Genomic DNA, 113,554 nt, shown 5'->3' with positions numbered 1-113,554 from the left:
GTCATGCCTGGAAACAGTCCAGATCTCAATCCAATTGAAAATCTGTGGTGGAAGTTAAAGAAAATAGTCCATGACAAGGCTCCAACCTGAAAAGCTGATCTGGCAACAGCAATCAGAGAAAGCTGGAGCCAGATTGATGAAGAGTACTGTTTGTCACTCATTAAGTCAATGCCTCAGAGACTGCAAGCAATTATAAAAGCCAGAGGTGGTGCAACAAAGTACTGGTGATGTGTTGGAGTGTTATTCTGTTTGTTTGTTTTTCATGATTCCATAATTTTTTCCTCAGAATTGAGTGATTCCATAATTTATTCCCGGTGCTTGTTCTAACAATCTAACTGTTACTGGCTACCACAATTATTTTTCTTGATTTCCTTTAGTGCTTCTTAAAGCCAGAAAGTTGCCATTTGAAATGCCTTTAGTTTTTTGTCATGTCTGTGATCTGCTTTTTTTCTACGAAATTAAACAACTGAAGGAACATCCTCAGAGACTGGTGATTCCATAATTTTTGCCAGGGGTAGTACCCTCATCCCTCAGCAGTGATAAATGGGCACTGTTCATTAGAAGGGCTGGTAACTTTTTTTTAGTGATTTCCGAAACCATTGGCAAAAATACTGATTATAATGAAAATAAAGTCAACAGAAATAAATCATTTCAGTTAAGTATGCAGTAAATAATATTCCATACTATAATACACCATCATGCATCAAAAAATGTATTAAAATAAAAAATTTAAAAATCTTCAATCATGTACAGTTTTAAAGTAAATCCTTTTTTCCCCACATATGGTCCATTTGTGCTCATATTTCAGCTTCACAAACATTATTTTCACGGGTTTCTTTCAACTGGAGAGACCGACCAATTGACATGGATGCAAAGTCGTTTCCAACATATTGTAGCGATTCTCTTAGTTAGAGAGCGTGTTGATGTTGTGGGATTTCGGACTGTTCGGGAGGTTCGTGAAGGCAGCATGGAGAGAGAGAAAAAGACCGAGAGCTTGCCTGTGTGTGTGTTGCTGTTCCGTTGTTGTAGTTGTGGTTGGCGTGGCTGTGGCCTACAGCAGCCGTTTTTCTGTTAATAAAGACGACCTTTGTTGTGAATATCGCGGACTGTGGAAGTGTGTTTACAACGTTACAATATGCAGTAGGGTGTATTTTAGGCTGGCTTCTGAGCTGTTAATTAACAGCCTCCACTCATCTGCATCATACTGCCAACCTATTTCACCTAAAAGACCCTCAACACCAACACACTAAACAGAGTCCTCGTCCATTTCATAGAAAGGAAGGAAATTCTTCTCCCTCTGCCTATAAAAAGTACGTTTGGTTTTTGGAACCAGGAGGTTTTCCTCACTGATCCTTGACCCAAGCGATTCAGCCAGATTGGCAGATCCAAGTCTCATATTAACTCAGGCTGAGTGAATAACTGAGGGACAGATGAGCTGCTGGAAGATAGATCTTCAGTCCTGTTGTACATCTGGAGACAATATCAGAATATTCTCTCTCATCAACTAAGCCAGTAAAAATGGGAGGTGGTATTTCATCTAATGTACAGTACCATTCAAAAGTTTGAGTGTGTCCAAACATTTGATTGGTACTGTATTTAGTTTTTGGACCTGTGTCCAGAATTGTACTGAAGTAGTAATCAGTGATTTCGTGGCTCCCTCGATACCATTGGAATACCAAAACCCAAACTCTTTCCTTGGTCCAGGGTTGGAGGTTTTTGACGCATGAGGTGCCCGTGGCATGTCTTGATCACTCAGTTTCATAGCAAAATAAGCAAAGTATGCCTTGAGTATGCTATGAGTACTCAAGATTTTCTCTGAACTTGGTAGAACATTGTTCTCTTATTTTGCACCTTGGTCACAGAAAAACCTTCAGAGTACATTAAAGCTGAATGCTTTTGTCTCTGGGAGAGTTTTGCGCTCTCCTAAAGATCTTTGTAACTGAAGCTATTCATAAGCTGGACCTTCTGTTGGGTTATTTTGACTCTGATTTGTTTTATTTTGTTGATGTGTTTCGATGTCGTATTTGATTTGAATTTGTAACATTGTAATGGTGTCCCTTCTTGGCCAGGTCTCCCTTGAAAAAGAGGTTACCGTATTTTTCGGACTATATGTCGCTCCGGAGTATAGGTCGCACCAGCCAAAAAATGCATAATAAAGAAGAAAAAACATATATAGGTCGCACTGGACTATAAGTCGCACTTTTTTTTGGGGGGGGGGGGTTGATAGAATCCGAGACCCAGAGCAGAAATTCCATCTTGAACGGCAATTTAAAATAATAATGGATTAAAGAACAGGACGAACACGGTTACACCTACGTTATGCTAACGTAGCACATTCAGCTACATGACGCACAACGAACACGTGTTCGGTATTGTAACGTTGTAAACACACTTCCAAAGTCGGCGATATTCACAACAAAGGTCGTCTTTATTAACAGAAAAACGGCTGCTGTAGGCCACAGCCACGCCAACCACAACTACAACAGCGGAACAGCAACACACACACAGGCAAGCTCTCGGTCTTTTTCTCTCTCTCCATGCTGCCTTCACGAACCTCCCGAACAGTCCGAAATCACACAACATCAACACGCTCTCTAAGAGAATCGCTACAGTATGTTAACGTAACATTAAGTTATTCAGATAACCATAGCATAAAGAACATACTAACAAGTTAACCAAACCATCAATCCATTGAATTCTTCATCCTCGGTGTCACTTCTAAACAATTCCGTACACTCCGTAGACGAAGCGCCGCTTCCTCTTCTGTGTCGCGTTAGTCAGACTCGTCGTCAGCTGCAGTTCCAATTATTCCAGCCTTTCTGAATCCCAACAGGATGGTTTGTCACTGAAGCCCATGTTTTCTTGATCCATCCAATGACTTCCAGGAAAGTTGGGTGGCGCATTCTCCCAGTTGCCGTTAAGCTGTGCTCTCCATCCATCATCCACTGCGCCCACAGGTTACGCAAGACTGCCTTAAAGCTGCAGTTCACGGAGATGTCAAGTGGCTGGAGTATTTTGGTTCATGTGTTATAAATGTCACATATACGTCGCTCCGGAGTATAGGTCGCACCCCCAGCCAAACTATGAAAAAAAGTGCGACTTATACTCCGGAAAATACGGTAATCTCAAGGGACTTCCTCTTTAATTAAAGGTTAAATAAATATAATTGGTTGAATGGGTGAGAGATTGTGCATCCTCACAAATACGAGGACTTTGTGTTTCCCAGCAGAACATTTTATTGTAATAATATGATCAGTTTTATTCACTTCACTGTCACTGGTTTAAATGTTTTACATGTATTTTAAACAGCTGTATGACACAGTTATTTCTCACAGTCTTCTATGTTTTTGAACCAGATTAAAGTATTTTCAGTCTCAGTCTTTAAAGCGGGGGTGTCAGACTCAATCACAGAACTGGCCACACGCCAAACACGATTAACTTTATTGAACAGTCTAAAACTGAAAGTATTTAAATCAGCAATATGAATTTGAATGTTCAGAATAAAGCAACTTTTTCCTCAACACATTAAATAAAATATAAAATTATAGTTTTCTTCAAAAATAACAGAAATAATTTGCTGATGAAACTTTGCAAATTTTTCAGATAAAAACTTTGATGTGATATCAGCAAAAAGTCCAGAAACAAGAAACAATAAGCTATTCAGATTTCTCTCTTATTCCATTTCCTCAGGCAGCTCATCACACCTGTGTGATCAGGCACGTCACCAAATTCAGAAGCTGTTTCCTCCAGAAAAGACTGAAACTGCTGATGATTTAAAACTTTGCTTCTTATAAAGTTCACTGTTTGTGTTCAGTTCAATTTAATTTATATAGCACCAAATCACAACAAACAGTTGCCTCAAGGCAGGTAAAGACCCTACAATAATTACAGAAAAAACCCCAACAGTCAAAACGACCCCCTATGAGCAGCACTTGGTGACAGTGGGAAGGAAAAACTCCCTTTAACAGGAAGAAACCTCCAGCAGAACCAGGCTCAGGGAGGGGGGTCATCTGCTGAGACTGGTTGGGCTGAGGGGAGAGAAAAGACATGCTGTGGAAGAGAGCCAGAGATTAATAATAACTAATGATTAAATGCAGAGTGGAGTATAAACAGAGTGAAAAGAGGTGAATGAAAAGAAACACTCAGTGCATTATGGGAACCCCCCAGCAGCCTAGGCCTATAGCAGCACAACTAAGGGAGGGAGGGTTCAGGGTCACCTGATCCAGCCCTAACTATAAGCTTCATCATAAAGGAATATTTTAAGCCTAATCTTAAAAATAGAGAGGGTGTCTGTCTCCTGATTCCAAGCTGGGAGCTGGTTCCACAGAAGAGGGGCCTGAAAGCTGAAGGCTCTGCCTCCCATTCTACTCTTAAGTATCCTAGGAACCACAAGTAAGCCAGCAGTCTGAGAGCAAAGTGCTCTGTTGGGGTGATATGAGACTATGAGGTCTTTGAGATAAGATGGGGCCTGATTATTCAAGACCTTGTAGGTGAGGAGAAGGATTTTAAATTCTATTCTAGATTTAACAGGGAGCCAATGAAGAGAAGCCAATATGGGAGAAATCTGCTCTCTCTTTCTAGTCCCTGTCAGTACTCTAGCTGCAGCATTTTGGATCAGCTGAAGGCTTTTCAGGGAGCTTTTAGGACAGCCTGATAATAATGAATTACAATAGTCCAGCCTAGAAGTAATAAATGCATGAATTAGCTTTTCAGCATCACTCTGAGAAAGGATGTTTCTAATTTTAGAAATATTGCACACATGCAAAAAAGCGGTCCTACATATTTGTTTAATATGTGCATTGAAGGACATATCCTGGTCAAAAATGACAGGTGAGGAAAAGAGGCACAGATTTATCTTATTATAATGGGGGGGGGGGTAATTATATGCGGGCCATATCTGGCCCGCGGGCCCTGAGTTTGACACGTGTGTTCTAGGCCTTGTATAATGTCATATTTCTTTTTGCAGACATCCCAGCACCGTCCCATCTTAAAATTAAATGATTTAGATCCTTACAGTTTTGGAAAGCCCGGATTGATGATCATTTTTAGTTCTTCCACTAAAATGACATTTAGAAACTCGCAAATCGGTCGCGCTCCGCCCGCTTGTGACGTCATCACTGGCAGTGTACGGGATCTTGGGAGAGCCGGAAGAGGGAACGCGAGCTGATCCCTGTAACGTTTTTCCACCGAAAACTGTTACTGCCACACAATATCCTCCCGGGGGGATTTTTAAAATTCAGCTGCTTGGAGCTACCTCTGTCGCAAACGGTGAGCATTTAACTAACATTACAGTGGGCCGCGTTACCGTGTGTGGCGAGCAGGCTCGAGCTGAGGCGGCGCGTTATTCCAGAAGCCAAGTTAGCTTTAGCGAGCCAGTTAGCTACCTGGAAATTGGAACAGGAAATGCCACAGCTAGACTGACACTATTTCCATTTATTAACATCACGCATCTTCTTAACCGCTTCTGGTCACGTAACTTTAAATCGTGGTGTGTGTCAGTAAGCATGAAGGAGGTGTACCTCTTATTCCATAGTCATTCTGCTGGTTAAACTTGAGTCTGGAGTACTGACAGTTGTCAGTGTTTTCGTTGAGATGGTATGCAGAAAAACGCCAGGCAATTTAATTAACCGTTTTTAGGGCAAAAACGGGGTTTATATTTTAGAGTCCTGGCATATGCAGTCTGCCATGCTTGAAGTGAAGCAAGCAAGCAAGCCATTAACGTAAGCCAGGTCGATGTTTAAACAAGCCACACGGAAATGTGGTTAGTACCCTAGGATAACCCGACTGTGCCAGCTGCTCCCTGTTATCTACATTTTAGTTGCGCCACATAGTCACACGTAAGCGGACTTTTTACTCAAGCCTGGCCAAAGAGCCTAACATTTCAGTGCGCGCAGCAGTTGGGTGTGGTGTTGTTGTGGGACATACTCCTGACATCTAACTAACACACATTTGGTGTGGGGGCTTGCCAGGTTGCTGCTTCCTGGTCCGGATGCGTTTCATCTGTTCTCTGTACTGAGTGAATGGAGCCACGTCTCTTTCAGTCTCTGATTGAACACAGATGCTGATCGCTCACACGGTGCAGTGCCAGGAGTCGGGACTGGCACAGAAAGCGTTTGTTCAGGCGAGATCACGGGCCGTATTTCTGACATCAACTAATCGATTCGTTGATTTTTCTTTAGATGGAACGAAGAGAAATATTATCAACCCATCTAATACATGTTTCTGTTTTTTTTTCTGTTAACTCCGTATCTGAACAGTCTTCAGCTTTCACCACACTGCGGCTCCACATGAGTATCGTGGAGCAGGAAGATGGAATTGCAAAACAGGATCGTGGACATTTGTGTCGCGGTGTTCGGTGTCAGTTTCAGAATTGTTACACTGTTAACGGTTGTACCCCAGCATATATGGCTGAAACACAGAAGTTATTTAAATACTAAATTTGATTGTCAACTAATGTTCATGAGCAGATGGCCAACATCTCCACTTACACAATTAACACAATTATACAGTTTTCTTTTATCTATGTGTAAGTGCTGTCTAATTTGGTGAGCATGTCTGGAATGTTACAGCTATTGTCAACATTGTAAACTCTGTGATACAATCTATCCACTGTTAGTCAGCTGATATTCCAGTGCAAGAGGTCACTGATTTGAGTTTCCCTCATTTTGGATTATCTTTCAATAAGATTTTAATTATTCTTACAAAACACAATGTGCTTATTTATTTTTGTTCTTATTTATAATAGGATAATATAAAAAGCTTCTTGAGAAAACCTCAAAGTCCAAGGACAGCTTGAATATTGCTTGGACAAAGACTTAATTTTATTTCACGTCAGCATTGTTTTCATTTTGGAATTTTTTTTTTTTTTTAAACCCCGGCAAACGTTTAACTTCAACCTCACATGTGTGACTGTACACATTGGATCTAAAATCACACAAAAAACATCAAATCAAATTAGAAGAGATATTTTTTAATGTAAAACGACAAACAAATAGTTTAACAACTATTTTTAAAACTTAAAATACAAATATAAGTTGTAATTTTCAAAAACATTTGTACAAATTTAGCAACAACAAAGTTATATACAAATATTTACATTAAAATTCAGGCAGTGCCTCGTGCATTTTTGTACAACTTTTTACAGAACAATCAGGTGTCTGCATAAATAAGATGCCACACAAATTATTTGTGCAACCCCGAAAAAACAGTTCCTGTCTACCACAAGACAGAGGAGCACATCACAGACCTTCCAGGTGTGTCACTCCTGTTGTACACCTGGAGACAGCGTTTACATTTGAGGCTGTCTTTGGGGGCTTTTTAGATAGCATCTGCCTTGTCCATGGCTACACAACATACTAAACACCCTAACTATACACTCCAACCACACTAAAATCTGTCGAGTTTCGAAACTTATCGATATTACTGCCTGTCTTTCGTGCAGTCACTCCAACTTTCACCTGTTCTTCAGCAACCAAATGCTGCATGTTGTCATAATTTTATGATTGATTGTTGTGCACTTTTCCACCAACAGGAAGGAGGCGTCATGACTTATTTTTTGGTAGTTTTGCTGCAGTATTGTCTGTGGAGGTTCTCAGTCATCCAGGTCATGGTAGTCTTGGCATTTGAAGAAAGGTGTGGAGGGGGTTGAGGTGTCTGGGGAAGGAGCTCAGGACTGCACTGTAGATTGGGGACAGCTGGTGTCATAAACCACTACCTCTGTTGAGTGATGATCAGAATGGTCCTGTATTTGGCCCCATCCATCTTCCCATCAATTTTGACCATCTTCCCTGTCCCTGCTGACGAAAAGCAGGCCCAAACCATGATGCTGCCACCACCATGTTTGACCGTGGGGATGGTGTGTTCAGGGTGATGAGCTTTGTTGCTTTTACGCCAAACATATTGTTTTGCATTGTGGCCAAACAGTTGGATTTTGGTTTCATCTGACCAGAGCACCTTCTTCCACATGTTTGGTGTGTCTCCCAGGTGGTATGTGGCAAACTTTAAACAAGACTTTTTATGGATATCTTTGAGAAATGGCTTTCTTCTTGCCACTCTTCCATAAAGGCCAGATTTGTGCAGTGTACGACTGATTGTCGTCCTATGGACAGACTCTCCCACCTCAGCTGTAGATCTCTGCAGTTCATCCAGAGTGATCATGGGCCTCTTGGCTGCATCTCTGATCAGTCTTCTCCTTGTTTGAGATGAAAGTTTAGAGGGATGGCCGGGTCTTGGTAGATTTGCAGTGGTCTGATACTCCTTCCATTTCAATATGATTGCTTGCACGGTGCTCCTTGAGATGTTTAAAGCTTGGGAAATCTTTTTGTATCCAAATCCAGCTTTAAACTTCTCCACAACAGTATCTCGGACCTGCCTGGTGTGTTCCTTGGTCTTCATGATGCTCTCTGCGCTTTGAGCAGAACCCTGAGACTATCACAGAGCAGGTGCATTTATACGGAGACTTGATTACACACAGGTGGATTCTATTGATCATCATCAGTCATTTGGGACAACATTGGATCATTCAGAGATCCTCACTGAACTTCTGGAGTGAGTTTGCTGCACTGAAAGTAAAGGGGCCGAATAATATTGCACACCCCACTTTTCAGTTTTTTATTTGTTAAAAAAGTTTGACACATCCAATAAATTTCATTCCACTTCACGATTGTGTCCCACTTGTTGTTGATTCTTCACAAAAAATTTAAATTTTATATCTTTATGTTTGAAGCCTGAAATGTGGCAAAAGGTTGAAAAGTTCAAGGGGGCCGAATACTTTCGCCAGGCACTGTAGATGGCGTCTTTTACTATTGTTTCAAACCCAAGAAGTAGAAGCATTCACTGGCCACATCAGCTCAGCGGATAAAAGCCTGACATTTACCAGGGATAATAGGTTACTGCTCCTGGACTGTGCCGTGCTTATTGAGGAGGATTGAAGCCTCAATATTGAAGTTTACCGGAAGCCCACGCACACAGATCAGTACTCCAAGTGTTCCACGTTTTTGTTTTGTTTTATCTTTTTTTTTTTGTTTGTTTGTTTTTGTTTACATTTTTGGTGTAACCTGACATACATCTCACGAGAAATGTAACTGCACGTCAGGTCGAGGTCGACCGCGGCCCAGATTTGTCCTTTGCACTTCAGACTACTTTTCCCTGGAGTTTTTGAATGTATCAGTGAGAGAATAACAATAATTGTCTCAGTAGAAGGAATAATAACCATATCATCAATAAAAGGACTTTTCTGTTTGCTCTGGGCTGTAATGGTCCAGCCTGACTGGAATCAGGGGTCTAGGATTAGGTGAGGACAGTGGGGACACGTCCCTACCAATATCAAATAACGTACTTTATGTCCCTCATTAGCACCGCACTGGACCCCGATTCGTCACGGAAAACTCCGGAAACCAGTTGGACTCATGTCCCAACCAATATTGATACCAGAACTTTTGAATACTGTGCAGGATCTGTTAGTATGTTGTAGCAGTCACTAAAACTTGGTCTAAATAACTTGGTCCTATTTCTTCCTAGTATGCTAGTCATAATAACTGGCATTACTTTTCTATTTATTTATTGATAATTGATAAAATAATTAAATGTTAGGTGAAGCCCTAAATGCAGTGACATGGAAAGCAAAGTCCACAGTCTTTATTTATTGCAGACATTTATTCTTAAGTCCAGCTGGAGTTCATGGTCTGGATTAGCTAAATTATAGTAAAAGTTACATAGCTTAAAGCCTGAGCCAGAAGGCCTTAGAAAGGGCTTAAAAGCTCACTGATACACAGATATCTGGCATCAGTGATTACTTGCCCAGTTGACTGCTAATAAGGTGGTATGTAGTGATGCCAGGGACTGATGTTTATCAGCTGTTCAAAATGTTCAAAAGCTGAAGGCTTCACAATAGATTGGTTATTATTTAACAATATTTTGTTATATTCTGTAGAACAAAAAAAATAAAATAAAAAGATACATTGGTTTTGGCTCAGAATTTTAGTGGCATCTTATGTTGATGTATACATTAAGTTCTGTTGAAATTATCATCAGCTTATTTAAACTTTAAAATAATTTGAACCTGTCCTCAGAGACACTTGTGTATCTTCTACCTGTGTAAAATACTTGTTCTCAAAGCTTTCGTGTATTTTAGAGTGTGTGAGGCATCGGTTCACAAAGATGTGGAAGGCAGCAGCTGGACAGTCCGTCATGGTGTCTGTAGATGATGGAGGAGACGACTGGGAGACTGACCCTGACTTTGAGGTACTTGTTTTTCTCCCGTATCCATTTCCTCTTTAGTTCTTCACACTGCAGTTAAATAAAAACTTTGTTCCATCCTCCAGTATTTCTCAGTGCTGTCTCTCAGCTTTGGCATTACACTGTATTTTATGAATACTAGAATGATGTGTCTGAGAAGGAGCAGCGCTGGGGAGCCAAGACAGTGGCTGGCTCAGGCCATCAGGAGCACATAGAGTAAGCATGCATGTTTTTTGTCCTCTCTTGATAATAAATACTCTGTGGAGAATCTGTAAAATGTGTCTCCTCCTAACCGTGTTGGTCTTTGGTGTAGTATACATCACCTGCGTGAGACAGTCTCTACGGAGCATACCAAGTTGAAGCAGAAGGAGTTGGAGAACATGCCCAAAGCTTCACATGGGTATGGAGGAAGATTTGGGGTGCAGCAGGATCGAATGGACAAGGTAGGCAGCAAGACCTGTGCTCATAGATGAAATGTGTCAGACACTGAAGATCAACATAGCAGTCAGCAATCAGTTTATGTCTTTATGAATTCTGTGTTGTTTGAGAGCATTCATTTGTTGGGGAAATTAGACTCGTGCTGTTATGAAATAATAATGATTTAATAAGTTGTCTCACACTTTCACACTTGGAATCGGTTGGAGTTTTTCTGTCAGTGAATCACTGAAGCTGTTTGAATCTGCTGTTCATTTTCAACAGTAGGCATCAGTGTTAACACCCCCCCCCCACACACACACAAACACACTTGTCTACATGCAGATAACCTGCATATACTAGGTATCGCTTAAAATGTGAATGTAATACAAATATGCATTAGAGGTAAACCTTTCAAAAACACCGAGGTTGAGTAACATACTGGTTTCATGTTGACTTCACAGGGCTGTGAATAAATAACCACAAGAAAATGACACACTGAAAGCTCTTTAATCAGCATCATAAACTACACTCTCAGTGTAAACTGGGCCATCACAAACACGTGCAGGTGCTGAGTCGAACTGTAATGGATGCAGAAAGAATAATTATTCAGTTTTATTTTTATTGATAGTCTGTCGACCTTTCATTGGTTATTATGTATACAGTTACGGCACTAATGTAAGCACTACTCTGGATGACCCTAAAATATCAACTTATGTTAAATGGAAAGTAAAGTGAAAAAGTTGTGCGGTCTGAGGCTGCACCACGTTCCCTCAGCATGCTCACCGACATTAGCATCGGTGGCTAGCTTCAACCACTAACCTTACCATAACATTAACTGAATCCTTAGATGTTATTCACATGCAGATAGACCCGACTGAGTTTATTATGCAACTGTTAGGGTCCTTCCCTGTGATGTCATTTCCTATCACATGGTCTTCATGCACAATATTATAAAATGCCTCCTTGAATGTTGCTACGCCACACTGACACTTGGCAAAGTTAAAAAACAGAAAGTGAAAACAGTGCATCACATTAAACACATTAAATCAAAGTATAGAAACAAATTCCTAATAGTCTGAAAATAAATTTGTTCCATAGCAGAGTAGTTGTTTTATCAGAAATGTCTGTAATTTTCTGCCTGTGTGTAATCTATACCTGGAGTTCTGAACATTGGGCCTTTGCACAGCTGTACCACACTGTTAAAAAATGTCTCATGTTTTTGTTTTTGTTGTTTGGGGGGCAAGGTGGGTGCATGCATATAAACAAGCTGAGTCAGTTTGGACTGTTTTACACGCTGCTGGCTGTGTTTCCAGCTTTGCTTCTCTCTCCATGTTTCCTGCTGTTCTTAATACCTGAACACGGGGTTGTTGGCACTATTCTGACAGTTGCACCATTTTAATCATCTGCATCTTTGTGCCTGAACAGTCTGCTGTTGGACATGACTACCAGAGCAAGCTGTCCAAGCACTGCTCCCAGACAGACACCTCCAAGGGCTTTGGAGGGAAGTTTGGACTCCAGGCTGACCGCGTTGACCAGGTATTTCCTGTGGCTGATCTCCCTTAAACTGCAGTTTTTCAGTTCTTAATTTCAGGCATCTTTTTTGAAAAACTTGCTGTTGTGTAAAATGAAGTCCCCTGTTTAGAAAAATGACACACTGCTGGATTGTTAATGATGTATTCTTTTTTACGTGTCATGTTCTTTGGTTTGCTAAAGAAAACCTGCAAAATAAATCTTATCTGCTCTACTTTAAGAGTATTTGCATTACTGTGCAGCTACTTATGCAGAGAGCTAAAGTTGCAGAAGGAAGCTGCTGTGTTTAAATAACCTTTTGTGTAAATGACAAAAAGCAAGATTTCAGTTTAATTGACCGTGTCATTTACACAAGTTCAAGAACAAACTGACAAAGCAAGCTTCTTGTTTAAATGCATCGTACTAATCAGTAGAAGAAGTGATTTATCTCCGTCCTCTCTCCTTGCAGTCAGCTGTTGGGTTTGAGTATGCTGGAAAGACGGAGAAGCACGCTTCACAGAAAGGTGATGTCATAACTTGTTGTCTTTTTAATGTGTCTTCACTGTTTTTGACTTCTTTAGATATGCAACAGTGTCCTGGACATGGAACTAATGCCTTACTCAGTGGAGGAATTAATAATAAATTTAGATTTTGAAATCATCTTTATTTCCCTACCATTATTATCTGCCAATCTGATTTTGGTACCATCTTTATGTTTTGCAAATTGTCTGCCTTATTTATTTTTTCAAAAAGTGTTTGATTGTGTTACATCTCATATTGGGTAAATACTGTCTTCACTCTTTGGGGAGCTGTGGTTTCTTCATATTTAATAAAATGCATAAATAAATAAATCAGGTTAATGCTAAAATTCAGGACATAATGCGCCACATCTTTGTTAAAGGCCAAATGTGCTGGAATAGACCCGAAATGAACTTCTTCCAGTTACAGACTGCAGTGATCCTGGTCCTCAGGAAGGCTTCCTGGCTTTCTGTGCTCTGTGTTTCGCTCACTCCCTCAGCAGTACTTTGAACCAGAGTCCTGAAAATCTGCCCACTTCCAATGCTTCCTCGCTGCTGTACACATCTCCATAAATTATGATTTTTTTTAAAAGAGCATGATATGATTGTGTGGTAATCTTAGTAGTGTGTCTTTACTGTTGTGATTGTGCCAACATTGATGTCAATCAATGTTGCCCATCTGAGCCTGTCAGAATCATTTTTTTTGTACCCTTTGCTTTAGTTTATTTAATGAAGGCATACAAAATGTTTCCTTCATACTATGAAGGAGTCAAAATGTTACTTTGTAATTCGCCTTAATTTTCCAGCATTCATTGAAGTATACAGGAGTTAGCCCCATGGAATCATTTTCAGGGCTGAACAACATATTTAAGCTCTGTTTAAAAAGAAAAAAGGAAAAAATCGCAACCAAATCAATTTTACACCAACTCCAAGTCTCCCGATCTGAAGCCAAAATCTTTGCTTTAGATTGGAAAGTATTTACTTATAGACCTGGAAAGTCTGGAAGTCTACGAAGGTCAGTTTTGTGCAGTTCCATTAAATATACTCAAGTTATTGTTAAAATGAATTCCTCAGCTGACGGGCTCAGGTGGAAACTTTGTTTTTTAAATAAACAGAATGACCCTAAAGTTAGCACCAGGAGTATCAATGGGGAGTTTGGAATTGGGCAGCTTCACAATCACTGCTGCCATGCTGCTTCACCCTGACCTTTGAACTTTGCTCCTTCCCTCCCCCTTGCTCTGCTATGTAGACTATGCCACTGGGTTTGGGGGGCGATATGGAGTACAGGCTGATCGAGTCGACCAGAGTGCGGTGGGCTTCGATTACCAGGGCAAAACTGAGAAACATGAGTCCCAGAAAGGTTTGTTGAGCTTTCCTGCCAGACGGCATTCCCATTAACCTGCAGAAAGATGGCAAAAAATGAAGATGCTCACTAACCCAACACACACACACACACACACACACACACACACACACACACACACACACACACACTATACCTGGATGTGCTCAGTCAGCACAGCTTTCCTGGCAGTTATTTTGCATTTCAGCTTCCTTCATTCCTCAGCCTGTGCCTGCTTATATGGAATTGGCTTTACGTCCTTAAGTTGCATGTTGATGCCCCCACCCCCGCCCCCCAGGTCAAATAATGAATTCTAATTAATGAGTTTATATGATATCTCAGATGATGTTTTGTACACAGGTGGCCATTTCCGTTCTGTAATATTTCCATTCCTCCTCCCTCAGCTCAGATTTCAGCTCACTGGCACAGTGATGCCAGCACATTCACGTCAGTAGTTGGTCTGTGGCTTAGACGTGGCCTCACTAGTTTTCTGGAGAAGGTGCTGTTTCAGTTTGGCCCGCTTTTTGAATGAGGACAATTCCAGAGTTTACAACATGACACAAAGAGACAAAAAAAAGTCAACATCATGCTTTGGATAAACTATAATGACTCAATGCATAAACAGTAGAGGCATTTACAGGAAAGCTGCATGACTTTCAGTAGGGTAAAAACACATTTACTCAACTTTGGTGGTACAAGACTGCTTTTTCTGTCTTAACTTTGTCCTTCTCCCTCTCCTCTGGGCCTTTGGCAGATTATGCCAAGGGCTTTGGGGGCAAGTTTGGCGTTGAGACAGACAAGGTTGACAAGAGCGCCGTGGGCTTCGAGTACCAGGGCAAAACAGAGAGGCACGAATCACAGAAAGGTACCAGAAGTCAGACTCAGTGTGACCAACACCTTTGTACATGCTTTCTTCAGTACTGATGGGCTATTCTGATCACAGTCAAAGCAAATGCAAGCACAAAAACTATAATAGATTTTTTTTGTCTTGTCATAAGGGGTGTATTTCAAATTAAAGATTTAAGATTTAATCAAAATTGAGTGTCTGAATGAGTCACACCCTCATGCCTGTCCTGACTTGATTGTAATCACGGTTTTGAGAGAGACATGCATATTCTTATAAAATGACATATTCCAGGTTATTATCACTTTGATATTTTTGTGAATCATTTAGGTTTTCTAAATGTGTTTTTTTTTAACATCTGCATCATGTTTCCCTACAGACTACGTGAAGGGTTTTGGGGGCAAATTTGGTGTGCAGACTGACAGACAGGATAAATCAGCTATGGGATGGGACCACCAGGAGAAACTGCAGCTCCACGAATCCCAGAAAGGTACTGGAGCTGAGCTGGTTTCTTTGTTTTTGAGCATGACTCATATTCACATGGATTCGCTGCTTATACGAAATATGATGTCTGTTTAAACTTCAGATCAGTCACCTTTACAGGCTGTGTACTCTGAGTTTAGCCCAAACTGTGATTCCACTGTGAACCCAAACTTCCTCTTCAGCTGTGCACTCGAGCTGTGATGTGGTTTTGTTGTGGTTTCAGTGTGGTCTTTAAAAAGTTGACAACTTCCTCAACTGGTATGCAAAAAAAAAAAAAGGCTTAGAAAAAGGAAACGAAACCGCGGCTCAGATTTATATTTGCATGTCAGACCTCAAGCTGATCCTGTGTGCAGTAGTTTACATGCATGCAAATGGGTCTAAACTAAAAGGCATTCAGAAACTGTGAAAGATGTGAAAAGCCACTTTTAGCGGGTCAGAGGTCAGAGGCCGGCCTGGGTGTATCTACAACTTTCAGTGTCACAGTCTGAGAATCAAGTCTGTTACAGCTGTACGAGACGAAAGTGAAACTGAGGAATTTGAGATAAAGTTTGCCTTTCCTGCTGCTGCTCGTTCTGAAGTGAGTGATTCTAACCTGCTTGTACACACGTCCTCTGTTTGTGGAGCCTTTTTGTTTTTAACCAGCAAGTTTGATATTCCTTCTTCCTTTGCCTCCTCAGCCTACTCCTCTTTTTCTCCTCTTCCTCACCTTTTTCCTCTGTCTGCTCCCTCTACCGTTTTCCTTCTTTTCATCCTCCTACTTCTCTTTCCTTCTCCTCCTCCATCCATCCATTTTCTTCCGCTTATCCGGGGCCGGGTCACGGGGGCAGAAGCCTAAGCAGAGAAGCCCAAGCTTCCCTCTCCCCAGCCACCTCTTCCAGCCCATCCGGAGGGACCCCAAGGCGTTCCCAGGCCAGCCGAGATACACAATCTCTCCAGCGTGTCCTGGGTCTACCACGGGGCCTCCTCCCGGTGGGACATGCCCGGAACACCTCACCCAGGAGGCGGCCAGGAGGCATCCTAATCAGATGCCCGAGCCACCTCAACTGGCTCCTTTCGATGTGGAGGAGCAGCGGCTCTATTCCGAGCCCCTCCCGGATGGCCGCACTCCTCACCTTATCTCTAAGGGAAAGGCCAGCCACCCTTCGAAGGAAACTCATTTCTGCCGCTTGTATTCGCGATCTTATTCTTTCGGTCACTACCCAAAGCTCGTGACCATAGGTGAGGGTAGGAACGTAGATCGATCGGTAAATCAGGAGCCTCGCTTTTACACTCAGCTCCCTCTTCACCACGACGGACCGGTGCAGCGTCCGCATCACTGCAGAAGCAGCCCCGATCCGCCTGTCGATCTCCCGTTCCCTTCTCCCATCACTCGTGAACAAGACCCCGAGATACTTAAACTCCTCCACTTGAGGCAAGAACTCGTTCCTGAGCCGGAGATGGCACTCCACCCTTTTCCGGCTGAGGACCATGGCCTCAGACTTAGAGGTGCTGATTCTCATGCCAGCCGCTTCACACTCGGCTGCGAACCGTTCCACTGCGAGCTGGAGGCCCCCCCGTGATGAAGCCAACAGAACCGCATCATCTGCAAAAAGCAGAGATGTGACTCTGAGGCCACCAAGGAAGAAGCCTTCCGCCACCTGGCTACGCCTAGAAATTCTGTCCATAAAAATTATGAACAGAATCGGTGACAAAGGGCAGCCCTGACGGAGTCCAACACCCACAGGAAACAAATCCGACTTATTACCGGCTATACGGACCAAGCTCTCACTGTGGTTGTACAAGGACTGAATGGCCCGCAACAATGGGCCAGACACCCCATACTCCCGCAGAACCTCCCAAAGAACACCCCGAGGGACACGGTCGAATGCCTTCTCCAAGTCCACAAAGCACATGTAGACTGGTTGGGCAAACTCCCACGCACACTCGAATATCCTTGAGAGGATAAAGAGCTGGTCCAGCGTTCCACGACCAGGACGAAAACCGCATTGTTCCTCCTGAATCCGAGGTTCGACTAACGGACGCACCCTCCTTTCCAGCACCCTGGCATAGACCTTACCGGGGAGGCTGAGGAGTGTGATCCCTTCTCCTCCTCCTTCCTTTTTATTCTCCTTCTCTTTTTTTGCTTCTCCTTCTTCATTTGTCCTCACTGATTCATCTTATTTCTCCTTTGTACTCTTCCTTTCTTCTCCTAACTATCCTTTTTCCCTTTCCTTTCTCTATTCCTCCTCCTTCCATCGTACTCTCGTTCTTTTCTTCCTCCTTCCATCTTCTCCTCCTTCATGCTCCTCCTCCTTTATCCTGCTGCTCTTCCTTTTGTCTTCATTCCCCTCCTTCTATGTCTCCTCCTTCCACTCTTCTCTTCTCTTACATTCCCTTCACCTTCCCTCATCTTCTCCTCCTCCCTCATTATTTTTATTTTTCTCTAGAAGGAGTATTCTTGAATTAGAGTGCAGGTGTTCCCTTTCCAGCCTATCTTAGTTTTCATAGCCTTGATTAATTTATGGTTTTGAATTTAAGTTGCACATACCATTTCAGAGGGTATGTACAACTTGGCATTTTGGTAGCAGACATCATGTTACTCCACTTTCAAATACCACAAATCCACAGTAAAGTCACTATGTGTCACAAATATACTTTTCCCCTAAAACAAGCCAAGTAAAGCAAGTACTAATGAGGGACGGATTTAATGTGCTTAGAGAGGAAGTGACTTTACTGAAGAAGAAAGTAACAAGGGAGCAGATCCAGTGAAGAGCTGTAAAAACCATTTGCAGTGAACCTGAACATGAGAACGCATCATCAGTACTGAGAGCCTTTTCTTGTATTTGTCATTTCATTAGCATCCTGCCCGCTGGGTGCAGCATTATCGCTATATGTGTCTCTTTTTATATGTACTCAATGTGTATTTTGTAATATGTGTGTGGTCTTTGTCTGTCCATATGTGTATGCATTGTGTTGCAGACTATAAGCGTGGGTTTGGAGGGCGGTATGGGGTAGAGGTGGAGAGGCAGGACCAGTGTGCCCTGGGCTATGAGCACAAGGAGAGCCTGGCCAAGCACGAGTCCCAAAAAGGCACAGACACTTCCCTGAACACATCACCCAACCCCACCTTCCATCTTACAAAGCTCCTCATGATCTTTCCCTTCTTAATAAAAAAAGTCCTCCTTCTTAGCTTCTTTGGCCTCCTCCTCAGTAACAGCGACAGATCTGCCACTTCTGTTGACCTCCAGCTCCTCACCCCCCACCCCCGCAGTTACATACCCTCCCCCCTGTGCAGCACTGACTGAGGCTGTTGTTTTTTTAGTTTACTGTCAGCAAGTCCATAATAATACCAACAGTGGGCTTACTTTTTTTTTTGTAACAATAATGTTGGTGAGTGACTCTGAAGACTATCAGACTTTGATACAACTATGACAACAAAACGTACCAGAATTAATGAATAATGATGTTCACTAAAGTAAACAGGAACATAAGAAAAAAACTTCAAATCTACAGTGGCAGGTGTAGTCAGTAGGGTCAGTAGGGTCAGTAGTGTAGGTGAGTGCAGTGTTGTTGGGTGCAGGAACACAAACTGAAAAACAGCCAATAAACCAAATGGATGTTTCATAGAGCTTTAAGAGTGCTGTGAGAGGGCACGGGCACGCCGGGCCCAGAGGCCTGTACTACAATGTGATTTACTGTGAAACAATCTCATTATTCAGCAAGCCTCAGTATAGTGATCCCAAAACAGGAAGTGTTTTACTTACTGAACATTTGAACAATAAAATAAAACAATAAAAATGTGTTAAAAAATAAATAAAATTTGAACACAAGCCTACGAACTCGTTTGAAGTATGTTTATACACTTTATTCGGTACGCCTTGCTGGTATCAGGATGGACTAGGGTTTAATCCCGGGATCCGGGATTCCCGGGAAATGCGATCAGAACCATTTCCCGTTTCCCGGGAAACGTTAGACGGGAAACCGGGAAAAAAGTCGCGCGCGTCGATTTGACTTTCAGAAAGAAAAGAAAGCTTCAGAAAGTTAAATTTAAGGAAATATTGAGAGAAGGGTTCGTTTAATGCGAAAAGCATTACTCTTCATTTCAGGCACGTTCAGCCTCCGTTTAAGGCTTCAGCCTTCATCTCAAGCGTTTTAATAGAGGTATTACACAGTTGTACTTTTTTCCTCTTTAATTTGTTGAAATCGTAGGCAATGTGTTTACCCTAAGGTATTTTGTATTATATAATTTTATATTATATATTGTTATATTGCAGTATATAGCCTATAAAATATGCCTGCCCTGAACAATAAAGAAATATCTGTTTAACTTCGAGTGTTTCTTTTCCTCGTTTGCAGCCGCTTACTAACAATCATGAATTAGGATACGGGCCTAATGTGTGAAGAAATTATCATGAAATAGATTGCTTTAACATATTTCGCTTTTAAAATGGAGTTGAGTAAAATGTATATTTTTTAGGCTATAAGGATCGGCCAGTTTTTCAAAAGACGATTCACAGCGAACCTACTTTAACCCTCAGACACGGTGTTATAAATTTGCTGTTGCCAGAATGGTAATGACCAAGTCGTGGTGCATTACTCAAGGCCCTGTGTTATGTCATATTATAGTGTAGTACCGTAGTTAACTTTTCAATGACTATTACAGCGTTCCACTGGTGGAGATATAGCACAACAGATGTCGCCACGACAGCGTGGCTGAGCCTTTATCAATGCTGTGGAGATGAACCGTATTGTTTTGCACCAGCAGTTGTAAAATATCTTGGTATAATTCCATGTACAATGGAGGAATATTCGAATTATATTTGTTAAGGGAGTGTTGAGGAACGATACAACACCGCATAGCTCGAGCACTCGAATGTCGAGATGTAGGTTTTATTGCGTTAATCAAGCCGACGTTGCCCCTACTGGGCATAACAGGACATAGCTGGAAAGCTACCTCTACAATATCAGAATAGGTTAAGGCCGACACAGGCTACAGAAGGCCTAATTAAAATAAAAAAATAAATAAACTTTTTCCCGGGATTCCCGGGAAATGGCTCGTCATTTCCCGGGATTTGATTCATGTCATTTTCGGGAAAAATATTAAACCCTAGGATGGACCCCTTTTTGCCTTCAGAACTGCCTTAAAGGTTTATGGCATAGATGTGGCCGGGTCCTGGAAATGTTCATAACACAGAGATTTGTCTGCTGCCCGTCCATGATGTGAATCTTCTGTTCCCAGAGATGCTCTGTTGGATTGGCATGGTAAATGGACGACTTCTTATGTAGCGCTTTTCTACTCTAATTGAGCACTGAAAGCGCTTATACAACACGTTTGCATTCACCCATTCACACACACATTCATTTTGCCCAAGGATACTTTGGCATGCAGACTGGAGCAGCCAGGGATTGAACCACCAACCTTCCATTTACCTGCTCTACCTCTTGAGCCACAGATCTTGTGACTGCACACATTTACACCTCCACCAGCAGCCTGAACTGTTGATGCAAGGCAGGCTGCATTCCTGCTTTGCAGACCTCACTGGGTGTTTTCTCTTTTTTTCTTTTGGTTTTCAGACCGTTATCTTTAAAGCCTAGAGATGGCCGTGCAGGAAAATCCCTGTAGATCAGCAGTTTCTGAAATACTCAAAGTAGTCCGTCTGACACCAGCAACCGTGCCACGTTCAAAGTCACCTAAACCTTCTTTCTGACTCTCTGTTTGAGATGCTGCAGTGTGATTGGCTGATTAAATATTTGCATTAATAAGCAGTTGAACACGTGTACCTAATTAATAAAGTGGTATATTTGTTCTTTCAGACCACCCAGAGTAAAACCTTCTTATGCACATCTAAACAACAAAGCCTGCCAGTTTAGCAGACTATGCAGTGCTTTTCTTTTTTCCTTGTTACTTTGTAGCACGGGCCCTAGGTGTTGTTGGTGCTGCTAACTGCCCACCTGCCTCTTCTCTAGTAGCAACAAGGAAAGCTGCACACAAACAGGCAGAGAGAGCTGCCACAGTATGAATGTTGGCTTCCATCAAGTCTGCTGCTGAGGTGTGGCAGTTTTCTCCCTTTTTTCTTTTCCTTACCAGCACATGAGTGAAAGAGTTTACCAAATGCACCCTTCACCCACCAGCTGCAAACTGCCTTCACTTGGACCAAGTGGTATCAGTCAGTACACAAATGATGTGATATATGCAGAAAAAGCTAGATTATGCCGTATATTCAGTGCTGAGGTCTTTTTTTTTTTTTTTGGCACGAGTCATTTATAAATTTATGTACAGTATGAATACTCCAGGTTCCATAGGAAATGTTCACAGCCTACTGTGGTGTGTAGCTACAAATGAATACAGTATTTAACCTCCACAGCACAGGCTGCACCTTTTATGCTTGTTCCAGCTGCAGGAACAACCCCTCTAGGATGTCTGTCATGGTAGACAAAAGGGACACACACTGTGAAGTGTGAACACTGAACTTCTGAAGCTCTGATAAACTATTGAGGAGCTTATTGCTGATAACAGACACCGTTTTGAAAAACAGCAACCTATGAAAAGCAAGCTTGAGCAGCAGACTGCTTCGCTGTCAAACATCAAATTCCACACATAAGTGGACATAAACAACAGACCATTGCCTCCACTGTTGCTGTTATTTTGATCTTTATCATAAAATTAGAAGTGCACCTCGCACAGCAATGGAAACAAAATCTCAGGGGGCCCGTTAGGGGGCAGCTCCTCTAAATCTCTTACATGTTCCTGCAGTGGGAAAGCAGCTACTGTATCACCTTGGCTTTCCACCCCCCTGTTCACCACCCCTGCTGTTGTAGCACTGCCATAATGCTGTTTGTTTGTTTTTTTTGTATATGCATACATTTTGTGCATGATGTTGTATGACCACCGTGCATTTTTTATCAAGGCTTTTTGCTGTTGTTGCACAGAGATGCAACTCATCTTCATTGCAAAGATTAAGCTGAGATGGCTGCATGACCAAATGTTTTCTCATGTCAGCATTCTCCTGTCAGTCCTCCTGCTGTTGCTGCCTGTGTTGTTCCTTTTTTTTGTTTTAGTACCCCCCCCCCCCCTCCCTCTCTGAATGGGCTTGCATGATCTTATCATTTGATTCCTGCAGATCTTCTGTTAATCCAGCCAGGCCACAGTGTGCTTCAGCTGATCTCAGACCAGAGGGTGCTTGTTTTGGGTCTCCTCTGGAGAACAGGTTCTGATGATGCACATTGTGGTTTAGTCCTTAAATGAAAAGTGACCTTTACTTCTTTCCTGTTTGTTGCCAGATTATTCTAAAGGATTTGGAGGAAAGTTTGGTGTCCAGAATGATCGTATGGATAAGGTAAGGACTGTATATCTCTTTTGTTGTTGTGTGTTGTTTTCTGTAGACGGCCTTGTCTTAAATGTTACCTCTGGCACTGAACACAGAGCGCAAGCACATTTGAGGATGTGGAGAAGCTGACTCCAACTTACCAGAAAACTAGACCTGTGGAGGCTGGTGAGCATCATTCGTCATCAGCTGTCTGTGAGCCACAGCTTTAGGAATATCTGGGTTGTCAGTATCACATCATTTCTTCCCTCGTCCCAATCTTTCTCATCAGCTGGCAGCAGCACAGGAAACATCAAGGCTCGCTTTGAGAACATTGCCAAGCAGAAAGAGGAGGAGGACAGAAAGAGGGCTGAGGAGGAGCGGGTACGCCGTCAGGCCAAAGAGAAGCAAGAGCAGGAGGCGGCACGCCGCAAAATTGAAGAGGCTGCCGAGGCCCAGTCTCCTGTTCCTGATGCAAACCCCAGTCCTATCCCAAGCCTGGCTCCTCCAGTTCAATCAGCTGCACTGTACGAGGTGAGTCGTGGTGGTTTCTGAATGCATAGCTTTAGGCCTAAAGTTGCACTCTGACACTTTACAGGCAGAGACAAAGAATTTCCTGCAGGACTGTGTTGCAAGTGGTTATACAAAGACCTGTGTGGTAATTGTGTGGTAATCCTTACCAATACTATTGTAGTATAGTTTGGCAATAGTATAATTGAAGTGACAAGTTGCTGTCTAGTTCTCCAAATCATAAACGTGCTCTCTAAGTACAAGTGCTGCAGTCTTTAACAAATTCTGTTTACTGTTAGACCCCAGAGGATGTGCACTACGACACTGCTGAGAATGGGGAACAGCTGGATGAGGCAGAGCCACAGAACCAGTACACGGACCAAGATGATCTCTACCAGAACCCTGACGAAACTACAGCAGGAGGTGACGCTCTGTTACTGTGTTATCGGTGGCTGTTCCCGCTTCCTCCTATAAGATCCTATATGAGAGCTCCTAACAAAGATCCTCAAAGATCTTGGCAAGGAGTCCCATCTTAATTCAAGAACATTCTCAGAACAACTCTGAGCAAAGAAGGGACTAAAATCTATTTTTGCTTACATTTCATTTGGCATACTGCTATATTTAGTCCTTAACCTAAACTATTATAACAGGGACATCTGTTCAACGTTTATCAATTACACCAAGAACACCGGGACAGTCACCATCTGTGAATGCATTTAAGCTGAAGATGTAGAAGAACTGCATCACACTACGTGGCTAATTGTCTGTCTGATCACTGCTGATCAGCATTGGACAGACTCAACTCATTGTTTCTATGCACAATTATCAATACTGACAGTCCAACCTATAGCATTTCATTCAGTCTGTTATCCACAATCTGGAGCAACATGTTTGTGCATAAACATGCTTATTTATTCCCGATATTGTCGCAGTTATTTATTGTCATCAGATCAGACGTGCGTCCCACCCGTCTCCAGTCAGCTGACAGCGAGCTGCCTAAACAGCAGCAAAAGCTTGTTATAAGCTAATGTTAGGCTTGAGTGTTCTAAAAATCTGATAAACAGTCCAACAATGTTACTTTTAAAGAAAGTTTCACTAACAGCAGCAAAAACAGCAGCGCTTACGGACTAAAAAGTTCAGCATATCCTCAACAGCTCGCCTCAGTATCAAAAATTAAACTCGAGAGATTTCTAACCGTCTTCCCACCGTAAGAGCTCTTTAAAAGGCTGAGAAACTGTTCAGACCAGCAGGGTTTGTGAAAGCAGGCGCTGTAAGAATTACACTAAAATGTCTGTCAACTTTTTATCAAACTTTTTTTAAAAAAGGACAATTTTATTGTCCAGAGATCAAAAATGATCTTTGATCCTTTTGGCAGTTCATTTAAAAAAAACACTTAACAGCCACATTAATGTCAATACGGAATAAATTGCAAAATGCAAAATTTAACAAAGCAGTAATGATGTACTTATAATCTGTAGGTTAAATGATTTTCTCTGTAAGCTCTTAATTAAACTGTTGTTCACTTACAGACACCCAGCAGTATGACTACGGTGAGGACCTTGGGGTGACAGCTGTGGCTCTGTATGACTATCAAGCAGGTAGGACTGGAGTTTGTGTGTATATATACACACATCCTTTATTTATCCAGGTAAAAAGTCATTGAGATTGAAAACCTCTTTTTCAAGAGAGATCTGACTAAGAGGGCAGCAGAAATTGCAAGAAATATAACATCCATCCATCCATCCATCCATCCATCCATCCTCTTCTTCCACTTAGCCTTTTCAGGGTCCCGAGGGGGCTGGAGCCTATCCCAGCTGTCATAGGGCGAGAGTCGGGGTACACCTGTACAGGTCGCAGGCCAACAGAGAGACAGACAACCATTCACACACACATTCACAGCTACGGACAGTTTAAACTCACCAATAAACCGAACCCACTAACTGCATGTGTTTGGATATCTGTGTTGGAAATGCAGACCAATGACAGTCTGCAGTCCAAAGCGACCTTTTTAGTTCTATGAGAAATATTTTATCAGGAACAAAAAGGATGTGGGTAGTTTGGCTAGAACACGTTTAATGGTTTAATGGTCCTGGACAGACGGACAGAGAAGTTATGTTGTCAGAGTAAAATAAAATGTATGGAGGGAAGAAGAAACGTGCATCTTTTTCTGCTTCAGAGTTTGAAGAGTTTCCGACAGCTGCAGTGATGATTGATCGTATCCGATTCTCCAGGCGGATCATTTTTCTTGTTAGATTGTTCTCTTGTTTATTTGATGTCACGCTGATCTTATATTTAAAATATGTGTCAATAAGGAGAAAAAGGATCAAAGTACATTTTCACATTTCAGATCTTAGAAGAAATCACTCAGAGAATCAGTTCAAATTAAAGTTAAAAGTCTCTCTCACTCTTTTTTTCTCGTTTGTTGTCGAGTCACCAAATGGTGTCGGACTTTTAGAGCTCCTTCCTCATGAATCTGTTTCCTTTTCAGCTGGCGACGACGAAATTTCCTTTGATCCCGACGACATCATCACCAATATTGAGATGATTGACGAGGGCTGGTGGCGAGGCGTGTGCCGAGGCGCTTACGGCCTTTTCCCAGCCAATTACGTGGAGGTTCGGCAGTGATGACACAGAGATGACCTGTCTGCCGTTCCTTGTGCAAAAAGAGGACGGAGACGTTTTCAGATATTTTCCTTCTCGTGCTTCTGTCTTTCCTCCCGCTCTTCATCTCGGCTTAGTGTTCTAACAGCACTCCATGTCCAAGTCTCCTCACTGGCTTTCTTTTGCTACTTTCCCCTTCCCTCCTATCTTTTCCGTTATTTTGAGATCAGTTTCTTCTCCATGTAGCTGCAGTGAGACAAAATGGAGAGCCGGTTATCTTAGAATGACTAAATAGTCGTCATGGCACAAAGCTTTGCTTTGCACCTCTGTTTTGTAGTAGTTAAAGCTACAAGATGCAGCTGGCTGTTTATTTGGGGACTGAGTTGAGTTTACACCTCTCTCACAGCCTCAAATTTTATTTTGCAGCTTTAATTGTTTTCATCCAAAATCTGTATTCATGTTCAGCTTCACAAGGCTTTGATCAGGCATTGTTGCTTCGTCACACACGTCAAAAAGAACTGTTGGGTGCTTTTCATTGAGCAGACTTTGTCCCCTCCTCTCTCCTCCCGTGGCCTGCAGATGATCCCCCCCTTCATCAAGATCTTCCAGCCAGCCTTAAATGCAGCTGGAGGAGCGAGGAGGCTTCTGGAGGAGCTTAGTGCAGGGAAACACAGCATTTGCCACCCCACTTCTCAGGCCAGCGTTAGCATAATGAAGAGTACCCTCAGTCTTACCAAAGGCAAGAGTGATGACAGAAATTAGCTTAAAATGATGTGCACGGGGCTCAGTGTGCTCACTGTGTATTAGCTAAAGCTTAATTTAAGCAGGAGCAGTTTGAAGTGAAACAAACCTCCCCTCTTTGGATTATCGTGTATATTGATGGCTACATTCTGTCCAGTCCATTGACCAAAAAGCTGATGATCCCCTTTGCTTCCTGGTCAGTCCATGTAAAGTTTGCTGTGCTGCACAAGAGTCCAAATCCCCCTCCCAGCTGTAGCTGCACTTGTTGATGGAAATCTGAGTTTGGTTTAGAGCTACAAGTAGTACAAATATGTTTTTCATTTGCATCAGTTGGAGAACATTTAACCTTTAGTGTTTTACCTTTTTCAGAATCATAGGGCCAATCACACCAGAGATTTCATTTGTGCTACTTTGGTGAATCAGCAGATGAACACATAGTATTGTTTGAATCTGATTCTGCAGTGCTGAATCATGGATTACTTTGTTTTGAATCATGTACAGAGAGATCATACTTTATGATGCTTGAGAGAAGTCCTAGATATAAAAGCAGGTTTTTTTTCTTCCATCACTGTGTTCTTCTGTGGAGGTGGACGGGACTTTGGTTTAGTTTTCTAGGTCTTGTTGCTGGGAGTGCGTGTGATTTTCTGTCATGTTGATGTTAATGTGAGGCTCTGGAGGGTAACTGACATCCTTCACCATGACCAAACGGTGCATGTCGACCTTGGAATGAGCGACCTCTCCGCCAGCAGTGAAGATGACCTGTAGAAATGTATCCAGCTGCTGCTGAGGGGCTCCAAACATGAATAATTTCCAACAAGCAGAGGGTTGGACAAATGGCTCATCACAGTAGCTTATACAGGTGTGTGTGTGTGTGTGTGTGTGTGTGTGTGTGTGTGTGTGTGCGTGCGCGCGCATGTGTGTGCATTCATTTTTTCATCTTTGGGGGTTTATAAATAAAAAAAGTGACCTTTTTTAAACATTATCTGTACCTCTGTTTACTCACATCATCACCTGCTTGTTCTTTTTATTTTTGAATTTCAATAAATAAACTAAATGAAAAGATTGTTTGGTTGCCCCCCCACCCCCAATTTTCTTTTTCAGGTGTCCTTCAGCTTTTAATAAGTGTTGTCATAAACAGGTATTCACTTAATTATCATGGTCCAAAAAGCGTAATGGTATCACAGTATCTATTATTGAATTTGGAAAGGAAGAAACTGTTTTCCTATTCAAATTCTGTTCAACCAAGAAAACCTAGACATCAAATGGCACCACATTACCCGTATAATAAACTGTTCAGCAGTTACTGTTCAGTATTTAGGTGGAAGCTAGAGTGATTAAAATGAGGCTCACAGTATATAACCTCACTGCAGCTAAGATCATTTGGATTAGCTATGAGCCTGTACAGCTTTGGCTAATCATATAGCTGCAACACATAATTGACAGTTATTGTTATAATAAGAATTATTAGCATTCACACTAATAACAAGGTTAGATTTAGCCCACTGTGCTAGAGTGGGCAGCTCGAAATATTAGATGGAGTCCAGAAGAGCAGACCACTGGTAACCCACAGGTTGCTGGTTTGAGTCTGTGATCTGAGGCTGGCCAGAGAGCCCTCACCATCACACTGACCAGTATAACAGGCAGCTGGATTTCCTGTTTGCACTTTTGGTGCTTGTGAACTAGTGTGGGAGGTCCGGCTCTTATGGCTCCTAAATGGCTCTAGATTTTTTTTGTTATGTTTGGTTTTTGTGTTAAGTATTTTTTTTAATTGACAGCATTTTGTGCTGTTGGAATTAGAGCTTATTTCATATTAAATACTGAAGCTATGGCACACCTGGCCAAATAAATAAATGTATGGGAGATTTAAATCTTGCGTATTGTTACATTTGCGGTGTCTGAAGAGGAAAAGCACCCTGCCAGTATAAAAGATGGACGCAGCCACTCACTAGTTTTGCACTCAACATTTTGAAGCTTCAGTTTCTGCTTTGGCCTCTTTATCATATTGCTTTTTTGGAGCCAATAGTTACCTTATTGAAATTTATCACAGGATGTCATGTGCACATTGCGTAGGGGTCGTCCACCATATTGGACGTGATACAACCACTGGTTGCTATTTAAACTTGTGTATTCCCTGACTGGTTGCCTGTGGGTTTTTGGAGGTTGCTGGTTCTCGCTGGGTGAAATACTCCCTAACTACAAGTGGTCGCAGCACTTGATAAAGTACAATTAATTTGGGAAATGGACATGATTTGCCTTCAAAGTAAAAGTTGTGTCTCAGTGTTGCAGCCAACATGTTTCAAAGGGTGCAGCTTTTCCTTTGAGGCAAACAGTTTGTGTCACACTTTTCACAGTTTCACTACAGCTCAGTGTTTGCAGACAAGTCCATCACTTCAAGCTATGACTGCAGCAATCACAGTGTGTTCCCAGACCAGCTGACGAATGCACATTTTTCCCTAGTTACAGGTGTTGCCAGGGGGCCACACAGAAAGGCCCGGGCCGAGGAGGATTCAAACCCAGACCTTCTACCTGTGAGGCAACAATGCTAAACACCACGCCACTGTGCTGCTACCAAGATTTCATTAATTACCCCAAAAAGGAGTGGGCAACATATTTAGAAAAAAATCATCCGCCAGGAATCTCACCATGTGTTCTTTGGAACAAGAAAGGCAAAAATAATATCTTACTGTTCATCATAACTGCTTTAAAGGCCTTAACATAAACACCTCTCTTACAGCCTGGTGGGAATTTTTAAAAATAACTAAGTCTTCACTTCCCCTGTAAAGTTTGTCAGAATGTTATTCAATATGGAAACTTTATTTCATTCCAATAACTTATATCAAAATATGGAATCAGCAACAGTAAATTTCTGGAATATCAGCAATGGAAGTCCATCCTACAGGAAAGATTTAATCTCAACTAAATGTAGAAATACCTACATGGGTATAGCAGAATTTTTAAATCTCTGTACTCCTAAATTATTATCAAAACTGTTTAAGTTATTAAATATTGATGATTCAGGTTCTCTCCACTAAACCAGGTCAAAACTTCTGGACACAAATTTGTTTAAACACTTTCAAAGTGACAAAAAGTCCCAACTTACAACATAAACCTCCCCATAGAGCACGCTATACAGGACAAACATCTGCACCCACTGTGCAGGCAGCTCTGCTGAGAACTGCATACATGCTGTATGGTCTTGTATGCCTGTTCAGAAGTTCTGGCAGAGGATATGTGAAGACTTATCCACATGGTTTAATTGCTGTATCCCAACCTCACCCACACCGTGCATTTTAGGTGATGTAAGTGCATTAGATACAGAATCAAATATATCACACATAATTCTTACAGCGTTATCCATCGCTAAGAAAACTATCCTCATGAATTGGAAATCAAAGAAATATTTTATGTGTTACACAATATTAAAGAAATTTACTTCTAGACCACAATGTCTGCCTCCACAAAAAACCAATTAGACAAATTTGATTCTCTCTGGTTCCCACTGATCAATTCCATTACATAGTGGGGTGGTCGGCTGTGGTCTCGTCTCTCCCTGCGACTTATAGATGGCTGGAGGTGGACTTTGGGCTGTGGGCGCCTTTGGACTTCATGGTGCTGGAGGGCTGTGGCTGCTGTTTTGTGGCATCTGTGGGTCTGCCCTGGTTGTTGGTGGTGGGGAGCGCGGGTGGATGTTGTCTTGCGATCTTGGGGTGTGGGACCTTGGGTGTTTGTGGTGGTGTGTGCTGGATCAGAGTTGGGTGGCTGGCCTCTTCCCGGTGCGGGATCTGGGGCCCTGGTACCTGGGGTCTCCTGTCTCCTGGCTGGGTCCCTTCTTGCGTGGGGGTGGTCCCTGAGCCCTCGGCCACGTCCCCGGGTGGGGTGCCTTGGCCCACGTTAGGGCATCTAGTATGTGTAAAATACAAATAATAGAGGTAGCTGTATAAATTATACAAACTATACTAAGCAGTATACATACAAATGGATAGCTATCAGTGCAGAGACGGATGTGCAACGATGCAAGTGCAATAATATACAGTAATAAAGTGATAAAGTGTCTGATTTACAGAGTACCAAATATCAACATATGTAATGACGACTGTACGTCTAGGTAGCTAATTAATGTCCCCCAAGTGAAGCATTAAAAAGTCTGATGGCTCTGAGCACACCGACCAGTCCAGTCTGTCATCCAGCTGCAGACCACGATACTTGTAGGTCCTCACCATCTCCACATGAGATAATCCAGGGTCACCAGGTGTGGGTTAACTTGCATCCTGTTTAACTGGGCTGTCAGTAAAGGGGGCGTATAGTATTGAAGGCAGTGGAGAAATCTAAAAACAAAATCCTCACAGTGTCACTCCCCTTGTCAAGGTGGGAATAAGTTCAGTGGAGAAGGTAGAGGATGGCACCTCTACATCCACCTGATAGGCAAACTGCAGGGGGGGTACAGTGCATGCTGAACCTGGGATCTAAGTAAATGTAGGAGTAGATGTTCCGTGGTCTTCATGATGCGCAATGTTAAAGCAACTGGCCTGAATGATGGTGTCACGGGGGGTGTTGCATTATCTGTGCTGATGCTCTGGGTGTGAGGTGTCTGAGCAGCAATGGGAGAAGGAGGGTAGATGGCTGGACAGGCAGATGTGTCCATTTTGGCTGTTACAGTGTGGGTGGGGTGTCAGGGCAGACTTAGCAGCTGTAGTTGAGACAGGGCAATCAAACCGGTCATAGAAGAGATTGAATTAATTTGCTCTCCTCATATAATCGTCTATTGCACTGTTACTCCTCTGCTTTCACCTGTGATGGTCTTCATACTGTCCCAGACCTCCCTCATGTTATTGTCCTGCAGCTTCCATTCAACCTTCCTCCTGTAGGACTCCTTGGCCTTTTTTAAGCAGGACTTGAGTTCCCTCTGTACATTCCTGAGCTCCTCCTGGTTCTTTTAAAGGCATTATTATTATTATTCAAGAGGTCCTTGATGTCACTTTTTATCCAGGGCTTGTTGGTGAAGCAGTGTACAGTTCTCACAGGAGCAACATCCATGCAGAAGTTTATGTAGTCCGTTGTGCAGTGTGTGACCCCCTCAGTATCTTCTCCATGTGAATCCTGCATTACATTCCAGTCAGTGGACTCAAAGCAGTCCCTGAGGGTCTCCTCTGCTTCATGAGACCACTTCCTGAAAGAACACAGGTTGTCTTTGGGCACAAGGTTTATACTGAGGCTGTAGGTAGATAAGGTGTTTTTCCTGGTGGGACAGTCAGTATATTGATGAAAAACAGTGTTGAATCCACAGTAGTGTGGTTGAACTCTCCAGATAAAACAATGAATGCCTCCGGATGCTGTGATTGTAATCTCGCAATGGATGTGTCGTGAGGCTACAAACCACAGCTGCTGTTGTTTTCCTTGGTCTACCTGTTCCACCTTTGTTACTTAGTACACCAGTGATTCTTCAGGACGTTCCAGGTGGTTGTGCTGGCTATGTTTGTGCAACGGCTCTGATTGAAACTGAGCGCAGGCATTCAGCACTATTTACTGTTTTTCCAGAGGTTTCTTCCTGTTAAAGGGAGTTTTTCCTTCCCACTGTCACCAAGTGCTCCTCATAGGGGGTCCTTTTGACTGTTGGGTTTTCTGTAATTATTTTAGGGTCGTTACCTTACAATATAATGAGGCAACTTTGTTGTGATTTGGCGCTATATAAATAAAATTGAATGTAACTGGACCTGGGCAACAAAACACACCTATCAGTCACATGTTCCAATACTTTTGGAAGGGATAAAAAGTGACTCCATTTAAAATTTGAAAATGTATTTCTTTGGCGTTGGGATTTTCAGACAACTTCAGGTACTTTGTGTGTAAGGAGTGTATAGTACTTTTTAAAAAGAATTGTAAAACTAAATTTCTGTTAGAGCCTCCATCTGAGACTGCTGGGGTGATGTGGGTGGGATCGTTGTAGTCGCCAATCTGGAAGTACTCAGTTAGGATCCTTGCTGAGCGAAATTATACGGTGGCCCTGAGACGCCAAACGCACTGCAACTTAAGAAAACACCTGCAAAGAGAAAAACGCTGCAAAAGCGCACGAAACACAAAGGAAGGAACCAACCACAATAGAAACAAGCTGTGTCCAAATTCAGGGGCCGCATCCTTCAAAGGACCCGGCCCAAGTAAACCAGGTCCAGGAGAACAAACATTTGCTCCTTTTTGTGGTTTAATTTTAAATCCTTCATTCAAAATAACCGGTTAAAACAAGCATAACACATTTCAACAACAAGGAATACAGCTGAGCGAATGATTAATTTCCAACTATATTAAGTGAAACGTTAATGTTGAATGAATCTATCCAGTTATGATGCTTAACTTTAATTTCAGGCAAACCGATTTGCTGAGAAACAAATGAAACACTGAAACAAACCAAACATCAGCCGTTAGAGATCATCTGAGTGAATTATATCTGTGCTTAACTTCCACTCAGCAAAGCCAGCATAGCCGGGTATGGAGGACCAAAACTGACATAACTAAAAATGAAAGCAGAAATATAAATATATTGTATATATTTTCTTTTTCCTTTTCCTTACACATGCATTTTGGTCAAGAAAAGTATATATATTTTGTTTTGCCTTTTCCTTATACAAGCCTTTGTTCTTTTTAATTTCCTCGTCTCCTCTTTTACTTTACCATATGCATTTCTGCCTCATTATGCAAATGAGGAGGGCTGCCTTCTTGCTCCAGCTCCTCTACTATTGGTCAAAAAACAGGAAGGAGCAGGATCCATGTGTAGATCGATTGTGCATGCCTGCGCCTTTGGCCATATGTCTACGGCCATGGAGTTTACAGTCTAATATGGTTTTAGGATATGCTATGACATTCAGACAAGTTTTCACTGACAACACGTTCAAAACTGGACAAAGGCTACAAATTCTTCATTGAACGTTACAGAGGTACGTGTTTTTGACTTTTCTAGTTGTTAATTATTGGACTAGGATAGCATTAGTCAATTTGTTTGCTAGCTAACATTACGTGACCTTTCTGTTTTGCAAATAGAACATCTTTAGGCTCTAATCTTGATTAGATCCTTATAGTATAGACTAGGGGTACCACCCGTCACAAAAAATATGTAATTGTTTGTTATTTGGAAGTTAAATGTGGTTTTCCGGTGCTGCCTGAGCTGCTGCAATTTCAGTTACCTACAGACAGACACCACACACCTGCGTCTTTTTTTTACTGCCCACCCGCTACTGCACCACGTGCTAAGAAATTAAACTCTTGCAAAGATAAAGACGTGAGTAGGAAGACGCTTTCGTAAATACATTTTCTCGGCCAATGCAAAAGGGACCTAAATTGTGTATGTGCTCATATATATATATTTTTTTACCATCATCACTCCATGTACAGTGTTTAATATAATTATTAAATGTTTGCAAGAAACTGCCGCAAACCTTGTTTCTTTGTTCCACAATGGAAGCTTTAATTTGAGCATTTTTTCTCCTCCATGTGCTCCATTGCCAAATGTGTAAAATGTACAAAAATATGCAATTTAAATGTAAAAGATGTGCATATGCATATCACTCAAGACAAGCTGTTTACAAAACCCAGTGTGAGAAACAGCAGGAGCAGATCAACCAGCTCCAGGAGCAGATCAACCAGCTCCAGGAGCAGATCAACCAGCTCCAGGAGCAGATCAACCAGCTCCAGGAGCAGCTCCTTAGGGCTCAGAAGCAGCTTGAAGAGGAGGCTGAAAAACGCCAAGAGGAAGAAGAGCGAGCCCGCTGTGAGATCGCAGAGCTCAAAGCTAAGCTCTGCACCAGTGAGGCCCTTCTTCAAGAACATGATTTGAAGGTACAGAACTTCAATGAAGACCTGCAAAACATCAAAGCTTCCTACATGGAACTTGTAGAGAAGCAGGAGAACATGAAAGATCCTGAGGCCCAAACTGAGACACTGAAGGAGACTCTGGAGACCCAACAAGGGAAAGAGTCCAGTGCTAACAACCTAGAGGATCCAGAGGAAGCACCTAAAAAGAAGAAGAAGAAGCGTAGCTGGCTGCGTAGTCTATTCACTTGTGGTAGTGCAGCATCCATATAATCTCCTACATAATCTCATTTGTATACAAATCAATATCAAGAGCAAATAACTATTCACTTTGCTCCCCCCAACCGGTCACGGCAGATGGCTGCCCCTCCCTGAGCCTGGATCTGCTGAAGGTTTCTTCCTGATTAAAGGGAGTTTTTCCTTCCCACCGTCGCCGAGTGCTTGCTCACACGGGATCGTCTGATTGTTGGGGGTTTCTCTTTAATTCAATTCAGTTTCATGTACAGCACCAGCCACCCATATGGACACACTCACCCATTCATATAAAAGGGTGATTGTGTCTAAACCTTTGACTGGTACTATAAATGAAACTGAATTGAATTAAAGATGATTTGTAGGAGATAAATTTGATAAATTTGACCAAAAAATAACAAAATAAAACAATTAGCTTTCAAACAAAAAATCTGAATTGTGAAGACTTATTTTTTTTAAAGCATTTCAAATGTCAAACTACAGAAGCAGAAATAACTATGTTTACAGTCTGGTTAAAAATGCTTTTGTTTTTTGCTCTGTGGACGGTTTTCACTGCATTTGTTTTGTTGATGAGTATTTCAATAGAATTACTTCAGCCAACTCCACTTTACTGACTGCACGGTGCCCAGGTCCTGTGGCTGCAAAATACGCCCATGCCATCATCCCTGCACCACCGTGCTGACAGTTGATATGAGGTGTTTGTGCTGATATGCTGTGTTTGGTTTCACCAAATGTGGTGCTGTGCATTACGGCCAAACGTCTGCACTTCCCTCTCCTCTCTCCAAAGGACCTTGTTCCAGAAGTCATTTGGTTTCTCCTGGCAAACATTCCAAAGCAGTCGTTCTTGTTAGGCCTTTCTGTAATTGTGCTGTCACGAACATTAACAGCTAACATCCTAACTGAGGCCTGTAGAGTTTGAGATGTAGCTCTTGGGTTTTCTGAGGTTTCTCTGAGCATTGCACAGTCTGAGCTTAGAGTGAATCTGTTGGGACATCCACTCCTGGGAAGATTGTGGCATCGTGTTAACAGAGCTGAATGCTCCAGAGCAGCAAACTGCCAAAGCTTATACTTTTATAGAGGTGCTCACACTCATTGATCATCAGTTAATCAAGTGCATTTGATTACCCTCTTAAATTCCTGTGGAAACGGTCAAGATTGACTTTTTGTAGCTGTTAGCATCATAAGATTATTACAGTTTAAACAGTTAAAATGTGTCGCTATTTTGAAAAAGTGTGTTAGAGAAACAGTTTCATAAAAAAGTTGAATTAGCTTTCGCACAACCTACAGCTATTTTATAAGATGTGCACTTAGTGTGGTTAGGTTAATTGTGATTCTAAATTGTGCATAGGTGTGAATGTGAGCGTGAGTGCTTGTCTCTGTCTTTGTGTTGGGCCTGCAACATGCTGTCAAAGGTGTCCTGGGTGTACCCTGCCTCTCACCCTATGAGGGCTGGGATAGGCTCCAGCTCCCCTGCAACCCTGCAAAGGATATGTGGAAGAAGATGGATGGATGGATGGATGGATGGATGGATGGATGGATGGGCTTCACTGGTTGTGTGGAGTGACCATTGGTCTACAATTTCAAAATATTAGTTCAAAACCGGTGGTTGACCTCTTACATGCAGTCTAAGGTTGACATCTTTAAAAGCGCCATATCTGAGCGTCTGAGCAGGCTGGTGGAGGGAATGAGGCCGGCACATGCCGTGTTGCTGGGGAGTTTCTTTGCCTGCCACCTCAGGGTGTCTGTCTGATCCACCATCTCCAGGATGTCACTTCTTCTGAAGCTCAGGGGATGGTCGGGTCCTGCTGAGGGCTGTAGTCGGTCATGGCCCGCACATACAACTAACAAGCAAACAAAACAACATGTTTATAGTGTGTATACTTTTTATGCTAAAAGAGGCAAACAATAAGGGCATTTTGGAGGAAGACTTACCATGGTCTGATTGTGGATCAGCCTTTCTGTGATGGGAATAACTTTAAACATGATGGTGCCGTGTGACCGAGCTTGCTGATTAGCTGTAAAAAACCAACAGGATCAGAGATAGATGCAAAAAATAAACAACAACAAAAAACACATGACATTAGTTTAATAAGGGACCCACCACAACTTGGATGACTTGCTCAGGCTCCATCCCATCCACAGGAAAACCGTTGACCTTTATGATCCGGCCCCCTGCATGAAGCAGACCTACACACACATAAACACAAATATGGACACAAAAATAAAGTTTTTCACATCTCTTGATCTTTTATTTCAGGTGTTTTCAATCCCTTTGACAAGGAAGAAAATAGGTCCACACAGCAGCATGGCTCCTGGATAATAATTACATTTAATAAAAAAACCTTTAAAGAGACTGACGTTTCAGGCTATAGCTGCCCTTCCTTAAACTTGACAAACAATGCAGGAAACACGTTATTAATACACGCCCACATCTAAAAAGGGTCATGTGATTGTAGGTGCCTTCTAAATAAATAAGGAAAAAGAGGAGCAGCAACAAACGTGTACATAATCAGTAGTCAAAGTGAAGGATATAAGCAGTGGTATTCATAAATAAATATTCATATGTAAGTATATTATGTGCCAATAAACAATCAAGGTAGATAATCAATTAGGAGTAATGAATAAATACATGTGTATAATTCTCACGATTATAAAAGAATCATGAAATATCACAAAATAAGAAAAAAATCTGAAAAAAATTACTCAGTCCAATTAAAGAAAATCATAACAAGTACCTGCAATTCAAGAAAAGGTAACTGTATAATAAAATGAAGCTAAAATATATAGAATATAAAATGCACAAATACAAAAGGCAGTGCATAATGACACAAGCATGGAAAAAAGTACTGTAAAGAAAACTAGGAAAAAATAGAAACAGCGAAATGAGGAACCAGTAAAATTATGATAATAAATAAAAAATGTCTTGAGTCACTTGGACACTTTACCTCCTCTGCCATCACTTTATCCTTACAGTCCAGATACATTTTATTTATTACACTCACCCATATAATGCATACCGTGTATGCTGTGTACCTTACCAGCTACAAATGTATATAATGTTATATCTGTATATAGTGTTTTGATGTTAAATGGGGAAATAGAAAACCTAACTTTTCAGCCTTTAAATGCCTTCTAATAGACAACCACCTGAGAGCCTTAAAATTGATTAAAAGCAAGCATGGCGTACAGCTCCTTGATGCCTGTGAAGAACTGGGTTTTTTTGATAAGAATTAGTGCCCCTATGTCTTTGTCTATGGTTTTTTTTTTTTTTTTTTTTTTTTTTTGCTTTGTTTTTGTTTGTATTTTTCTAATTAATTTATCCTTTTACATTTCTTTCCCCGTTTAACGTGTGAAGTATTATCTTTAGCTTATATATCATTGTGTGCCTTAAATATGTAAAACCTGATGTGTTTATTGTGTATACATGCCACATGATTCTGTATATTTGTTCAAATGTTTAATAAAAAAAAAAAATAAAAAAAAAAAATATAGTGTTTTGATGTGTGTATATGTACATGTGTGTATTGACATTGATATATATATTTTATGTATATAGTGCTTGTGTATATTTTTTCTATTTTATTTTATTCTATTTTAGTTCATTTGTTTTTACTCCTCCTTTTCATTTTTCTCTGTACTGAGCTGCGGTAATGCGCAAATTTCCCCATCGTGGGATCATTAAAGTTTTATCTTATCTTATTATTATAAGAAGGGTCTCAAATCAAATTCTTTTTTAAAGGGCACATATCATGTTTTTTTTTTACACCTGTTCTGAGGCGTCTTAGAGCAGCTCGTTTTGGTGCGGTCTCTTTAAATGTGAATGAGACACTTCACGCCCCCACCCTCCAGGTCGCAGAGCGTTCCACTCCACCCCGTTCGGCCATTTTTGTAGTTTTATAGCTGCGATACGATTAGCTACCGGCAGAGAAACAAGGAGGGCTTTCCCCACTGATGTTTCGCCATTTTCCATAAGTATAACCGTTATATGTGACAGTTTCTCACCTTTGGGGCTCCTGCAACCAAAATGCCGGGTGTTCTCTCCGGCTAAAGCGAGCCTCGATTGCCCGGTCAGCTGACAGCTAGCGAGGCGAGCTGCTCGTAGAACAGCGGCAATGACAGCTCCGAAAACAGCGGAGCACTTTTTGCAATTAAGCGATATCTTGATAAAAACGAGCTGATATTTGAGGTTTACACATTTACATTCTCGCCTGAAAACATTTTAAAAGTTCATTTTGTGTCACACAGTCATTTTTCAAGCTTTTTGGCCGCTATCCTCCGCCATTTTTGTATTTGCGTTTTGATGCGCAATGAATCATGGGATATGGTAGGCCACGAAGGCTACACCGGACCCATCCTTCAAATTCGAGAAAACAAGGACGCATTCGTGGACCGCATTTGGAGGAGCCTTCGAATTTGGACAGCCTTCGTCGCCTCGCTGTGACGTAATCGGCCGACAAATGCGGCCTTCGAAGGATGAGGCCCCTGAATTTGGACACAGCTACAGAAAACTAAAAATCTCACAAACGAGAACAGAAATTTGATGTGATGAATGGCATGTTAAAACTAAAATGCTTAAGATCATTTATTAACAACAGGCACTCTTTTTGGAGCATTATTCCTAATGGGAGGAATAGACTTTTTGTTACGCTGTGATTTTGATTGCAGCTCTTTACTGGTCAAGCTCTCAGCTTTCCATCAGCAGGTTCTTCTTTATTGGAAATGAATATATAAACATAACTTTACTCCTCACAATACACCAGTATGGAACAATAGATACATTCGACTTTGTAAAAAATCTCTGTACATGGATGAATGGAAATCCAAAGGGATTTGGGCTGAAGCTCATTTTATGGATGAGAAGGGTGATCTGTTAAAGCACTCACCAAAGCCATCCCAGTCCCTTTGAGATCGATGATTAAAGAAGATATTGTGCACTCCAATAGTGATGGTGAGATGAAGCTTCATGAAGCTTTCCATCAAATCAGCGAACCCATGGGTTGAAGCTTCATGGTGCTTCATTTGCTCTATTGCGCCATCAAGTGGACAGTCAATGTAAAACAGGTAGAGTGGTTATAATCTAGTGACGGTGAGATGAAGCTTCATGAAGCATTTTAGCTTTTCAGTCAATCGGTGAACCCATGGGTCGAAACTGCGCCATCAAGAGGACAGTCAATGTAAAACAGACTGGTTACAATCAGACCAAGGCTTTGGTGCGTGAAGCTTTGAACAGAATAAACGATTTTTGTGATGACAGTAAATAAATCCTGAACTAACTAATATGGTGTCTGTCCTTATGATACAATGTTGGGAAATAAATTGGGGACAGTGTTGTGATGTGATTGTGTTACTTGGTTGGTAAGTGTGCTCACTAGGGACATTTTACTTATTCGTTTTTATTTGGAAATAACAGCTTTGCCACAGAGCTGAGCTTCAGGGGTTTTATTTTGTTTGAAACGATTTCACCTGCTTCAGAAAATACCGTTTCACAGGGCACAGATGATGCTGGGGTAATAATTTATTACTCTGCGCACACATTATTAGGAGAGATCAGCTGAAAATGTTCCCGAACAGGGAAAATCTCTTCTTTCTGGCTGGTTCCATCACCAAAAAAGAAGCAGCTCAAACAGACTGCAAACCAACGCGCAACAGTCGCCAACCCTCGATACGCGCTTCACAAAAGTCTCCCTCAATTCCTCGATACAAGCTTCGAAGCCTCGACACAGAGCGACACATCACTACACTCCAAGATTTCTCCAGGATTGAGGCAGATCTGCATAGCAGGAATTCACTTTTGCGATGGCAAATTCACAAACAAGTTGATTAGAATTATTTTGCTAAATGAAATCTTTCCTAACCCAGTTAAAAGAAATGATCTGTTAAAAGAATTTGATATTGAGCAGGTTAAGGCTATACGAAGGAAATACATTTAACTTCCCCTTCTCCCTAAAGTTAAAGAAGTTAACTTCAAAATTATTAACGAGGTTTACCCAACCAATGAGTTTATGAGACTAAAATTTAATCTGCATGTAAACTATTGTGTATTTTGTGAAAGTGATATTGAAAGCCTGGACCACCTGTTTTTCTGCTGTGGGGTGGTACAGACTTTCTGGGATGATATGTGTAGCTGGCTGCAATCCAAGGGGATTCATTTACCACCATTATCAGTTACTGTAGTTAAATATGGAACATTTATGGAGAATTCTGATTTGGATTTTCTTATCAGAACGGTTTTATTATTAGGGAGATTTCATATTCACAAATGTAGATACCTTAAGGCTAAACCATGTGTAAACAGATGGCTTAACGAATTTAGAGTCTTGGATACATCGCTAAAAATTGCAAATGACAAGAAAGCCCGTAAATTAGTGGCTCTGTGCAAGTTATTGCACAGAGCCACTAATTTACGGGCTCTGTAAATTAGTGGCTAAAATTAGTGGCTGTAAATTAGATGACCCCAATTTTAAATTAAATTGGGGTCATCTTAAAATAGATCATTTTAAGATGACCCCAATTTAATTTAACTTATTTGCCTTCTCTTGAGGTTTAGTTCATGACTTGTCTTTTTTTTTCTTTTTTTTGTTAATTTTCTTATAATTTATGCTTATCGTTTTTTTGTTTTTTTCTTCTTATGCTCACCTTTTTGCATATTGATTTTATGAATCGTTATTGTTACTGCCTTGTTTGTTTGTACTTATGTGCATAAATTAAAAAAAAAAAAAAAAAAAAAAAAAAGAGAACGGAAATGTTTCTGGGGACACAATAAGGTGACGGAACAGCTACGGAACGGACAGGACCAAAACACGGGAAGCACTGAGGCTGGCTGAGAAGCAGCGACGGAGGCCCCGGTGTTGTGTTGTGTGGGGGTGCAGACGCAGGTAACGAGTGTTTCTGTTTATTCAGCCTGTGGGTACGTGTCTGCTGTTAGCCGCTCCCCGCAGCTGTGCCGTCATCTTATTGTCTCCCCACAAACGTTTTCGTCGTGTTTCGTGGTCTTTTGCAGCATTTCTGTCTTTGTGGCTCTGAGCTGCTGCGGCTCGGCACCACCCGCCCGGGCTGTGGAGCAGGTCTCTGTTAGGGCTCGTGAATTGCCGACACGGTTGTGGCAGTCAGGTAAAGCCCCCTCCCCTGCAGTCAGGTATAAGTCGCAGAGGAAAGCGTGTTTCATGTGAATAAAGCGCAGCGTGTCCTTCGCCGCTCACAGCCCGGAGCGTTAGCATGCTAGCTGCATTTAACGGCTGTAAGTGACCTTTACATTAATGATGTCGAGTCATTTCGAGCCAGGAACAAAGCTCCGGTCACCGGCAGAAGCTGCGGTCAGTGTTTGCTGAAGTAGATTTTTCATTTAGTGGTTAAAAACTCACTGACATTAAAAATGAGATCAACAGGTAGCAGAAACTGCAACAAACACTATCACAGCTCTGTAACGAAATCTGAAGGGCCAAAAACGACTGATTGATCATAATGTAGGTACAGTAACACAGATTCATACTAATAAAACAGCCATTTTCTTCTTCATATATATATATATATATATATATATATATATATATATATATATATATATATATATATATATTAGTGATTTCTGCAGCCTTCTGAGACAGATTTGTTTAAATAGACATTTTTAATATCAATGACAGTTTTTACCTTGATTAAAAAACAAATATATAAAAGTCACTTTGCCAAAAACTGAGTGCAGCTTCTACCTTGTGATAGAAATGCTGTTTCTCACTCATAATGACCTGATATCATTCATGAGAGATATGTTTGACACGTTTCACAGATTATAGGTCAACAAGTCATTTACAGCCATTTAAATACAATCATTTTATGGCAAATACCGGAAATCACTTGGCACAACACCGGCAGCACACAAAATGACAACCATGAAACGAGAGCGAGTCAGCTGTGTTTAAGGGCCGCATTTCCTCTGCTGCATACTGTCCGACCAACTTCTTCAGCCCCTCCCCCCCACTTATTGGTTTGTACCAAAGTCCAGCTTTTGTTGTTTGGGTGCTGGGGGGCCTCCTGCATTAGCTGCAGCTTCGCACCACCTGGTGGGACTCTGTAAGTGTGACTGTGCCGTGCTGTGACTCCAGATGTTTCTCCAAATCTGACGTAGTGTTTTTGAAGCAAGATAGCACTTTGTCGCCAGCAGAGAGTGCACAACTAACCTTGATGTTGTCATCTTTAGCTGACACAAACTCACAATAGTTCCTGTATTTCAGATAGAAAAAACACGCGTCTCTCTGCTCCCTCCATTGTTTACGTTTGTGTGTCTGTGTGCTATTATTGTCCTCATGATGAAAACGAGACTTAATTGTCGCATCAGCTAGACGTCACTGCCCGAGACACAAGAAGAAAGCAAAAATATATCTTTGTACTGAGGAAAATGACAGAAATGTTAACGCACAGTGACTTGGATAAGTTACTTTAATCTGATTACTGGACTGCAAATAGTAACGCGTTGTTAGATTACTCAGTACTGAAAAAAAGCGGTCAGATTAGAGTAACGTGTTACTAAGTAATGCGTTACTGATATCACTGTTCATCAGTCCTGCTGACTGCAGTCTGTGTACCCATACAGGCAAAGACATTGCACATCAAAAACACCAGCGCCTCAGGCCTCTTACCTGATGGGGGCGCAACAGTTTGCTGCTTTATAAAACTCTTACTGTTTGAATGGCAGAGAATCTGATAAATGGACCGATTCTTATCCAGCACTTCCTGCTCTGCATGAGCACTCAGGGCCCTTATACATCTGTGAAACTGTGGCGTGCTATAAAAAGCTTTCAGTGTCTCACTGATTTCTTTCAAACATTCACACTCTGATGAACACATCGGGAGCAACTCAGGCTTCAGTTTCCTGCACAAGGATACTTTGGCATGCAGACTGGAGCAACCAGGAATTGAACCACCAACCCTCCAATTAGTAGAGAACCTGCTTCCTCCTGAGCCGCAGCCACTCTAACTGCACATTAGTACATTTTGAAGTGTTTAACAGCACAGCTGCTGTCTTGTTGCTTCCTCTGTGTATTTCTGTAGAATTGTAGCACGTGTGGTTTGTGCAGGCTGTCCTATCATAATGAAAATAACTGGAGTCTTGTGTAGGTCAGACTGCAGTTTATAAAGCAGCCTGTGTTTCATAAACTGCAGGATAGGGCTGTTTCAGTTAGCTGCAGTAGAGCATCTGTCACCCAGCTGTACTGCACATTAAACTAAAGGTACAGTGAGATGTATAGATTGCACTGCTGTCGGGCATCACCTTGCAGCACGATGTAGTTTGAGAATACTGTTGAGAACTGACATTACAAATTAAGACTTAATTGAAGTATCCAGATTGTAGAAACACAGTACTCAGAGCAGTAACAGGCTTTTCTGCCATCAGTGATGATGTCAATAGTGTCAGAAATTACTAAATGGAGGCGTGAATGTGGGAGCCATTCGAACAATAACTGATATTCAACAATAAATTAAATTGCAGTTAAACTTGTGAGTTGATGTTGTAGTCATGGATGTGATAAAGATGACTTGAAACCAAATTATAGAATTTGTTCATAGAAATGGGCAAAAATCATAAAGGGGCCCACAACTCTGAGCGTGTGCACTAGCATTCGTCAGCGGTCAAGGTGCAGCGAGTCATCCATCATCAGTCACATACAACAGTCTTAACATTTTATAAAGCATCTGATTTGACTGATTATTTTTAAGAAAATTAAAGTTGGAACTTGATGTCTAATGAATCTCTGCTGTCTTGTCTTTGCTGAATTTCTTCTAGCAGGAACATTTCTTCACATCTCTTCAGTTTGTGGTTGTTTTAAAGGATTTTGTGTTCTTATTTTTAAATCTCACATGGCTCAGTGAGAAAGTGGTGGTGGAGTTGTGTACACAACCAGCGAGTCCGCAGCCCAGTAAACATAGCGTGGACACCAATCAGAAGGTTGGTAGTTTGATTTGCGGCTCCTCCAGTCTGCGTGCCAAAGTATCTCTGGTTAAAATACTGAACCCTGAGTTGTGTGTGCGCATTAGATTTAAAAAGTACTTGTATGAATGTGTGTGTAGAAAGCACTTTGAGTGCTCACTTGAGTAGAAGAACGCTGTGTAAATACCAGTCCGTTTACCAGCACTCGTAGCCTTCACCCTTAAGCCCCTCAGCCTTGTGTGTGAAGACTGAGCTGGTAACAATAAGCTGAAAAGCAAGTGCCAGTTTTTGGTTTTGCAGAGTCTCAGATGGGCAAAAGTTGTTTACAGCACACACGGCTCTGACCTGGTCCTCTCTCCCTTGTCAGGTTCTTGATGTAGCCAAGTGGAGAGCGTTGGTGTGAAGATGTGTGATCAGAGACCTGTCAGTAAGCACAGTCATATGATGAACAGTGATGATGTGGACGAGCTGTCAGACAGCGACAACTCTGAGCCTGAAGAACAACCCAGCAGAGCTCCCTTTGACCCAGACCTGGACCACGATGATGATGATGACAGTGATGGTGATGAGTTGTGTGCAACAGTGCCTGTTAACACAGTTCCGAGTTCATTCAGTCTGAGCGGAGGGAGCTCAGCCTTCTCAGACCGCAGCCACAGCATCTTTGACTGCCTGGACAGTATTGACCGGCAGACTTTGTCCTCACTAAATCAGAACCCTGTTACAGACAAACCCCCGCTTTACACTCAAAAGACAAACCATCCTCCATCCATCTGTCCCACACCACCAAAGAAGAGAGGAGTCCCAGACTACTTGGTGCATCCTGAGCGATGGACACATTACAGTCTGGAGGATGTGAGTGAGACCAGTGATCAGGACAACAGCAGGGTGGCCCATCAGTTCCTGGCCAGTCTGGCACAAGAGGCAAAAGCTGATTCCCCCTGTGACATCCAGCAGAAGGTGATGTTCTCCAGACCCAAGCGACTGCCGAAGGAACAAGCTGCTGAACAGCTGTCTCCTGTGAGAACAAAGAGGATGCATCTGAGTCACCTAGTGGAGGAGGATGAGGGTGAAGAGGCAGAAGGACGGAAATCTAAAGAAAGTCTCGAAAAGACTGAGAAAGGCCAAAAAGACGAAGAGGAAGCCGTGAGTGGAGCTGTGATTCAAGGAGACGAAATGAAGGCAGAAGAATCCGGCCCCAACTTTACCTCCTTCAGGAATATGAAGGCTAAAAACTACAGGAAGCGCTCAAGACGTGAGGACAACTGACTACAGCACAACTCCTCTTTACCATCAGCAGGGCTCATCTCAACGTCACGTTGTCCAGCCACACACATGAACTGAAACCTGCTTACACTGAGCCCACTGTAGTGGCTTCACCCACACGCACGCGTTCTGTTTCACCTGAAAGCCAACCCAGCAGGGACATCCCAGAGTCCTTTTAGCAGCACTTCACTGCTGCTTTCCACTGTTTGTTATGGAGTTTTTAGTTCTGCTTGTATTTTGTATTCTGGAATAATCTGTCTTCAATCAATTATTGATCACAGACTTCAAATCATTTTTGGGCTGTATATTATAAAAAATGCATAATTGAAAGTGAAACATTCAATTATGCATTTAGTAATAATGAATACTACCATTGTATTAAAAAACTTTTGAAATCAATACCAGTACACAGATGTGTAACCAGCTGTTAATTCAAATTCAGGCCTTATTTTTGCAGTAAGTGCCAGTTTGAAAAGTCTGCTTTTAACTGAGTTTTTCTCAGTTTATAAACAAATTCATGTAAAAAAAACAAAACAAAAAAACATCACAACTGCAACCAGAGATGCAAAAATGTTTGCATGAGTCTGTTTTCACCCATTTGCATTGTTTCATGCGACTGCCCTTCTTTTGGAATGAAATTAAACGAAGTCTTCTGATCACATTTCTGATTTCATATGACGTCAAACATGTTTCTTTGGTAAGTCAGGTTCTAAGAAGCAACTCCTGTCACTCCTCATTTTTTTCTTTCAGTCAGTAACAACAGCAGGTATACACACCTGTCAGCCACAACATTAAAAACTGCTTGCCTAACATTGTGTTGGCACTCCTCTTGCAGCTGAAACGGCTCCTGGCTTTTCTGAGTAAGCTCAGTGTCACAGATCTCAGTAGTTGATAGGTGGGGCTCTCAGGAATCAGACTTGTTTTTTCTGCGCTCCCTGTAGACTCCAGGTTGGACTGAGATCTGAGCAATTTGAAGGTCGAGTTAATGCCTTGCATTCTGTCATGATCCTAAACTGTTACTGACATAATGTTGAGGGATTCTGCTCCCCTGACAGGGTGGATGTGGGCTGCAGGTGGTTCTGATATCCACATGGATGCTAGGACACCGTAGAACTTTGCTAGCTTGATTTCTTCTCATACTACAGAGTGCTTACATATCTTCTCCCAGTTAACAATCTGCAGTCACGGTGTCCCCATGATGGAAAAGAAAAAAAAATCATGACCATGTGACCAGGCCACCTTCCTCCATTGCTCTATAGTCCAGTTCTGACACATCAGGAACAGTGTTCAGCCTGCTTTAAAGAGGGCTCAAAATATACAAAGTGTTCACTTCATTATTCACACTTGTACCAGTCAAAGCCGTCCAGTACGAGTTGTCTTAAAGTCTTCCTCTGTGAAGCCTGTCATGTTCACTTTTTCTTGTGCTAATATAATTCTATAATCTTCCTAGTTTTCTAACCACCAGATTGATGTGTATGTTAGAAATGGGTTTGTCTGAGATGTTGCATTGCTCTCAGTTTAGCTGTGCCTAATAACACAGCTGCTGTTTGCATTGTGATAGTTCTTTTCAGCATATTGCCTCTCGGTGTTGTCCCAGTGTGAAAGGGCTGCATCAAACGTGAGCCCGCCTTGCAATGTGAACGAGGAGCAGTGAGATCAGTGAGTGACTACACTCACATTTAAAATGCTTTCATTTTGATCACAGCCGCACACGTCTGAGTTTCAGCGACTGCACCTTGCACAGCTGTAGTGTGTCCACAGACAGCTGGCAGCAGGTCCAGGCAACATGTTACTGTTCTGTTGCATATTTCACTGTTTAACAGTCTGTTCGCATACAGAGTGCGTTTGCATATCAGTGACACTGTAATGGTACTGCATTTAAACTGCTGGCTTGATAACTGAAGTTTTGCATGGCAGCTTTAGGGGAACACAGCTTCTTTATCTTCTGTAAATTAGAAATGTGCTGCTGAATATGAAAATGGCAGAGGCCTGTCACCGTGTGCTGCTGTCTGGTGAGAAGGATAAAAACAGTCTGCCTGCTGGTTGCTGTCATGGTTACAGACTCCTGATGAGGTTGATTTTAAAATGAGACCTGCTGCTTTCTAATAACTCAATGTTTCCAAGAAGCAGCCCGGCTGGCTGAATAAAACTCATGGTGCTCCTGATCTGAACTATGACTGATATGTAAACAAACCAGTTCCAGGTTTCACTCCTCTGAGGCTCCATCAAACAGGCCAGCTTCTCAGTTAGCAGTGTCCTAAACACGCTGAGACATTTTCTAATTGAAACAACCATTCACTATTTCATTTGATTTTGATTCAGTGACTCATTCTTTGCACTGAAAACCATCTTCTGAAAAAAACACAAATGCAGCTTGTCATGTGCCGAGGAAACAGACATCAGGAAGCCTTCGTGTTGTTTGAAATCCTCAGATATATACATGAACATTTTTAGTGGATTACACAGCAGTGGGGAATAAGTTTTATTACAGTAGAAGTCTTTCTGAAAGTGCTGTAACTAAGTTTAAGGATCTAATTCCTTCATTATTATGCTCTTCAGTGCCAACACAGTGCAGAGCAGCTACCTAAACTCTGCTCCCAGTGAGGTCGATTATCTCCTCAATAGTTTTACATCCTCACTGCGTACGACTTTGGATACTGTGGCTCCTCTGAAAAGGAAAGCTTCAAATCAGAAGTGCCTGACTCCGTGGTATAATTCACAAACGCACAGCTTAAAGCAGATAACCCGAAAGCTGGAGAGGGAATGGCGTCTCACTAAATTAGAAGATGCTCATTTAGCCTGGAAAAAGAGTTTGTTGCTCTATAAAAAAAGCCCTCCATAAAGCTAGGACATCTTACTATTCATAAGAACTACTTTCTTGAATTTGTGCAATATTTCTAAAATTAGAAACATCCTTTCTCAGAGTGATGCTGAAAAGCTAATTCATGCATTTATTACTTCTAGGCTGGACTATTGTAATTGATTATTATCAGGCTGTCCTAAAAGCTCCCTGAAAAGCCTTCAGCTGATCCAAAATGCTGCAGCTAGAGTACTGACAGGGACTAGAAAGAGAGAGCAGATTTCTCCCATATTGGCTTCTCTTCATCGGCTCCCTGTTAAATCTAGAATAGAATTTAAAATCCTTCTTCTTACATATACGGCCTGGTGTCTGTGTAGGTTCTCAGTCATGCAGGTCATAGTGGTCTCTGGGGCTGAAAGACCTCCAGGGAGCTACGCCCACTGGGGTTTAAATACCTGGGTCTCTCCACTTTTTGGTTTGAGAACTGAAGAAGCCTTTTGGATGAGAAGTGAAACGTCTTCAAGAAACAAAAAAGTCCAGTCACCCTTTTTTCAAGCTCCATACAAGGTCTTAAATAATCAGGCCCCATCTTATCTCAAAGACCTCATAGTCCCATATCACCCCAACAGAGCACTTCTCTCTCAGACTGCTGGCTTACTTGTGGTTCCTAGGATACTTAAGAGTAGAATGGGAGGCAGAGCCTTCAGCTTTCAGGCCCCTCTTCTGTGGAACCAGCTCCCAGCTTGGATTCAGGAGACAGACACCCTCTCTATTTTTAAGATTAGGCTTAAAACTTTCCTTTATGATCAAGCTTATAGTTAGGGCTGGATCAGGTGACCCTGAACCCTCCCTTAGTTATGCTGCTATAGGCCTAGGCTGCTGGGGGGGTTCCCACAATAGACTGTTTCTTTTCATTCACCGTATTTACTTTGTTTATACTCCACTCTGCATTCAATCATTAATTGATATTAATCTCTGGCTCTCTGCCACAGCATGTCTTTTCTCTCCCCTCAGCCCCCCCCCCCCAGCAGATGACCCCCCCTCCCTGAGCCTGGTTCTGATGGAGGTTTCTTCCTGTTAAAGGGAGTTTTTCCTTCCCACTGTCACCAAGTGCTGCTCATAGGGGGTCGTTTGGACTGTTGGGTTTTCTCTGTATTATTGTAGGGTCTTTACCCACAATACAAAGCGCCTTGCGGCGACTGTTTGTTGTGATTTGGCGCTATATAAATAAAATTGAATTGAATTGTTTGAAAACTTCTTTGCTGTCTTTTGATTTCAAGTTTTCTACAAGACTGCACAGTTTTTAGTTGGTTAAAAAGGAGGCAACATTGCAAAACATTTTTGAGTATACTCAACTAATGGACAGTTAAGTTGAACTAACTAAACATTTTAAGTTAAAAGTAAGTATCTCTCAACTAAAAATATACGCTGCTGTCACTATATGTTTTCAATTTAAATGAAGTTTCCAATTTGGTCAAATGTAGTAATTTCAATATATTTGACTTAAGTACATGAGTAGCTCTGAATAGCAATCTTAAGTTTGAAAAATGCAAAATAACACCATGACTGAACTTCCCAACTCAAGTTGAGTGAACTTCCCAGTTTAAGTTGACTGAACTCATTAGCCCTTAGTTGAGTAAACTCAAAAAACCTTTGCAGCTGGTTGCTTTACTTTTTTAAGTTGACTCAACTTTTCTTTTACAGTGTAGTTAGGGCTGGATCAGGTGACCCTGAACCCTCCCTTAGTTAAGCTGCTATAGGCCTAGGCTGCTTGGGGGTTCCCATAATGCAGTTTCATTTTATTCACCACAGAGTGAAACTCTGTTTATACTCCACTCTGTATATAATCATTAGTTATCATTAATATCTGTCTCTCTTCCACAGTGTGTCTTTTGTCCTGTCTCTCTCCCCTCAGCCCCAACAGCAAATGACTGCCCGAACCTGAGCCTGGTTCTCAGGCTCATACACTGGTACTCATATAGAGGGTCATTTTGGCTGTTGGATTTTCTCTGTAATTATTGTATGCTCTTTACCTTACACTATAAAGCGCCTTGAGGTGATGTTGTGATTTGGTGCTATATAAATAAAACTGAGCTAAATTTCAAAGTGAAGGAACCAAGTGAAAGCTGTAGGGTTTCTCTGAAGAATATTCTTAATGTCTCAGTAACTGATTGGTAATGTGGATTTAGAGTCAAGATATTAAAAGTAACAGAGTTTGTAGTGCTGTTATAGCTCACCTGATGATGCAGGTGCTCTACATGCCAAAAGCCACTGTAGGGATCTTGGTTCAAATCTGCCTTGTGCTGGTCCCTGTTATCCTGAAAAATAAGGCTCAAAATGCCAGTAAATGAATCATTTAAAAAAAACAGGTACTTTGAAAACAGAACTGAAACTGTTGGAATGTTTATGAAGCAACAAATGAAAGTGGGGCATTTTATATTTTGTCATTGTTCCGGTAACCGATTTAATTAGATGTAATTAGAATTAAGTTAGTTTCAGACTGGAGAACATGTGTGACCAGCTTAATCTGATGTGATGCGGAAGAGCGGAACACAATTTATGGCATTGAGCATGAATATTATAATTGGCAAATCTGTAGCACTGTGTCATATATCATTATTGAAAGACGCAAATATGATATGACATTGGTTTAAAAACAAACAGCTAAAGCAATAACAAGAGCAGCAGCCTATTTACATGTTGAGTTTGAATTGAAACGTATGACAGTGTGGTCTAATCTGACTGATGGTACCTCAGATTAACACCTCTGACTGCAAATACAGATCCGTGAGCGGGCGAAAGCCTCTGTTTTTCCAGGATTTGAACGGTCACGTTACTCATCCTTCCCACGGAACATGAACGCAACGTGAACCTGTCCGTCATTTTTGAAATGTGACGTCGCCCTACAGGTAAAACGGCACACCTGTACCTCCATACAGGCGAACGCGGAGCAGCGGGCAAAAATTTGCGGAAGTGAAGCGCGAGCAGTTTGGTTTAAAAGACTTTTGGCCGTCAGACATCCGCGTGATGCAGAAACGTTCATGAACTGACAGCTGGTGGATGGATGCAGTCTGAGTGACGGAACTTCATATCAGCTCTGGACCGACTTTCAGCATGTTCTTCAAGGCTGTCGAGGTAAACAGTTTTATTTTCATTCTCCAACACGCTTGAACTGCAGACGGTCAGTGTGGCGCCTTACAGCACGGAGGTTTTATTTGAAAATCAAGATGAAAATACTGATTTATTGTTGGCTTATTATTGGGACTCACATTATTTCAGTGACAACAATTCAAAAGTCTGAAAGTCAAAGACTTTAATTTCAAATTGAAAGTTTAGTTGTTGGTAGTTAACTTTAAAGTACTGTTTCTTAGTCTGATTCACGTATTTAGTGTAAAAAAAAAAAAAGCCAGGTCAGTCTCTACTGACTTGGCATTCAGTACCAGGCATGATTAAAAACACAGTAAATATTCATACTTGAGAAACAGAATATTTAGGGTTTAGATAGGAAGAAAGTATTAACAATAGCTGGTAAATAGTTTTCACTTTAGACTGATTGTGATGGGACAGCATGATTTGTACTTTTAGAGATTGCACAGCAGGACTGATGTTTAATGGTCAGGGTCACACCCACGCTAAAGGTTGTCACTGCTTTATCAGGCAGTAACTCTGTAAATGCTGTGAGGCAGTAAACACTTACAGGCTGCAGAGAAGAACAAAGCAGATGAAAGCAAGAGAAACCTGGGAGAGTATCAGGCAGGTCTGGGCCTGCAGGTGGCTGCAGATCTGTTAGAGAGGGACAGACACTGAAAGCTCACTGATGACACCAGTCTGATTATTAAACTTTATCATTACAAATGTGGGAATGGTCATTTGAAAGGCATCACTGACAACACGCTTACACTCATAAAAAACTGCACCTAATAAATGGGTGTTATTGCAGCTCTTACATTGTTGTTGTTTGATGCAAAAGTTACATCAGTAATGATGTTGGTTGGACCCTGGGCTCTCTTCAGGTGACTTATAGACAGAATGATTCAGTTATTCACTGACTTAATAAGATAAGATAAGATAAAACTTTAATAATCCCACGACAGGGAAATTTGTGCATTACAGCAGCTCAATACAGAGAAAAAATGAAAAGGATGAGTAAGAACAAATAACTAAACTAAAAACTAAAATTCAATAGAATAAAATAAAATAGCAAAAAACCTATACACATATACATAAGCACTATATACATAAATATATATATCAGTGTCAATACCCACATTTACATATACACACACGTCAAAACACTATATACAGATATCAAAATATTATATACATTTGTAGCCGGTAAGGTACACAGCATACACGGTATGCATTATATGGGTGAGTGTAATAAATAAAATGTATCTGACTGTATGGATAAAGTGATGGCAGTGGAGGTAAAGTGTCCAAGTGACTCAAGACATTATGATGTGTTATACAGTCTAACTACTGTTGGGATGAATGTGATAAAAGTGATTGTAATCGGCTGGTCAGTCAATGGGGAAAAAATAGTCAACAGCTGCAGCCCTAACTATACTAGGCTAACCTGCTGTGAATGCTGCACCTCTTTACAGTAAATACACACTGATCTCGTTAGTAGAAATGACTCTTTGTTTTCACCAGTAATTAAATGAACGAAATGAGAACAGAACAGAGTGTTAACAAGAAAACAGTTTAACATTAAGAAATGTGGGGTTGCAGCTGTTAAAGATGGTTTTTAGATTACTGTTAATTATGATGATGATGATTTAAATGATTTAGCGTTAACTGAAGTTTGTACCTGTTCACATGACGAGGTGCTGTTGGCAGCAAATGATCCATCACAAACATGGACAGGTGCAGAGCTGCACCTCAGCTTAGCTCGGAGAACACCGAGGCATTCCCAGGCCAGCTTAAAGATATGTCCCCAGCATGTCCTGGGTCTGCCCCGGTGTCTCCTCTCAGTAGGACATGCCTGGAACATCTCACCCAAGAGACACCAGAACCACCTTAACTGGCTCCCTCTGATGTGGAGGAGTAGCAGCTCTACTCCTAACCCTTCTTGAACAGCTGCAGTCTTCACCTTATCTCTGAGGGAGAGGCCACCCTTCAGAGGAAGCTTGTTTCTGCTGTTTGTATCCACAGTCTTGTTCTTTTGGTCACTACCCAAAGTTCGTGGCCATGGGTGACATAGATCAACCGGTAAATTGAGAGCTTTGCTTTTACGGTCCGCTTTTCTTCACCATGACGGACCGGTGCAACGTCCACATCACTGCAGCCGTAGCCCCCAAATCCTTCTGCCAATCTCCCGTCTTCACTCACATGAGACCCAGAGATAATTAAACGACTAAAACTGGGGCAGTGGGGCAGCAGTGGGGAGGTGGTTAGCACTGCTGCCTCACAGTTAGAATACCATCTGAAAGGTCTGGGTTCGATTCCACCTTGACGTGGGCATGTTCTCCCCGTGTCTGCGTGGGTTTCCTCCAGATACTCCGGTTTCCTCCCACAGTCCAAAGCCATGCACTTACTGGGGTTAGGCCACTCTAAATTGCTCATAGGTGTGAGTGTGGATGGTTGTCTGTCTTTCCGTGTTAGCCCTGTGACAGGCTGTTGACCTGTACCCTGCCTCTTGCCCTATGTTTGCTATGTTAGCTGCCCCCCCCCCCCCCGTGACCCTGAACAGGATAAGCGGAAGTGGATGGATGGAACTGGGTCAGTGACTCATCCCTTACTTGGAGTGGTCATTCCACCCTTTACCTTGGCCTCAGTCTTAGAAATGCTTAGTCTAATACCTGCTGCTTTACACTCAGCTGTGAACCACTCCACTGCGAGCTGTTGGTCACCACCTTATGAAGCCAACAGAACCACATCATCCACAAAAAGCAGAGATGAGATTCTGAGGCCAAAAAGGTGGAAGCCTTCGGCTACTTGGCTATGCATAGAAATTCTGTCCATAAAAATTATGAACAGAATTGGTGACAAAGCACAGGCCTGGCGGAGTCCAACACCCACTGGAAACAAATCCAACTTACTGTTGGCAATGTGGACAAGACACATCATACTCCTGCAGCACCCCACATGGGATGCCACGAGGGTTGTGGTGAAATGCCGCCTTCGAGTTCACAAAACACATTCAGACTGGATGGGCAAACTCCCACGCACACTCGAATATCCTCGAGAGGATGAAGAGCTGTTCCAGTGTTCTGTGACAAGGACAAAAACCGCATTATTCCCCCTAAATTCAAGGTTCAGCTAACAGATGGACTCTCCTTTCCAGCACCCTGGCATAGGCCTTCATGGTATATGCATGGCATAGACATCCTATAGTTGGAGCACACCTTCTGGTCCCCCTTCTTAAAGATGGCAACCACCACCCCAGCCTGCCAATCCAGTGGCACCGCCCCCGATCTCCACGTAATGTCGCTCACATGAGCGTTGAAGTAGGATGACAGAGTCACCAGATGGGCCACCCTCAAGGTCCCCACCCAGCAACTCCAAAAAGGCTGGGTACTCTGAGCTGTCATTCAGAGGATAAGTGCAAACAACAGTCAGGACCCGTTCCCTGTCTCTCGTCCACTGGTGAAAACTCCAGTGTACATTCAGAAAGTTGAAGGGGAAACAAAGATATCCACCCCAACCCGCCGCCTCTCACCAAGGGCAAATCCAGACTGGAACAGAGTTCAGCCCCTCTCCAGGAGACAGAGCTTGGGTCTTGCGTTGAGATGAGCCCAACTATATCTAGCTGGTATCTCTCATTTTCGCGCACTAGCTCAGGCTCCTTCTCCACCTGAGGGGTGAGGTTCCATGTCTCAGTTGCCGCCCTCCATAGCTGGGAATTAGTCCACCAGGGCTTCTTCCCTTTTCCACCACCCAAAACACGTCGCACCCAACAACTTGAATGCCTCCTGCAGGTGGTGAACCTACAGGAGAGTGGGCATATGTCTCCTATTCAGGGTGTACCTGGCTGGGCCGCATGGGCTAAGGCCTAGCTACTCTAGACACTCTACGTCGAGCACCCTCAACAGGCCTGGCTCCAGGGTGGGGCCCTGGTGACCCTATCGCAGGCAGAGTAAACTGTTCCCTGTATTGTCCTTCCATGGGGGGGTCTGAATCACTCTTCATCTGGCCCCTCACCCAGAACCAGTTTGCTTTGGGTGACCCTACCCATGTGAAATAGCCCCGGGGATCACTGGGACACACAAACCCCTCCTCCACAATAATGTGGTGAATTTGGAGGGGTTCAAAACAATGAAAATTTAATAAATAAAAATGTATATTTCAGGAACTGAATGTTATGGAAAGGAAAGCCAGCAAGAAAAGCTAGCTACTGCTCCCTGAAATAATGAACATGCTCATCAGTATTGCTTCCCCATTATGAAGTCATAAATAAAGTAAATTGTTTTCACCTGAAGTAATATGCTTGATTGGATATATTATTATTATTATTATAGCATGTGAGACAAGTTTAGCCACGTAAAATACCATGACCACATCAGGGGGTAAAACTTATCCTTGTTTTGTGTAGTGTGTGTGTGTGTGTGTGTGTGTGTGTGTGTGTGTTACTGGAAAAGATACACACACGTCACAAAGTTGTTCCAGGTGACCTTCATAAGCTGATTATTGCTTCATAGTGCAGTCCTTATGACCGACTGCAACAGTTAAACACAGAAGTGACAAATTGTGTATTTTATGAGTTTAACTCTCTTTCCAAAATGTGTATATGTAAGATGATATCATGTGGTTAAGTATATTGAGTAGTGCACTGACTGTGTCTCTGTGTTTGTGTGCAAGGAAAATATTGAGCTGAGCAACAGAGATGATGGCACTGAGCCTTTACTTCCTTCAATGGTAAGAATCTGCTATCAGTCTCTCTCCTCTCACCAGAACTTTTCCTACATTAACAAGATAACAGACAAATGTCACCTGTAACATGCAAACATAAAATATACAAACCTGTGTGACATCAGACATGGACATATTCAGATTTATCTTCTGCCCCTGTTCAGGATATCAAGAAAGGTTTGTCTATTATCTCACTTACATGCTATATCTTAGTTAAATGTTGACATTTCCTGGAGCTCTCGTGCATAGATTAGTAAGACATATAAATACACACAGCCAAAAAATGCATAAAATGAGTATGCCAAATGTATAAGTGACAACAGGTAAAATAGAAAAGCAACCAAAGCCTATAAACTTCAGTGCCTAAATCATCATCATCAGAAGTCATTGTCTCGGGTCAAAGAACAGAGGGAGTAATGTTCAATCAAAACATTTGCAGCCTCCAAATGATCAAGATCACTTTCAGCTCATTCACTGAGACCACCTCCTTAAATTTTAGATTATTTTGCAGTTGATTCATGGAGGAGGGAAGCTTCAAATTTGACAACTCTTTCCAAATTCAGCTCGAGCTTTTAAGACAGAAGGAAGGGATGAGTCTTGGGACCAGGGTTATATAGTTAACGAAAACGAACGAAATAACGAAAACTGAAATTGAAAAAACATTGTCGTTAACTGAAATAAATAAAAACTATAATTAAAAGGACAAAACGATAACTAATTAAAACTGAATTGTGAGTTTACAAAACTAACTAAAACTAACTGAAATTATCGATAAACTGACTTTCATTTACTATTTTTTTTTTTTTTTAAGCCTTGTGGATTGATATGAAATCATTTTTTCCGCTCTCCGAGTTTAAGCTGGGAGCGCCACAGGACAGCTGTGTGAGTGCGTGCGCTCACCGCGCTGGTCCGCAAAGTAATGGCTGCGGTCCCGTATGGAGGTTCTTTGAGTACAAGAGCACAGAGAGAATCGAAAGTCTTGTTGTGGATGATGAAAAATGTGCGGAACATTTGTCAGTCAGGAAAAACCAGCAACATCAAAGTCCAGCTGAGAAGCGCACAACAGAAACCGCTCTGATCCTACCAGGTAACCTGGCCTGGAGAAACGGGACTACTTGTCGGGTCCACGCAGCCCAGAAAGTTGTGACTAAACTGTTGCATCCTTGTGCGTTTCCGGCTACTTTATCAGTGAGAGAATAACAATCAGGAATAATAATCAAAGCGTCAATATAAGGACTCACAACTGTCAGCAAATTCCTGGTAGGAGACTGCTGAAACTATCAGGATGGACGTGAAGGAATGAAGAAAGTGGAAAAAACCCCCCCCAAAAAAAACAGGGACAAATATGTTTGCAGCCAAAAAACTGAGCACAAAGAGCGAGGACCAAAAAAGAAGTCCCAGACCGCGCCGCATATAAAACACCTGCACACGACCACAAGGTAATTAACACACACAATCCAGCTACACAAGCATAAATGTGGACATGAGGTCGACAACTTCTGTAGGTTGTGTACAGAGGCCGCAAAGACCCTGCAAGTCTAATCAGCGAGCATCTAACCAAGCTAGCTCCAAAACAGAAGCAGCATCAGGTGGTGAGAACATCAGGATGCAGCTGGATTTGAGCTTTGACTCCTTCAAAGAGTTTGTTTTTGTCAAACACCACATGTAGGTGTTGTTGTTAATCTACTGCACTGACGCTGAAGGTTATTGTGGAGTTTATTGTAGAATTTATTGAGTTTGGGAGTTCATGTTTTTCTTTGTTTCTCCCTGTTGATGTTCATGTGTGTCCTTAATATTACACACATTTAGCATGCAATGCTGCTGTCTGTGAACAGTTGGTTGTTGAATATATTTCTTTAAACGGTATCTTTTGTCAAGTTTTCATTACAAAATAGTCACTTTTGCGCCTTGAATCTTGCACCTGATCAGGTATGAAAATACTAAAACTAATATTGAAACTAACTGAAACTAAGCATGAAATCAAAAAATAAAAACTAATAAAAAGGAGAAAAACCACTCTGAAAACTAATTAAAACTAACTGAATTAGAGGAAAAAAAGTAAAAACTAACTAAAACTAAACTATAATGTAAAATCCAAAACTATTATAACCCTGCTTGGGACTGAAGACAGTAACTTTCCACACTTTTTTTTTTAATGAATGTTAATCAGTGAGTATGATGGGAGCAGTGCGTAAAATCTGCATTGTATAATCTGTATTGTTTGTGATGATGCAGTGATGCTGAGTGCTCTTTAAGGCACTGGTGTAGTAGCTAGGACTAGCTGACTCATTGATTTTAGTGGACATTGGCCATTGAATTACCATACACACTCACACAGTGCTTGATTCTTTATTATCACACACTCAAGCACACAGAGAGACTTGCCCACCAAAAGAGGCATCATCGGCATTGTCTTTATATATTGACTGTATAATTTGACCCTGTGTGGTTTTAAGAAAATCCAAAATAAACTCAAACTTGTGCGCTCAATTTTCTTTTTAAGTCATTAAAGATGTACAGTATGCTATCCGATCATTCCACCCGTGAAAACGAACAGTTTGAAAACTAATCAAATTGCCATGTCATTCATCCCCACACGAGTGTAAACTTCTGACCACAGCCACAGAGGTAGTTTACTAAGCCTAGGGATGGGCTGAGATGGAGGCAGGTGATCCCTAAAGGGACCAGCGGAAAGAAGTAAAGCTCATAAACCCTAATCCTTGCAACCATTTTTTACAGTGAGCCCAGTAAAGCTGGGATTGGGCTGCTTCAGCGAACTCCTTTTGATACCTGCGTTTGTACTGTTTTAGCTGTTTGTTTTTTTAATGCTAACTGTAATCCGTAACAACCAAGTCAGTTGCAGCGGTCAGATTTTGTATGTTTCTTCTGTAGTGTTATTCACAGTGTGGTGTTTTGTTGTCTTCAAACAGCCCACCCAGAGGACGTTTGACTACGTGCTCGTGGCCAATAAGGTGGACGATGAGCAAAAGTCTTTGAGACAGGACGCCTTTATCGAGCAACTAAAAAAGAAAAATATCGCAGTCACTGTGAGTTTCTCCCAAAAAACCCTGAGCTGTGACAAAGCATGAATAACTGGATGAATCAGTGATAACGTGTGTGTGTGTGTGTGTGCGCGTGTTGTTTGGTAGATGATTTCCCATCATGACAAAGTGTTTTTCGGCCTGCGTGCTCCCAGTGACATGTTTGAAGACTATCAGTACCTGCTCAAAGTTTCTGACTCCTGCAACTGCTGTGGAGATGTGAATGGAGCTGTCCCTCAGACAACCAGGTGACACACACACACACACGCACACACACACACTTCTGGAAGAAAGGATGTAGTGCTTCTTTCTACTGTTTCCGTGTTTTATTTTTCCCATCATAAACTGCCATATATTTCAGTTCAGTTTTATTTATATGGCACCAATTCACAACAGCAGTCACCTCAAGGCACATTATATAATTCTTTATAATAGACCCTACAATATTAGAAAGAAACTCCAAAAAAATCACATGATCCCATTTGACCAAGTACTCTGCAACAGTGGGAAGGAAAAACTCCCTTTAACAGGAAGAAACCTCCAGCAGAACCAGGCTCAGGGAGGGGGGGTCATCTGCTGAGGGGGGAGAGACAGGACAAAAGACACACTGTGGAAGAGAGACAGAGATTAATAATAACTAATGATTAAATGCAGAGTGGAGTATAAACAGAGTGAAAAGAGGTGAGTGACGAACAAACACTCAAAGCATCATGGGAAGCCTAGGCTAAAGTTACAGACAGGCAGCTGTATTGGTGTGATACAGTACTATGAGGACTTTAAGATAATGAGGCTGATTATTCAAGATTTTTCATGTAAGAAGGATTTTAAATTTGATTCTGGATTTAACAGGAAGCCAATGAAGAGAAGCCAATATGGGAGAAATCTGAGTCACTCCATCTCGAATCATCGTGGGCATTCTGCTCGACTCTGATTTGCACAGAAATTTCATGATGCCAAGTTTGGATATATTTAATAATCGTTAGAAAATATCAGCTTCACACATTGAGCACACACTATGGAAAAAATATGCATAGAAAAACACGACTAGTACCAATTTCTGAATGGTATATTATATTTCACAATAATTCAAAATAAGATGTGAGAAACAAAGGTATGAAAGTGGGTGGTTGGGCCTTTTTTTTTTTTTTTTTTTTTTAAATCTAGAAAAATATTTGATATACAAAGCTAAATTTTCACAGCAATCATTATACAGTGGTACCTTGATTTACGAGAGTCCCAGCTAACGAGTTTTTTGAGATACGATCGGTCACTTGGTCACATTTTTGCTTTATCTTGCGAGCGAATATCTGAGTTACGAGCGAGCAAAAATAATCCATCTGCGTGTTCCATTTGTTTTGTTTCCTCTCGCTGTGCGCTTGTTTTTGTCGATGGTTCTTGATGTGTTCGATTGTTTTCCGCATTTATTTTGGAACATTTCCTTTTTTAAAACCATGGGTCCAAAGAAAGCGAATGATGACCACAAAATTATCGAAAAACATGAGCGAGGTGTGCGTGTTGCTGTCTTGGTGAGGGTACGAGTGTGCCAAAAAAGGCAAAAGAAGGAGAAGATTACGTGAAGTGGAAAAAAAGGAGCATTAACTTTAGATCTCCTCCACTTCCATCTCCGCCAACATCTTTGTCTTTCTCTTAAAAGCAGTTTATTTCTTTACATTTTCCTTTGTTACACTGTATACAGTATTATTTGTTTCTACATTATTTGTTTATAAAGGCATTTTCTTATTAATAAACATAAAAAAAATGTCGTTGTATGGGGGGGGGGGCTGGAACAGATTAATGACGTTTCAATTCATTTCTATGGGAAAATTAGATTTGACACACGATCAAATTAAGTTACGAGCTGAGTCACAGAATTAATTAAACTCGTACGTCAAGGTACTGCTGTATATATACAAACTCTGGACCATAACATGTTTAACAGTTCAGCTCATTGTCAGCCTCTGGATAACAGAGGACCTTAAACTGTGCGCACTCTGGTCTGGACCAAAACGGAGACCAGGAGTTCAGAGTGATGTGAACTCAATAAGAAGCTGCTGTAGCTTTATGTTTCACAAAAAGATCATCTTCTTCGTCTTCTGATCTAACCGAAGACCCTAAAAGGACAGTTATGATAAATATTTTTTCATCCTTAAGAGGAATAAATTACTCCAAATTGATGGCTGCTTCTCCTCTAAGCTTGTGAAGAATGTTGGCTGTCACGTGTCCAAGCCCGGCTCATTCTCACCGCACAAATGGCATTTCTTAATTTGAGGCTTTTATTTTTTCCTCCAGGATCCGAATTGTTCATTTCATCCTTCATCAGACCTTCATCAACACAGGAGGTGAGTTTGATTAATTTAAGAAAGTGTAATTTATGAGAATTCTTTTACAAAATGTGTAGCTCTAAAAATTCACACATGCCTGCGCGCGCGCGCGCACGCACACACACACACACACACACACACACAGGTACATGCATGCGTGTGTAGTCAAAAGTTTAAACACACCATCTAATTCAGTGGTTTTTCATTATTTAAAAAATGTCTGCATTGCAGATTAATACAAAGTCTTCCAAATTGCAACGAAATACATCTGGAATTATTTAGTGAATAAAAATAAAAGTCAAACTGGAATAAATTTTATATATTTTGGATGCTTCAAAGTAGGCACTTCTTGCTTAGATGACAGCTTTGCACACTCTTGGCATTTTCTCATTCAGCTTTATGAGGTAATCACTTGGTTTAAGTCCCACTTTAAGTTCCTTAATGTGTTTGAGACCATCAGTTGTGTTGTGAATTGGTAGAGTTGGTATTCAGTGAATAGCCCTATTTGAGTAATGTCCTAATCCATTATTATGCCAAGAACGACTCAACTAAGTAAAGATAAACATCAGTCCATCATTACTTTAAGAAATGAAGGTCAGTCATTCTGAAAAATTGCAAGAACTTTGAAAGTATCCTCAGGTGCAGTCACAAAGACCATCAAACATTATGATGAAACTGGCTCCCATCAGGACCGCCCCAGCTAAGGAAGACCAAGAGTTCCCTCTGCTGCACAGGATCAGTTCATCAGTTACCAGCCTCAGAAACTACAAGTTAACAGCACCCCAGATAAGAGCCCACCTACATGCTTCACAGAGTTCAGGTAGCACACATCTCAACAGCAACTGTTCAGAGGAGACCGTGTGAATCTGGGCTGAAATTGCTGCTGAGGAAGAACAAGAAGAGGAAGAGAAGGGCTTGGTTCAAAGAACACAAGGAATGAACATTATACTAGTGGAAATCTGTCCTTTGGTCTGATGAGTCCAACCAAATATGAGATTTTTGGTCCCAAATGTCTTTGTAAGACAAAGGAAAGGTGAGGGGATGTTTCCTACATGTGTAGTTCCCACCGTGAAGTTCAATTCAGTTCAATTTTATTTATATAGCACCAAATCACAAGAGTCACCTCAAGGTGCTTTGTATTGTGGGTAAAGACCCTACAATAATACAATAATAATAATACAATAATAATAACCCTACAATAACAGAGAAAACCCAGCAGTTAAAATGACCCCCTATGAGCAGCACAAAAACTCCCTTTAACAGGAAGAAACCTCCAGCAGAACCAGGCTCAGGGAGGGGGGGTCATCTGGCTTCTGCGTAGTGGGACCGTCATTAGTTTTTCAACAGGACAATGACCCCCCCAAACACACCTCCAGCCTATGTAAGGGCAATTTGACCAAGAAAGAGGGTGATGGAGTGTTGCATCAGGTGACCTGGACTCCACAATCACCTGATCTAAACCCAGTGGAGATGGTTCGGGATGAGTAAAGCAGCCAAGAAGTGCTCAGCACCTCTGGGAACTATTAGTGTGTGTGCACTTTTTTTTTTTCTTCATGTTTGCATGTTTTCTTCTGTCAGAAAACCTGGAAGAGCTCCTCAAAAAGGACGTGTTTGAAACCATGTTCTGTCTTCATGAGGTGAGTCACACTTTCACAAACTGCTCCTAGTTATTCGGCCTGTTCTTGGACAAAGTTGCTTTGACCATCCTCAAACTCTTTCATTGTGCTGCAGTAGAGGAATCCTGGGTTCTTCCTGTGTGGCCTTTGCCTGTTCTCCCTGTGCCTTTGTGGTGTCCTCTGTGTACCACCCTAACCCTTCTTCCCACAGTCCAACAACATGCATGTTAGGTTAATTGACGATTCTAAATTGGCTGAGGAGTGTGTGGATGGAGATAAAGTGTATGCTGTAGGGTTAAATGTGGTCTGAGTGGTCAGTAAGACTACAAAAGTGCTGTATAAATTCCAATAAAGAAAACCAGAGTAGAATAAAGCTATGTGGTGGTGTGCAGAAAAGAAAATGTCATGTGCATTAAAGTAATAAAGAACTATAAATTGACAGAAACACAGAGTGCAAACTCTGAAAGCAAGTAGCTTTTCTCAGTCTGTGTTTATGAACTGATGTGTTTGTTGTATTACAATTTAGGATTACAAAAAAATAATGTTTGCTCATTGACTTTTTTCATTTATTTCTTTTTCCCATGTCTCTCAGAAAAAGGAGCAGGAAGAGCTGAGGAAGAAGTGGGCACGATGGACAGCTCTCTTTAACAGACAACCATTCGATGCCATCAAGTCAGTCTATACCTGTAACTGTGATTGATGCTCTGACTCTGACTGTTGCCACAGTGGCTTCAGGATGGATTGACACCCCTTCTGTTTTTCTATGTGTGATTAGCAAGAGTGAAGTGACTTCAGATCAACTTTCTGAACAAATTAAAATACTATAAATGAATACATAGGTGGACTTTGGGAGACTTACCAGGTTGCTGTGGATGAAATCAGACGAGCCTTCATTTAGGGCAGAGTATATTGTTAGCTTAGTATGAGCTTGATACAGCAGTCAGAGATTTCACTTTGGGTCTCTTCAGAGATGGAAAACTTTCAGGCAAACCCTGACCCACTTTTGTTTTTCAGAAAAGAGACCTCACGACCGGGTTCACTATATTAAATGTTAAAGTGCAGGTACTGTATTGATATGTTTGGATGTGTTTTCTCCTCTCAGGTCTTACTTTGGGGAGAAGGTGGCTCTGTACTACCTTTGGCTCACCTGGTACACTAAACTGCTGGTTCCAGCTGCTATTCTGGGTGTTGTAGTGTTTCTCTATGGCCTTGCTTTTTTCAACACCAACCCTCTCATGTAAGTCTGGTATACGCAGAGAAAGTAACATCATGTGCTAAATTTTCTGTGTTTATGCAAAAGAACGAGTCTCAGTCTTTATTCACAAAGTCCTCAAAGAATTGGGTTGAATTTTAAAATGCATGGCGAAGCAATAATTCAATCATTATAATGTCTAATGTTTTTCTATCAAGACTTTATTCTTTGTGTCCTCAGTAATGAAGTGTGTCACTCCAACATCACCATGTGTCCTCGCTGTGATAAGAAGTGTAAAGCATGGCAACTCTCAGACAGCTGCACCTATGCTAAGGTGAACTTGATTACTTTTTTATTCTGCTGCTGTCAGTTCACAGTAGAAATTAAATGTATGCACGAACAGTTCAAATAATTCTAACACCTACCAGTTGTTAAGTGTAATGGCCACCACTCATACAACAACAAACAGCAGCATAGATGTAATGCAGATGTAATGTTGATGTTCGTATTGAGATCAGCTACTGCACATAATGTATATCCTTTTTTAAGGATTCAATGGAATAAAAATTATTCCCAAAACATATATAGATGTTGATAATCCTGGTACCCTAGGCAGTTTATGTAGTAAGTTTCATCCAGTTTTATTAATGTATCTAAGGGGGCAGCACGGTGGCGTGGTGGTTAGCAGTGCTGCCTCAGTGCAAGAAGGTCCAAGGTTCAATTCCACCTTGGTTTTCTCCCGGTACCCTGGTTTCCCCCCACAGTCCAAAGACATGCACTTACTGTGGTTAGGTTAGTTGGTGATTCTAAACTACAGGTGTGAATGATTCTGTCTCCCTGTGTTGGCCCTGCGACAGCTGGAGACCTGTGCAGGGTGTACCCCCGACCCTGGGGGGTACACAGAAGAGAATGGATGGATCTGTGACCAGTTAGGGAGCAGACAGACAGACATTATTATGGGGCCTAATGTGATAAAAAAAAAAAATCAGAGGTCTGAGTATTCTGACTTTGATGGTCGTGTTGTAACTAAAAAAAGAGAAAACAAACAGTAGTCATGAAGGGGGAAACTGTGCATGCAGACCAGAACTTTTTTTTTTTTTCTTGGCTATGATTGTTGTTACTGTTGTATGGTGTAGGTATTTCTTTAAATGCCATTTCATTTTTGCCATTTTAAAATGTCAGTTTCTCCTCTACTAGCCTGCATTTTTTTTTTTTTTGCATCTCAGTGTTTGAGCTCTGTGGTGTGCAGTGGACACCTCCACCACTCTCTTCACCCATGTGTCAAAACAACACAACTGTAGATCTTACCATACAACAAAGTGTAGCAATTGTCTTTGGCTAAGAGCCTGAAATTAGGCATAATATTTGTATTGCAGCAAGTCATAAGGATTTTTCTATTTATATAGTTATATTGTAATGTAATGACCTTACAGGATTTGGCCCATACATATTTTGACTTCCCTCAGCAGAAGTGTAACATCCTTAGGCAGTGTCCTTTCATTGCCCTATACAGAGCCTGTGACAGGGCAAAACTACTGCTGCAGTTCTGTTAGTCTTTCACCCAGCAACTCTTTATTTTCTAGCTCTGAACCTCCCATTCTCAAAGGTGAACTGTTAAAGCCTTTAAAGGTTTTTGTGCTGCTAAAGCTCCTGTTTTTTTTTTTATTGATTCAGAGCTAAGTTTAAACTTAAATATAGCAACAATCCTGCTGCTGTTTGTATGCTATGAGATTGATTTTTATTTATTTTAGCTCTTCATCAGGTACATGATGTGTTTCTGTTCACACAGGTCACACATTTGTTTGACAATGAAGGCACTGTGGCTTTTGCAATGTACATGGCAATCTGGGGTGAGTCTCTGCTCCTGTCTGAGCGGCTCTACTGCTACGTGTAATCTAATTGGATCTGATGTCTGGTTCTTTTGTAATTTTGAGTGAATTTTGTGTGGTTTTAGCCACACTGTTCTTGGAGCTGTGGAAGAGACACCGAGCCAATCATGTCTCTCAATGGAAAGTCTATGACTGGAGTGAGGAGGAGGTAAGACTTTCTGCCTAACTTAAAATCTGCATCTGTGTCTGTAATGTTCATGTTTGTAGACCAACATGTGCTGTGTCCTCAGTAACATTAAAGTGTATTTACCGTGGGAACTACTGGTCTTTATGTTGTTATTAACAGATGCAGCTGATACTGACTGTACTGTCAGAAGACCTGTCAGATTTGTTTTAGACTGGAAAAATGAACACCTTGCAGTGACTCACATTACTGTGAAACAACTCCAGTTCTGTCAAAGGATTTATTTAGCAGATGTATTCATAAACTTGGACTTATAGTTTCAATCTACAGTAAGAAATGTTTAAGGCTGTGTTGACAGCCAGTTTGAGAGAGAATGTATAACTATAATAATATAATGTTTGTGTAGGTTCTCGGTCATCCAGGTCATGGTAATCTCTGGAGCTGTTTCAGTTGTTTCAGTTCTCATCCTCAACCCCCACTCAGACCTGTCTTCAGGTGACCTCAGTAGGTCACTTGATTGAGTGGGACAGAGTATCAGTGGTTTAAAATATGTCACATTTGACCTCTGACTTAATGGACTGGTTCTTAATGAGCACTTTACTACTCAGAGCACTCCGAGCACTTTATCCAATATGTCTCATTCACCCATTCACTCACACATTCTTATAAACAAGTTTTTCTGCCTAAGTGCTTTTGTTCTAGCATTCACACTCACAGATGCATCGGAGAGCAACCTGGGGTTCATTATCTTGCCCAAGGATCCTTTGGCATGCAGACTGGAGCAGCCAGTGAGCGAACCACCAACTTAGTAGATACCTTGCTGTATCTCCTGAGCCACAGCCACCCCAAAGTGATGCTAAAGCTATTTAGAGCTATTTAAAACCATTTCCTACTGCCATTGTTTGCATTATCAGTATATAGGGAGTGATATATGTGGATTCTTAATATCATGTCACTTTGGACCTTTGACTTCTTCTTCAAGGCCAAGTAAGGTCAAACTTTATTAAAATGTCTTCAAAACTATGCTTAAAATTCTGCTGCCTTTGTTTGTATTGGCAGCCTTTAGGAAATTACAGGTTACCATAATCAAAATCAATGAGAAAATAAAATGAATTTATGTTCACTTTAAAAGAAATGGTGCCCAGAGAGGGTGCTGTCCCTGTGGAGGTTTGTGCACTAAGAATGCTTCTTGTTAATCAGTGCAAGACTGTAAAGGTCAGTCTTAATGCACAAAGACAAGGACCAAGATCAGGGTACCAGCCGAACTCGAACTGCCACTGGAAGTGAAGGAAAAGTGACAGGAAAGTGGGTCATGTGGGAATAGCGGTCTAAAGAGATGGAAGAGGTGGAAATCCAGAATGGTACCAGACTATGCATTGTGGCATTTTGCTTTGAAATCTAACTCAGGCTGCTTATTTAACAAATTCTCTGATGATTTTGTATCTGGTCTTTTTTTTTTTCCATTCAATTTTTTAACTTGGTTTTATTTGTAAATTACCAGTTCACAGCAGTAGTCTTGTTGTTTCCAGTTTATATATAACTTTAGTTAGAAAAGTAACTAATCTAACCCAATTTTTGTGGGCAGCAATGAACAGTTAATCAGGTCAGTGGTTTGATCCCTGGCTGCTCCAGTCAAAGTATTCTTGGGTAAGAACCCCAGGTTGCTCTCCGATGTGTTCATTGGAGTGCGAATGAGAGTAAATGGTAGAAACGACATAGGTGAAGAAGAAAGTGCTTGTATGAATGGGTGAATGAAGACATATAAAGCGCTTTGAGTGCTCAGGTAGAGTAGAAAAGCACTAATATAGGAACCAGTCCACTAGCTGATGACAGTCACAGTGTACAATGAAACCAAATTTCATTTTGTCACATGCATTAATTACTTAAAACTTCAACTTTTTAGAGCTTGTTAAAACACTTAATTTTTCTGCACAAATTTGCAATGTAATATCTTTAATGGGTATTAAATGTGTGTGTGTGTGTGTGTGTGTGTGTGTGTGTGTGTGTGTGTGTGTGTGTGTGTGTGTGTGTGTGAGTGATCAGGAGGAACTGATTGTGGAAATAGTGAATGATCCGGACTGTAACCCCAAACAGTTCAGACACTCCTATCTGCAGAGTACCCTGGTCCTCATCCTGTTAACACTCATGGTAAGAGACACAGACACCTGAGCATGTTGTTGAAAGAGTTTGGGATGGAACCTGTGTGGAGCATTCCTTGGTGTAATTCAGGGACCACCCAACAGAGCACTTCACTCTCAGACTGCTGGCTTACTTGTGGTTCCTCGGATACTTAAGAGTAGAATGGGAGGCAGAGCCTTCAGCTTTCAGGCCCCTCTTCTGTGGAACCAGCTCCCAGCTTGATGATGCATTGTGTTTCTTCTTTACTCACCTCTTTTCCCTTTCTGTGTTTATACCCCACTCTGCATTTAATCATTAGTTATAATAACCTCTGGCACCGTTCCACAGAGTTCCTTTTGTCCTGTCTCCTTCCACTCAACCCCAAACAATCGTGGCAGATGACTATATAAATAAAATGGAATTGAATTAAAAGCTTTAAGCTGCACGTGAGTTATACCAGGGGCTCAACCACTTCTGATTTGAGGCTTTCTTTATCAGAGGGGCTACAGTATCCAGAGTCACATGCAGTGAGGATGGAAAAGTATTAACAAGATAATCAACCTCTATGGGAGCAGTTTATGTAGTTGCTCTGTACTCAGCTGGCACATGGCATTGAAGATAACAGTGGATTAATTTTATCCTTAAACTTACAGCACTTTCAGAAAGACTTCTACTCACTGCTGTGTAATCCACTATTGTAAATTGAAATATTATTTAGAAATGATCAGACTAGACGTTTTCGGGGAATACCATTAAAGATGGCAGATGGCTGCCCCCCCGAGCCTGGTTCTGCTGGAGTTTTTCCATCCCATTGTCGCCAAGTGCTTACTCAAGGGCAGGGGTGGCCAACTCCAGGCCTCGAGAGCTGGTGTCCTGCAGGTTTTAGATGTGTCCCTGATCCAGCACACCTGAATCAAATGGCTGAATTACCTCCTCAGTATGCAGTCAAGTTCTCCAGAGTCCTGCTAATGACTTCTATATTTGACTCAGGTGTGTTGAGGCCTGGAGTTGGCCGCCACCCCTGCTCAAGGGGTTCATCTGGTTGTTGGAATTTTCTCTGTAGGGTCTTTCCCTTACAATATAAAGCTCCTTGAAGCAACTGTTGTTAAATAGGCTGATTACAGCCTATTGAATAAAAGTAATTTGTTGGTGTGATTGTTGTTTTGCAGTTGATGCTGATCATTGGCCTTGCCCATGCTCTTGTGGTGTTTCGAGTCATTGCGGCCCCCTTGATGTCTGAAAGCAAGTGGGAGTTTTTGAGCGAGCACGCCAACCTTGTGGCTGTGATGCTTGGAGCTGTGCTGCACTATGTCACCATTCAGATCATGACTCGCGTACGTATACTTGGAATCTCATCCTAATGCTTGTTTCACTCAGTGTTGGTCGAATGGGAGAAGCAGGAAGCACATGTTCCATTTAAACAGCACTTTATAAACAAAGAATAAAATGTCACAGCTGAGGTCAGTGTGCTGGTCTGACAATGATTTTAAGAGCTTTCCAGTGTACTACAGTAGAGAACTCCTTTGATTTTTTTTTTTTCTTTTCATTGTTACAGAGTGCCACAAGCCCACCTGCACACTGTACTCACACTGTACTTCCTGTGTACTCAGACTACATCCTTCAAATTTCTGATGTTTGCAGTTATTGAATTTCTGCACATTTTTTAAATATATAATCAATGATCAAGAGAAACTCAAAACATTCAGTTTAAGATGCAAACTGATGGTAAACCTCAAAAACAGGTTATTGTTCACAAAAAAATACAAAAGAAACCAGAGGATTTTTAGCTTTGGCCAAATGAGTCAATCGATCAAAGTGATAGAAAGAGGAGTGAGGTGTGTGGCACCGCTTCTGAGTCAAAGCTTCACATCACCTGTTAAACAGAAATCTGTCCTTATTTTTAAATCTAAATGTATGATTTTTATGTATGAAGCTGCGTTTCAGTTGGAATTTGACATATCCTGCCCATCGATTTTTTTTTTTTTTTCATCATAATAATAAATAAATAAAACATAATGGTATTAAAACATTACAAAGTACATTTAAAAAAATTTAAACTTCTACAAGCAGTTCGAAACACCAGCCTTCTGATTTGCAGATGACCCAGTCTACTACCTGTGCCATAGCCAACCAATAACCAATCAGAGGTCAATGGGCATAGGTGAGGTAGCTTGCCCCTGCCACCTCTGACCAGGAAACCTGTGAACTTAGAGTGGAGCAAGAAGATGGCCAGCAGCCAAAGGATAGATTTCATTGAATAGCATTGACTGAATTCAGGGCAGAGATTGTTTGGACTACGCCGTTAAAGTCTGATAGAAGAATCTCCTTTTTTTTTTTCCTTTTCAAAGTTCATCCTGGACTTGTTTTGGTAACTTCAATAGTTACTTCCTCCAAACTATTATTAGACCCTATTCCTACAAGACTGCAAGTCCTACCTGCAACTCCTTCCATTAATTGATGCTTCAATATTAAATATGATCAATTTATGTGCCACAGGCCTTCAAGGTGGCTGCAATTAAACCGCTACTTAAAAAGCCATCACTTGACCCAGCTGTCTTAGCTAATTATAGGCCAATCTCCAACCTTCCTTTTCTCTCAAAGATTCTTGAAAGAGTAGTTGTAAAACAGCTAACTGATCATCTGCAGAGGAACGGTTTATTTGAAGAGTTTCAGTCAGGTTTCAGAATTCATCACAGTATAGAAACAGCATTAGTGAAGGTTACCAATGATCTTCTTACAGCCTCTGACAGTGGACTCATCTCTGTACTTGTCCTGTTGGACCTCAGTGCAGCTTTGATACTGTTGACCATAACATTTTATTACAGAGATTAGAGCATACTATAGGTATTAAAGGTACTGCACTGCAGTGGTTTGAATCATATTTATCTCATAGACTCCAATTTGTTCATGTAAATGGGGAGTCTTCTTCACACACTGAGGTTAATTATGGAGTTCCACAGGGTTCTGTGCTAGGACCAATTCTATTTACATTATACATGCTTCCCTTAGGCAGTATTATTAGAAAACATTGCATCAATTTTCATTGTTATGCAGATAATACTCAGCTTTACCTATTAATGAAGCCAGATGACACACATCAATTAGTTAAACTGCAGGAATGTCTTAAAGACATTAAGGCCTGGATGACCTCTAATTTCCTGCTTCTAAATTCAGATCAAACTGAAGTTCTTGTACTCGGCTCCACAAATCGTAGAAACATGGTGTCAAACCAGATACTTACTCTGGATGGCATTACTTTGGCCTCCAGTAACACTGTGAGAAATCTTGGAGTCATTTTTGACCAGGATATGTCCTTCAATGCACATATTAAACAAATATGTAGGACCGCTTTTTTGCATTTGTGCAATATTTCTAAAATTAGAAACATCCTTTCTCAGAGTGATGCTGAAAGCTAATTCATACATTTATTACTTCTAGGCTGGACTATTGTAATTCATTATTATCAGGCTGTCCTAAAAGCTCCCTGATCAGCTGATCCAAAATGCTGCAGCTAGAGTACTGACAGGGACTAGAAAGAGAGAGCAGATTTCTCCCATATTGGCTTCTCTTCATTGGCTCCCTGTTAAATCTACAATAGAATTTAAAATCCTTCTCCTCACCTACAAGGTCTTGAATAATCAGGCCCCATCTTATCTCAAAGACCTCATAGTACCATATCACCCCAACAGAGCACTTCTCTCACAGACTGCTGGCTTACTTGTGGTTCCTAGGATACTTAAGAGTAGAATGGGAGGCAGAGCCTTCAGCTTTCAGGCCCCTCTTCTGTGGAACCAGCTTCCAGCTTGGATTCAGGAGACAGACACCCTCTCTATTTTTAAGATTAGGCTTAAAACTTTCCTTTATGATCAAGCTTATAGTTTGGGCTGGATCAGGTGACCCTGAACCACCCCTCTAGTTACACTGCACCACTCTGCTTTTAATCATTAGTTATTATTAATCTCTGGCTCTCTTCCACAGTGTGTCTTTTGTCCTGTCTCTCTCCCCTCAGCCCCAGCCAGTCACAGCAGATGACCCCCCCCCTCCCTGAGCCTGGTTCTGCTGGGGGTTTCTTCCTGTTAAAAGGGAGTTTTTCATTCTCACTGTTGTCAAGTGCTGCTCAGAGGGAGTAGTTTGATTGTTGGGTTTTCTCTTTATCACTGTAGGCTCTTTAAGTTACAGTGAAAGCAACCAATGTTGTGGTTTGGTACTATATAAATTGAATTGAATTACTTCAGAGGGGGATGGCCATTAAGCCAAAAACAGACAAATTCACATCAGGTGTTTTTTTTTTTTTTTTTTTTTTTTTTTTTATTAGAACATCAAGAACTTAACTGATAATGCCGCTTATGGGAAAAAAAAAACTTTCTGTATAGAGAGTCTTTAAACTGAGGAACAGGAACAGAGAAAAGTTAGTTTGGAATCTCCTGATGAAGCACTGCTCTATCGATTCCAAAGCTGTGAGGTCTGTAATCCCTCTAAAGTTGTTCTGTGCCTCTCCTTTCACGCCACCTGCAGGTCAACAGATGGGTCTCCTTGAAGCTGTGTGAAATAGGTGAGAACCAAGTTATTTCACTGCTAATAATAAACATTATTAAAATATACACAGCTGAGTTACACCATTCTGACCGCTCAAAGTGGGAAAAACACTAATTATCTGGTAACACATGTGAAGGCGTTCTGGGATATAAGATGGAAAAGGGAAACATGTTAAATATGGGAGAAATAGAGAAGAATGAAGGGCTTGTGGCATGCTCCTGGTCTGTGGTGTTGTGCACCTGCCAACACTGATCTAATTGGGTACTAATCATGGACTGGTCACAAGTGTTGGGGGGATGCTGTGGAACAGCTCTGAGCTGCAGCTCCCACTCAAAGTTTGAAAGAATTAAAGGACCTGTTGTCTTGGTCCCAGCTACCACAGCGCACCCTCTGAGCTCTTGTTAAAGCATCATCCTTAACCATTCATGGTTCAGTCTGCTGCATGATAAGCAAGCCACTATATTTTGGCTCATTCATGTGTGAACACATTACAGTAGTATGCAAAAATATGGGCACCCCTGATAATTTTCATGATTTTCCTTTATAAATGATTGGTTGTTCAGATCAGCAATTTCAGTTAAATATATCATACAGCAGATGAACACAGTGATATTTAAGAAGTGAAATTAAGTTTATAGGATTTACAGAAAGTGTGCAATAATTATTTAAACAAAATTAGGCAGGTACATAAGTTTGGGCACCCCAACAGGAAAATTACATCAATATTTAGTAGATCCTCCTGTTGCAGAAATAACAGCCTCTAAACGCTTCCTATAGCTTCCAATGAGAGTCTAGATTCTGGTTGAAGGGATTTTGGACCATTCTTCTTTCCAAAACATCTCCAGTTCAGTCAGGTTTGATGGTTTCTGAGCACGGACAGCCCGCTTTAAATCCCACCACAGATTTCCAATAATATTCAGGTCTGGGACTGAGATGGCCGTTCCAGAACGTTGTACTTGTTGCTCTGCATGAATGACTCAGATTCTGAGCAGTGTTTAGGGTCGTTGTCTTGTTGAAGTATCCAGCCCCAGCGGAGCTTCAACTTCGTCACTGATTCTTGAACATTGTTCTCAAGAATCTGCTGATATTGACTGGAATCCATGCGACCCTCAACTTTAACAAGATTCCCAGTACCTGCACTGGCCACACAGCCCCACAGCATGATGGGACCACCACCAAATGTTACTGTGGGTACCAAGTGTTTGTCTTGGAATGCTGTGTTTTTTTTCCACCATGCATACTGCCCCTTATTATGTCCAAATAACTCAGTTTTAGTTTCATCAGTCCACAGCACCTTATTCCAGAATGAAGCTGGCTTGTCCAAATGTGCTTTAGCAGACCTCAGCGACTCTGTTTGTGGCGTGTGTGCAGAAAAGGCTTCTTCTGCATTACTCTCCCATACAGCCTCTCCTTGTGCAAAGTGCGCTGAATAGTTGAACGATGCACAGTGACACCATCTGCAGCAAGATGATGTTGTAGGTCTTTGGAGCTGCTCTGTGGGTTGACTATGACTGTTCTCACCATCCTTCTCCTCTGCCTATCTGAGGTTTTTCTTGTCCTGCCACTTCGGGCCTTAACTAGAACTGTGCCTGTGGTCTTCCATTTCCTCACTATGTTCCTCACAGTGGAAACTGACAGCTGAAATCTCTGAGAGAGCTTTTTGGATCCTTCCTCTAAACCATGATGTTGAACAATCTTTGTTTTCAGCTCATCTGAGAGTTGTTTGAAGCTCCCATGTTGCCACTCTTCAGAGAAGATGCAAAGAGGAGAAACACTTGCAATTGGCCACCTTAACCCTTTCTCATAATTGGATTCACCTGTGTATGTAGGTCAAGGGTCAGTGAGCTTACAAAACAGATTTTGTGTTCCAATAATTAGTGCTAAAGGAATTCAAATCAATAAAACCACAAGGGTGCCCAAACTTATGTACCTGCCTAATTTTGTTAAATAATTATTGCACACTTTCTGTAAATCCTATAAACTTAATTTCATCTGCTATATGATATATTTAACTGAAACTGCTGATCTGAACAACCAATGATTTATAAAGGAAAATCGTGACAATTATCAGGGGTGCCCAAACTTTTGCATACCACTGTAGTTTGACATCTTTTTAAATAAAATTATATATTGGACATTTTGTTGAATTTCACACTGGTTCATTTCATATATTTCCATCTGTGTTTGCATTCAGAGAAGCTGAACTCACTTGCTGCAACAGAGAGAAGCTTCACAGTCAAGATGTTCACCTTCCAGTTCTTCACTCTCTTCTCCTCGCTCTTTTATGTGGCCTTTTTTCTGGGCAGGTACTTTGTCTGCCAACTTGCAACCCTATTTTGTGGGCTGTTTTGTGCTTACAAAGCATATATATATATATATAAATTATAAGACTTTGATTTTTACATTTAAAATTTTTAATTTAAAATTAATTAATAAAATTAAGTTAATTAAAAATTAATACATTTAAAAATTAATAGTATAACAAATGAATGCTTAAATAATTGGCTTACTGATTAACTTAGGTTTTGGCAGAAAAGTAATTTACTTTTTTGTTATTTTTATGGAAAAATACCCACTTTTTCATTTTTAAGACTCTTCAAATGCATTTTATTCTTTGCTATCTATATAAAATGAATAATTTACTGTATTTTAATAATATATTATTAAAAAGGTCAGGGCAAAAGTCCCTAAATTGTTGGAGGAAAAAAAAGATCTTGGTAACTTTTTAGGCCATTTCTCACATTTTTTTTTTTTTTTTTTAATAAAACAAACGTCGGCTGGAAAATCATCAGCCAGCCAGTGAGCTTTTTTTTTTTTCATCACTAGGGCTTCAAGAAGACTTTAAATGCAAGAAAACAAGACTGACCCTTGCCATACTATTATTAGATACTCTACATCATACTGGCACTTGATGTGGTACACTCTCACATTATAGCCAGATGTACATTTAGAGGTTTCACCAGCTGATTGCTGATGTGATGTTGCCTTTTCACAGGATAAATGGCCATCCAGGAAACTATGTGCGCATCGCTGGGGTTCGACTGGAAGAGGTAAGAAAATTCAGTCAGAGATTCATGTGCCATTTGCAGTGCTAACATGTATTGTATTGTGGGTTTTGTAGTGCCATCCCAGTGGCTGTATGACAGACCTGTTCATCCAGATGGCTGTAATCATGCTGCTCAAACAGACTCTCAACAACATCGTTGAGTTCACAGGACCGTAAGTGTCCCGTTTTCATTTAAATTCCCCTTTAATGAAACAGCCGATGATCAGCTGTAGGACCTCCATTAAACACTATGTTAATGTGTCACATTTCTCCATTCATGTATTTTCCAGCTGGTTGAAGAGGCTTGTGAATAAAAGATCTTCAAAGAAGTTGGAGAGGAAATGTGGTCGCTGTTACAGGAAGTCCTGTCGTGATGAAGACGGACGCTTTGAACCGTGTGATATTTGTAAACTTCGCGACTGGCTGCGCAACTATCACCTGGTCAAGAGTGATGCTTTCAGCCTGTTCAACGAATTCCTGGAAATTGGTAGGTGTTCTTAATCTCCTTTTAATTAACTCATTGGATACAAGGTGCATTGTTTCCTTGGATGAGTGAGAAATGCCAGCAACAGCAAAACAGCAAATCCTAATGTGTCTGAGATGCTTGTGCAAAGGTTAAATGTTGAAGGAGGACAATCATCATGAGCAGATGCAGGTCAAAGAAAAACTGAGTCAGGCGCATTTTTGTTGCAATGGGACCTAATCGGGCATCATGCTACAGCGGCCATTAAAACTGAAGTGGGTGCATGTCCTTGATATCTATCAACCTAATAGTTGTTTGCTCCTAAGGGAACAACTCTTCACCAGGGTTCTTTAATATCGTAGGGTCTTGTAGGTTCTCTACCCTATGATATAAAGTGTCCTGAGATGACTGCTGTTATGTTTGAACTTTTTTCCACACATTAATTCACTAAGGTCACCTCATTTTATCTTTCCTCATGAGACAAATATGAACATTATGAAATTATTGAGCCACTTATTTACATCTCCACGTCTGTGTCACCCAGTGATCCAGTTTAGTTTCACCACCATATTTGTGGCAGCATTTCCCCTCGCGCCCCTTTTGGCTCTCATCAACAACATCTTTGAGATTCGTCTGGATGCTATCAAGATGGTCCACCTGGAGCAACGGCTGGTTCCCAAGAAGACTAATGACATCGGTAAGCTGAGTGTCGTTTTCTATACAGTTGGGTGTTTGAAGGTTTGGACAATGGCACAGTTTTTGTCATTTTTCCTCTGTACACCACAACAGTAGATATTAAATCAGTCAAGATATTGCTGTCAATAGAAACACAGAGTTGTGGAGTAAAGACTTGGAGGCTGAGCTTGATGCCACTGTGTGGTCAGTGGCTTTTAAATTGTTTAAAAAAAGCCAGTACAGAATACTACACAGACTGCAGCGCTCTCCTTACTTTCTAAACAAAATCTGGCCCCAGGTCTCTCCCCTTTTGTGTGAGTGGAAAAAAGTGGGGAAAAAAAGAGGTAAGCACCTAATTCCACTGTGCAGTGCCCCTAAATAAATCCAGGTATTGGAAAAATATTGCTCGGGAGCTCGGGTCAATTTTCCACAAAACAATAAAATTAGATCCAGTTTGATTTCTTTTAAATGCACCTACAGGATTTTTACAGAAGGGGGGACCACACTTTGTTTTCATCAGTAAATCATAGTAATGTATTTTCCCCTTTTCTCTCTCTGTAATATTATTGGTGTATTTTTTTGTATATGTGCAAGTCATGTAATGTATTTTTATTTTGTTTCAATCTGTGCTGAACGGTTTGTTGTTTGTTAATGTTTGTTGGTGCTCCCACTGCCCACAGTTAACTTTAACCTACAATGCTGGGTAGTATTGTGACTACCATAAATGCATAGTCCTTCATTTTAGAGGCTTTTTAAGAGCATGCAAAATTGTGTCAGTGTTCAAATACTCATACACTCACATCTAACTGATTTATGAATCAAAGTTTCTTGCTTTTCAACAATAGAAATCAAAGGACTTGTCCAGCATTAAACGAACAAACTGACATGAACATTCAATCAGTTCTGTGAGAATTCAACAGAATGAGTGTAACTTTCATCTTGTCTGCAGGTGTGTGGACAGAGCTGCTGGAGATCATCGGCGTGTTGGCAGTAATTGCTAATGGTCTGGTTATTGGAGTCACGTCAGACTTTATTCCTCGCCTTGTCTACCGTTACCGTTATGGCCCATGTGCTAAAGGATTCACTCACACAGAGTCAGTCAGATTTCAGGAGTGATAACATGTGATCAGACTGGGTTCTGTCTTATCTCGTGTGTTATGTGCTCTTGTTGCAGCTGCATGGAGGGCTACATTAATGACACTCTGTCAACAGCCTTTATGGATCCCTCGAACTCAGACATATTTATAGATCCCAGTGAGAGGCATAGCTTCAATGTCACACTGTGCAGGTGAGACACCTGAACTACTCTGCTTGGTGTAAACGTCCACAGATGTGATTAACAGGATAACCTGTGTCACATGCAGCTACAGAGACTACAGGAGTGTGGAGGACCACTCGCTGACTTCTCAGTTCTGGTTGGTCCTGGCTGTGCGCTTTGCCTTTGTTATCCTCTTTGAGGTTTGTTCTTCCCGTGTGGGTCAGATTGTGTTGTTTTTAAAATTGAAATGGCCGGCTGAATATTTTCTTGTGTGTCTCTTGTGTGTTTCGACAGCATGTTTTAGTGTTGTGTAAGTTTATAGCAGCCTGGTTCATCCCAGATAATTCCACACGTGTGAATAATGAACGCCTGCACGACAAACTGACTCGACTGAAAAAGGAGCTGCGGTAATTCAATTCAATTCAATTTTATTTATATAGTGCCAAATGACAACAAACAGCTGCCTCAAGGTGCTTTATACTGTAAGATAAAGATGCTACAATAATTACAGAGAAAACCCAACAGTCCAAAAGACCCCCTATGAGCAGCACAGTGGGAAGGAAAAACTCCCTTTAACAGGAAGAAACCTCCAGCAGAACCAGGCTCAGGGAGGGGGGGGGGTCATCTGCTGTGAGGGGGGGGGGGACAGAGATTAATAATAACTAATGATGTGGGCTTCATAGATAATGATTTATTTGATAACAAACTTTTATTCTGTCTATGATGACGTCAGAGGGGCTCAGGCTGATTAAAGTGATGCTCCACACTGACACGTGCGATCCTCCATCATCAGATTAAAATGATCAACTCAGAGTCTGTTTTTAAGCTCAAAGCCTGTTGAACCTGCTTCCTGGAATTTCTATCTGATTTAGTGCTCAGTAATAATAATAGTAATAATTATAGTGGGTGATTTTAACATCCATGTAGATGCTGAGAATGACAGCCTCAACACTGCATTTAATCTATTGTTAGATTCAACTGGCTTCTCTCAAAATGTAAAGGAGCCCACCCACCACTTTAATCATACTCTGGATCTTGTCCTGACATATGGCATAGAAACTGAAGACTTAACAGTATTCCCTGAAAGCCCCCTCCTGTCTGATCATTTCTTAGTAACATTTACTTTAATGGATTACACAGCAGTGGGGAATAAGGTTTATTACAGAGTTACTGTTTCTGTTCTGTGATGAAAGTTCTGAGCCAGAGGGCAGATACGCTGTTTGGGACAAAAGTCTATTGTTGATTTGTTCATTGCATTGTATGTGTGTGTGTGTGTGTGTGTGTGTGTGTGTGTGTGTGTGTGTTTTCCAGTGATAGGAAACGCAGCAGATCAACAGATGTCTGACTCCCCCATGCTGACCTCAGATCTGCTCCCACTGACAAATGGACAAAGTGCTACCTGGTTGAAATATGAAATGGAAAGATGGATTCTTCTTATAATAATTTATGTTTGTGGCACTAGATTTCAGCTGGAACTTTATGAGGTTTATGCGTTTATATATGTCAGGGTATTAACAGACTCCAGCTGTGATGTTTTTATATTAAAAGTTATTTTTGTCATTTAATTTGTTTAATACCTTGTTGTTGCAGGTCTTGTGAGATGAACAGTTTCCAGCCAAGAGTCAAAAGATTGTCATTGACTTTACAAATTGTCTAAACTGCTCATTGAACCGCCTGTTCCTAAAACCACAGTTTTGGTCTTGAGCGCTTAAATCTGTGTTCATGCACTGCCAGGTACCAAACAAGTGTGTCCCACTTCCATGCTACTTTAAATCATTATCAATGCAGTGCTCAATTACATTATTTCTGCTAAATCCAAGAGCACAGTGAAATAATTAATCACTATCAATGGCAGCTTTGTTAGGAGCTTCCACACAATAATCTGTTTACATTTAAAACCAAGTACTGCAAATCAGACACACTGTGGATCAACATGAAGGTTAAATGTGTATTTTTATCAAAGGTTTACACAAATACTAAAAACAATTTCCATTAATAGGTCATGAGAAAATAATGTCTCTTTATAGCAGACCTACATGCTTCTAGATCATTGCTGGGTTTGTGATTTGTCATGTGACTCTTAAGTGTTGTGTGACGGCTCAGATTTGATGAAGCTGCTGGAGATGAATTCTGCAGATGTGAGGTTCTGAACAGGAAGTCATTCAGTGACCTGGTGCATACATTCATTCATTCGGTTTTAAAAACCAAACCAGAAGTTGTTTATAATCACAGTTTCATGGAGTATGTTTGAACTGAGCCAGAATCATGAGGTGGTGGAGGATCCTCAGCAGTAACAAGCTGTGAACACGTTTACGTGCTGGCTCATGAGCGCTGATGTTGGAGCGTTGGTTTCACAGTATCAGCTCTCATCAGCTGATTTGAATTTGTATACTGACACTATGTCTGCAAGCCACAAGCAGGGAAGATGATGTGCTGAAGGAAACAAATACTTGGTTTGACTGTGGCACAGAGGATGACATCATCTTTATGTCTTACATCCTAAGTCTGAGGAATGAAATTAGTTATCTTCCAAGGTTGGATAGGGACAGAGCAGAGATGGGCACATGATTGTACAGTAATGCAGATGGTTTCCATTCAGTGCTGTGGAAACGGGTGGGAGGATGAGATTCTGTGTGGGGTTTCTGTTTTTCCCTTTATGTTTAGAGGTGCTGCTGGTTAATGTCATCACCTCACCAGTGACATCTTTGCATGCTGTTGTAGTTTCTGATGCACAAAAACACAAAACCCGTCACCCACACTGGTGTTTTCTTGTGAAGAGGCTGGTTTCATGGCAGTGTCTCTTCAGATGCTTAGACAATGCAGAATAGAATAAAATAAAACATTTTCTTATTGCTACATTATTTTGAAGCTGCATTAACTCAGATAATTATTTTCTTATTGTCTATAAAAATGTGTAAGCAATATTTTAGAATTGTACCACTTGTAATGAATGACTAAATGTAACATCACGTTCTGCTGAAGGAACATGCAGTTTTAAAAGGTCATGCCAGGAAAGAAGTCATCTACTCTGTATTCTGAATTTAGGCCCTTTCCACATTTTGGTTCCACACTATTGGAGAAACTAAAGCTGTGTGACACACACTATCTGTTTAATGTGGTTTTTAACAAGAAGTGGATATTTTGGGAAAGAAGAAAGAAGACAACAGCAGTTGCACTGACTCGTACGTGTCCAAAATTAAAGGTTTCTCAAGGGATAGATTTGCACAAGCTGAGGGAAAATGTGTCATTTCCAACTAGGACATATAGTAAAAACCTTAATGTGCTAGGATACTCAAGAGTAGAATGGGAGGCAGGCACCCTCTCTATTTTAAGATTAGGCTTAAAACTTTCCTTTATGATCAACCTGATAGGGCTGGATCAGGTGACCCCGAACCATCCCTTACTTATACTGCTATAGGCTGCTGTGAGGTTCCCATGATGCATTGTTTCTTTCAGCCCCAACCGGTCTCAGCAGATGACCCCCCCCTCCCTGAGCCTGGTTCTGCTGGAGGTTTCTTCCTGTTAAAGGGAGTTTTTCCTTCCCACTGTCTCCAAATGCTTGATCACAGGGGGTCGATTTGATTGATGATGATGATACTTTATTGATCCCACAATGTGGAAATTACAGTTAACAGAACACCCATCCAAGACAAACAAATAAACAAACATGGGGAGATAGGTGAACTGTGGCCATGCTGCCCCCCCTTCTGGAGGTGCTGCCATTAAAAAAGACAAACAATAGTGAAAACATATAGGGACGAGTGAGGAAAAAATCATCTCATACTTTGTATACATTCACACATACACAGTATAAGGTTAAAAAAACCTCTGCGACAGAGCAGAAACATATAGCATGGGAGCACTAGGGTGGGGAGGGATGGAGAGGCGAGGGGGGGGCTACTGTGGGGCTGAATCAGACTCCCTCCTCAGCTAACAGTTCTGATAAGATATAGAGTTCATCAGCAGCTAGGTCAGGGAGATCAGTCCAACACAGGTCAGAAGAAGACAGGACAGCGGGGGGGGTAGAGCATCTGTTTACAAACATCCTGGAGACAATTTGATAAGCAGCAGTCCAAGAACGCCAGGGAGCCAAATTCCTGATTCTAGGACTTGTTTTGGTGCAGACTGTACTGATTCATTTGTTGACAGCCTTCAGTCTTACTGGCACCTCTCTGTGGCGAAAAATCCAATTCATCCGAATCTTCTTGGTTTGTTCAAACATCTCCAAGATCTTACCCCTCTGAATCAGCTCCACATATACAGAGTCTGAGTTTGAGTCTGTACCTTCCTGCATTCCCGTCATAAGCAGCCTTACCAAGACCAGACAGCTGCCTAGACTTCCTGAATTGCAACAACAAGCCAGGTATCTCCAGGTCCTATTAGGAGAAATCCCAGTGTCAATAAGCCAAATGTGTATGTCCTCCATTGACAATATGGCCAGGCACGTCATCTTCCACACCACACAGGAACCATAACATAACCAGCTGGAATGTCAATAAGAGGGAATAGGGTTCTCCTTCCCCCAATCTCCTCATGGTGAAAACTTGTTGGGTTTTCTCTGTATTATTGTAGAGTCTTTACCAACAATACAAAGCGCCTTGAGGTGACTGTTTGTTGTGATTTGGTGCTATATAAATAAAATTAAATTGCATTTCCTCATTTTTATCTGGTGACTATTTGGTGAGTCAGTGTTGGCATAAGCGTACGTTTCCTGTTACATGACCAAAATGGAAAGGGAATTCCTTTGTGCTGTCCAGTGGAAATGTTTAGTAGTTGGCTGTGGTTTCGACTCTCGTGGTCGCACTCCCTCTGCTACCAACACAGGTTGACATGCGGTTTAAAAATTAAAAAAATCAGAATGCAACAATTTTTAAATCACTTAAACCATATGTGTTTGTTTATTTGAAAACATTCAGGCAGGGGTCACTGAGGCCAAGTGGACAAGTGTTCCACACCTGCAGCTGCAAGACGGTTGGTGCTTGTCCCCGAACCACTTGTTGAATGAGCTACTTTATGTGACACAGTTGCCCCTGAATAATCAGGCTCGCTACACGTACAAAAACAGCTAATGCAACAGTTTCACTAAACCAGCTGAATTAAAACTAAGTCTGCACTTAATCCATATCCTGAGTGTTTGATTGTGATGGTGTACAGAGGCAAACTGTATCACTGTCCAAATACTTATGGACCTGAGAGAGTTATTCCATCTTTCATAGATTCAGGGCCCACAATTTAAACGATTACAAGTATTTGGTTATTTTTATATAATTTGGGCTTTTAGCTCATAAAGCCCACCAAGACAGGATTTCCAAAAATTAGAATACTGTGGAGAAATCAGCCCAAACTTTGCAGGGCATGAATGTTTTAAACTGAGTGTGACACACTAATCATCTACTAAACTCAAAGCACCTGCACAGGTTTCCCCAGGTGTCATTAAATTGCTTCAGTTTGTCTCAGTTCGGTTCAATATGGGGAAGACTGCAGACCTAACAACTGGCCAGAAGACCATCACTGATACCTAGTGATGGGCAAAGGAGGCTTTCTGAAACACTGAACCGTTTGAAGCGATTGTGCTGGAATTGTGTCGAGGCTTTGAAACAATCTGAAACACATCTCTATAGTGACACCCAGTGGCTACTTTAGCTCATTCCACATCTGTATAATGACGTTCTCTGAAACAACGAAACACACAAGTGCTGAACAATTGTAAGCGAGGGTACTTATTACACCACACTATCAATAATTATGATCCGCACATGTTTTGGGAGAAACCAGCATCCAACAAAGCAAGAAAAACTCTCGCCCGCAAGCTGTGACTGTAAAGAACTGTGTTGCAATATGTGTTTCAGTTGCTTATTAATTCAGTGTAATGCACAACAAATAAATGTATGAAATAAAATATTTTGTAACAAGGCTGCCTTCACTTTCTCCTTGGTGATCTTGTACTTCTCCTCCACCATTTCTTTGAGTGCTTTTCTTGATGGCAGGTTGTAGCTGGGGTCAAGCTTTTGGACAAAGGCCCTAAAACCTTCATCCTCCACAACAGTGAAGGGCTGCAAATCCTTCACGACCAAGTTCACCAGAGCCTCATCCAACTCTTTCTGCCTGCCTTTTAAAAGAGAACATAAAATCAATCCCAAAAGAGTAAAAGTAGAGTAAAAGTAAATGTACCTTCAAAAACCGCTTTGGGTATGAGGCGGTTACTTGGCCATACAACAGCATTGCCAAAATACGCTAAACAACCAAACTGTGTTATAGGGAGTTTCTGTTCAGTGTGCTGTCACATTTCCATCTGAAAATAATAAAGTCTTTGGGAATTACAGTTAATGTTATGTCAAATACACACAGACACAAATATATTGTGCCTTTGGTGGTTTTTGCATAAATAAAGACAGGCAGGAAACATATTGATTCAATACAATTCTCATTTTTCAGCATTTGTTTGTTATTTCAGTGTTGACAATGGAGTCCTGTAATGTGGCTGAGATTTATCATTGTTTGGGCATTACTGAGTCCCATTTCAAACTGTGGCCATTCTCAGTGAGTTTTAATGCATTAAGGCTCAATCTGAATAATCTTTCAAACAATGCATACCTTGATTAGATGGCCCAGGAGCAGGCCTACGTACAGAGGGAACATTACCTCCCTCTGAACCCTCTGAAATGGCAGGATGGGCACTCCTCAAATGGCGCATCATAGAAGATGTATTATTGCAGTAGGCCAGCTGCTTAGCACAAATCAGACACCTGACTTTATTTGGTGTTTCCAAATGGAAATGCTCCCACACTACAGATCAGATCTCTTACAGGGATGTTCCGTCTTAATCTATCTGGTCTATGTGACTGCACCTGAAATTGCTGTACTATCTCGTACCTATCTTTATCTCGCTGCTACTATCACTGACTATATTTTAAACTGAATTAATTTAATGTAATCCTACCTGTCTGCTTTTAAGTAACCTATGAATAAATATTCTAACTTGACTAATCTATCACTCCCTAAATCACGCTCTCAATTGCAATGTCACTATATCAAATTCTTCCTCCTCTCTCAAAACCCTCGAAGTTTCGATGTGTTTGGGTTGACTTTTATGCTTTCTGGCAGTGTCAGCAGGTACGCCACCTGTCGCAGCTACGGTGAAATGCACCAAAGCCTCGCTTTGCCATGGTCAGGTGACATGGGTGTTTTGAACCAGGTTTCGGAGCAGTGTTTCGAAACATCTGCGCCTCGGAAGCTCGACACAGTGTCGAAGCGTCTGTTTCGAGCGTCCCATCCCTACTGATACCCTCCATAGGATGGGTAAGCCACAAAACCTCATAGCTAAGGAGGCTGGCTGTTCACAGAGTGCTGTGTCCAAGCATATCAATGGAAAGTCTAGTGGAAGGACAAAATGTGGCAGGAGAAGATGCACCAGCAAAAGAGATGACCATGGGCTTCAGCGGATTATCAAAAAGAGAAGATTCAAGAATCTGGCAGAGATCCAGAAAGAGTGGAATGAGGCCGGAGTCACCGCTTCAAAAACCACCACATTCAGACGCATCCGGGAGATGGGCTACAACTGTTGAGCCAATCAGGCTCCACGGTGCCAGGCAGTGAGCACAGGGCCCACTAGAGGATGTCGGACCCCCAGCCCACCCTCCTGAAGTCAGTTTCTGTTTTGTAGCTCTGCAGTGCTCATCCTGTTCCTCCTGCACAAAGGAGCAGATCCTGGTCTTGCTGATGGGTTAAGGACCTTCTCCTGTCCAGCTCTCCTAGAGTTCCTGCCTGTCTCCTGGAATCTCCTCCATGCTCTGAGACTGTGCTGGGAGACACAGCAAACCTTCTGCCAATGGCACGTATTGATGTGCCATCCTGGAGGAGTTGGACTAACTGTGCAGCCTCTGTAGGGTCCAGGTATGACCTCATGCTACCAGCAGTGACTCTGACCCTAGCCAAATGCACAACTAGTGACAAACAGTCAGAAAATATGAGGAGGGAAAAATGTGAGTGTCCTCCACCTGTGAAACATTCCTGTTTGGGGGGGTGTCTCATTGTTGCCCCTCTAGTGCACCTGTTGGTAATTTCATGAACACCAAAGCAGCTGAAGCTGATTAACAACCCCTCTGATACTCACCTGACTTGATGGTATACTCTGACTAAAAAGTGTTACAATGTGGTGTTTATACTTCACTACTGCATTTAATCAATTAATCAATAGTTATAGTAATCTCTGTCTCTCTTCCATAGTGCATCTTTTGTCCTGTCTCTCTCTCCTCAGCCCCAACGGGTCACAGCAGATGACCCCCACCCCCCCTCCCTGAGCCTGGTTCTGCTGGAGGTTTCTTCCTGTTAAAAGGGAGGGGTTTTTTTTTCCTTGGCGCCCAGGTGGCTTAGTGGTTAAAGCCTGCAACCACATCATGATCAAATGATCATGATGTGGTTGCAGGTCAAACTAAGCATCAGAATTTGGAAGAAATGTCATTTGTTACTTTAAATGTGGCATGATTGTTGGTGCCAGACAGACTGATGTACTGGGATTTCTCAGCACAGCATCTAGGGTTTACAGAGACTGGTCCAAAAAAGAGAAAATAACCAGTGAATGGCAAGATGAAAATGCCTTGTTGATGCCACAGATCAGAGGAGAACGGCCTAACTGTTAGGAAACCAACAGTAACTCAAATAACTACCCATTACAATCAAGGTATGCTGGAGAGCATCTCTGAATGCACAACATGGTGAACAATCATGTAGAAGGAGATATATGTAGAGGCATAGAATTCAGTACTTTGCATTAGAGTAAAGAGAACAAAACAAAACATGAACTTGTACAAGATGATTGCTTAATGAGGTATAACTTTTTTTTTTTATGAATCAACAGTTTTAATCAGTTTCTTATTGCCCTTTCTCAGATGAAAATGAGATCTGTTGTGAATGTCAATAAAAAAAAAAAACTGGTTCCATATTTTGTCATTTATAGTTTGTTCGATCCATTTATGCTTGACTGGTGTTACAGATCATGGAGTGACTTTCCAGTAAAGGTATTGCTGACCCTTTTGCCCAGGATGGTGATGCCATCAACAGCGATTTTTAAAGTCATTTAAAATAACAGTCACATAAATCTGTGCTACAGCCTGATAGACATATAATGCCAGATGACAGTGCATTTATTACAGTACTGTGCGCCTTTTGAGTGACAGGAACTCTGTATTTCTATACAAAGCTCCCATAAGCAGAGGTGGCAAAAGTACTGACATTCTGTACTTAAGTAGAAGTACAAGTACTTGTGTTAAAAAATACTTTAGTAAAAGTCGAAGTACTGGTTCAACTTCTCTACTTAAGTAAAAGTAAAAAAGTACAGGCTCTGAAATGTACTCAAAGTAAGAAAGTAAAAGTAGTTCTTTGGAGGATGTTTCTACCTGCTATTTTTGTGTAAAACAAACCGAACCTCATTATATATTATTGTAATAATATAAAATAATATTACATGAGAATACAAACATTATTCCAATCTAAATTTTAATCCTAATGAGTGCACTCAGCTTGAATCTGTTATGTAGGACACAAACTGTTAAAGGGAATTTAAACACAGCTCTGTTCTCTGTGTCCTCCATAGTAGAGGGTGACTGTGCCTCCACCTAAACACCAACATGAGGATACTCAGGGGTTACAGTGGGATTCAGAAGGTGGAGGAACCCTAAGATCAGCTGTAGTGGCTCTGCATGGGGAGAAGAATCACAACTTTCTATTGTGAGCTGCAGTAAATGATGTTGGTGTGCAGGCTGTGATCAGCTGACCTGCTGCTGCTGCTGCTGCTCTGAGGTTTACTGCTCTGTGTGGATGAAGTGAACTCACAAAGATGTAACCCAGTATTTCACAGCTCTCTGAGCTGATCTCCATCCCCTACACTGACAGCATACAGGCTGTAGAAATGTTGGATTCAGTGAATGAATCTCAGCATCAGCAGCTTTGATTCAAACTCATCTCTGCTGCACTGATGGAACCTGTAACTCTGACCATGAACACAAACACTGTGCTCCAGTCCAACACAGAGTTTTACTGTAGTAAGTACAACAAGCTAACCTATTTATTACACACTAAACTGCAGTATTTTCATAGAATCTCTGAATTACACAAAGTCAGCATACTTCAGTTTATTTTCCAGTCCTTACCTTTAAATCTAACCTCTCTTCTTCCTCTCCTGTGCTCTTTCTCCATCTCTGAGTGAACTTCTCTCTCTTTGCTCTCCCTGAAATACAGCAGCTCTTCTTTTAGCTAGCAGACACACTGTGTGACAAACTGCACACACTTTGTGTGTTTGCTGATATTTGTTGAGCATTTAGAAACGTTGCATTTACCTGCCACACGTTACTCCCTTCATGCTCGCTCCTCTTCAGTAGCGCTAGCTAAGCTGTTTATGTGCCGCAGCGCAACTTACGGACTCGGTCCGGCCCGATTATAGCGCTATAAATGAGACATTAATTATATGGGTTTGCGTATTTAATCCCTTTGTACGAGATAAGCCCCGATGATGGAGGATACACCAGTACGATTGTCTCTTATGTCTTATTATTCCTCCGTTTAGGCTCAGATCGTTTGATGTTTGACGGCGCACTGACCGGAAATAAAAACTTCTCTCTGACGTGTTAAAAAGTAACGAGTCTGTTTGAAAATGTAAGAAGTAGAAAGTACAGATACTTGTGTAAAAATGTAGGGAGTAAAAGTAAGAAGTACTCAGAAAAATAAATACTTAAGTAAAGTACAGATACCTGAAAAATCTACTTAAGTACAGTAACGAAGTATTTGTACTTCGTTACTTCCCACCTCTGCCCATAAGTGTATGGAAGCCCTTCAGAATCAAAAAGCTGTTTCGTAAGTAGGATGTTATTTCCAAACCAGTTTTCAAAAGCTAATGATTTGTTTCTGTATGTGACGTTGACATCGTTCCATATAACATATTTGTGGGGAGAGTAGCTGTGCTTGTAAAGGAGAGCTTGTTTATAAAAGTTTACCAATTAAGAGCACAAAGCCACATTAATAAAAAAAATTAATCCTGTTAATACTGTTTTAAATAGAATGTCTGGAAACAAATTCCACATACTCTCTGGGTCTTTCAGGGATTTTTCAGATCCAATTAATTTAGCTAATTTGGTTAAAAGAGGAAGTCAGTTTTTCCTAACCTTGTTCAATCCCACATGCTCACCTGAGGAAAGCTGAAATTCAACGAGCGCCACTGAAGATAAACCAATATGACGACTGAGCTTTCATACAGGAAGATGCTCCTGCCTTATCAAAAAGTAGACGTGTTTGTTGCAAACAGCACCTCTGTCACATCTTGAATGCACACACTGGTGCTCCCCCTCCTGTGACCCTAACCCTAAACAGTATAGGGCAGTTGAGACGGTGTAGAAATGTGCAGAGGAGTGACGCCAGGCAGGAGGAAAAGAGGAAGACCACAGAGGAGGTTCATGGATGTAGTGAAGAAGGACACGCAGAGGACATCCGAGCAGAGGCATCTGGTATTTCTGAAAGCCAACCTGCACTAAAGACTTTTATCAAAAGAGTCATAATGTTGAGACTCTGGGCTTTATTAACTCGATTTGTTTGCTGGGGTTGCTGCGATTTTGTGTTGTTGTTCCATTAAAGTTTTGATCATAATGGTAATAAACAGTAAGCGACTCGAATAACTCAGTTATATATATATAAAAAAAAAAATCCTTAATGAAATTTTTTTTTGTTTCGATGCCTCATTTCAACTCTGTAGCGCTCGACTACAAATAGCTACTTTGTAGCTGCTCCCATCCGCACAGCAAAAATCTACAGGAACGCTAAAGAAGTGAAAATAAAACATGTAGATGAACCGTTAGAAACATTATGTTGACGATTTAGATCAATATGAACATAAATCATCTATCAAATCAATTTAATTGAATTAATATTTAAAAATGTAAAAATAAAAGCTTTTGTTTCTCACAAGACAGTAAAACGGAGCCACTGACCTGGAGCTGTTGGGTTGAACATTAGATTATTATGAGCATCAATTATTAACATGCACACCATCGAAATGTCTGTTTTTCTGCAGCAGGAAACGTTGCATCAAAGCATAAAAACACAAACTCAGGAAATCTACTTCATCCAGGAGCCACAACACTGTCAGAGCTCTTTTTGCTTCCTCTTAATTTACACAGTAAGGGCTGTTTTATATTACGCCTTAGTTCAGACTGTACTTGTGATTATTTATGTATTTTATGTTTAAGAAACTTTTAACTGGACCACCTGTGACATGCGGTGAGGTTTGTGACGGGTGAGGCACTGTCTCTTCTGGAGTCAGATGTTCACATACATGAAACCACAGTAGAAACTTATATTTCAATTTTAATTATGCTAATGATTAATTATGCTTTAATCAACTCCATACTGTTCAATGATGATGGCAAGAAAAACAATTTTTTTTTTTTTTTTTTTTTTGGGGGGGGGGGGGGGGGGGTCTCCCTTTTTAAATAAAAAAACAAACATGTATACCTTCATTTGAAGATGAAATCCCTGCGCCTATCCTTCTCCACGAATATCTCCGTTACTCTGCACAGTGCTGCGTGCCACGGTACTCCCTGCCTCCCCCTGTGTATTTTCACCGTGCCTTTACGACCGATCACAGAGAATAAACGTGTCACACCCATTCATTCAGTATATTAGACAGACTGTGGAACATCAGCATGTGTGGCACATGTGTAATCAAACATGTATGTTGGCGATGTAAAGAGAGACAGCAATGAGCATGCGCCAACCGCCTGCTTCATTTATTGTGTGTGACACAGCGCCACCAGAGGTGAGCCACAGCACTGCAGGCGAAGTGTAAATTCAGCGATTTTGACCATTAAACTGCTGAAATAATTATGGAACAGTCAAGTGGTCAAATGCATTTTCTCTTATCATTGTTAGCATTTTACTTGTCATGATGACAGGAGAGGTACTACTTCACCTACCTCCCCTGACTGCACGTCACTGGTTATGACTACTTTTGTGTAAACAGGATGTGATTGCGTGTTTCTTTCAAAATAAAATCCACTCAATAATAAAATTCAACTTTAACACACTCGGTAACAAACAACATTTTTCTGCATGTTATTTCGACATTAGAAGCAGACCAACCAAAACCTATCAAGAGGAAAACTCGCGAATATTAAAGCTGCTTCTTGGGGCTTACAGAGGCTTCCTCTGTAGCTCAAATCATGAAGGTTACTAAAACGGGATGCCTGTAAATGTTGTTTGCACTTTCAAAATAAATCCCCTTGACATTAAAATGACATCTTTTTTCTACCTGTCTCGTTAATTAGCTTTCTTTCTTTTTTTTTTCAAGCTAATTATATTTTGTTCCCAACACTTTCAGTACGGAAAGTTTGTCTGTTTGTTTATTTATTTATCCTTCAGAGATTCAAAGTCAAGTCAAGTATCTTCGGAGATTTTCTAGTGTTCAATTAAAATACATAACAGGCTGGAATTAAAGCGTTGCTAGGAGAGGAGCGCCAAACAGTTTAAGGCGGATACATTCCAAAATATGCAAATTAGGCCATTTCATGACAACCTCCAAGGAATATTCGTTATGACGTCACATTCTGAGCCTATATAACATAAAAGCGGCTCATGACAGTTTTTCACTCGAAAATCTCGGATTGAAGAAAGGTTTTCCGAGGCGATCAAATTATATTCAGGCATGTTCCGATCCTGTTTTCGAAGAAAGGTATGTTTGGACAGATTTTCTTTTTAATGGTAACTGTGAGTTTGTATCACAAAAGTTGAAGTCCAGTTCATGGAGCCAAGTTATTTATAAACTGCAATTTTGCTAAAAGCTAACTGTAGAAAGTTGCATTTAGCTTTTATCAGCATAACACACAACCAGTCGGTACGCTATGAAAGAACATTTAATTACTGCAAGTTCAGGCACTAATTAAATGTTCTTTTTATTTTATTTAAAATTTTTCATCTGTGGCCAGTACATATATATGATGGGGTGGAACTGAAAAATGATGGACATAAATCTTGCTGCTTTAACCAAGAACATGGCCACAATGTGAGAACTGATCAGCGCAAAAATGACAAATAGTACAGAAAACGATTTTTCCCTATGTGACCAAAACTGGACCCTTTTCATGGACCTTTGTTGTGTTTGTTTTATGCCATTACTGATGTTTTGTTTTGTTTCTGAACAGAGATCAATCCAGGAAAAGGTGGCAAACAAAGGGGAACCTTCCCTGTCTCAGCAGAGGTAAAGAAATGGATCATTTTTTAAATTCAGTGCTGTCACAGCTGCTTGGTTTTTTTTACTGTTTGTTAAGTGGTTTAGTTAGAATTACTTTTTCTTTTTAGCTTTTGTGTAGTGATTTCATTTTGCCTGTCTGTAATATTATAATCTTACAGCCTTTTCACCACTGCAATATTTAGTTGACCATAAATATTGCAGTCCATTATTTATATAGCTTTAGAGACGAGTGCAAATGTAGAAAATATGTGATGTTTGTGGTACAAAATTGGGGATTCTGTGAGAGTTATTATTTTTATGTGCAATATCCAGGATGTCCTCCTTGTTACAATGAATCCACTGTTGAAAACAACATTTATTCTTTCTTCTTCATCAGTGTCCCGGATGCTCCTGCTGCTGCTGCCGCACCAGTTTCAGCCCCACCACCAAAGGTGGGAGAAACTACAAACACAAAGAGGAAGAAGAAATGGCCGACTCACCTCTTCAGTTGGTTTCAGGTTTGGTTTGACACAAAGCCATCCTATTGACTGTTTTATTTTTTTCTCTGTGACATTTACGTGTTAGTTTGAAAAAACTTTTTTAATAACAATTTTTTCTTTCTCTACAGAAGAAGGACTGCGGTGCTGATTCAAAGACCAGGTCAGAAACTGCTCCCTATATGAAGTCTTACTTTTTTACATATTTCTTTACACATTTTCTGAAAATTAAAACTTGCCCACATGTTAGAATGATTTAACCTCAGTAAAGATTCAACTCAGTAAAACTAAACTTGTTTCTCTCTTTAATTAGTGAGGCCACTGCATCGCAGTCAACGAGGAAGCAATCCTGGTGGCCTTTTAAACTCTTCAAGGTATGTATTGGGTTTTTTTTTGTTTTTTTTAAAGAATCACTTTCGATCAGGACTAAATGAAAGCATTTTAGCACAATTTATTTCCCTGTCTTTCCTTATTGAACCATTCATTTCTTTCTACAGAGTAAAAACCGGGTCAGTCCAGCATCCGACTGTGAGGCATCAAAACAAACAGACCCCAAACATGCAGCAGGTGGAACTAATACCAGGTAAAGTGAAATTCTGCAACAAACTGGTGCAGATCACCAGTTGACTGCACACAATTTTAAGTAATTGGTGTTAATATTGTGGCTGATTGCTGGTCAGAATAACCATTCGCTGGTTTAATGCTAATGTTAGAGAGATAATCTGCTTTCTTCCAGCACATCCAGCAGTACCCTTGACGACTGCAATGAGAACAGTCTGAGAACCGACTACAGAATATACAAGTTGATTCAACTGGTGAACATCTTGTGTGCAAATTTGCCAGCAGATGAAGACTTGCATGCACGCATATTGGAGGAAACTGGGAAACAGCTGCTAGGGGACGACATGGCTACCAGGTAAGAAAAAAACTACCTCCAGAAGTCTTACACTATAAAAGTTCAACTTTAATATCATTAACACATTTTTGACTTAAAGGTGAAATTTCCTTTAAAACCCCCAAAAGTAGCACTGTGTTGGAGCTAGTTCTTCTAAACACATTCATCAGTTGACACCATGTTTTCTAACCGTGGGTTTGTGTTTTTAACTCTTTGTAGTGGGAACACAGAAACTCCAGAACCGGAGAAAGTATCAAACCCGGACGGCCAAAGGACCAGCTACTTTGGGTAAGTGCACATGCACAAAAACCAAAGTTCATCTTTGGAAATCAAACTGGAGAAAATGAATGAGTTAATACTGACTTGATGACCTTGGTGTTTTGTGTGCGTCAGGTTTCCAAACATCGGAAACAGCTGTTATATGAACTCCTGCCTTCAGACCCTCCTCAGCCTGCAGGATTTTATGAGCAGTATCAGCTGTCAAGAAAATTTGTGGGGTTCAGTTCCCAGAGCTGAGCTCTTAAGGTATGATCCATCACTCAAAGTTTCCTCACAAAGCTGAGGAACAAAACGAAACAACAGGTCTAACAGCAGAAATGTTGGTTTTGCTTTTCTTTCTACAGGCGATTTACTGACATCAGGGACTGCCGTCAATCAGGAGATTACAGTGTGAAACTCGGCCGCCTGTGCGCCTTTAAAAACACATTTGCCATGTATGCTCCTGATTACCGTGACAGTGGAGAGAAAGTGAGTCAGCTAGTTGGAAATGTAGTTTTTTGCTCAAACTTCTGATTGTTTATGTTCTGTTTGAAAACTCGTGTGCTTCTGTGTTTTCAGGATGCTCACGAGTTCCTAACTCTGCTGCTGGATCAGTTCCAAACGATGTCCTCTGAGCTGCAGATGACGGCAACGCTCCTGGGCCAAAGTTACACCTGCCCAGTGGAAGACCATTTTGTTTTCCACATGGAAAACGTGAGAACATGCAAGCGGTAAGCCGGTGCAGTGGACAGGGCCAGTTACAATATTCTCATACACTTCTTTCTCACCGTGCTGGAGTCAGTGTGGGGCCAGTTCATTTTTGGTAGGGCCCAATAACCGGCACTCATTTTAGTTAGTTTGTGGTGCCAATGCTTGTCTTGGTGAACTTTGAACTAAACTTTAGGTAATGAAAGCTGGAGTGCTTTCAACAGGAAACTCTGGTGGAGAGCTCTCTGTGGGCTGCTTTTACCAGTTATAGGGTTTTTCTTCTAGTGGCCACTCTGATAGCTGCTTATTTTACTGGTGAAATCTTCGGGCCTAGCAATTGTGACGTGCTTTTTTTTGGGGGGGGGTCAGATTCCTCATTGAGTGTTATGATTCACGTCCAATTACATTATTATTATTAATAGTTTTTCCACATGTGAATGCTGAAGACGTCCACATTTGGGGGGTCTGGCAGTGGCTAACATCACCTTCTGAGAGTCTCATGGGGACAGATTTTAGCACTTCAGTTAGTCCTTAATTATCCTTAGAAACTACTCTGTTGGGTTTGGGCAATAAAAGTACTTGATTAGGTCAGGAAATGATCCTGTAGTTTGTGTTAAAATATAACGCACCACTTTTTTAAAGTTGTTTTTTGCCACTTTTGAGGCTTCAAAAACACAAAGCATGCTTCCTATCAAAATATATTAGTTTTAAAGTCATGCTATCATGAAAAAAAGGGACTCTGTCTGTGTACACAGATAAATTTGACTGCCTTGTCCTTACAATTTTTTCTTTATTTTGCCATGCGAGCGGGCTGAATGTTGTGTCTGACCTGTATTTTTTCTTTAATGTGTAGCTGTGGAGCTGAGACATCACACCAGGAGAAGTTCACGAGTTTATCTCTGGACCTCGTTGGGGGAGGTTCCATTTTGGACATGTTAGAGGCTTCCCTGCAGGTAAGATCACCTGTTCCCATGCAGTTGCATTATGGCTGATTTTAATACACCTGTCTTGTTAGTGTGTGTGTGCAAATGTGATTGTTTCTAACATGCAGCCTGTTGTCTCTGTGCTGTTCTTCAGGAAAAAGAGTTGGCGTTTAAGTGCGGGTGCGGAGGGTCGACATCTGGACTGAAGTCGTCCTTTGATACGCTGCCAAAGTGAGTCACATCACATCAGAACTAATCACCTGACCTGAGCAGTTTCCCAGCTGTGGTCCACTGATCCTCGGGGGTTCACAACAAATACTTCAGCAATCCTTTTCTTCCATCTTCTGTTTCTGTTTGACACTCATTTGTCTTTTTTTTTGTATCTTTTTGTTTGCCAGAATCCTCATCTTGCACCTCAAGAGATTTTGCATCACTCCAACATACAGACTGAGGAAACTGTCTGACCCCATCGGGCTGCAGAGGGATTTGATGGTGACATCCAATCAGGTAAAAGCAGAACACAGAACATCTCAGAGAACCACCTTAAACGTCACGATGATGTGAGACTGTGGTGAAACTAACTCTCGTTTACTTTGTTCCTTCTCAGGGTGGTGGCTGCTATAGTCTTGTTAGTGTCATCAGCCATTATGGAAACATACAGACTGGTAAGAAAATCTGACTTGTTACAGGCAGAGAAGTGTTGATATAATTATACTGTAGATTTTAGTGAAATGTAAATGTTTTTTTGCAGAACTCATCACTGCATTCAGAGAAAAACCGGTTACAAGCTCTTTTTGCTTGTAACCTTATTAATAGCTTAATTTTGAATGTCTTGGTCAGTGCTGTAATTCTTTCTTCTTCTTTTTAGATTAGATCAAACTCATCTAATCTTTTAAAAAAAGCTGGGAGGTTAATTTTTAATGAAGGACTTTGATAAAGCTTTTCATTTGGATTCATATGTTTTCATATCCTTTCAGGACACTACATCTCTAATGCCATCCATCCCGATGACAGTCCATATGAACCAACAGATCGGTGGCTCACATTTAACGACAAACATGTCTTTGAAACAACTGGATCCACCGTTTGCAAGGGACAGAACTGCTTGGCGTACATCCTGTTTTATAAGCGCCATGTAAGAAGGCAGTGGCATGACATTTTGAAGTGGAACAATTTTAAAATATGCCAACACCTTATTTACCACATGATTTTTGTCTTCAATCTCAGGTCTAGAACTGGATGCACCAGGAACCAGGAGTGGTCATCAAGCTACAGATGGAGGAAGAATGAACATCCTAAGCCGCTCTGTCGCTGACTCCTGGAACAACTGGTGGTAACCCCGTGCCTTAGGAGGAAGGGTTCCTCCCAGAGAGCCTGGTTCCTCCCAAGATTTCTTCCTCCAAGAGGGAGTTTTTTCTTGCCACTGTCGCCCCACATTCACTGGTCAAGAGAAGCGACCATCTCATCAGCAGAGACATTATTCAAATCCCAGATAGGGTCCACGTCCTGCTGAAAAGACTAGTGCTGCACTGATATTAAGTTCAACTTGTTTGTCAAAACAGAAATTTATTAAGATAACGTTAGAAAAGTAAAATTAATCATTTCCAAATCAGTGCATCACCAGTAGAGATGGTTCTTTTCTCGACCCGTGTTTGGCTTGCTCTCTGGGAACAACAAAAATACTTATGTAAAAAAAAGTTGATTTTTTTTTTTTTTTTTACATAAGTATTCAAATAAGTATATAAAAAATTGTATATAAAAAAACCATAATATAACACATAATTATAATAATAATAATAATCAAAAATAAAATTATTTTCTGAAACTTGAAATGAATCTCTGTTAAGTTTATTTCACAGAAGTTTAATAATTAACCATTTTATTGCTCAAAAAAGGGATTTACTTGTTAGGGCAACTCAGGTAAAAATGGTAACATGGAACACTGGAACCCTTCTAGTTCAACCTTTCAGAGAAAATATTCCCTCTATCAGCTGCTGCAACTGCTCATATATACAAACCAGACTCAGCTACCTATCTCCAGCTTTATTTGGTCACAATGTTTCAGCAGCAAATAGCAAACAAAGTCACAGCAATACTGCTGCATTTTCTCCAGAAATTACAAATATAATTATGCTAATGTCTAATTTCACACCACCTGATAAGCATGTCCGGCACCATTGATGGATTTTGATAAGACATCACTGATCAATAATAACTTCATGGGGTGAAAACCATTAATTGTAGGATTTTAACAAGTATATTTGCCTCAAATAACTTATTGTGTCATGGTTCACTAAGAGGACTCAAACACACTGAAAGCGGTTTAGCAAAGTTTAATGAACAAACTCAAGATTAATTCACTACAGCTGAAATAAACCAAAGATATGTTTTTAAGCTCAAGGCAAAACTCAGAGAAGAATTGATCACAGGCAACTACGTCTCTTCCCTTCTGCGTGGACACGAATTCAAGTTTGTGGGTACGGTAGCAGGAGTAGCTATTTTACAAGGTAATAAGAGGCAATATTCTAAAGCAAGTATCAGATGTCAGTGGTCGATGGATTATAAATCTGGTGGATATTGATCAGTCACAGTTTATAATCATTAATATATATGGCTTTAATAATAAACGGCAAACTTCTAATGTATTTTTAACTATAGAAGACAAGATTAACGTGATATTGGCTTCATTTCCTTCAGCCAAAATTTTATGGGGAGGAGATTTCAACACAGTGATGGATGGAAACATGGATAGGTGGCCCCCTAGAAACCAAACATCATCCGAATTAGAACATATTTGCAACCGTATGGGCTTAATTGATATTTGGAGATATAAATATTTGAATAACAGTTTTTACACATGGAGTAATAAGGACAGATCCCAACAGTCCCGCATAGATTTTTGGTTGATCTCTTCAGATATTGAAAATAAAGTAATGTTGGAAATTTATTGCTACTTTTATCCAGCATATATACTTTTCCCCCAAGGTAGTAGTGGGTACTTGCTACTATACATATATTCCATTCATTACCTGTATCATTCTGCCCTGAACAGCCCCTATACTCTCTATACTTTCTTTGCCCTCTTTGAACTTTCTCCCCTTATACTGTTTGTACTTTCTCTCTCTATAGGTGTCCTTATCAGCTTCATATGCTGCTTATACCCTTTCCCCCACCATTAGCAGTAATCATTCCTCACTTGTGTAAAAAGGGACTCTCCCTATTTGTTAGTAGTGATTCATTCACATGTGGTAAAGTGTGGTTTTAGAATGGGTCTTAACTCTATTAATCACTGTTTACATTTATTATAATATGGGGATATACTTAATTGTATTATTCATTACTGATATTGTTTTAGTGCTATTAGTTTCATTAAATGTATATTTTATAGTACTGTCACAGAAGTGCCTGGGGTTGTTGGTTTCATCTTAAGTACCAGGCGCCATTTTTTTATGGCACGTGCCAATAGCACACACACCACTGTGTTGAGAGTTTTTATGTTCTTAGGTCACTGAGGTCAGGATAGGACCTGTGTGTGTGTGTGTGTGTGTGTGTGTGTGTGTGTGTGTGTGTGTGTGTGTGTGTGTGTGTGTGTGTGTGTGTGTGTGTGTGTGTGTGTGTGTTTTAAAGCACTGTCTTATTTGACATTTGTACCCTTTTGTCATATATCAGTCAGGTTTTCTGGCAGGTGCGCTGTCAAAAAAAAAGTTCTGTGGGCCCCTTGAAGTCTTACAGCCAAGAAAGGGGGAAGGAATAAAAATCTGGCTAAGTGGGGGACTGGTGATCTTATCTTAATGGATGTTGGAGTAGAAAAGGTCATCATTGGTGACCTCTGTTTGAACTGTTGTGACCTGAGCGCTAGACCTGTGAGGTACAGCCTTAATCATGTGTCCTAAAGTGGGTGACGGCGGTCCAAAAGTTGATGGGGTGAGGATCAAATTTCAAAGGGAAGCAACTTATGCATATTAATTTGGGGTGGAGGAAAGTCCTGCGAACCGGGTATAATTGCCGTTTTTCGCCGTTGGAGCAGCTTTTTTCTTTGGCTGCGCTGCTTCTCTTTTTTTGCTGGACTAACTGCTGAAGGCTGTACACTCCCGGGAGGCGCGCGCTTGCTTTCTAACTTTCTTGCCTTTTCCACTTTGTGGAAATAAAACTTTGGAACGAATCCTGCTCGATTCCAGTGGATTATTTCAGGAAAATGGATTATTTTGATTTTTGTGGATTATTTCAAAAAAGTGGATTTAATTGGGAAATTTTCCAGCCAGAGCCGGGGCCACCCTGAGGATAAAAAGGTAAAAAAGGGGAACCCGAACCACGACCGACAGTAACTGTACAGGCATGAATGAATGAACCCGGCTGACTGTGCAGTGATGTCCAGCTGGTTTTGCTATTTTTTTTTATCAATCTCCTTATTACAGAAGAATTTCATTATTCTTGTCAAATCCTTGAATAAAAGTTGACTCTACATGTCAATTGAATCTTCATTTCAGAACCACTCTATTGTGTACACACACACACACACACACACACACACACACACGCGTGAACATGTGGATCTCACTGTATATTTATTCCAGAGCACAATACACGGCTCTCCCTTTAATAAAACAATTAAGTTCAATTCAAACTGCTCTGTGTGACAGTATTAAAATAACCTGTGGACACCAGAACTGTCAATTCATCTTAAGAAATGTGACAAATGAACAAGTGCCTTTGGGCACTGATTCAGGTACTGAGTTATCCAAATTCACTTTACTCCAGGACACAAAAACCACATGTATAGATTCACCATTTTAATCTATTTTTTTATTTTTTTAAGAGTCTGCTGACTTTGTGCCAAAATAACATTTTAAAAACATTTTCTCCACTCAAAGTTCTGCTTCTGCCACCATCTCTGCTGTTATGGTTTCAACTGAGGATTTTTTTGTGTTTCTGCACATAGGGAAGTACAGTAGCAGTTACAATCACAAAGCATATCTGAGCCACAACTACACATCAGATGTTTGGGCCAAACTGTCTGTAATACATTTTTATAAAGTCATTAAATACCTTCTTTGATAATATACTGACATTCACACTTCACTGTGGACATAGTCATTCCACGATGACCAATCAAAAAGAACACGAGTTAATGAATAAAAGTCCAACCTCAGAAATATTTGACTTCCTGTGTCGTTCCATAAGACTTGAGCAGTAGCTTGAGTTGACTGCAGTTTTTAGTCCATCCACATTGTAGGCATTGTGAAATTCACATGAAACATGGCTATATAACAGATAAACATCTTTCCAATAATGTGACACAAACTAAAGGGGTTCATTTGATAAAAGTTCATTTATTTTGAATATGATAAAGTATTTCTATAATCAGGTCCTCTCCTTGATTTCTTCACTGTAGAAAGCAGGTGGAACATTCCTCTGATCCGTTGTTCTAACAACTGTCATTCCAACACATAAACCCAGCCTCGTTTCTCTCCGACATTCAAGGTGCTGAACAGCTACGATTTCTCTGTTTTAAGAATCTCATCCCCTAATCCAGGTGAAATATAGCCGGGTCAAAGTTCAGCTCCAGACAGATCTGCTCTCTTTGGTCATCCTCTGTGTGAGGTTTCTCAGTTTCTCAGCCTGGATTTTATCTATAGGATAAGTCTCTGCCCCAGGATCTTGCGGTTGATCTCAGCCAAGGCCACAGAAAACACAAAGGCCTTCTCATCAGAGAGACTCGCATATATATCCACTTCCTTCTCTTGTTTCTCTGCGAATACACACGAAAAACAATCAGAGAAAACAGATTTTGGCAACAGACACTAAAACAAACATTTACACTGTAAATTTACACATTTACTATGGTCTCAGGTGTCTCCAATCTCAGACCAATAATGATCAGGCTAATCGCCCAGTCCTAGCTGGTCCTGCGCTGTGAGGCCAACTGTAACTTTAACATGTTTTGGTGAGAAAATACATTTTCTCAGTGTTCACATATGTGGACCTTAATCTGTGTACATGCTCCATTTGTAAAACAGGATGATGATTTTTTTTTTTTTTAATTTAAAATTCAAAAGCATATTCTCAGGGCCCACTCAGTGCAGCTTTTATTTTAAATTAAATTTATTTTAAACATTTATTACAAAATAAGTCATTCGACTTAACACTGACCTTTGAATTATTCAAGCATTAAAAAAAAACAAACTTTTCTTAGATCAAGGGTTGAGCCAATGTTGTGTCTACAACACAGGCAACTTAGCAAAGAACCAATTTTAAATAGTGCATTTAGGCATTTTATCATTAAATGGTAAATGGACTTATACTGTGCTATATAGAGTTTCTCTACTTTGAGCCCTCAAAGTGCTATATACAAACATTCCTCATTCATACAAACACTTATTTCTAGCATTCGCACTCATGGTTGCATCGGAGAGCAACTTGGGGTTCAACATATTTCCCAAGGAAACTTTGGCATGCAGACCCGTGCAGCCAGGGACCGAACCACCGGCCTTCTGATTAATAGATGAGCTGCTCTACCTACTGAGCTATTTGTCCCCATTTCTTTAGTTGAATCTATAAAAAGCCAAAGATTTGGCAGGCATAAAATTGCATTTTGCACCAACGAGGTGATTCCCAAAGAGATAAAGCTGCATGTGGAAATGCCGGTTTCCCTGTAACTGGAAGCTGCAACTTAATAGATGTGATTATTGCACCTTTTGTATGTCAGTTTATTTTGTGAGTTCCTGCTCTGTGTGTCTTCCACATTTTCTGTAGTCCCACATTTCCTGTCCATCTGTACTGTGACTAGAGACGTTTCAGGCAACTAACTTCTTAGGTGACTAAACGGGGGAAAAAAATTAGACTAATTGGCTAGACTAAAACTAAGAAACACTCAAATATCAAGTTAAATTTTAGGACTGTTTAATGGACAGTGTCAAAAACTGTCTAAACAAAGTTTGAAACCATTAATTGCATTAATCTATAATAAATCGCACTCTAAATGCTGCTTAACTGTGTATTATGAACACTGCACCTCACACTCCAAATAAAGAAAAAAGCAAACTTAAAAATCAATATGTCAAATATATGAAAACAAGTTACTGCAAACAATGTTTCTGCATCAGTAAAATATGAGAAAATAACATCAGAAAAATTAATAAATTAAAAGTGTGGCGCAATATGTACGATGCTCTTTGTTCTACATCTGAATAGAAGTTAAAATCTAAAACGATTATAAAACAATACAATATAACAAACATCCATCAGGCCCGACCAGTGGAGCCCAGCCCTCCTCACCCCGATTCAGACTTCAGCGCTGGGTCTCTACGTAAGTGGCCGATGTTGTTGACGGTGTTTATACCTGTGCAGGTACGTTTTTTTCTGTTTTTTTTTTTTTTAAAAACATGCAGTGCTGACTGACAGAAACATAAAATGCTGGCACTTTTTTTCCCCTTCTGGGTCCAAAACTTTGCTGTGGTCAGTTTTTTTATGGTGCAAACACATTTGTCCCTCTAGATTTTTCGCTTCATTGTACAAACTTGGGGGAAGGAAATGAATTTCTCGGGAGGTGCGCATCAGGTTACGTTGTAAAACTTCAAAAATAACTAACGATATTAGACCTAATAAAAATATCAGGCCAAGATTAACAGAGTTATGGCATTTTTCTATAACAAAGTCTGGTGGCAGATGGCTGCGTAACATTTAAGATTGTAATCGATGCCCAGTGCCTGTAAATTCCTGTCTTAACAATTAGGCTAACCGACTGCTCTGTCTGGTACAGACTAGTGACAATAGCGAAGATTAGTCATCTAGTTGTTCACATCTCTAACTGTGCCCACCCCCCCCCCACCACCACCACCACCACCACAAAAAAAGAAAAAAAAAAAGAAAAACACCCCCCCCACACACGCAGTATCAGTCCAAATTTAAAATGCAACTCAGAGTATGACTTATTTTTACCTCTCTCCTCTTCCTGTTTCTTCACCCCCACTGTTTTTGGTCTACCCCTTCCTCTCCGTATGGGATCTGATTGGCTGTTAGCTCGGGGTCTTCTCCTGTTCTCCATGTCATTGGTTAGAGGACACTCAATTCTCTCTCTGCGAATGCGCTCAGTCCTCCTCCGCCTGAAGTCCAGCTTGTCTAAAGCAGAAAAAAAAGGATAAGAAATAACACGTTTAAAAATCTGTTCAGTTTGGTGCCGTTCACTCACTCATAGATCCTTGTTACTGTAACAGCATTAATGTGGGCCGGAGCTCAGGCACTAGACATCTACTAGGTCTGGTACTAGGAGTAGTTGAACTTAAGTAGGCACGACAAATTACTGAACAGATGAACAAGCAGTGGTTTATTGCTTCCTCCGAGAACAGGGTTTTGTTTAATGTTCAAAGTTCTGGTTGCAGCCATTACTACCCGGATAGTGTTAACTTTGAAGCATCATATTTTAAAACCCGTCCATCCATTTTCTTCCGCTTATGTGATTTTGTAACTGCAATACATTACAGGAAGCTATGGGGACAGTATTGCCTCCATCGCCTACCAATAACAACAATACCAACGAAGAAGAACATAATGTGAACAACATAACGATGGTGGAGCAGAAAGGAGGGTGGAGAAAATGAAAGAAAATGGAGACAGACTGTCAGAGGTGTGGGAGCTTTTGACAGAAACAAAAATAAAGCTGAATGCAGACTGTGTCCTTCCATGACTGTCCCTCTGCGTTAGCCCTGAGACAGGCTGGTAACCAGCCCAGGGTGTACTTTGCCTCTTGCCCTATGACAGCTGAGATGGACTCCAGCACCCACACATCCCTGAAAAAGGATAAGCGGAAGAAAATGGATGAATGGATGGCTGGATGGACGGACATCTTTTCCTTGTACCAAATGGGCAAAATTCCTTCAAACAGCTGAATGAACCCTAACCTACCCCATAACCTTAAACAGATTGTCAAAGACCTGCTGGGTCTTTTTTGCATTTTGAAAAACACAAGATTCTAAATTTCACCCATAATTATAAACAACCTTATCAGCTGATTAACACCCCAGAAATGTTGAAATGTTATAAATGTAATTCTTTTTATAGTATGATGTTTTTAAATGAAAGAGTAGAAAATCTTCATGTTTTTTCTTTCCACATTTTTACCTGATGTATTGCACTACATGTTCTCCCTGTGCCTGCATGAGTTATCTCTGGATACTCCAGCTCTTTCAAGCAATCCAGAGACATGCGTGTTAAAATAACTGGTGGCTCCAAATTGGATGTAGGATTTAATTTTTTTTATTTGGTACAGATTTCCAATGATTTTGGAAACAGTCTATAATAAAAATAGAAATGAAACATTAGTGTACTAATATCTGAGAAACCTGGGCCCACCAACTAGCTTACCTGCTATAGCTGGAGAAGAGCGCTCATTTAACTTTGCATTTAGGAGTTTCCTGCTAATAAACACATAACCACATGGGCAGGACTTGCATGCCACCGGAATCTAGAGAGAGAGAGAAACAGGAAACAGTGTTAAAACATCACCACATGATTTCCACAAGCTAAGTTCTCCATGGATGGATTTGTGTTTTAGCTGCACCAAACTATGCAGCAGACAATTAGACATACTCTTGGATTCCACCATGTTTGGAAAAACAGTTGCTGGATTAGCTAGGCATCTCAAAGGTCAAAGCAAATGTCAGATCAGATTTGATCCAAGTAAACATCATGAGCTGATAAATGCTATCATTTTAAGATAGTCACTCATTCATGCCTGTTTCTTTTTTCGGAGAGTCTGGTTGCAATCAGTGCACAGAGATCCTCAATTAATTGAACTGTATTTCATTCATATACCGCCAAATCACAACAGTCGCCTCAAGGAGCTTCATATTCTAAGGTAAAGACCCTACAATAATTACAGAGAAAACCCAACAGTTAAAACAACCCCCTCTGAGCAAGTACTTGGCAACAGTGGGATTAAATGCAGAGTGGAGTATAAACAGAGTGAAAAGAGGTGAATGAAAAGAAACACCCAGTGCATCATGGGAACCCCCCAGCAGACTAGGCCTATAGCAGCATAACTAAGGGAAGGTTCAGGGTCACCTGATCCAGCCCTAACTATAAGCTTGATCATAAAGGAAAGTTTTGAGCCTAATCTTAAAAATAGAGAGGGTGTCTGTCTCCTGAATCCAAGCTGGGAGCTGGTTCCACAGAAGAGGGGCCTGAAAGCTGAAGGCTCTGCCTCCCATTCTACTCTTAAGTATCCTAGGAACCACAAGTAAGCCAGCAGTCTGAGAGCGAAGTGCTCTGTTGGGGTGATATGGTACTATGAGGTCTTTGAGATAAGATGGGGCCTGATTATTCAAGACCTTGTAGGTGAGGAGAAGGATTTTATATTCTATTGTAGATTTAACAGGGAGCCAATGAAGAGAAGCTAATATGGGAGAAATCTGCTCTCTCTTTCTAGTCCCTGTCAGTACTCTAGCTGCAGCATTTTGGATCAGCTGAAGGCTTTTCAGGGAGCTTTTAGGACAGCCTGATAATAATGAATTACAATAGTCCAGCCTAGAAGTAATAAATGCATGAATGAGCTTTTCAGCATCACTCTGAGAAAGGATGTTTCTAATTTTAGAAATATTGCACAAATGCAAAAAAGCGGTCCTACATATTTGTTTAATATGTGCATTGAAGGACATATCCTGGTCAAAAATGACTCCAAGATTTCTCACAGTGTTACTGGAGGCCAAAGTAATGCCATCCAGATTATAAGTGTCCAGTTAGACACTATCAGCCAGTTTCCCAGTCATGGATTAAGCATGGTCCTAGACTAAAAGGAAAAAGTCAATGAAGACCAAAATAGGAAAAAGTATTTAGTCCAGGATTAGACATAATCCCTGTACGGGAAACTGGGCCTATGTGAATTTATGTGATGTGAGGAAATTAAAGGTCATCCAGGCCTTAATGTCATTAACCCTTGGGAGATCCTTTAAAAAACTTACATTCGTGATCCTAAGGACAAAATGTGTCCTCTTCCTAAAAACCGCTGTAAAAATATTATAAAGTAATATTTTTTTCCACTTTAAATGATCTAGTCCTTTAGAACTACTTCAGCCTGACACATAGATACCAAATATTATATACTTTTTGAAATTTTTTAACCCTTTATAGGCCCATTTACTTACACAGTGCCACTTTTTTTCATGGACAAAAATTAAAAAACTCAAATAATTTCCATAAAATGTATTTTGGGGACTATTGGATTATTATTTTTATTAGGCCCTGAGATGAGTCACTGATTGGCATCAACATTCTTTTTCATGCATTTTTTGTTTTTCTACAGTATCAGGTTTTGTGAAAAACTTACATTCGTGATCCTAAGGACACATACTGTCCTCTACCCAAAAACTGTTGTAAAAATATTATAAAGTAATATTTTTTCCACTTTAAATGATCCAGTCTTTTAAAACTACTTCAGCTTGAAATAAATATATCAAATATTACATATATTTTTGGGTATTTTAACCCTTCAAAGGCCAGTATTCTTACATACGCCACTGTTTTTTTTTAATCAAACATCCAAATAACTAAAATAATTTACATAAAATACATTTTACGGAGGAGAAGAACATGGCGGTGCAAATGTTAGCACTGTTGGCACACACCAAGAAGATAAGAAGGTCCTGGGTTCAAATCCACCTTCTGCCTGGGGCCTTACTGGGTGGAGTTTTCATGTTATCCACATGTATGTGTGGGTTCTCTTAGGGGACTCCAGCTTCCTACCACAGTCCAAAGACATGCAATTTGTAGGGATAAGTCATTTAGTGATTCTGAATTGCCCATCGATGTGAATGGTTATCTGTCTCTCTGTCTTGGCCCTGTGACAGGCTGGTGACCTGTGCAGGGTGTACCCTCCCTCTCGCCCTATGGCAGCTGGGATAGGCTCCAGACCCTCTGTGACGCAGAATTGGATAAGTGAAACCAAATGAATGGAATATTTGATTTTTATTAGGCCATGAGATGGTAAATGATTGGCAGCAATATGTTTTTTCATGCATTTTTTTGTTTTTCCTGCAGTGACAAATAAAAAAAAATCAAACTTGAGGTTCTGAGGACAAAAAATGTCACCTTCTCAAAAACTGCTGTAAAAATATAGAGCAAAAGAGAAAGACGGTGAGAGACAGGGTGAGTGAGAGACAGACAGGGTGAGTGAGAGACAGACAGGGTGAGTGAGAGACAGACAGGGTGGGAGAGTGTAGAGCTATGTGTCTGTCTGTGATTGTGAGAGTCGAGCTAAGGTAAAGCGGAGACTGCAAATGGACAAACTGTGGTGGTCTTTGCATGTAAAATGCATGTAAAATTCCCATATTTGCATGTAAAATTCACGCTGCTTCTTACTTCTACATTTACTGATGAGAGAGGGGCCTGCAGCAGCACCTTGTAGATTTGAGTTGATTCATTTTTTGACCTGTAAACACCATGCCATGTGCTGTAAAATCTTGTCATCTCCAAAAGGGCTAATCCTGCACTACTGTTCATTCTTATAGCCATGGCTGCAGTGCAGGTGCATAATCTACCTGAGCGAGAACCAGAACAAAGTCCAATTTTGTTTTGGTTCTTGCTGCTGAGGCCTCTTTGAAGCTCTGAAAGGTCCCTCATTGTTTATTATTCTTGAATTAGGTTTATAAAGCAGAATCTGGCCTTCAAAGAGAAAAGACTTGAAGTTGGACATCACACACACAGGCACACACACACACACACACACGTGCACATGCATGCCCGTGCACACATATACACACATACACGATGATCCTCGCCTTGAGGCGACAGTTTGTTGTGATTTGGCGCTATATAAATAAAATTGAATTGAATTGAATTGATCCAACATCAATAGTGACACACACTTATTATTTCGGGAGCAAGAAAACCTTGCAGAAAACAGTAAAAAGTGTGTAATTTTGATGCATGCATTGAATGGTAAAAAAGTAGCGCCACCTGGTGGACAAATATAAAAATCAAAAATTCAAAGTCAGTAGTCCAAAATAAAATCTTAATGAAAAAGATTGCATTGGTTTATGTGAAGATAAACGTGTGATCAAAAATGCCATTTTCAATGGTTTTGAATGGGACATTTTGTGTCCCTAGGATAACGAGTGTGACTTTTTGAATTGCTAAGCTAATTTAGGCTATTTTTAAAAACTGATTTGACAGTTCTAAAATTTGTTGAAAATGATTAACCTTTGGCAAGTTTGAGTTATGTTCAATCAGCACAGACAAAATGGCAGGCAAATTAAAAAAAAAAAAAAAAACGCAAAATGTCCCTAAGATCTCCTAAGGGTTAAGACATTCCTGCAGTTTAACTAATTAGTGTGCGTCATCTGTCTAAAAGCTGGGTATCATCTGCATAACAAGGAAAATGTATGCAATGCCTTCTAATAATAATACTGCCTAAGGGAAGCATGTATAATAAACAGAACTGGTTCTAGTAGAGAACCCTGTGGAACTCCATAATTAAGGGTCACACTCCCTCCAACCTTCAGGAACTCTTTGACCGAGCAATTATTGCACAGGCAAATAGCATGTTGACTGACAGCTCCCATGTTCTGCACACAGAGTATGTGCTGCTGAATTCAGGAAGGAGGTATGGGGTTCCTCTTTGTAAATACAACAGATACAAACATTCATTTATACCCTTATCAATTAAGCTAATCAACAAGCTAACATGAAGAAGTACATATGGCAAATTGTATAGTTTCATAAATTGTATATTGGTTTTATATTTACAGTTCTATTTTCTATGTAAATTATTCTGTTTTATTGTTTTTTATTGTATTTATTTGATTTAATGGTGTTTTTGTTTTTTTGTGCAGGGGTACCCTCTTCTTCTTTTTAAACCAAGACAAATTTCTCCCAAGGGAGACAAAGAATCTTGATCTTAGTGTGTGAAGAAGACTCCCCATTTACATGAACAAACTGGAGTCTATTAAATATGATTCAAACCACTGCAGTGCAGTACCTTTAATACCTATAGTATGCTCTAATCTCTGTAATAAAATGTTATGGTCAGCAGTATCAAAAGCTGCACTGAGGTCCAACAGGACAAGCACAGAGATGAGTCCACTGTCAGAGGCTCTAAGAAGATCATTTGTAACCTTCACTAATGCTGTTTCTGTACTGTGATGAATTCTGAAACCTGACTGAAACTCTTCAAATAAACTGTTCCTCTGCAGATGATCAGTTAGCTGTTTTACAACTACTCTTTCAAGAGTCTTTGAGAGAAAAGGAAGGTTGGAGATTGGCCTATAATTAGCTAAGACAGCTGGGTCAGTGATGGCTTTTTAAGTAGAGGTTTAATAACAGCCACTTTGATATTTATTGGTCGTACGTAGCCCTTAAATAAAGATAGATTAATCATAATTCAGATTGAAGCATTAATTAATGGTGGGACCTCTTTGAGCAGTCTTGTAGGAATGATGTCCAAACATTGATGGTTTGGAGGAACAAACTGTTGTGTGATGATTATGATCCATTCAGTGCACCATGATATTTTCTACATCTGCAAGCCTGCTGGGGTCAGAGTGATTAAATTTTGTCATCAGATGGTGAGTACAAAGGGGAAGTTTTTGTGACTGCACAAACTTGTGATGAGATTTTATATTACAATGCACCAACTGCATAAGGGCCCCAAGTGGCAACATTCCTGTACAAATCTTTGTACAAAGTAAGAGTCCTCATTCACCTAAATTCAGTGCAGAAAAATAAACAAGAGCACTGCTGAGTGGGTGCCAATGCTTGTTGTTTTGGATTTTGTAACTGGGAGGAAGTGCTGTTACAGTAAAGTCAGTGAACACGTCTGAAGTTTGAACTTGAACACATCTAGGTTGTGAATTTAAACATCCTAGGTTACATCGGTCGAGGTACTGCATTCACAAGATTTTCAGAAACTTGAGGTCAAGGTCGTGAGATGTTTCTAGCATCCATCCACCGCTGTTTGTTTTACACAGCGAAAATCTACAGTAAAGTTACAGAAGTTAAAATAAAATATGCAGATGGACTGTTAACTTTGATACCATGCTTAAATTACACAGCTTACTGAAGGCTGATGGTAGTTGTCCTGCTTTGTATGGCAGCAATACCTGCAGCAAGTAGGGGTGAGTCTAAAGGGATGCATGAGGTTTACAAGACCATATTTATTTCAAGGCTTCAGAAACATTTTGCAGATTTAGATGAATATAAAATATCAATAAAATCCATCCAACCATCTTCTTCTTTCTCCTTTCATTAATTATATGGTACTAATATTAATATTAAAAAAATATTTAAAAAATGAAAGCTTTTCCCCCATAAGCCAGTAAAAATATACACGGGCCAATAAAAATCTGAGTTACTGACCTCAGACTGTTGGGTTGGACACTGAATTATAATTAACATGAATTCCTGACCAGGTTAAGTGGAAGTGGATGGATGGATGGATGGATGGATGGATGGATGGATGGATGGATGGATGTGTACACCATCAGAACATCTGTTTTGTGCAACAGAAAATGTTCCATCAAAGCTCAGGTCAAACCTCAGCTCTGAGAACGCTGAAACGCTCGCTTTTCTTCATGCTCCTTTAAAGGCTTACACACACACACACACACACACACACACACACACACACACACACACACACACACACACACACACACACGTTACCTCATCCAGGAGATACAGCACAGTCACAAATCTTTTTTTTTTTTTTTTGTTTCCTATTAATGTAAGAAAGCCTTCCAACCTTAGTTTAGGTTGCATGTACACCTTATTGTATTTGACATTACTGTACTTGTCTATCTTTGCATTTAAGAAAATGTTTTCTTTAAAAATATATGATTTTAATATGGCATGTAAATATAGTGAAAGGCTTCAGTTTTTTGGACAGATGTATGCAGTTAAACTATTAAAAACTGCAATCTCCAAACTGGAAATTATTGCTGTGTAATTGAGACAAAAGTATTTCTTATCGATTGCTCAACTGACATCGTCCATTAAACAGTCCTAAAATTTAACTCGATATCCGAGTGTTTCTTAGTTTTAGACCAGTTGATTAGTCTATTTCTTTTTCCTTGTTTAGACATGAGTCAATCAGTATACAATCCTGGCGAATTGCTGTGTCGTCTTAACATACTCATCCAAAAGGGACAGTGTCACAAATCATCATGGTTTGTTAAAAAAAAAAAAATCATGTATCCCAAAGCATTCTGGGTAGACACCGACAAATGAGGAATATACACCAATGATGGCTGAAAAATAGCCCACTCCGGTCTAATACAGTCCACGGTCGCTACCAGCTGCGTGGTGAGCAGCTGAAAGTAGTCACTCTGTGTGTATGAATCCTTTTCAGTGGGTTCACACACAGAATTAGAACAGGAAGACCAAAGATGCTTGATCTGCCTGCCGTGTACCTGGAGCATACCTGCTGTGTGTGTCTGCATCTCCTGGGTCCAGCAGCCTTACCGTAATGCCAAGAAGAGAGGCTCAACAAAACCAAAACACTCACTTTTTAACAAGCGGTAAAATATCTGAGGTACTGTAATAAAAGATGCTCAATGGTAAAACGTCATTTACTGTATTAATATGAACTTCTGAACCACTCCCTTACGTTACACAACACCATGAAATTACTAACACAAAAGTGTGAATGATCATATATCCGTCTATTTGTTTTACACTGCAGTCACAGAAGTGTCGACACGGACACAAAGATTAGTGTTTCTGAGTCCATCCAGCCGGCCAGAGAGATCTGACCACCGGTCGTTAAACACGAACCGTTTCCGTCCTCAGCTGGCAGCTACGGTCGATAAAAATCAAGCAGCACGCATGAGGCATCAATCACTAACAATGCTCTGAAAATTAAAGAGGCATTTTGTTACCTGTTGGTCGCATTCAGGACAGGATTTAGTAGCCATTTTGACTTTCTTTGTTTTATTTGCCGACATAGTCCCTTCTTCTTTCAGCGACGTGCAGAGAGCTTTACGGCAGCCTGATTTCTGTCAGTATATGGACGCCACCGGGTACTTCCCAGCGCACAGCAACACAAACATGCCAGGAGAACACTTAAGGGTCAAGTTAGCTGGACGACGACCCACTGTTCACAAACGGACACACTTCTGTACGGGTTCTTGAACGTGTAAACCTAGGCGCATGCGCACAGGTCGTCCTTCTGTTGATGCGGTGCATTCAGGTTCCTTGGGGAAAATGATCGTTGGAACACGCCGCTGGAGTTACGTTTGCGGTTCTGCAGTAAAACGTAAAGGACGGTGGGAAATGGCTGGACCATGTGAGGGCAGGGCCACATTCACAAAAGATCTTATCTAGACACTATGAATAAAGTTTCCTCATATCTTTTATCTGTTTATTCGACAGAAAGGGACATATAGGATGACCTGTGGCAGACTTCCTCACACACGCGAGTTTAATC

At 40.9% G+C, this 113,554-nt stretch overlaps 5 protein-coding genes across 7 annotated transcripts; 4 read left to right on the top strand and 1 right to left on the bottom strand.

The window, feature by feature from the left end:
• The first annotated feature begins 5,110 nt into the window (after window positions 1-5,110).
• Window positions 5,111-27,547, top strand: cttn (cortactin). 2 transcript variants are annotated; one of them, XM_030724129.1, is made up of 16 exons: window positions 5,111-5,268; window positions 10,133-10,242; window positions 10,379-10,452; window positions 10,550-10,679; window positions 12,079-12,189; window positions 12,632-12,686; window positions 13,930-14,040; window positions 14,777-14,887; window positions 15,246-15,356; window positions 18,308-18,418; window positions 22,610-22,665; window positions 22,752-22,821; window positions 22,925-23,166; window positions 23,442-23,565; window positions 24,672-24,740; window positions 25,631-27,547. In XM_030724129.1, exons 2-16 carry the CDS (start codon window positions 10,159-10,161, stop codon window positions 25,765-25,767), a joined length of 1,596 nt encoding a protein of 531 aa, XP_030579989.1. In that variant the 5' UTR covers window positions 5,111-5,268; window positions 10,133-10,158; the 3' UTR covers window positions 25,768-27,547. The 2 variants fall into 2 exon arrangements, with proteins under 2 accessions (XP_030579989.1, XP_030579990.1); XM_030724130.1 differs by lacking the exon at window positions 18,308-18,418.
• Window positions 27,548-41,300: 13,753 nt separating this feature from the next.
• On the top strand, window positions 41,301-46,374 carry tssc4 (tumor suppressing subtransferable candidate 4). Of its 2 annotated transcripts, XM_030724194.1 has the most exons (3): window positions 41,342-41,408; window positions 44,395-44,473; window positions 44,823-46,374. In XM_030724194.1, the coding sequence occupies exon 3, from the start codon at window positions 44,861-44,863 to the stop codon at window positions 45,719-45,721; it is 861 nt and encodes a 286-aa protein (XP_030580054.1). In that variant the 5' UTR covers window positions 41,342-41,408; window positions 44,395-44,473; window positions 44,823-44,860; the 3' UTR covers window positions 45,722-46,374. The 2 variants fall into 2 exon arrangements, with proteins under 2 accessions (XP_030580053.1, XP_030580054.1); XM_030724193.1 differs by lacking the exon at window positions 44,395-44,473 and having other exon boundaries at window positions 41,301-41,408.
• Window positions 46,375-51,501: 5,127 nt separating this feature from the next.
• LOC115776452 (anoctamin-9) lies at window positions 51,502-81,090 on the top strand. Its single transcript, XM_030724166.1, has 24 exons — window positions 51,502-51,653; window positions 56,319-56,375; window positions 59,300-59,416; window positions 59,519-59,658; window positions 61,700-61,749; window positions 63,310-63,368; window positions 63,940-64,019; window positions 64,450-64,584; window positions 64,780-64,873; window positions 66,329-66,389; window positions 66,494-66,576; window positions 68,596-68,700; window positions 69,840-70,004; window positions 73,186-73,222; window positions 75,401-75,512; window positions 76,202-76,256; window positions 76,328-76,425; window positions 76,543-76,739; window positions 77,260-77,412; window positions 78,340-78,484; window positions 78,565-78,678; window positions 78,755-78,848; window positions 78,943-79,055; window positions 79,960-81,090. Exons 1-24 carry the CDS (start codon window positions 51,633-51,635, stop codon window positions 79,991-79,993), a joined length of 2,319 nt encoding a protein of 772 aa, XP_030580026.1. The 5' UTR covers window positions 51,502-51,632; the 3' UTR covers window positions 79,994-81,090.
• An 11,161-nt stretch (window positions 81,091-92,251) lies between these two features.
• LOC115776474 (ubiquitin carboxyl-terminal hydrolase 37-like) lies at window positions 92,252-97,913 on the top strand. Its single transcript, XM_030724192.1, has 17 exons — window positions 92,252-92,362; window positions 92,832-92,887; window positions 93,258-93,378; window positions 93,489-93,520; window positions 93,671-93,731; window positions 93,855-93,940; window positions 94,094-94,273; window positions 94,472-94,540; window positions 94,646-94,777; window positions 94,876-94,999; window positions 95,090-95,241; window positions 96,072-96,171; window positions 96,296-96,372; window positions 96,540-96,648; window positions 96,749-96,806; window positions 97,119-97,276; window positions 97,369-97,913. Exons 1-17 carry the CDS (start codon window positions 92,336-92,338, stop codon window positions 97,372-97,374), a joined length of 1,548 nt encoding a protein of 515 aa, XP_030580052.1. The 5' UTR covers window positions 92,252-92,335; the 3' UTR covers window positions 97,375-97,913.
• A 2,967-nt stretch (window positions 97,914-100,880) lies between these two features.
• Window positions 100,881-113,274, bottom strand: cunh16orf87 (chromosome unknown C16orf87 homolog). Its single transcript, XM_030724168.1, has 4 exons — window positions 113,007-113,274; window positions 105,502-105,601; window positions 104,080-104,259; window positions 100,881-101,890 (listed from the first exon to the last, which is right to left on the bottom strand). The coding sequence occupies exons 1-4, from the start codon at window positions 113,070-113,072 to the stop codon at window positions 101,772-101,774; spliced, it is 465 nt and encodes a 154-aa protein (XP_030580028.1). The 5' UTR covers window positions 113,073-113,274; the 3' UTR covers window positions 100,881-101,771.
• Between the last annotated feature and the right edge of the window lie 280 nt (window positions 113,275-113,554).

Source organism: Archocentrus centrarchus, unplaced genomic scaffold, assembly GCF_007364275.1.
Source record: "Archocentrus centrarchus isolate MPI-CPG fArcCen1 unplaced genomic scaffold, fArcCen1 scaffold_32_ctg1, whole genome shotgun sequence".
NCBI lineage: Eukaryota > Metazoa > Chordata > Actinopteri > Cichliformes > Cichlidae > Archocentrus > Archocentrus centrarchus.
This window is presented reverse-complemented; position numbering and strand designations above follow the sequence as displayed.

Bases quoted from the DNA above. Each gene is read 5' to 3' on its own strand.
- cunh16orf87 (XM_030724168.1), bottom strand. From the start codon at position 113,072: ATGTCGGCAAATAAAACAAAGAAAGTCAAAATGGCTACTAAATCCTGT. The intron at 104,260-105,501 runs GTAAGCTAGTTG...TTTCTGCTTTAG, and splicing joins CTCTTCTCCAGCTATAGCAG to ACAAGCTGGACTTCAGGCGG. The intron at 101,891-104,079 runs GTAAAAATAAGT...GTGTATTCGCAG, and splicing joins GAAACAGGAAGAGGAGAGAG to AGAAACAAGAGAAGGAAGTG.
- LOC115776452 (XM_030724166.1), top strand. From the start codon at position 51,633: ATGTTCTTCAAGGCTGTCGAG. The intron at 51,654-56,318 runs GTAAACAGTTTT...TTTGTGTGCAAG, and splicing joins TGTTCTTCAAGGCTGTCGAG to GAAAATATTGAGCTGAGCAA. The intron at 70,005-73,185 runs GTACGTATACTT...CGCCACCTGCAG, and splicing joins CCATTCAGATCATGACTCGC to GTCAACAGATGGGTCTCCTT.
- tssc4 (XM_030724193.1), top strand. From the start codon at position 44,861: ATGTGTGATCAGAGACCTGTCAGTAAGCACAGTCATATGATGAACAGT.
- LOC115776474 (XM_030724192.1), top strand. From the start codon at position 92,336: ATGTTCCGATCCTGTTTTCGAAGAAAG. The intron at 96,172-96,295 runs GTAAGATCACCT...GCTGTTCTTCAG, and splicing joins TGTTAGAGGCTTCCCTGCAG to GAAAAAGAGTTGGCGTTTAA. The intron at 96,807-97,118 runs GTAAGAAAATCT...ATATCCTTTCAG, and splicing joins TTATGGAAACATACAGACTG to GACACTACATCTCTAATGCC.
- cttn (XM_030724129.1), top strand. From the start codon at position 10,159: ATGTGGAAGGCAGCAGCTGGACAGTCCGTCATGGTGTCTGTAGATGAT. The intron at 12,190-12,631 runs GTATTTCCTGTG...CTCTCCTTGCAG, and splicing joins AGGCTGACCGCGTTGACCAG to TCAGCTGTTGGGTTTGAGTA. The intron at 12,687-13,929 runs GTGATGTCATAA...TCTGCTATGTAG, and splicing joins GAAGCACGCTTCACAGAAAG to ACTATGCCACTGGGTTTGGG.